At 43.2% G+C, this 123,456-nt stretch overlaps 1 protein-coding gene across 2 annotated transcripts; it reads left to right on the forward strand.

Moving 5' to 3' along the window:
- Nucleotides 1-15,310: 15,310 nt before the first annotated feature.
- On the forward strand, nucleotides 15,311-98,811 carry NCKIPSD (NCK interacting protein with SH3 domain). 2 transcript variants are annotated; one of them, XM_033141009.1, is made up of 14 exons: nucleotides 15,311-15,624; nucleotides 50,529-50,641; nucleotides 53,116-53,311; nucleotides 56,775-56,804; nucleotides 59,891-59,978; nucleotides 64,876-65,474; nucleotides 74,940-75,110; nucleotides 76,179-76,265; nucleotides 78,607-78,745; nucleotides 87,232-87,312; nucleotides 88,150-88,278; nucleotides 93,369-93,461; nucleotides 95,248-95,420; nucleotides 97,113-98,811. In XM_033141009.1, exons 1-14 carry the CDS (start codon nucleotides 15,454-15,456, stop codon nucleotides 97,314-97,316), a joined length of 2,274 nt encoding a protein of 757 aa, XP_032996900.1. In that variant the 5' UTR covers nucleotides 15,311-15,453; the 3' UTR covers nucleotides 97,317-98,811. The 2 variants fall into 2 exon arrangements, with proteins under 2 accessions (XP_032996900.1, XP_032996901.1); XM_033141010.1 differs by lacking the exon at nucleotides 56,775-56,804 and having other exon boundaries at nucleotides 15,312-15,624.
- Nucleotides 98,812-123,456: the final 24,645 nt, after the last annotated feature.

A 123,456-nucleotide genomic window follows, 5' to 3' on the forward strand; every position in this document is an offset into this window, starting at 1 on the left:
CTCTGTTCCTTTCCCTTCACGGCAGGAATACAACCCTTGGTGTTAGTTTACCTCCATGGAGGGACAGCCAGGTAATCTGAGTGTCTTGCCATGGTATCATTAGGCCACTCTTGGTTTTGTAGCCCACACATGACATGTGGAAAACTACCCCAGTCCCATCATGCAGCCTTCCCTGCTCCATCAGTTTTGATTCAAACCAGCATTTGACTTTTGCCTCCTCACTCTCTGAATAATATGGAGGCAACTCTAATGGCATCAGTGCTATGGTGAAGGGTTAGCCATACAGCATACAAATCAATATGGCTAACCTGACCCAAAACACCCACCCACCCTGGGGGAAAAAACACACCCACCCACCCCACTCACACATGAAAACAAAGATCACCACAGCCAATCACAAATGAACAACCACACCCTACACCAACCCCAACCTCTCTCACCACCAAAGGAACACAAGTGAATAGCAGAGAACTTGTACAAGCGACGCTGACACAAAACCCCACATATGTGAAGTAAAATAGAAACATCGCCACCCCCACTCACCTCTCCCCCCTCCACCTCTCTCCCCCTTTCCTTCCTAATGTCTCAACTAACAAAACTGATCTGTAAAAAATGTTACTTGGGGGAAAAAGAGAGAGAGAGAGAGATTGCACATACTTTTGTAGACCAAGTGTGCCAGCCAGTTCTGTGCAGGGTGGCACGCCCAAAGCAAGCAGGATTGAATTCATGGTGTGAAGTCACATCATAATACCAATAATCGTCACAACTGAAATGATGTTAAATTGAACCATAGCAGATTGCAAGGCGATAACATAGTACTGGGCAGAAGACAAACTGCAGCAGAAAAGAAACAGCGTTGTTTATGATGAATACACATTGGAATGGAAATTGCTGCCATCTTATATCCGTGCACAGTGCTATAGCTGCCATCTCCTAGAGGAAAAGAAATGCTGGGTTTACTCATTGTTGATATATGCCCATGTATCATTCTATGCAGAAATGTGACATTTCCTGCAAAATATTGTGGCCAGGCTGAGTCGTGTAGCTACATCCGATCGTAAAATAGCAGCTGAATATTGCAGACAAATGAGAAACAGGAACTATAGCAGGTCAATCGAGGCCGTGCTACTTCTCACCACTTGCAAGGGTGTTGCAGTTATCCTCATACCATACAAAGTGCAAGCTGGTAACACTGATCATTGGGCTTGCATTAATTAAGTGAATCTTATAAATCAATCTGGGGGGGGGGGAGATGCTTACCCTTCTTTCTCCATTTGCAGCAAGGTGAAATATTTATTTCTTCTTATCCCACTCATCAACAGAAATTCCTAGGGCAGCTCTGCATAAAGGGAAAACACACAGAAACAAAATAAATAAAGCAGAACGAAATGGAACTATAATAAAACACAAACTAAAAAGGCAGCAAGACCTTAAGAGCCAGATTCAAACTACTGGAGAAGAGCCACAGCACAGCGGCAGAGCATCTGCTTTGCATGCACAAGGTCCCAGGTTCAATCCCCAGTATCTGCTGCCTGAAACCCTGGAGAGCCACTGCCAGTATTGTCAGTGTTGACAATACTAAGCTGGATGGAGCAATGGCCTGACTTCAGTAAAAGGCAACTTCCTTTAGTCCTAACAAGAAGCAGGGACTAAAATTAAGGCAGAGGAAAATAGAAAAGGACTCTGCCTGGCACTGAAAAGTCAACATCTCATAATTGGGGACCACCATTGAGAAGGTCGTTTCCCTGGCACCCCACCCCACCTTTCCTTAGATCAGGGGTGGCTAGGCTGTGGCCCTTCAGATATTGCCACCCTACAGCTCCTATAATATCTGAACATTAGCCATGTTGCCTGGGGCTGATGGAAGTCCAACATCATCTGGAGGGCCACAGGTTAGCCTTAGATTTTGGGGGGTATTCGCAGAAGGTCCTTGACATAATTGTGCTAAATGCTCCATGACTGCCAAACTGTACTGCCAAATACTCCAGTACCATAAGCTGCAACCCTAGACGCCGTTACCCATTGAACTAAATAGGACTTACTTTTGAATAGACGCGTATGTGATTGTTCTGTTAGGCCCCGTAACAGGTGCACTTCAGGCCTCTATGCCGAGTTCTGAGCCATAGCTGCTGTTTTAAAGAAACATTTGTTGAACTCGTGAAACTGTTGACTATTGTCTGAATTGGATTTATGCTAAGTCACTACAACTGTGGAGCCCTCATCGGTCACTAAAATTCTTCTCCTCTATGAATATTACCTCCGTTAAGCACCTTTTGAATGAAAGCATTAACAGCAATTGGAAAAAAGCGAACTGACAGAAATCTTAAGAGAGTTCTCTCTTCTGTTCCTGCCTGGGGAGAAGGGCTCTGCATTTTCATGAGTGTTTCGTCTCCCCCAGGAGGCAAAGTGGAGCTGATGGTGTCTGCTCTCAGGCTGTTATTTCATCATTAGCCTAGTAGCACCTTTGAGAAATAGTGAAGAATATGGCTGTTCAGGTCAAAATTAGGCTTCTAAAATCTTGGCTGTTTTGTTAAGATGGACTTAATGCTAAGGATGTGAATTGGCTCTGGATGGGAATAGAATAATATGGGAAATTGAGGTTATTTGGGGGTCAAGTGTGATGTGAATAATCTCCTGAGTCAGATTCTGTAGTGTATCATTTAGCTCTAAATTGTCCTATATATCTCTATGGCCCGTGGGCTTTGCAAGGAGCGAGGCTGTCCAAAATGCTGCCTGCAGAACACTGGATTTTTTTGTTTGTTTAAGCATAACAGTGTGGGATTTTTTTTAAAAGTTAAAAACTTCATTTAAGTTTGTTTTTTTAATTATATGTTGGTCTGCTAAAACTAAAACACTCAGAACCTGTCAGAACTCTGGTTGTTTGTAAGTTGCTTTGGGCAAGATAAAGCAACTAACGAATTTAATAAATAATAATAAATGGTGGAAGGTTTCTTGAATATAAAACAGTTTATGGAAGGAACAAGCCATGCAGCAGGCTGATGCTGCTAATGCAGAACTGCAAGCTAAACTCCTCACTGCCTAAGAGCTGACTCAGCACAGCAGTCCCTGGTATGGCAAGCCAGGAGAGCCAATACACTATGCAACAACCAGAAAGAAAGTCTGGAGTAAAGCTGCAAAACATTTTTTAAAAAAATACATGTAAGCAATGATACACAGCACTTCACCACTTCTTAATTATTTTAGGGAAGAGTCAGCCCCCTGCTCCCACCTCCATAAGGAATTCCTGAGAAATTGGATCCCTTTTGCTCTGCATATAAACAGCGCCTGGACTATTTGTCTGCATGGCAGGCTTAATCCCTAGAGACGACTGCTGCCAGCCAAACCACTTGCATATGTTTTGCCTGTTGTATTCCACTCCTAAACAATTTGGCTGTGTTATATCTAAGCCCTTTGCGTGCTGGAGTATCAAGAGATCACCCCACTGCTCACTCTGAAAGGGGCTGGCTGAGCTTTTGTGAGCACTTGCTTTGAACGCCCGAGAAAGGTTGATAAGTGCTCAGAAAGCACACACCTCTGCCACCTCCCTCTTCCCGTAGCTCTTACCTTTTAAGGAAGGGGAAAAGGTGGCAGTACAGTAAGTCCGCAATTTACGCACATTTGACTTGTGTGCATTCAGCTTTACGAGTGGCAAAATAAATAAATAAAGGGGGGAGCAGAAAGGGAGCAAGGTTCTGTGGAAAATGTCTTTGGCAAATCCCACCCGCCATTGAACCCAATGTGTTTTGAATATACCTGATTGTGGCTTTAGGCGTGATACCGGGAACGTAACCCCCACGTAAATTGCGGGCATACTGTCCTGGTGAAACTTGTTTCCTCACCAACGTTGGGATTGGGATTCCCAGTTTCATAATCCCTAGAAGGAAACTGATACTATTTGTGTCATTTCCACCAGACAGAGGAAAAGCCCCGGGGAGGGGGGGTTGTATACCTGCAACATGGTAGCGAAGAGAGGAACTAGATCTCTGACAGGCAAGGATGTTCTAGACACTAGCCAATACATCCCCACTCCCATTTGCCCCAAATCTTGCAGCCTGTTTCTTTGGAGCAAATGGGGGTGGGAGTAGTGACATTGCTTGAAATATTAGTGCTTGCAAGGAAGGTGCTTACTGAGTGAGAGGTTGCACAGTCTTCCCAGGAAAGCCCACTCCCTGAAAAAGGCTCCTGGTGACAAACAGTACTTGGAAATTAAAGTGCATAATTCAAGCTTGGGTGTTTTGCTGTTCTGATAAAATCCCATAAGGAAATGAATTGTGTTTTCTAAGAAAACCTTGCAGTATTCATCTGAATCATCTGAATTTATTTTCCGTATGCCTGTTTCTTTGCCTGTTGCTTCTATAATAAATATTTTATTATTCCTGTGTGCTTTTAATGTTTTGTGCATTTTTTCTTTATTGTCCCAGACTGGGCCAAGGGTGGTTGTCATGCAATCACAATCATACCCCATCTCTGGCCTGGTGTTTTATTGTAGACCAAGCAGCATGATAATTTAGGATAGCACAGAGCTGGCCCCGAAACATTGCATTTGCCTCGACAAACATTGCATTAGCACCCAGTGGGAATGAAACCTGTTTGCATCTGTGCAGCCTTGCCAACTTTCCATTCCTGTTTCATCCAGAGAGATCGTAAAGCTGGAAAAAGACAATACCTTTCAAGAGCATTCAAAACAAGTTGAGAAAGGCAAACCACTTTTGTTGTATTGTCTCTTTTAGTGGAACTCTCCAATACCCTGCCAAACCTGGTTAGTAAGGCCCTGTGCACGTGCCAAATTGTGGGGATAATGTGGAGGAGGATTGTGCCCAGTGGTCTGGCTCCTGACCACTATATACTGAACATGTCTCTTGTGCATGTAGAAGCTCAGCAAAGAAGATCTGTTGGAGGTGCTGGTGGGGTTAAATCCCTTCATCATGCCCACATTTTGGTCATCTCCCCAAGAATTCGAGGCAAAATTATTATTGATTGATTGCATTGATATCCCACCTTTTTCTCCAAGAAATGCAACGTGGTCTACATGGTTCTCTCTTTTCTCATTTACTCCCCACAACAACCCTGTGAGGTAGGTGACTAGCCCAAGGTCGCCTAATGAGCTTCAGAGCCAAGTGGGGATTTGAATCTTGGTCTCCCTGATCCTAGTTCAATACTCTAACCGAGGGGGAGGCAACCTAAGGCCCGTGGGCCGGATGCGGCCCATGGGCATTCTCAATCCAGCCTGCGGATGGTCTGGGAATTGGCGTGTTTTTACATGAGTAGAATGCGTCCTTTTCTTTAAAATGCATCTCTGGGTTATTTGTGGGGCCTGCCTGGTGTTTTTACATGAGTGGAATTTGTGCTTTTATTTAAAATGCATCTCTGGGTTATTTGTGGGGCATAGGAACTCGTTCATATTTTTTTTTCAAAATATAGTCCTGCCCACCACATGGTCTGAGGGACGGTGGACCGGCCCACAGCTGAAAAAGGTTGCTGACCCCTGCTCTAACCACTATATCACACTGGCTCTCAACTAGATTACCTGCAACTAGATGATTTGATATGACCATGCAGGGATCCCTTTCAAATTACCGGAACAGAAAACCTGTCATCTGCTCCCATCCTAGACAAGTAAAGAAGGCTTTAGAATGGACCTTTTCTACAGCTTTAACAGTGCACAGCCCAAATGCACAAGTAACTGAATTAGTTGGGCAACATGACTTTTTGAGATGCTGGTGAAACATCATACAGTCCAAAAGTTGTGCCCTGGGAAAGATTCCTTGAAAACGTGAAAGAGCAATGCCAACACACCTTGCCCAGGTAGCATAAGCTGAGAGATGCATGTGCGACGATCTTCTGGAAAGCACCTCGGAGCATATATTAAGGGCTGCAAATTGTCTTAGGCCAGCATGAGATCAAAACATAGATTGCCATGTTTGCAAGCGTCCCTGCAGATTTAAGCATATTTGTATAAATGGTAGAAGTAAAAGCTCTGCTGGATGAAGTACAACCGCCTCCCGTCTATTTTTTGGGAACTCTGTATCGTGTTTAATTCTTTTTCCTCCTCCGGTGATGGCATGACAGAGACAGCTCTGGACCTTGCAGCTCCCTGATGAGCCAGAATATGATGTGCCTGCTTCCTCTTTTTCCTGCCCTGGTCCTTGTTGCCCAAACAGCTGCGACATTGAAATGTGCCAGTGCATTTATCATGCCTCTTTTAGACGTTCACAATAACAGCCTTAATTATGGGGGCTGACAGCAGCTCAGAGAAGAGTTTCCCTCAGGATGGTGGCGTGGGGTGGAAGGGGCATACTCCCCAGTCCCCACAGACCTGCTCCTGCTCATCTCATGTAGTTGCCATTTTGAAAATTAAAGAGAGTCGGTGTGGTGTAACGCTGAGACTGTTGGGCTATGACCTAGAAAACCAGGGTTTGAATCCCCGCTCAGTCATGAAGTTCACTGAAGGTGATCTTGGGCCAGTCACTGTCTCTCAGCCAAAACTGCTTCACAGGGTTGTTGTGAAGATAAAATGGGGAGATGGAGAAGCATGTACCGGTATGCCACCTTAGGCTTGTTGGAGGAAGGGGGAATATGAATGCGAGAAAGACATACAAGATCAAGAAGATGGCTTTCTCAGCTGCGTTAGGCACAGCTTGTTGGCTGGGAAACATCTATTGTAAAAAGTCTCAACTCTTGTGTTTTCCTGGGAAATGACAGAGACCTGTTTATCAGATCCCATCAGTCCTTTCTTGGTTTGGGGCCAGGTCACCATGACTGAGTAATCAGGCAGAATCAATGGGAATTGTCCAGTACCTATTTTGTTTACCACCAGTCAGTCCATGATTTGGCAAAGTTGGTGGTGGTGGAGGGCTTGTGTAAAGTTCTTGGGAGTTCCATTTTAATGCTATGTGCATTGGCAGGGTGTGTTCATATGACTGGACAAATTCATGGAGGATAAGGCTTTCACTGACTACAAGCCATATTAGCGACATTCTGCCTCCACTGTTGACGGGAGTATTGCTTCTGAATACCACTTTCTGGGAATCACAAGAAGGGAGAGTGCTGTAGCATTCAGGTTCTGCTTGTGGGCATCCCATGGGCATCTAGCTAGCCACAGTGAGAACAGGATGCTGGACCAGATGGGCCTTTGGTCTGATCCACCAGGCTCTTCTTATAAGGAGGGAGGGAGGTACCTGTTTATTTCTGGTCTCCTTCTGGGAAAGCTACCTTTCACCTCATTTGTGCTTTGCTGGCCGTCCTACTTTTGCTCACCAGACTCCTCCTTCCTAGTTTCACCCACTATGCTCTCCACCATCCTTTCAGTCATCTACCACTAGATTCAATCCATATCTGTTTTGGGTGAAAATCTCACACACCCGAAAGCTGGCAAATTAGGCCATTGCCTGCAAAAGATCATGCCACAGCATGTTGCCACACTCTTCTACATCTGTGCATTTTTATATTTTTATTTTTAGCTGGTAGGGAATAAAAGCAAACCCTAACCTCCAAAAGCAAAACAAAACAGTTCAAAGAAAGCAGTAGGCAGAGCTTTTCAATATTTGGTAATTTACGAAGGAATTGGATAGCGAAAGATCTTTGTTTTGCAAGCCCCGATCGCCCTCTACTGAGCATTTGCTGAACTAAATAAAACTTCATGGATATCTGAAGAAGTGTGCATGCACACGAAAGCTCATACCAAGAACAAACTCAGTCGGTCTCTAAGGTGCTACTGGAAAGAATTTTCTATTTTGTTTCTTTTTCTTTTTTTTTTTTTTAAATATAACTTTATTGATTAAAAGAGAACACACATTACATCTTATACATTTCCATAGTACCATACAACATCGTTGATCTCATCCCATTCCCGTTATTCCCACCCTCCCCACCCCCCCATATCCCTCTGACTTCCCTCCAACACTCTATCGACTTCCTTAAAGCTATATACATCTTATTTGTACATTCCTACTTACTTATTTATACCTTATTTGTACATTCATAATTACTAAATTGTTCTATACTTCTTTTATTAAATCTTTCGATTAATTTGTTAATCCTAGAATTCCTTCATACCCATTTATTCCAAGCATATTAGCACTTCTTTCTTTAAGCAGTATTTTTCCATATACTCTTCATAGCATTTCCATTGTTCTTTCAACTTTTGGTGTGTTTGGTTTCTTATTGCTGCTGTTAACTTTGCCATTAGTAAATACTCATTTAGCTTACTTAACCACTCATTCTTTGTTGGTACCTGTCCTGTCTTCCATTTTGCTGCTATCACCATCCTGGCGGCGGTGCTAGCATACAGGAAAACACTTTCCTTTCCTTTTGGTATTTGGTCATCTAATAAACCTAACAGATAAACCTCTGGTTTCTTTACCATTGTTTTTTGCATCATTTTGGTTATTTCAGTATGTACCATCACCCAAAAGGTTTTTATATTCTCACATTGCCACCACATATGTAGTAGCGTCCCCACCTCTTTCCCACATCTCCAGCACAGGTTGGACTTCAATTTGTAAATACTTGCGAGTTTCACGGGGGTCAAATACCATCTGTAGTGCATCTTAAAAAAAATTTCTTTAATATTGTATGAAGCCGTAAATCTAATATCCTTTCCCCACAGTTTCTCCCATTGTTCCAAATTTATTGCATATCCCAGATCTTTGGACCATCTTAGCATTGCCTCTTTAACCTCTTCTCCCATTAAATCCCACTCCAGTAACAGATTATATGCGCCCGAAAGTACTTTTTTGTTATTTTTGATCACCACACTTTCAAATTTGGAAATTTCCTTTGAAAAACCTTTCTTTATGTCTACCGTAAACATACTATTCAATTGTATATACTGCCATCTGTCAATTCCGTACTCTCTTAGTTCCTCATATGATTTTAATTTGTATTTACCTTCCTGATTTTCTATTAACTGTCTATATGTCGGCCAAATTTTATTTATATTTAATCTTTTCCTAGCGATGGCTTCTATCGGGGATACCCACCATGGTGTTTGCATTTCCGCATATCTTTCATATTTTTTCCATACCTTATACAATGCTCCTCTCAAAATATGATTAGTAAATTCCTTATTTATCTTGGCTTTATCATAATTGAGATACGCGTGCCAGCCGAAGCTGCAATTAAATCCTTCCAGATCCAATAGTCTGTTCCTTTCCAATCTAATCCAGTCACTGACCCATATTAGACATTCAGCTTCATAATATAGTTGTAAATTTGGGAGCGCCATACCTCCTTTTTCTTTCCGTTCTGTTAGCAGCTTGTATTTTACCCGGGGTTTCTTCCCCTGCCAAACAAATTTTGTGATGTCCTTTCTCCATTCGTCAAAACAGTTTTCTTTAATGATAATTGGGATAGTTTGGAATAAGTAAAGCATCTTCGGCAGTACATTCATTTTTATAATTGATACTCTCCCCCATAAAGATAGGTTTAATCTGTTCCATCTTTCAAATTCCTTCTTTATCTCTTTCCATATTTTATCATAGTTATTTTTGAACAAATTTATATTTTTCATAGTTATGTCTATTCCTAGGTATTTAGCTTTTTTAACAATTTGTAAACCCAATTGCTTTTCTAACGCATTTTGCTCATTCAATTGCATATTTTTTGTCAGGAGTTTTGTTTTACCTCTATTTAATTTAAATCCAGATACTCCTCCGAAATCCTCAATTAATTCAATCACTTTAGCAATGCTTACCTCCGGGTCTTCCGTTGTAACTAGGATATCGTCTGCAAATGCCCTGACTTTAAATTTTTCTTTGCCTAATGTTATTCCTGTTATTTCTTCTTCCTCTCTAATATTTGTTAATAATATTTCCAATGGCAAAATAAACAGCAGTGGTGAGAGGGGACACCCTTGTCTGGTGCCCCTCTCTACCAAAAAGCTTCCCGTTCTGTCACCATTTATTACCAGACTAGCCGATTGTTTCTCGTAAATCGATTTTATTCCTCTATAAAAGTCTTCTCCTACTGATGACATCTCCATCACTTTCAATAAAAAACTTCTTGACAGATTATCGAATGCTTTCTCAGCATCAATCATTATAAAGCCCGCTCTCTTACTTGGTCTTAATTCTAAATATTCTATTAAGTCTATCACAACCCTCATATTTGATTTTATATGTCTGTTTGGCAGGAACCCCGCTTGGTCTTCGTGTATCACCTCCTTTAATACCCTCTTCAACCTATCGGCCAAAATACCCGCAAATAGTTTGTAGTCGTTATTTAAAAGAGAAATGGGCCTATAATTGTCCACAGACTCTCCGTCCGTTCCCTGTTTGTGTATTAACACAATATTTGCTTCCTGCCAAGAAGTTGGTATTTGCCCTTCCTTCATGCTCTTATTCATTATTTGTTTTAATGGTGCTATTATAGAGTCCTCTAATTTTTTGTAATGTACTGCAGCTAGTCCATCAGGACCTGGTGACTTTCCTAATTTAAGTTTAATAATTGCTTGGTGTATTTCAGTCTCTGTTATCGGCTCGTTCAAAGTTTTCATATTTTCTTCACTTATTTTTGGTATCTTCTTTTTTTTTAAGTAATCCTGTATCTCTTCCACTGATTCCTGACCTCTGCTGTATAGCTTTGAATAAAAATCCAAAAAACCTTTTTTTATTTTTTCCTCTGTATCCAATATACTCCCCTGATATATTATTTTGTTTATTTGTCTTTCCTCCTGTCTTTTCTTTATCTGCCATGCTAATAACTTGCCTGGTCTGTTTCCTAATTCGAAAAATTTTTGTTTCATCCATTTCAATTTGCTTTCTATTTCATTTGATAATAATGTAGATAACTGGGACTGCAATATTTTAATATTTTGGCTTAATGTTATGTCATTAGGTGTTTTAACCAATAATTTCTCACATTTCTCTATCTCTTGTTGAATTTGCCTTAATTTAGATTCTTTTATCTTTTTCTGAATTGCATTTTGCTTTATATAAAAGCCTCTTATGAAAGCTTTACTTGCATCCCAGACTACTTTCAAATCTACGTCCTTTGTCATATTTATTTCAAAAAATTCTTTCATCGCTTTCTGTGCCTCTATTACAATCTTTTCATCATTTAGTAACCTCTCGTTCATTCTCCACCTTATATCTCTCTTGTTATTATCTCTTATTTCCAACATCACTGGGTTGTGATCCGTAATTGATTTTGGCATAATCTCTGCCTTCCTTATTTTAGGTATTAGGCTACCTGAAACCCATATCGCATCAATTCTGCTAAAAGACCTCTTTGCATCAGAATAAAATGTATATTGCCTCTCTTTTCCATTCTTCTCCCTCCAAGCATCTTTCAGATTATAATCCTCAACCATCTGAAAAAAACTTACTGGCAATCTCCCCGATCTAGGTTTAACCGCCCTTTGTGATCTGTCCCATTCCAATGAGGTTACCCCATTCCAATTTTCTATTTTGTTTCGACTATGGCAGACCAACACGGCTACCCACCTGTAACTGGATTCATGGATATTGTTATCCACAAACAAACAAACAACCAAACATGAGTTATCAGCATAAACAACTGCCTACAAAAAAATTACAATGGGAACTCTGCAAAAGACTTATGAGGACTTTTTGTAGCCACAGAAGGCTGTTTGATTTTGGCCGGGGAGGGAAGGAACCTCAGAAAAGGAAAAACTCAGTGGGAGGGGAAATGACATGGAGTATCTGGGAAGGCGGGAATGGCTGGCTGGTTGGAATTCTCAACAGGAGAACTCCATGTTGCAACACTTTGTTGCAGGTTCCACTTGTGGCAATCTAACAGTCCTTTGTCCTTGGAGCTCTGTACTTGGTGCTATAATGCTCTGTGAGGACTCAGGAGCCAGCTTTCAATCTCAATTCAGAGACTGATAAGGTTACTGTTATGTACTGAGTTGAATAGGATCCAAAATGCAGCAGTCTGATTGGTCCTAGAACAATAGGATTGAGATTGCAGCAGTCTGACTGGTCCCAGAACAATAGGATTGAGATTGCAGCAGTCTGATTGGTCCCAGAACAATAGAATTGAGATTGCAGCAGTCTGATTGGTCTGCAGTAGCCACCCAATCCAGCTCCAGGTAGAAGTGAATCCGCACTCTGATTGGCATACAGGAGTATCCCGGAATTAGCCAATCACGTGGGGCCCATTGTGTAAATAGTGTATATAAAGCAAAGGTTTTGGGGGAACTGCATCCCTCACTACTATGAGCTGAATAAAGAGCATGAAATTCACACTTGACTCCGAGTATATTTCAGTTACATACATTTAAAACCCATTTGAAGCACCTGGCTCCCTGGCTCCCTCAAAAAATAAATAAAATAAAATAAAGTCATAGCAACTGCAGTTTACCTCTCACAGATTTACAATTCTCAGCGCCTTAACAAACTACACTTCCCATGATTCTTTGGGAGAAGCAATGTGCTTTAAATGAGGGCATGGTCTGAATAATATATGAAAGTCTCTTTTACTTACAGGGCTAAAAAAAATGTAGTTAGTACTGTACAAATCTGTAGTTGGGGCTGTGGTTAGTCCTAGAATTAATTTTAATGTGTCTACTATGACTAGGGCCTTGTTGGATACAACTGTCAATCCCCTCCCCCCCCCGGGTGTTTTTAGTTGTGTAGCTCCCAAGCTCTGTTGGATCGTTCTGCTTTCTTGCCTCTGCCATAACTCATGAAAAAGACTGTAATAGTCAAGCCTCCTTGAAATAGTTCCTTTTATTCTCAGTTTCCCATTATCAGCCTTTCAGTCTTACTGTGTCTCTCTCTCTGTCCTTGTCAGGTAACGGAGAGTGAAAGGAGATATGTGTTCCACACAGTTCATTTTCACAGGGATTGTCATACCAATTTCAGATGCCTTAAATGATTAGAACTCTGTGTTCTTTTTAAAAAATAAAGAAAACTTGGCAAGTGACTAATCAGTTGTATTTTGCATGCAATTACATAGTACAGTACCTTAATAAAGGTGCGTCTTGAAGGTGACAGTTTCTCTGAAGTATAAGGTGACTGAACATTTAAATAGCTGAAAGCAACCACATTGCTTACACTAGAGATGCCTGCAGGCAATACCCAGCCTCCCCTCTCATTCCCTTGTGCTCATTCATCCTCTCCCCACTCCTGGCAATAGTGAAGGGAGCAATCTCTGCTTTCCGCCTGGCTAGCATCACTTCCAGGATGTTAGAAAACTGTGCTGGCAGAGCCAAAAGGGAGCGTGTGAGAACTGGCACTCTGGAGCTTTTTTCAACATAACAGCCAACAAACAAACAAACAAACAAACAAAGAAAAAAGCCTTGGCCCACTACACTGTAAAAAAAACAAAACCTTTGTGTTTTTTACAGTGGATTTACATCTAATTATTCCAATTTGTTTGCAATTCCTTTACTTATTTATTTCATAACATTGATATGCCGCTCCAATGTAAAAAAGAAGTCTGCACTTGCCCACAGGTTTCAGGATAGTCTTGTTGTACATAATAAGCAGCTGGTGACACAGTTCAATGTACAGTATGTCTTTGCATTAACCAGTGTCACTGGCAGCACACTGCAGCTGAAAGGGAAATGCTTTTTTGCTCAAAAGTATATGAGCAAAGAGTGCAGTAGGGGTAGGTACTGATTCCCACTGCCCCAGTATTTCCCACTACAGTATGTGGAAATCCTGATAACAGTGATCCCAAAGTCAGCTTAGGACATCATCCCAGTGCTTAGATTCATCACTGTCTTCCTGCGCTCCTTTCACTGTCTGTCTCTGAGATTTCACCTTCCTGCACTAGCTTTGAAAACTTGCCACATGCTTTGCAGTGCTGTCCGTATGTTAGGCATTTTTCTTTTCTCTTTACATGTTGTTTCCTGCAATACTAGCATTGTCTCCTGCATGCTCCTTCACTAGGTGGCACATCCTATTTATAGTGATGTCCGGACTGTTGGACAGCACATACCTGTCTCTTCGGTGCCTGCTAACATTCTAATTCTTGCTTTAGAAAGTTCTGCTGACCTGCCAGGCAGCGATGTAGTGTTAAATTGGGTTCCTGCAACAGTTACTCATGCAAATGCTGATCTCTTGTCCCCCAAACAATTGTGAATCTGATGACAGAGTCACCCTAAAATTACAGGTTGATGCTAGAGTCCTTCATACAGAAACATAAGCACCTGTCTTCAGCACCCTGTTCCCTCATAAAGAACTTGACAGTCTCCCACTGTTTCATTTTGTTCAGGTATACAGCATTTATCCAGTGCCTTAAAATATCTCCTCCAGAGTACTGCCAGTGATTAGGCCAAGAGACATGTCCTTCTTGCCCCTTGTCTCCAGTAAGGCAATACGACAGGTTTACTTTGTGATTTTCCTCCTCTCTTCAAAGCAAGAACCAGAGTTCAAACTCCTCTCCCTTCTGCCTCCATGCCTGGGCTAGATTAGCTGCAGTGAAATTCCTTGGTGAAACTAATCTCCTCAACATGTACCGGTAGTTATTGTGGATGCATCAGGAAAGAAAGGCCTGTAAGAGCTTTTTTGTTGTTGTGATTGTATGCTTTTAATAGAATATCTATCTACCTATGTTTGTTTTTTAATGAGTGGTTTTTTTTGCAGTTTTTAAAAAACCTGTAAGTCACCTAGAGACCCATGAGTGAAAAATGAGGGTTGTTGTTGTTGTTCAGTCGTTCAGTCGTGTCCGACTCTTCGTGACCCCATGGACCAGGGCACGCCAGGCACCCCTATCCTCCACTGCCTCCCACAGTTTGGTCAGACTCATGTTAGTCTGTCCAACCATCTCATCCTCTGTCGTCTCCTTCTCCTTGTGCCCTCCATCTTTCCCAACATCAGGGTCTTTTCTAGGGAGTCTTCTCTTCTCATGAGGTGGCCAAAGTACTGGAGCCTCAGCTTCAGGATCTGTAAAAATGTGGGTGCCCACACACAAATATATAGGCTATAAAATCAAACTATGGTTTTATATTTGCTGTAGCTTAAGCCACCCAGCCAGATGGGTGGGGTAGAAATAATAGAATTCTTATTCTTATTCTTATTCTACTGCTACTATTTCGAATAAGAATAAGAATAAGGGAAAATGCAGCGTGAGAGCATTTTTAGTATAGAGGGGCGCCGGAGACGTTCCCCTAAGTCGGGGCGAGGGACGACAACTTGACCCAACAGCAGCAGCAGCAGCAGCAACAGCCACCGCCGCTTGAGGCGCTGTTGCTCTTTCCTCACCCGGCCGCGCTTCCCGCCTCCCTCATAGAGCAGCAGCCCAGCAGGTGGCGCCACAGCCCCGCGAGGCCGGCAGGGGGCGTGGCTGCGCGCTGACATCGCCGGCGAGGGTGACGCAGCCCGGGGCGGGGGCGGAGCCTCGGGAGCCGTGTTTTGCATCAGGAGCCGGCGGCAGCGGCGGAGGAGGCGGCGCTGGCACTCTTGACCGGAGGGTCCCCTTCGGGTCCGCTGCCCTGTAGTGTTTCCCCCTCCCCCCCCGCGCCGCCCCACCTTCGCGACCGCCATGTACCGGGCCCTGTACGGCTTCCGCTCGGCCGAGCCCAGCTCCCTGGCCTTCGGCGCCGGAGAGACCTTCCTGCTGCTGGAGCGGAGCAACCAGCACTGGTGGCTGGTGACCCGAGCGGGCTCCGGGGAGACGGGCTACGTGCCGGCCTCTTACCTGAAGCGCCTACAGGTCAGGCGTGGGACGGCGGTGGCAGGGGGGCGAGGGAGGCGGCGGCGGGGACGACAGCCTCGAGGGGGACGCGGCGGGGCTCCGGCCCCTTCCTCCTCCTCCTCCTCTTGCTCCCCGCCTGCCATGGGTGGGGGGTGGGCCTTGCGCCCGTGTCGCCCCCTCTTCCAGGTGTGCAAAGCACGCGCACGCAGCTGGTCCTGGGGGGTTTTCCCAGACGCAGCCCATAACTTCGAGGGAAGGAGGCCAGCCCGGATTTGCCTCACGCGTCGCTCGTGTTTACGTCTGCTTCGCTCTCCCGCGCACACCTTTCTGTCGCTGCGCAGGTCCATGGGGGAGGAATGGCCAAGGTTTCCCAGTGCCGCCTCTGCAGCCTGTGGCCTCTGGGGAGGTTGTGTGCAGCTCCGGGCACAGAAGAAGGGACTGTAGTGTAGAAGGAAGGGGCGGAAGCGTCCCCCACCCCCGGGGGCTTTGCTGCCTTTAGAGAGCTGCTGGGCACCCGGTGAGAATGGTGCGCGCACCTTCCCCTGGAAAGTTAGGCGGCGCTGGCCTCTGGGTCTCGTGGGTCTCGGCGACGCCGTGCCGCTTCGAGTTGTGTCAAGTGGCGCAGGGCCTGCTTCGAGGAGATGGGCAGCTCTCACATGGTGTGTTGACAGGGTAGGGGTCAAATGACAAGACTCGTGAGACTTGAAGGTGACTCTGGGCTAGAGAGAGTGTCTCCTTGCTAAAGGAAGCCTTACTTTACAGTGCTTCTTGTAGTGACTGTGTCACTTAGCACTTCTCCATTTCAGGTCTTCTTCAAAGCTCTTTTGCAGATGTTTGTCCTTGGTTTGTCCCTCAGTGGCCTGGTATTGCTCTTGCGATGCCCTTTTATTGACTGTGATTTCTTACAGTTGGGCCAGGCAAATGGTTAAAAATAAAAATAATATTTTACAAAGAATGCTTTGTAATCTTACATCAGTATCTGCTCTAGTACGCCAAAAGGAGGGGGGGGGGCATTTCTTGTTACTTCCAAATATCACTATGTGAGATGGAAACTGATGGGGATATGAAATGAAAATACAGTATGCAGTCTTGCTCAAGTAGCAAGGAAGAGAAACTGGTGCAGAATGAAAGATGGGATAGTATATCAGATGAGGTGCATCCTAAGATGCTTAGCCTACACCTGCGTCTCATTGCCCAAGGGACGTGAAACATGCATTTGGTCCTAACTTTCACACCAGAAAGTCAAGCTCTAATGTGGGCATGTTCAAGGGTGAGTTGCATACAACCCAAGGTATTCATGGTATACTGTATTCAGAAACAGATCATGGGGGGGGGGGGGAGAGAGAGAGAGAGAGAGAGTGCTAACACACACTCCTTCCCTTTATCTCTAGTGTTTGCAAATCCAATGACCCATCTCTCACACCTGATCTCCATGTGCAGAATATATAGTTCATTGGAGCTCGAGTGTATTGATGTGGATGAAATGTGAAGGCATTTGTAATGCTGAAAAGGAAAAGGGAAAACTATGTGGCAGTTACTCCCAAAGGGAGCCTGTGTTGGATGCTAGCCATTACAAAGGATTCAGAGCTCTACTAATGCATGTATTTCTTGATGTTTCTGTATACATTTTGTGTGTGTGTGTGTGTCAGGCAGCTGTTTAGAAAGTATTTCTGAAGCTGGCTTTCTGTGTTTACTGAGAATACTGTGACTCGCTGAATGCAGAGGAGAGCAGCAGTGGTTGCAAACCTCCTTCTAATGTGGATTATAATAGAGAGAGGCTAATAACAGGCCTGTCCAACTACTGATGAAGGGGCCAGACGGCTAAGCCTGAGCAAATGTTGTAACAATAGTGGAAGTAATTATAGCCAAGTCAGACATGTTAGCAATTATGGAAAGTGAAAGAACAGATTGCTTCAGCCCAAATAGGAATCAGAGTGATGAGTGATAACACCCTCCTCTCTAGTGTGAGGGTGTATTTAGTGGAGAATTCCTAGGGATAGCATAAACATTGAAATGTGAATTTGCTTTGAAACAAACACAGCTTGGCTTAAAGCATTTAGTTCTAATGCTAGAAACTTGAACTTGTGCCTGAAGCAGCTGCATAAAGAAACCATGCTTTTGTGCTTAATAGTTATAATTTACTTATAAAGAGTCAAACGAGAGGTGACTGTTGTCACATACCGTAGTTTACTCTTGCATTGTTGATTCCCTTCCCCATATTTGGGGTGTGGGGTAGCCTCTTTTGGAACAGGCATGGAAGAAGGGGACCATAAGTCTCTAACCCCAACCACTGTCCTAACCTCCCTCACACTTGCCGTTTGCAGTGGGAGAAACACTCCCCTCTGTCAATGATGGGAGCATGCAACATACTTCATTGTAATATTTTAATGCACATATGAAGCTTCCAGATTTTTGAAAATGCAAAAATCCCCCAGTTCCCTCCCCCCAAAAATCCCACAGCACGTGCACAAGGCCCTCTACTGTTCAGAACACACTTGTGTCTTAATATAGGCAGTTAATTAGTGTGCAAATTTTAAAGAAATTGTGTCTTAAAACAGGTCCATGACTCATCAGAAGCACTGGCCTTTGTGCTGTTCAGGCTTTCCTATGTTCCAGTTGCTTATTTTTTGAAAAGGCCTCTTTTGCTTCAGTATCTGCCTGTCTGCCAAGAGAAAAATGCGGCCAGTGTAAGGATGGTGAAGCCTTGCCCCTTCCTATTAATGGCCCTGCCACATCCTGCCAACACACCCCTCTGTGGGCTGGATAAAGTGGATATGGGGGGTTGGAGCTGATACAAACCAGCCCCATCTGCTGTCCCATGCTCCTTATTTACATTGATGTGGACCTAGAACTTGTAAGTCATTAGAACTTGTAAGTCATATTAAGTCATGCCCCTTACTTCACAGGTAGCATTTTATATTATGTTGCGTGAAGAGCTCTGAAGTAAATGGGACAACCATGACTGTTTATGGGGAGTTGTGCTCTCATAATAAAATATTTTTTGGCAACTGCCTTATAATTGGTATTGGTCTGGAGCCTGTCGTTAATTTAATGTCCTGTCAGAATGTACCTGAAAAAATTGTTTTTTCAACCTTGCCTGGTGCACGATGATAGGAGTGTGTGCGAGAGTGTGTGCGTACATGTGTGTGTGCAGGGAGTGGAATACATTCAAAACAGTAGACGCCACACTGACCTCTGCAAACAGTTCGATGCCAGAATTCCAGTTTGTATTAAAAAAAAACTGTGAAAGGATCAGACTGCATTGGGGGTGTGGTCTTCATGGATGATGTTGTGAGAGTGGGAGAGAAAAGTACTGTATTGGTTTTTTTTAATAACCAGATTCAGCCAAACAGGAGTAGGGCATTTTGAAATAGCTTTAGCATTTTCAGAAAATAACTGCACAAATAAAAGTTGTATGTGGCGCCTTCCATAGGGAGATGCTGAGGTCCCTGGGGAGACGTAAACTCCTCTCTGCCCCTGCGTAGCATGAAGCCAAATGCCAGCCTATCCCCTGTCTACACATGCAGTAAGAAAGGGTGCTCTAAAACTTCATTTTCACATTTGAGAATCAGTGTCTCAAACTTGTATTTAGCAAGCATTTTCTTCTTCCAGCACCTTAAAATGCATTTTTTTAGTCCATCTTTTGCCACATTTTTGTCTGCATACAGAAGAAAAATAACTAATGGACTAACTCATCCCTTTTGATTTAGGGATACTCTGTATTGGTTTTTAAGAGGATTTGCTTTTTAAGCAATCCAGAGAAGTGAACTCCAAACTGATGAGTTATGCTTTTCGGTGATCAGTTTCTCTCCAGATTAAATTGCCAGCATCTATAGCACATACTATGCTATTCATAACACACTATTTTATCTTTTGTTGTGTTCATGCACCAGAAACCTAGCTCTTCTGGTTGTTCAGTAACTTGTTGTTAATTTAGTTGTGACTTGTTTTCCATACCAGCCTAAAGACATTTCTCCCATGAGTTCATTCTAGTAGGTACTTACAGTGGGGTTTAGCTAGCCTAATCATAGCATCCTGTATTGTAGAATAATTAGCCACTGATTTCAAGGATTTGCTAAGTTATCCATCTATTGATTTTCAATCAAAACAAGGTTTATTTTTTAAATTGCTGTAGCATAGCTAGGCCTAGTGAGCCCAAGGCTTCACTTGCTAGGAGACAGTGTTCTGGTTGTTTACAGTGACCAGAGCAGGAGGTTTCCAGTGTCTCAATAACTGTAGGATGGCAACCTCTGTCCCAAATATTCCTGAGCTGCTTTCTAATTTTCAGTGTCTATTGCTTCCAGTTTGGTGGTGATGCAAGTGTTGATGGATCGAAGATGCCAATAATAATATTTGGAAATAACCAAATCTTTTATAGAAAACCCATATACAAAAGAGTAGCTTAAGTGTTCAAGAGCTGTCTCTTCTTGAGTCTCATTTAATAAGTGCATTGATGCTAATTAGCAAGATGCTTAAAGGTAATTTATGTTGCCACGCTCACTGCAAGAACATTGCATCAAATGGTAAGTGACAGTGTGTTGAGACGAGAGAGGATGTGTGGTGCCAGTGAGAATCACTGTTGCAAAAAGTAACCCAGCAGCAAACTTCATTAATAATGCAGTCAGGTTCCAGGTAAACTCCACATGCTGCAAGAGCTACAGTCAGCGGAAGAAAACCTTCCTAGTGGAACTTCCTAGTGGGAGTTATGAACTGATATCACAGCATGGCAATTGAAATAATGTAATTTAAAGTGGGATCTCTGACTTAAATTAAGGCATTGCACCTGTTAATGCCACCTGCACTTTTTTTTTGAGTTCTTCCTTCACATCTTGGCTTCAAGAGGCAAAATGCACAACCAGCTTTGTTTTAGAAAACGTTCTGCCAGGCCGTGTGTGTTTTCTCCAGCTTAGTGGTATGTCGAGCTATTTTTTGTTCTGTGGAACTACAGAATTTATAGTGCTTCAGTGCAAAACAGGGCACTGCTAAGGTTTTACTGTTGACCTGGTTGTAAAGAGCAGCTTGAGAATTTGAGAGTGAAACCTAGAACACCGAAGGGTGGTTGATTTCAGCTGCAAGTGCATATTTGGTGAGGTTTAGTACCCTGTGAATCTAATGTTGCCTGTCCCTACAGGTTACCTGGAACAGATGTCCACATCCGTCTTTTCTCTTGCCTTATCCCCTACCATCTTTCTCTTCAATAAGAAATGCCAAATTAATTCATGCAAGAGCCCAATTCAGTTTTACTTTTGTAAATTGTTTTTCTCATGCTCAGGATCTGTCACAACATATTTGAGACAGAAGAAGCTTGTAGTGATCCTGGGCTTCCCTTTTTGCCTTCCCCTTGAAATTGTGGCTTGAGTCACCTTGAGCTCGTTTCCTGACTGTGTGCCTGTTATATTCATTGTAATTTTGAACACAGATGTGGAAAGGGACATAGTGGTAAATGAAAGGTCCTTTTAAACCAGCCTTGCTTCTAGGAAATGTGTTTATTAAATTCATGATGCAGATTTTAAGTTCTTGGGCACAGAATTTGTGTTTGAATTTGCATCCATAGCATTTTTCCTCGCATGGGGGACGACGACGATGACAGCAGCTTCCATAAAGTTGTGTCAACACCACAAAGATCTCATAAACTACTTCTTACTCAGCTGCAATGATACTGGGAGAGTTTAATGTAAGCAAGCCTTTAGTGTCTAGAGTTTTGGATACAGGATTTGAGGTCAGCTACACTGTAGGGAACAATGGCTTGAACAGGTGCTACAGCTGAGAGGTATGAGAAGCGCACCTGACAGCATCATCTGGTTAATTGCTTGGAGTTACTTGAGGCTCCCCAGTAAGTGCTACCAATACTTTAATGCAAAGCAGATGTTGTGGTAGGAAAACCAGCCTATGAACTTCACAGTGTCTGACTAAAAGGATGATGCCAGTTGTTGGAAGATCTCAAGAGTGTAAGAGTGACACTTAAATAGGTTGCGGACAGCAAAAAAGTGTGGTGGCTACAATAGAAGCTTTCATATGAGGCAGAACATAATTTATTGTAGATAGAAGAGTGAAGTTTTATATGAAGTAATAAAAAAAATCAATTTAAAAGCTTCCTCAGGAGAAACGGATTTATTCTGTGTGTCAAGGAAGTGAATAGTTGCTGAATAGGAAAGAAAGCCCAATGTAACAAATGAGGGCCTTATGGTTAGGTTAAACAATCCATACATTATCTTAATAGTAAAACATGTAATCACTTAATGGGAATCTGGATCTCTTCCAAGTTTCAGCTTTTAGACCATAAGGGTTTGGATTGCACCATAGCTCTACAGGATCTTTGTCATCAAAGATGAAAGTGAGAACAACATTGCCTCTATCTCTGCTGTTGAAATCATGACCAAAATAATAACCATTTATTATCTGTTACTGTAGGACTGTTGTCTTCTGTCTCTGAGAGTGAGATGAGGAGAAGACTGGCTCAGCTGTCATCGTAGCCTGTTTATTCAGTTGTGGGAAATGGTCTGTGAAATATTAATCTGTTTTGAAACCCTCATACGTGCAAGCAGATACATGGGTAACCAGTTGCAGCACAGCTACATGGGTAGAGCTCATCATGAGCACGAGCAGCTCATCAGGCGGGTTGGATGGATTCCAGCCATGCCAGCGCAATTCCAGCAAAAAGCGTGGGGTGGAGGGTTGCATTGACATGGCTAATGCATATGAACCATGTAGAGAGCTTCTCTCACATATGGTTCGCTACATGTAACTTGCTCCCTTGCTGTGGCTTTATTTAAGAGCATTTGTAACCAGCTCAATAGCACAAAAAATCTCTTAAGTGGCATACAAAGCTCAGAATATAGAACAGTATAAAACCACACATGCCACACCATTGCAATAATGGATAAAACACAAGTCACAATTGTCAGGTACAGGGGTCCAGCTTCAGCAACCAAATGCAGTGGTCAGGGAAAGTGTGGGAAAAGAAACATGTCTTTTAAAGATCTGTAAAACACAACAGAAGTATGGCAGAAGGAAGAGCATTTCAAAATGCAAGGGCGCAATAGCCCATAGGACTTGTTACTACAAGTAAGATCTCAGATGATCGAAGTGATCTATCTGTGGGCAGGCAGTCTTTCAGGTACCCTGGCCTGAAGTTGTTGTATATGTCAACAGCAAGACAGACATGGAACAATGGATGAATCGGATCTGCCTTTTGAGCACTGTGTATTTTCGTTGTGGCAGGTTAATTCAGACTTTTGTTTCATGTCAAACTGAGCATTCCACGTAGCTGATTGTAGAAAGGGTCTCTAAAGGATGAGTGGTGAGGACAGAGCAATGAGAACACAGCAGATGAGTCAGGGCAGGAGGCTAAGGGTAATGGCCAACAGAAGAAGCAGTGCAGGAGTGGGGAACCTCCGTTCACAGGGCAGACTTGACCTGCCAGGAAACCACACCTGCCTGCCCTGCACCTGAAATCAGGTGTGCGACAGGTAACTGTGGGATTTCAAAGAAAATGGGCTGCCAGTTGCTCCTTGGCTGGAGCAAGGTTCCTTTGTTGGGATGCGCCTTGCTCAGCAAGGAGAAACAGTAAATATTCTGTTGGAACTGTGTCTTCCCCTGCACTTTTAAGCCTCCCTGTGCTTCTTTCCATCCCCGCCATGGTGGTCAAGGAACAACTGTGCTCCCAAATGTTCTTTTGCAGTGGGGTTTCATTTGGTGCTGGATCCATTCCCTGCTGAAAGCAGTGGGGCTTGCATTTGGTGCTAAATTTAAAAAGGACTGAGTGCATGCTTCACTGCAAAGGGACAACTGGGATGACAATCTCAGCTGTGCCCTCCCAGTTGTTCTTTGGCAGCAGGGATTGCAGTTGTCACTGTTTAAATTCAATGCTGAATACATCTCTTCCACACCCCATTGCTTTTGGCAGGGATCGGGTCCACCTTAAGCCAGGTGATTGGCAGGTGGTGGGCAGACTCCACCCATGTGTCAGAGGTGGCCCACAGAGGGTTGGCCACCTGGACAGAAGTGGTTTCTCCTTCTAGGAGTTGAGGAAGTGCACAAGTCTAAAAAAATACAAGCCATTCTGTTTAGGTGGCTTCCTGCTTTCAGTGAGTTCTCATTGGAACGGCCTGTGTTCACGTGCTCAGGCTGGTTTGCTGCTTGAACGCTGCTTCCAGTCTTTAGCATTGTATCCTTCCTTGTGTGAATTCTCTTGTCCTTCCCTCAACAGTATTGACCACGTTCAAGGATTAACCTTGCACTAACCTTATCCATGATTAATGCTTACCAGAGTTCCCTCTGTAAGCAGAGATTGAAACCAAGACATGAACCTGGTTTGCAAACCATGGTTAAAAGGGAACCTATTTAGCATAAAGCACTGTGTACCTCAGAGTACCTTGGACCTTTATTGGACTGACCTCTAAGTAGAAGTGGACAGGATTACACTGCACAGTGAGAATGCAACTACAAAACGCTAGCCATGAGACTGTGTGTTCCCTACCCCAATCCATTTCTCCTTGCTCCAGTGGCTAGATTTCTACAGTTGTATTCTCAGTGTGCTAAACTTGAATTTGCAATGAAATGGTGTGGAAGGTCTACTGTTGCTTTTGATTGGACACTTCTTCCAGTCTGGGAATAGGATTTTTAATTGCCTAGGTTCACTCTCTAGTGTGATTAATACTTGGTTATTTTAAGCCATGTACAATGGAGCTAATACTCCCTCTCTCAATGGACTAGAGGATTTTTGTGACAAAGGAGGTACCACTGCAATGCCAATTTTAAAAAGGAGCTGTTCTCCTAGTTTATTAGTCTAATTTCGAGTCTTCTCTTTAGAGAAAACAAAGGCATTGCCCATGGATTATAGCAAGGTTTGTAGCTTCTTTCTTACTCTGATCTCCCTGCCTTAATCAAAGCCCCCCGAGGATCAAGCTCAGTTCTGACAGCTCTATTATGCTGGCAGTTAAAACCTTTGTTGCTTTTACAGTGCTAAAGAGGGCAAAAATAACTACCTTAGTGGCTGTGGCTAAAATTGCAAAGACAGGCATTTAACAGTCTTAGATCAGGTGAAGCTGAGTAAGACCAGGTGGTGTTCCACATCTCCTTTGAGGCTACAAGAGCTACTATGTGCAGAATTGGCCTGGTGTCCTGCTGCAAAAACCTGCTCATACTTACTCGGGAGTAAATTCCACCATGTTCTGTGGGCTTGCTCCCAGGTCCCTGTGTGCGTAGGATTGGAACTCCAATGTAGTAAATACTTTCAAAAGATTTTCTTTGATAAGCTTCTTTATCAGTTTCTGCAGAGTTCTCTAAATGTCAGATTTAGTGATTAACGCTGAATCTCAGTGCTATATTTTGTTATATTTTGTTTCTTATTATAGAGCCATAGGAACAGCACCATGGCTAAGGCATCTTGTTTGTCCAGCATTGACAAAGTCTGAAAATCCTATTTGTTCTAAAACGGAGGGTTTGTGCTTTCAGTACGTGTATAACGTTTGGCATGGGCATCTGCTTCATAAGGGATGTAGGTGGGCAGTGTGTGCTTGTGTGTGTGTGTGTGTGTGTGTGTGTGAGAGAGAGAGAGAGAGAGAGAGAGAGAGAGAGAGAGAACGAGAACAGTGCTTTGTGTTTACATGTGGGAGGAGGGAAAGGGGTCGCTGCTGTATGCGTGAGAGAAGGTGTTGGGAGTGAGGTGCTGCATGTGTATGTCATTTGGTCAGGTCTATTTCCCGTTGAAAAATGTGTATGTGTTTTCTACATACCATATCCTCTCTCTCTCTGTCTCTCTCTCTCTCTGTTACTATTACTATATACTTTGTCTTGTGACTTCAGTTGTAGCCTCTGGGTTGACTCATTCCTTGAGCCATTGAGATTCCTGCCATGGATTTACTTGATCTGCAGTCTGTGATAATAATGGGCTACATTCCAAAGTTGTTACAAACTACTCGGTCTCTGCATTAGTGCCCCCACCCCTTGGGCCAATGCACAATACTGCATTGCAAAACTGTGTGCCTAATATACTTCTGGACCAAATGATGAGCATAACAAAGAGGCAAGGTGGGGGATAATTAAAATGGCCTACATTTTACAGGGCTGATGTTAAGTGATTTCAACACATAAAAGTGCAGTATGTAAGTACAGTATTATAGAGATGGCTCATGTGATTCTGTGAATTGTTTTCAAAAACAAGAAATTGTAGCATTTAAAAAATCTCTAGTTTTAAGACTTCAGACTCTTACAGATTCACACATGTACAAAAAATTCACACATGTACAAAAATTTTTTTACGGAAATTTCAAGTTAAAGGAAGAACCTTAAGTTGTATGTCATGCAAGCAGCAAGTACTCCATATGTACACTCACTCCTGTTCTGTGCACACTTACAACTACTTGACTTTGTCTTTCAGCCCCAGCCCCCTTTCTCTACTTAGAGGAAGCACTGGTACTTGCTCTCCCAGCTCCATGGTCCCAATCCAGATTGGCTCTGATGGCTGCTCTTATTTGGCAAAATTTGAAAAGATGGAAGTCTCAGTCACAGATTCATGGTCTCTCTTACTTTGGCATTTAAGATACAGCACAGGCTTTATTCAATGGTGGTTCTGCACAGCTGTTCCATGCTGGGAAATATTTAATATTGACATCATATTATATATAGCTAAAATACAGCTAGATGTAGCCTTTGTCTCCTGTTACTAGGATGATAAAGCAGCAGGTTGAACTGGAGGAAACTTCTGAAAGTGACAGCCCTTTACTATATTATGGTTTACAAATGAATAGCTTATTCGGAAAGACTAAACAAATGGAGAACCTCCGCAAAAAATGCATCACCTGGGTTATTGATAAGTTTTCAATTCCTTACAGTTAAAAGTAACAATATAAAATGTAGTAGCAAACGTTGAAAAGATGTTGACTGAAAGTCGTAACAGTTGGGGTGGCAGAGTTGGGAAAGGAGATACGAACAGAGGAGCTAAAATATTCTAGGCCAGAATAGCTGAGGCTCCCTTTCTCCCCGTCTTCATACAAGAATAACCTGGCATGCAATGAATCGAGAGTAAATACTCTGCCAACAAGCAGTCTGTGAAATTCACACCCACAGCATACTGCTGAGGATATATATAGGAATAACACTGCTGCTTTAATAAAATTGTGAAGATAAGCATTTGTTTTTGTGTTCCAGAGAGCCTGCCACAAGGTTTTCAAGCAAGCCAAAGTTCCTCTAAATATCTACCACACTTGCTCTTGGACTGTAGGATTGGGCTATTTGGGGGTGCTTAAGAAGACTCTTGATGTATCAGGTCAAAGACTTATCTGGTCCAGCATCCTGTTGTCAAAAGTTGTCAGCCAGGTGCTGCTTTGGAGTTCATATGAAGGGTATTCGGCCCCCTAGCACAGTGTTTTTCAACCTTTTTTGGGCAAAGGCACACTTGTTTCATGAAAAAAATCACGAGGCACACCAACATTAGAAAATGTTAAAAAAATTAACTCTGTGCCTATATTGACTATATATAAAGTAATTCTCTTGAATAGGAATCAAATAAACACAATTTTTCCCACGGCACACCAGGCAACATCTCACGGCACACTAGTGTGCCGCGGAACAGTGGTTGAAAAACACTGCCCTAGCAACTGATATTTAGAGAGATACTGTATCTGAGCCTGAAAGTTTTATTGACTCACCTTGGCTGATACCTGTTGATAGTTCTGTTCTCCGTGAATTTTTCTGAAGCATGGGATCTGATTGTTAGGCCAGTTCTTCACCTCTTCCACTCCATGGACCAGCTTTGACACAGATGGGCACAGCCACCCATCGGTCAATTCTCTGATGTTACAATGACACCAGGCATCCTGCTTTCCTTTGCCCACACAGTTTGCAATCAAAGCACGATACTTTGAAGCCACTGGTGATCAGCTGATTTTCAGCATCTGCAAAGCCCTGTGCCTTTGTAAGCAATGTAATGATCATTGGCACTTGAGAGTTGGCACAGGACTTTGCAAGCCTCTGCAGCCAGATGACCTGCTGTGCCTTTGCATGTGGCTTTTATTGCAGTGGCTGTACAGGGCTGTTGCCCCACATTTCTGAGCAGTAGATGCATTTCCACTCGATGGTTCTCTGCCTCTGGAGTTGTTGCCAGAGTTTCTCTGCAGTTTCAGACAGGGTGCCTCTGTTCGTCCAGAAACGCTTGATGCACAAACTGCTCCCACCAATGACTGTCACTAGGAGAGACCTACTACAAGTGCAGTAGTGTCCTCTACAGATACACAATGTATTGACTGATTGTGGAATGGGGGTACCACAAGCAATACCTTGATGTAAAATTACAGCACAATACCACTTGGAGTGGTATTTAACAATTTCCCTATTGTGCAATTCTGTTCATAAACCAAATAAAGTAAGAGGCAGGTGTGCAGGTACCTTTGCCTGCTGGGTCAGACCAAGAGCCCATCCAGTCTGGCATCCTGTTTCCAGGAGGGACTTGCCAGATTCTTCCAAATAATGCCCCAAGCAGCACATGAAAAGTAACAGCCCTCCTCTGTTTGCCTTCCAGCTTATTGGGATTCAGTGCTATACTGTCTCAGAACCTGGAACTTCCCTCTATGCTTTGGCAGCCCTAAGAATTCAAGCAAAATCTAACAATCTTGGCAGTATATCGCTGTGGTGATGTTTTAGTCTGAACTTGTTGATATATTTGGTTATTATGCTGTTAATTGTTTTTAGTTTTTTCAGGGGGCATTGAAATGTTTTTTTTTGGGGGGGGGGAGTTTATATTTTTGAAATGTTGTATTTTGAAATAAGGATGCTGTGGTGGTTGTAATGGTCTGGCTAAAAGCAATAAAAGAGTATTAACCATAACAAACCAGAATGGAAGGGGCGTTATTTCCTTCTGTCTGTCAGAATAGCAAAGATACTTCAGTCGGATTGTTATTTGAAATTAGATTGATCGGTTGCTATAGTTAGCTTCCACTAATTACTATAGCTATACAGTATTTTTATTGGAAATCCCATTTTTGCACCATTCATAGTAATTAAAGTTTATAAGCTAATGATTTTTGGATCTTTTAAGTGTGAATATGGATAGACTATGCTCATTTCTGGCAGTCTGAGCAGAAATAAATTGAATCATTGGAACTGAATAAAATTCAACACTATGCTTGGATTCCCAAGTGTGAGTGACGTTTGCAGCCCAGGGCTGACTGTGCAATCCATTGTTCACACATCCTATCAGGCGATGCCTCTTGCACAAACAACTCTTCATTTATTTAGACAGCATAGCACTGGAGCATGCTAGGGATGTGTAAACCACTTTACAGAATTTGCTGTGATGACATCTGTCATCTAGTGTTGCCCTGATCACACAAGTTGACCTCTCCCTTAAGCAGTTGTTGTAGAAGATTCATTTTGAAACAGGTTTCAACCCAGTCTAGAGCTGTGTTTCTAGAGCTGTGGGGCTGGGTTAGAAGCACTCTATATTCAGTCCAAACACCTTCTCTTTTAAGGTTATGCTCAGAAAAATGGTTCTTTTAAGTCTGTAGCATAGGCCACCATACATGGTGCTGATTGGCTGGCATGCTGTGATGTCACCAAGACCACCCACTCTCACATTCAGAACAGCTTTGCACTTTATAACTTCTAGATAACGAGGGCATAAATGTGCATGCAGCACTCAAAAAATAATAATGAAACCGACAGATCACTGGGAGCATGTGGAGAAGAGTAAAAGTCAGCTTTATGGTTTGCAAGTCTCATTCAAATTGCAAAGGCAGGATGAAGCCAAGCTTATCTATGCCTAAAGGTCATGTTCTGAATTATTTTTATATTGGGCTCTGTCTTCAGCCAGAGGGGTAAAGTTCACCTTGTGGGTTTTGGAAATGGGTTGATGTCCTTTCCAAGTGTCTGCACATTTGAAAGATGTGTTCATGCTAGCAATCTGGTTTACCGCTATAATTACCCCTGGAAGTGGCCCTGCAGATTTATCCTTTTTCAGTAGCAGATAGGTGTTAAATTATCACAAAAAGCACGTAGCAGAAGTTTCAAGCATGCTGGGGATACATCTTAGAAAACAATTAAAGGGTTTCTGGATAGATAGAAAGTTCTGCATTTGCATTTTTCTGGGCATATGTACTTGAAAAGTATGTGTTGGGTTTTGTTTTTTTTAAGATAGGAAGCTGAAAGTATTCTCTTTATGCAAGGCAATATGAATGGGACTTCTATTGATATTGGGGAGGGGAATAAAGATAAATTCAGTGCACATGGCAGAGGCAGTACAGACCACTCAGAAATGTGCTTTTACTGCTGAAGTTAATATTAGGTTAGTCTACTGATGTTTGACGAGGTAAGTGTGAATGTGTCTTAATTTTAAATTTGGGCTCTCCTAAAGGCCTAGGGCTTGCTGATCAGAAGGTCGGTGGTTCGAATCCCCGTGATGGTCCTGTTGCTCCTGCCCACCTAGCAGTTTGAAAGCACGTCAAAAGTGCAAGTAGATAAATAGGTACCGCTCCGGCGGGAAGGTAAACGCCGTTTCCATGCGCTGCTCTGGTTCGCCAGAAGCGGCTTAGTCATGCTGCCTACATGACCAGGAAGCTGTACGCCGGCTCCCTTGGCCAGTAACACGAGATGAGCGCCGCAACCCCAGAGTCGGACACGACTGGACCTAATGGTCAGGGGTCCCTTTACCTTTACCTTTTTAAGTTCTTTAGAGCATCTTAGTATCTTATTTTAGAAAAATAAAAATTCAATAATGCTTCTTTTCCTCGTGAGATTGGGAATTAATGTCTGCGAAACCACGATATGCTCAATTGGAATGGAAAGCACTAAAAAGAAATACAGTTGCCATTGGTACTAATTGAAATGATTAGCATTTGCTGACACATTGTGTAACAGCAAATATAATTGAGCTGTACTAGAAGAAAAATGCCTGTGTTGTGAGAAATAGGGTTTCCCTAAGGAGAGACTGAGATGTAGGGTACTCTGGCTCTGAGCACAGCACATACTGCATAGTGCCCTAGTTGCAGCTATAGCTATTATGCCCCTTGAGACATCCAGCCAATCTGCGGGCAGGAGTGGATATTTCCTCTGCTTACTTCCAAGTAGGCATTCAGTTCCGTTAAGCAGATGTAAGCTGAGAAGATCTCTCCTATCCTTTAGAGGAGCAGTACTCAGGGTACTGCTTCCCACCTTAGCTTGAGGGATCCCTGGAAAGAGCAAGACAAGTGGTAGAGCAGCAGCTGATCTGTGGCTTGCCTCACTGCAACTCTTAAATGCTCTCTGTAAATAGGATTTTGCCAGTGGCCATCAGATCCACCCATCATGCAGTAGGTGCCTCAAACAGGAAATAGTTCTCCCCTCTTAAACAGTCTACTGACAGTGCCCATCTTACACCCTCTCTTGAGGCCAGCCACTCTTCAAGCATATAATCTGTCACCCTTTCAAGTCTTGCATAGGTGCCATATACATTTGGCAGAATTTTTAAAAACCATCTTCACCATTCTGTTTAGCTTCCTAGCATCTCTCATTAAACAATCCCTCATGGCAGGGCCTGGAAAAAACCTTTATCTGAGACTTCTGGTGCTGTTGGTGTAGACTAGACATTACTGCATAGGATAGAGACCATGGGTCAGACTCTCCATATCATGCCACATCATCAGCATGTGTTTCCTTGGCTGCATGTTTTGTCTCAAGCTACAAAGGTAGAGGGAGGTATGTCTCTCTCTGTGTGCTATGTTAATGCACAAGTGTTGACACATGGCTTGTGCTCAAACCCATGTCCAAATCATGGAGGCTATGGGACATATTGGAAGGATGCTTCATTATAGTTAACCTCTATGCACAGCTAAAATGAAGGAATGGCCATGCCCACAGGATTAACGTCAAATAAAATTATAGAAAATTCTTTCCAGTAGCACCTTAGAGACCAACTGAGTTTGTTCTTGGTATGAGCTTTCATGTGCATGCACACTTCTTCAGATTCGTGCATGCACACGAAAGCTCATACCAAGAACAAACTCAGTTGGTCTCTAAGGTGCTACTGGAAAGAATTTTCTATTTTGTTTCGACTATGGCAGACCAGCACGGCTACCCACCTGTAAATAAAATTATGTTAAGGTTGTTCTTCTAGGGAAGGAGAAAAGGGGCCCTGTAAAGATTTGGTAGGATAGTTGGGGTTGTATCTACCCAAATCATTCGTTGCATGGAACAACACCCACAAAAAAAACAGAATTTTGCTTCTGCCCCTTTGGAGCAGATTTTGGGGTGGGAAGGAGGAGAAGGGGAAGTTCTGTTGCACTCATGAAAGGGATTCTGTGCACAGTGATCTATTGGGATCCAACCCAGATCCTCTGAACACAACCTCCATGTGTGTAGTAGAATGATGGGAGTAACAACAGAGGCTTGGTCAGAAATCTAGGCCCTTAAAAAGCACTGATAACTAAGTAGAGAACATTTTTGCAAGCATCAATAATTGGCAGTGGCTATTCTGACCTTGCTGATAAAGAGATCCTTCCTTTATAGGGTGTGTCAGTGTCTCAGACCTGGGCAAACACTTACCGGTAGGCCTCTGTTTCTGTTACAGAGACCAATCTCTTCTCTTCCTCTTTTGGTAGAGTTTCAGTGTAAATAAAAATAAACAGAATTTTTAATAATGTCTTGGCGCAGTTCCCAGTGAACAATTTAAGCTTCATTCTGTCTCTAGCTAAGATTATATATTCAGCAACTGAGCTGTCAGGGAGCTAGTAAAAGGATAAATCCTGAAGGAGTTTTGAAAATTAAATACAAAATAGCCCTGATACACAATCATAGCATCAGTCTTCCAAAAAACAAACAAACTCCTTTCGTTCTCTAAACTTAAACACTGACATGAGTGGTCAACCCAAATTACATAGCCACCAGGTTGTGGAGGATCCACAGTGTGCAATGTATTAAATAGGTAATTATATTATTCTGTGATTCCGGAGAGGCTTAAATTGCATCCTTTCTTCATTACTATAGCAATTTCAGTTGTATAATTTGCTTTGGCACCAGATGCATTTTGAATAAATAGTTGCAAATGCCAAGCAACCATTTGGGGCCCCATTGATCCTAACAAACCCATACCAAATCCAAGAGCTTTCCTTTCTGATATATATGGTTAGGTTGTATGTTTGTGAAGCGTGTTAGTGCGAGTGAAGACATCTTCAGAACTAGCTTGCTACATTGCTGTGGAAAGTGCAGCATCCTGCACAACACCATGTTAAACATGTTTTAACTCTGCTCACGAACAAATGCAGTAAAGCAACAAAATAAATCTGCCTGACAGGTGACAAACTAGATTCCTTCTTAAAATGCTGATAATCAATAAAAACGAACCTCTTCTAATCCATTGTTGCTGCTAAAATAAAACGGAGTACTTCATTGTAAGTCAGAGAGGCAACTTAAACACTACAAAGAAAACACATGTGTTTTCCCCTGCTAGAGACGGTTGCCATTTGTCTGTTTTTGCTTTTGTTCTAGCTGTGGGTTGAATCAAGTCTGGAGTCATTTAAGCATTGAGGAGTTGAAGTTAGTATGATGCAGGCATCATTTTCAGTGGTACATGCACTAAAATTTAGCGCCCACTTTTTTTTTTAATGCATTCCAAAGGTGACTCTGGAATGACTGAACATGCCAGGAACAGTTTGGTATCTTCAGCGTGTGTGAACTGTTACATTATCTTCACTTATAATGGATCTGTTAGCTTTCCTTTTGATTCTCATGGTATGGTGCAATGTGTTTCCATTTCTATATGTGCTAGCACATATATTTAGAAAATGATAGTTTAAACTCAACAAAAAGTTTTGTAGTTCTTTATCTCCTTGGCATCCTAAGGGAGGGCGTTCCGCAGGGAGGGTGCCACTACTGAGAAGGCCCTCTGCCTGGTTCCCTGTGACTTTGCTTCTCACAGTGAGGGCAACAAGACACAAGAAATGCCCATGCTGTTACGCCATTGTGGTGTTTACTTATGAATCAAACTACTCCAGTTTCTCTCTTCTGTAGCCTAGCTAATGTTCTTGCCTTTCTCCCGATTCCCATTTATGGCTTGCACAGTAATATCATTTGGGTAGTGCATGAGTACATAGGGGCTAAGTACTCTGATGTTTTATTAGAGGTTTGTTTTAAAAGATTGAGCTACGAGGCAAGCAAACACAATGTACACACCTGACTTCTATGTTACCTGGGTGCATAACTTTATGTGCTCTCATTTACTAAGTAGTTTGGTGTAAGTGATTGTGACATTACAAGCACAATAATGCATTAGTTGCATTTTTCTAAGTGATCACCAGTTGAAATCACACATGATGAAACATGGATTGACTCCCCTCCATGGAAAGAATTAAGTGTTCTGCCATCAGAAATGGTGAACTCTTATGATTATGGCTCTTTTGGTTGTTGATCTCACCACAAAATTGGGCATTCTCTAGAAAGTTGACCCTGAGGGACTTATACCTTATTTATTTGTGTACTTACTAGAGAGTTGCACAGCTATATCTCTGTCATTATGCCATTCTTAAATAACATACTGTATACTCTGTGGATATGTGCATTTTGACAAAACCGTTTATCATATCAAATGTATGTGAAGGCCTATCACACATGAAATAGCTGTATTGTAGACATTTTTCTAGTACTTCACACCAATTTCCTCCTGTTCTCCCCTTGTGTTAGCAGAGATCCATTTAATGAGCAGTATTAGAGAAGGTTATAGCCTTTTGAATTGTAGTATCTTGCCTCCTGCATTATAGAAACCTAGGTGGTGTTCCTTATAAAATATAATGCTAGATATAATAAAGGATGAATGCTTTTGGAGGTAACAGCTATGTGAGTAGTAGAAATTTATTACTTACAGTGATGACATAAATATTCATTCTTTCCTTAGCCTGTTGTTCACTGCTGTATTTATTTGCCCAGATTTTAGTGCGATGTTAAAATGCTGCTAACCCTTTTCTTTGTTCTTTGGATATTTAATACATTTATTTATTGGTTGAAGCATAATTGGATCTCTTCTTTTTTAAGCAATGTACAAGAGCTTGCCCTAAAGTGAAGAGAATGCAGACTACACAACATAAAGTCTATTTAAAGGCTGAAAGGCAGAACTTAAAATTGCAGCTGAGATATTTTGAAGGAAGCTGTTTACATCTCACCACTAAGCTAATCTATTGGGAAATATGATAGACAGCCTTGCTTTTTCTACCCAAGTTTACTGGCTCCCACTTGATAGCGGCTGTGGAATTGTTGCAAATACTTTAACTGCTTGTAACTCTTAATGCATCTTGTGTTTTTTGAGAGTAGACAACAAATGGCAAGTGAATAGCACATATTAGAATATGGTGCTTGCAAAATGTGTTCTGAATTAACAGTGAGCCATAGGAACTTGCTGACACTTATCTGATCCATAAAAAATTACTTACTTGGAAGTGTTTCTCTCTGGTGCCTTGGATATCTAGGCAGCCCATGTATATATTTGAATTTCATATTGTACCTCACCTTTTTGAAGGCTTAGTATAGGCTACAGTAAATTTAAACTGCTTGAATATGAAAACTCATTATAGCATCCAAATAAAATGTACCTTAGTCATCTTAATGGCTCCTACACCTTAATGGCTCCTACACCACCACAAAGGGGATTAGCTACTTCAAATCAAAACTACACCAGGAAGCGGTATCTCCATGCCCATGAGGTTATTAGGACACACTAATTTCAGACCATTACCCTCCAGCCCTGTTGAAAATACCGTATATACCCGAGTATAAGCCGACCCAAATATAAACCGAGGCACCTCATTTTCCTACAAAAACCTGGGAAAGCTTATTGACTCAAGTATAAGCCGATTCACCTTTGCCACTGTGGAGGAGGAGGAGGAACGAGCAGCCCGAAAGCAGCCCTTTGGGCTGCTCCTTCCTCTTCCTCCTTTGCCAAGTTTGCATTTATGCGAGCAGTTCAGGAATGGAACAAGCTGCCTGGGGAGAGCAAAGAACCGCTGTTCTTGTACACTTCTTAAGGAATGGTTGACTGGGGAGAGCGGGTGGCGGCACGAGCAGAGAGAAAGGGCTTCTTTCTCGCCACCCCCACCACCCGCCTCACTCGAGTATAAGCCGAGGGCAGCTTTTTCAGCACAAAAAATGTGCTGAAAAACTAGGCTTATACTCAAGTATATATGGTACTACATCCAGGCCCTGTCCTGCAAAATGTTGGACCAGTGATGCTTTGAGGCAGCACTGTGGTTGTTATAGAAGCCATGAAGCTCTGAGCTGGTCCTCCCAAGGCAGCCCCAACATGGATGTTAAAATCCACAGGGCAACTGTGTGTGGGTTTTCCCAACACTGCAGCTCAAACAAAGAGACTGATGGGCAATGGGATGATTTTTATGACAACAGAGTTTATATATGTATTACCTATATATCATGACAAATGTTTATATGTGTAGATTAAAATGGTGGGTGGGGGATGATGCGTGAGTCTACCAGTGTTTTCGTAAAAGACAGCATGAGGAGATTCTAGTCTCTCCATACAAACAGAATCTTATGCATGGGAAAGTATAATATTCCATGCTGAGTGATAATGGTGAGTTTCCTCCACGTAGATGAATGCGGTGCTATATTGATACCTGAAATCTTTTACTATGTACAAGCCCCCCTCCAAAAAACCCACAAACCCCATATGAAAGTGACTTTTCTATACATTTTTTGTGATGGAGATTCACATGATAATAAGCTATAGTAGGAGTCATTTTGAATGTGTATGACATTAGAATGTATGTGGGTGTTTTTGTTGTGAGGTGATGGCCCAAAGATAACCCCGTTTTAGGAAAACAGCCATGTGAATGACCTTGTTTAATATGAGCATCTCCCGTACGAGGCAAAGCCTTGTCCTTTAGATCAGAATAAAACGTGTTCAGGGAACATCTCAAGGTCTCTTTAAAGTTTGTGCTGATGCCTTTAAATTTCACAATGACAGCTTTGTAGGAAGAAGTGGAGGCTTCTCTGTCAAGCCCCTGGGTTCTCTTCCGATTGCTGTTAAAAAGATCCTTGGGATTTGTGTCTCTGGTTTACTGTTCTCTTTGTACAATTTCTCTCACATCTGTCCAGGAAGAAAAATGTAACTAGTGGCATTTTCTTTCCAAGTCCGTCCCTTGAGCATAAGAGGAGTGCCTTCCCCTCATTAGTGGCTTTATTAAAGTACACATGGCTTTCCTTATGTAGCTTATACCTGAAAGCTATGTTTTGTTTTTGCATGGGTTTTAAGTCCACAGCTTCCCCACTGGCTTCATTGATCCCGTTCCTTCCCCCTTTGCAGCTGGGCAGCTGGGCTGTTGACTGTAGAGCTGTGTGACTGCTGGCAGCTTCCCTTTTAATAACTACTTGCTGATGCCGGCTATTGATCAAGCAGCAAGCTGAGCTTCAGCTCAGGGGAGTAAGGTCAGTTTATTCTTCCTCACTTTTCCTTTCCTGTCAAGTCAGTACAGAACTCCCTTTTGAGCTGTGAAACTTCAGAACTCATGGCTGGTACTGTGCCTGTGGCAAACAGGCACTATCTACCTGGCATATGGCAATCCTTTCCTGTGCAAAGGAAGGGAGGGAATTTACCCCTTGTGTACTAAATATCTGCCCTATAAACTAATTATGCATGTAGCGGGGGTGTTTTCGGTGGGGGGGAGAAGAAAAGATGAAGACGTGGTTATGTTCCCTTGGTAAGGAATGGCGTTTGCTAAGATTCCAGGGTACTTTTGGTTATCAGCACTTCCACAGCTAGAGGATACCCAGGGCAAATAAGCCACCAGGAAAGGAGCATTTATTTGTTTATTTTGTTAACTCCACACCTTTCACCAAATAGGCTTCACTGCAGCATACAATATGAAACACAAAACTAGATGGGGGAAGAGGGTGGACTTCATTGAACGTCTAAAAAATAGCAAAGAAAGCACCAGAATAACATTTCTGGGGTAGGTGTTGCATAGTTTGGGCACAGGGCTCCCCTTACCAGTGGTTTACCCTTACCAGACTTCCTGCACATCGGGCAGGTGTAGTCTGGTCTATCCAGTGCCTAAGCCAATTACCGCTCACATTCTGTAACCAATAAAGTTGTGGCCAAAATTTGCCCAATAACATTAACCATATATTCTGTGTCCTGGTGTCTTTATTCATCTTCAAGGGGGTGGTTGCGGGGTCTCGACACACAATTAGCTAGACTGTGGACAAAGTCCAGGCATCACTTTAAAGTGAGCAGGTGCTTACTGCTTGAAAGTCCTTGCAAGCAGCTCCTCTGCTCCTTGTTATTATCAAGAGCTCTGGAAAATAGTTTTAATGGACAAGCCTATGAAAGAAAGTCAATGTGTCTTGACAATTTCATTGAGAACTGGTACCTACTTGTATAGTATGCCAACCAGCATTCATCCTGTGGACATATTGCTACAATGTATGAGTAGTTCTAGTTGAATATTTTACCGTATAATTTCATGGCTATTCTGCTATAATTCTAACATTTTTTCTACATCTGTGACCTTTATTGCTTCGATTGCCGTACTTGTACCCTCAGTGCTTTCTATGTTTATAAGGTTCAAAATTTATTTTTCTCTTCATTTTTATTACTCTTGTGAAAATCCATAAAAATGTAATGAAGAAATGAATCTTGAAACAGGGATGGCTTAAAGCCCTCAGTATGCACTGCCAGGAGTCTGCTTATACAAAAAGGTGCACAACTTGTTTTTGCCGGGGAGAAATCTAAGGGTTGTATCCAATACTACCCAGAGTAAACCCATTGAAATTAAAACATGTGACTAAAATAGCTCCCTTTATTTCAATGGACAGGATTTGTCTAACATGTCCTGTCAGCGGAAGCCCTGCACAAGGACTTCTTCTTGCGTAATGGGGCTTCCCCTCCTTCTCCCGTGTACCCTTGCCCTTGAAATTGGATAAGCCCCCCAGAACAGCATTCAGGTGGAGGAGAGTAGGGATTGTTTCATCTGTGAGACGCTTGCACTGGTGGGAGGTTTGTAATAGTACAACACTGAATTCCACCTGTTGGGTCTAGCATTATGTTTGGAGACAGCCCTAATAGGGTTTCTCTCTCTCTCTCTCTCTCTCTCTCTCTCTGTGTGTGTGTGTGTGTACGCGCACGCTTTTCACACCTAACCCATAATTCAAACCTCTCGTCCATTTAGATTCAAGAAACACACAGTTCAAGACTTGTTGCTTTTACTTTGCTCCATGTAGACATGAGTTTCCCACTGAAATTTTGGAAGTGCGAGATAACTAATTTTTTAAAATAATGTGAAATGGAATCTGTAATGTGAAATGGAAGGGCTAAGTAATAGCATTTCTGCCCTTGAATTGCTATAGAGCTTTACTCATTTCTTGGAGTCTCTGCTTAATGAACCAGTCCAAATGTGATACTGTATGTACAATCTGTTGGAATGTGGAGTTCTCAACTTACCGTAAATCTGATTTTGTAGTCCTCTAAACTTAGCGTTGGTGGAACAATTCCTTCTGTCTTCATCCAGGAAAAAAATGGCTCACTAAAACCAGAATTTCTGCTGTTAGCAAGTGTTTATTATAACACAAGGCTTTCTAAAACAGTTTCTTAAGTTTATTTTATTTATTCCCCATGCAAGTCAGCAGCAATGTAAAATGTCTGCCTGTCCCCACTGAAGTGCTGTAAATCCACAAACTCAGTAAGCTGGCACTTGTGTGAGTCTACCACATCAAGGCACTAAGAAGCAATCAAAAGCAATTTCAGAGGTATTTGACCCAACTTACTGGAAAAGTGGTCCGTTCAGCTGTCATATGTTGGCTAACACCATGTAGTTTGTGTCCCCCAACTTGTATGGCAGTGATTAGGGCAGTTTCCATGCTTCTTCACCTATATTTTTATTGCAATGGATGTAGTTTTCAGATAAGAGGGGGGAAACATGGATGTATTGATCCTGACAATGTTGAGCTCCTATCTCCTTCATTTTAGCCCTCTGCTATTAGTGTTGGAACTAATGCTTGATAGCCAGATTTCTTTGGGAAGGGAGAGGAGCAGCTGCTGCTAAAGAAGAAGGAAGGTTCTATTTCTTCCCAGTAGTGCTGTTCTTCTAGGCTCCTATAGTGGGGGAAGGGAACCTTGGACATGGTGTTATCCAAGGCTATCCAGAGTTGATTGCACTATTAATATGTATATTTTGGTCCAAGTCAGAGGTAGACAGGCTGTGGCCCTCCAGATCAGCCTCAGTGAACCTGGCAAATGGCCAGATATTTGGGGAGTTGTAGTCCAACAACATCTGGAAGATCACAGCCTTCCTATCCCAGGGTAAGAGTAATTCAGTCCATTATAATGGCTTGCCCTATAATTACAGTACTCTGAGGAAAAAACTGTCATTTGGAACAATCAGGCAACCCCTAAGGGAGTAGAATGTTCTGGCTGCTTATGGTCTCTGAGTTTGTATTGTATTCTTGGGTGCACCTTCTCTGTTGAAATGGTATTTTAGAAACAGTGTAGCTATTTATTTAGGCAAGTTTTTAAAAAAAGAATTTACAGGTACACTAAATTCTTCCATGGAATCCATATTCACAGTACATAATCACATGGACAAAAGTTAAGGGGAACCACATGTAAACACAATGTACCTTCATGCATTACTGAGATCACGGCTAGCGTAAAAAGTGCAACTATAATCATAGATATCTTTTCTTTTTCTCCATGTGTACATGCAGGTGCACACCAACCTTTTTCCAGGTGGCTGTGGACACTTCACTATATGATTTCACAGAGGAACGCAACAACTGGCCTTTTGTCTCCACATGTGCAATAAGCCTGGCCCTTGAGGACATAACACTTTAACCAGGATTAAGTGTTGTCTCTGAATACTTAAAGCTATTATTTGCTTTTTCACTACTTTTATATCCTGCCTTTCTTCTGAGTAGCTCAAGGTGGCTCTCCCCCCCCCCCCATTTTTATTTTCACAACAATCCTGTGAGGTAACTGAGTGAGAGACAAAGAGTGATCCAATTGTACCCAGTTGAGATTCATAGTCCAGTTTGGATTTGAACCTTGGTCTCCCAGGCCCCTATCCAACACTTCAGGCACCACACTGCCACACTCACTTTTCAGTGCTTAAGAATTGGTCACAGAGCAGGTTGTAAGCAATGTTTAGCACTAACCATGGTTAAGCATTTAATTTGCACTGAGCAAAGTGTGATTCAGGCAATTTCTTCACCTCACAAGCTGGTTCTGATACTGCCTTCACACTGGCATTTTTTGGGTGGAAAGTACTGAAGAAAAGTGCAGCTAGCAGCAGTGGGAAGCATGATTTCTGTTGCTGCCAGAACCTTACAATCTTGCGGCAACAGCAACAAAAAGGTGAGTGTGTGGTTTCACATACTCTTCCTGTTTTCCTGCATTGAGTTGAAGAGTCTCTAAAGACCTCCTGGCATGGCTCTGATTTTAACTGGGTTAAGTCAGCCAGCCATGGTTATGCAAAATATGGTTAAGCATTATGTCTGCAGGAAGCCACTGTAGCAGAAAACACCTGAACAACATCTTTGTTTCCCCTCTGTCTGCTTCAGTGGGAGGGTATTCAAACTATTGTTGACATTTGCTTGAATGTGGTACATTAGCTTCTGTAAGTAATTCAAATTCCTAACCTTGAATGTAGAAAGCATCTTGCTTCTAATTTAGCATGTGACCTCTGGAATGAAACCATTTTGGGCCTGTGCTGCTGTCCCCTAAATTGGGAGAGACAAGGAAGGAGTAGAATATTATTGTGCTTAATCTAACCTTGCCAAAGGAAAGGAAAAACTTGGTTTGAAAGGCACATTTTTCAGGGGCTTGTCATATCTGTAATAGGCCCATTGCCTTAAATATGTAAATTGCACGCACAGCGCATGCCTGCAGTCCATCTTTGGTTCTGTCAGCAAACCCTATAAGATCCCATTTGTCTAGAAAAATGCTTTTCTGAAAGGTATGATTATTCTAGACTGCTGAACAAGTTTTCCTATGTGACTGGCATTTAAACAACCATGGTGTTTTGTAGAGTGACACTTAGAGAAGTACTCTGCAGGAGTGATATAAGTGTGTTGGAGGGAGGCAGAAAATGGAAAAGAGAAAAGTGGTTGGGGGATGGGGTGTAGAAAGAAACAAGCTGTACTACCATTACATTCCCCCCTCCCCTTCTGATCGGTACAAAAGCCTGAATCTTCCACAGTCAGAAGATTCCAAGCAATGGCTGCAAAGAGATGGATTGCTATGGAGAAAGGGGTGAAGGCAGTTCTTTTGGGAAATGCTGATTAGTAGCTTGAATACTTACATGAATATTCTGTAACTGAGTTTAATTAAAAACGCTTCTGAAAAGTGAAGATAATCTGTCCTGTTAGTTGTTAGAAAAGGAGCAATTTCTTATTATGTTGGTCTCAAATGCAGGCTCAAGCATGTTGTATGGAGCTTTCAAGCAGGAAACGTCTTATTTATATTATTTGTTGTCTTAATCCAGCAGAGAAGTAAGAAGGCCTCTGAGATTCAATGATTAAATTGCCTGTTTGCTCATGTTAATAACAGAGATTGGAAATATCTGTGTCTTGATTCAGTTCTATAGCTTTGCCTCTTGCTAGACTATAAAGAAGGGACGCGGGTGGCGCTGTGGGTTAAACCACAGAGCCTAGGGCTCGCTGATCAGAAGGTCAGTGGTTGGAATCCCCACGACGGGGTGAGCTCCCATTGCTCAGTCCCAGCTCCTGCCCACGTAACAGTTCAAAAGCACATCAAAGTGCAAGTAGATAAATAGGTACCGCTCCGGCGGGAAGGTAAACGCCGTTTCCGTGTGCTGCTCTGGTTTGCCAGAAGCGGCTTTGTCATGCTGGCCACATGACCTGGAAGCTGTACGCCGGCTCCCTTAGCCATGAACGCGAGATGAGCGCCACAACCCAAGAGTTGGACACGACTAGACCCAATAGTCAGGGGTCCCTTTACCTTTTAAACTATAAAGAAGGTATCCTCTGCACAACAAATGCATGATGATTCAGGCCTCTTCCAGAGTCAATCTAACATGTTTGAGCAATATGGACCTCTCATAGTACTATTAAAACACACCATGGGGTCAACCACCGCTGTAAGGAAAAGCCTCCATATTTATTTGGCTCACATAATAGTTATACCTGCTTAGACTCCTTTATTTGAAACATACTCTATGTTTCTCACATCTTTGAACATGCATGCTTACATTAATGTGTCTGCCCCCATTTGAAAATTCATTCTATTGTACAAAGACCGTATGTCCCAGCAATGGTTTCTTTGCTGGTAGTGATTGTGCAGGGATTAGGAATGCTAAACCATTGGGATATCTGTCAGCATTATATAAGGGTAAAAAGCCTACTAGACCCACAGAGGTGAGTCTAGCATCCTCATTGTATAGCTTCTGTCATACGGTACAGATGCAGTCTTTGCCCTGGTCTTTGACACCTAAGATACATGTTTTAAGGTCCTAACCTTTTTCTTCTGGTTTTATATTATTTTAACTGATTTTAAAAGAGTCTCCTCTTTTCCAAGCTAAACATACCCAGCTCCTTTAACTGATTCTCATAAAGCTTGGTTTCCAAACCCTTGATCATCTTGGTTCCCCTCCTCTGCACACGTTCCAGCTTGTCAACATCCTTCTTAAATTGTGGTGCAGTAAGACTTGATGAAATGGCACAGCCTTTTGGCCAAGGCAGAAGGTGAAGGGTGACAGGGGAAATGCCCCTTTACTGTGCCAGTTCCCAGGCTGGTGCAGTGAAGAGGCCTGGATAGGTTGTCGCCATCATGGGCCAGTTGCGTGTCGAGACCCCATGGCCGCCCCCTCGAGGATGAAATAAAAGCACAAGGACACAGGATATAAGGTTAATGTTATTGGACAAAATTTGGCCACAATTTTATTGGTTACAGAATGTGAGCGGTATAGGCTTAGGCATTGAGTGGACCTGACTATATCTGACTCCTGCCTGCAGAGCAGGAAGTCAAGTAAGGGTAAACCACTGGTAGGGGGAGCTCCGTCGATTCAAACCAACTCGAGCTCCCCCTGGGTTCCCAAGGGGTCGCAGCATGGCCCTAGCCCCACATTGGGCTTTGGACAAGATCCACACCCCCGGATTCCTTTAACGGAATACCCTTAAGCTTGGAGGGGCAGACGATGGCCAGGCCTCCCCTCCACCAACAAGGTCACCCAATGCCTAACCACAACACCTTACAAAGTTGTGACAGTTGCTAAGCAGTAGGTGAAAACCACTTGGCCCAGCCAATCTGCCAAGTGGAAAAATTCCTACCAGGCCCCTGACAAGGGCAGGCGACCAACCGAAGTCCAAAGCAAGGCCATTGATGGCAAACCTGCAAGTAGGGAAGGAGGGTAGGAGATTGAGGAAGCGAGCCGAAAGGAAGCCCTCTGGCTCGCTCTTCAGCTTTTAAAGTAGGTCTCGGCCATGCCCCCCAGCCGGCTGATTGGCCGGCTGCTTGGTGACATGGTCGGGAATCTTCCGGGCGGCGAGGGACAAAGTCCCCCGTCCACCTGGAAGTGAGAGGGCGGCCACGCGGTCCACCGTAACTCCTCCCCACAGGTAAGTGGAGCGGATCTCCTGAACTAGCATTTAAGGATATTTTGTTGGCTGTTGCCAGCAGGGATGCTCTCAACAGTACCTTCCCCCTACATTTTGGGTTGGGTGAATTGGGATGCTCCTTGCTGGTGGGGCTCCCTCACTGATGAAGGCTGGGATGGACAGAGGAACACAACCCACTTGTATCAGGGGCTTGGATGGTTCTGTTAAACAATAATTTAAAACACTGTTTAAAAAGATCTGTCTAAATCAAGTTTCCACTTCATTCATCGATCCCATGAAAAGGAGTGCCTGCTACCTGGCTGCTATACCAGTGGAAACATGATAGTTTACAACTTTTTAAAGGGTTAAAACTACCTTGGAGCATGCTCTAAAACCCCTGGTCATGCAGATCATGCTTATTTAAGAAACAAGGGGTTGGGCTGGAATTGTGAAATAATGGATTTCTGTCTGGCTTTTCTGTACACACTGAAAGCAAGGTCGTTTGCCTAAAGGTAACTTTAATTCAGGACAGAGTTCAGTGTGCTGGGTTGTAGGTTTGTTTCCAGAAGCAACTTACTGCTTACTATTTGATAAAACTGCATTTCTCCATGAGATGGAAAGTAAATTTCTGTGAAGCTAGTTATAAATATTCATAATTTGCTGTAATACATTGTCTGCAATCCATTTTAAGACAGAATTAAGCATGCTTAAATCCATTGAAAACAATTGGCTTAAGCATACTTTATGTTCTATTTATCATGCTTGACCTGACAAGTCTTCTCCATAGAGAAGAGTAGGCTTAAATTCAGGGTGTTTGATAGAGGGCCATGAACAGAGTTTCATGAGCAGCACAGAATTTAATACGTTAGTATTAAATTTAGGTTTTATGTTTAACTGGATTTTTTAAAAAGTGACCATTGATCTAACGTGGGAGGGAAGACTGACCTTTAAAAATGTGGTTGTATAGGATGGTGGCATTGCATCAGTGGAAGCACTATTGCTAGTGATTATTCCTCCTACTGATCACAGTCCTTTGTGCCATAACATGTACTGTTTGAGGGGTCCCCAATACTTAGAAGAAGCCAGCGGTGGAAAGTATGCCTGTGCTGCCCAGGGTGGGTGCACAGGGCATGGAAGCCACCCTCCGTGCGCCACAGTTCAGGGTTAGGAGACAGGCGGAGAAGCTGCTGCCCACTCTCCACTGGCAGGTCAGGCACGAGGCAGAAGCACTGCACCAAGGCACAGCTCCTTCTGGCATGGAGCCAGGCTCTGGTGAAAGAGCCTGCTGTGGGAGCGCCTGTTTGTGCCCCCTCTCAACATTGCGCTACACTTCGGGGAGAAGCAGGCGTCCTGTCTTGTGCAAGGAGAAGCAATTCTGCTAGCACCATAGTTTGTTAATTTTTATCTGCCCTGGATGTGATGCTGGTGGCATAGTCTGCAGCTCTGGAGAGAGAGGTGTCTGTGGTGGGCTGTCAGTCCCGTGGTGCAGTTTTTCTACTTGGAAGAACAGGTGGTGCCTAGAGCTAGGAGCTTCTTTTAACAACAGATCAGCTGTGCTCCTGCTCCAAAATCTGGAATTTTGGCAGCTTTTATCATGCATTTGTAGTCTTGAGGATCATCTAAGACATGGGTAGGCAAACTAAGGCCCGGGGGCCAGATCCGACCCAATCGGCTTCTAAATCCGGCCCGCAGATGGTCCAGGAATCAGCGTGTTTTTACATGAGTAGAATGTGTGCTTTTATTTAAAATGTATCTCTGGGTTATTTGTGGGGCATAGGAATTCATTCATTTTCCCCCCAAAATATAGTCCGGCCCCCCACAAGGTCTGCGGGACAGTGGGCTGGCCCCCTGCTGAAAAAGTTTGCTGGCCCCTGGAGATCATGCCATTCTACTGGGGACGGCTTTGAATATGACTTGCAGCTTTAATTTAAACAAAAAAATTTTTTTTCTTCCAGTAGCACCTTAGAGACCAACTAAGTTTGTTATTGGTATGAGCTTTCATGTGCATGCACACTTCTTCAGAAAAAGTGTGCATGCACACAAAAGCTCATACCAATAACAAACTTAGTTGGTCTATAAGGTGCTACTGGAAGAAAAAAAAATATTTTGTTTCGACTACGGCAGACCGACACGGCTACCTACCTGTAAAGGTAAAGGTAACCATTAGTAACTAGCTTTAATTTAGTGCAAAATGCTGCATGTTGCCTCCTTGTAGAAGTGTGAATGTGAGGATGTATTCAGCCAGTATAGTGGTTCTGTTGGTTTTCTCAGCCCCTTCACAACCTGTTAACAACATATACCACCCACCTGGGTCGCTTTGTCAAGAACCTCCAATGTAAAAGAAGCAATAACTGCTGTGGGATGGAATATGATGTTTGTGCAGCAGCCCCAAGACTTTAAAACATGTCCCTCCCAAGTTATGCTTCAAAATTATGACATTTTTAGAAAGCATTTCTTTAGGTGCTGGTGGTTTTGAGGGGTAACTTGGTGCCGCTCATGGCGTAGTACAAGTACCGGTACTTTTGTGTGTGACAGAAGTTACTTGAATTTTAAGAGAAGAGGGGTGCTTTTTTAAAAAAAGACATTGCAACGTTAACATGATAACTGAAGGGCTGTGTGTGTGCATTGCATAGCATTGTTAAAGTCATAAATGTTCAGAGGCTTTTGCTGTGAATTAATAGAAATGATGTAGTGCCTGACTCACAGGAGGGAAGAATGGAGCGGAAGCCCAGATGAGATGATAGCTGACAAAGATGCTCTAAATGTCTTAATTGTTTAGTTTTAGTTGACACCAGTAAGATGATGTCACAGCAATAAATAACAACCTCTTCTTTGGAGAAGTCTGCACAGTTTGATACTGCTGTTTGGGGGTGGGTGGGTGAGCTACCCAAAAGGGTAGCTCATAGTTGTACAAGAAGCATTGTTTGTGGTGAAGGGTGCGATTATCAAGGAATTAACTCAGCTGTAAACTGACTTAATTTACATCTCCTGGCCTGGTGTATGGATCAAGCAAAGTTTTCCTCATATTTTATCACTTTGTAGAATTGTTAGTAATTAGCGTTGTTAGTAATTTCTGCACATTTTTTAAAAAAACAAAAAATTTGGGTAACATGATGGAATGGACTTGGTGTTAGCATATGCAATGACACAAACTGGAAATAGACTCTCTAGGTGAAGGTGTTAAATATATTTAAGAACTCTTATGTGGTGCTCTTATTTAAATGTCATTCTAATAGCTATTTTAAATTTTGGAAATGTGTCATTCTGTTGTAACCACTGGGCATGCACCCTAAAAAGCGTGCGAAACCTTATAAAATGATAATAAATAGTAAACTATTTTAATAGCGATTTTGTTATTACTAGGGCAACATCTTTGGCCTGTTGGTAAAAAGACCAGGGAAGATTCCCAAAATAACTTCTTCCAAGCATGAGAAGCAATTCTCATTTGCTGAGCTGCGTTGTCATATAAGACAAGCTGTTTTTCTCCTCAAGTTTTTTACTAGTGTCATTGGGGCTGTGTCCTCTGCAGCCATCACCATGACTTCAGAGGTCTTGGTTGCATGAATTATTTGGGAGATCTTACAACTTGGGTGGGAGATTAGACAGTGTGACCATTTGGATCCTTCCTACTCTGAATTTAAATAATAGCTTTCCCAACAGAACGTACCCTGCAAATGAGATTCAGTTATCTTCTGCTTAGACTATTGATCACACAGTATCTTGCGCTCTCACTCTCCATAGGAAAGGTTTAGAGAGGGTTTTCTCACAGAGTTGTATGTTGGTGTAAAAACACCAAGGTAGCTTAGACCCATTTTTGATATTTTTAATGAGTCCGCAGAGTGTTAATGAAATTCAGACTCTTCTCCCCCACTTCTTCTCCCTATCTTTTCTCTTCTAAGATAATGATTTGAGGGGAAAAACCCAGAAGTTTCATCTTGACCTAAAAGCTCAGGTAATGGCAGCATAGTATCTAAATTTTGGAGGACTGCGAGGTCACTTCCCTTTGTCATCTTTGAAAGTCTATTTCCATAGTATTCACAGAATTCTTTAAGTACAGATTTGGCATAGTAATATAATGCCTTCATAATGCACAGTGCTTTATTGGCATTCATATTCCTTTGCATGGGCAACAAAGATCTTAACCCCCTGGGGAGCTGGTACCTTCTTCTGCTGTGCAAGAATCCTGCCTAAGGCAAATAAAGTTTCCAAACACTCCTTGGCTGAGCAGAGAAGATGGTTAGCATTTAGATGGCATTAACCCATCTAAGCAAATTGGGTTTTGCCCACTAAAGGCTAATACGTAAAGGCTAATACATCAAATGTCAGTCAAGTACTCTTTCCTTATACGAGGTAGGGCCACAAAGCTGATCCTGTGTTCTGATTCATAAAATGAAACATTAGGCTTACAGTCCTTGGTATAAGGAATTTTCTAAATATTGCTCTGACTTGGGGAGTTGCCGCAACATCTGTATCTGGGTAGCTGTAGCTAGAACTCTGCAGCACTAGCATGGGGAGGGGGGAGGAAAGTGGGGAAAGAGTGCTATGCAGGAGCCTTGGAGCCAGCCAGCCACTGTCTCTAGAGCTAGATCCATGTCTACCAAATACTGGAATAATTGAGTGATGGCAAATGTAATGGTGGGCTTTGAAGCAGGTTTTAGCAAGGAGTGGACTGCACAGCTCTGCCCCTCCCTGCTTTCACAGAATGCCCCTAAAGTTGCAGACTTGCAGTAGAGGTTGGGATTGGGCTTCCCAACTTCATAACATGCTGGCCTTTAGTGGGTCAGAACCCACTACCAGGCCACAGCCTGATCTAAGTTGGGTTGCAACAGCAGCATTCAGCACCGTACTGATATATGTAAAATGAAAATAGGAATGGGTCCTCAATTGCATGTTTGGGTTAAAGGTGGGTCCAGAGTTAGCAAACATGGAAGACTATGAGCTCCTGGTTGCTCTTCCCTTCAGATCAGGGCCTTTTTGTAGTACGTAAACACTTACTGAATAGTCAGAAGAAGTTAAAAGAATAGCCATGTTATTGACCGGCAAGAATTCCTTCTCCTTGACTTCACCTTCACATAATGCTTTCCCCATTTTCCACCTTTCATTTTTTTTAACTTTCATTTTGTTACAACTCCTTCAACTTTCCAATAGGACCTTGCCACTGCTAACAGCAGCATATATACCGGTAACTAGTCCAAGAAAGGTCGCACTCAGTAAGTCAGATCATGCAGAGCCAATATGTGAGTGTCAGTGATGACTTGTGCCTGCAGTGAAGCGAATGGAAGACTGTAGCCAGCAGTCATCAACATTCATTTGTTTTCATAAGCATATTAAATGTCTGGGGTAGATAAAATTTTGGTGAATGTGAGATTCATGATTTGCCTTAAAAAGATTTGACAAAAACAAAGCTGGTTGATGAAGGGCATGCCCATTTGCTTGGAGAACAATAGCAATAGGGATAACCTTACCACAAGGTTGCTGTCTAAAGGGGCAATAGTGCAACAGAGGTAGGGTGAAAATGAACCTGAATAGTTGTGTTATAAATTTCAGAAGTAACAGGATACGCGTTGACTGGAAATGAAGCAATAGGACCACCCTACAACTTTTGCCGGTGCAAGCAATATTTAAAGTGGGATCATGTATGACTGCCATGATAACAGCATGAGCACAAATCATCATGAATGTGCAATAAAAAAGGCTGTCAGGAGGAGCCTCAAGTGGTATGAATCATGGGATAGCTGTTCTCAGGTGTTTGGTTGCCTGACGTATTTCAAGTCAATGCTTGCACCTATATTTTTTCAGGATGGGTGTCGGGGGTATGTGGGAATCTAGCCCATTTGTTCTATTCTAAAGGCAAGCAAAGATAGTGGAAGGAAGTATGCTTCAAATTGTCACAACTTGCAGTGGAGGGTGGAAGAGTCACTGTGGCAATTTGAATGTGAAATTGATCTGAAGAGCTGCTTTGCGCCTCTGAAGTCTTGCCATTGATCTTCATGTAATGAATTGCTGGGGCTCCAGGGCCCAGGATGGGTGAGTGGAGTTGTGATGTATTCTCCGCTGCCTCTAAACAAATGTTTTTCTACTCCGCCAATAAATCTTGCACAGACAGAATCCATTTTGTATATTACTTTTTTAAAACACACGCACACACACCCCTTGGGGTTTGTTTTTTGTTTATTTTTAAAGAAACTTTTATCAAATACCCATAAGAAACAAAATGAGGGAATTGATTTCTGTTATAAACGTATGTTGTGGTTGAGTACCAAAACAATGAAAGAGTTTCAAAGGATGCCCATAAAACCGAATTAAGATGGCTACGCTTGTCAATTTCACGTTGTCATTATAAGTGTTGATGGGGAGATGAAAGTGAAGGTGTTTAACACAATGCCTGTTACATTCCTTAGGTGCTGGAACAAGATGTGGTTCTGCAGTCTATTGACAGAGCTATTGAGGCCATTCATAATGCGGCAATGAAGAATGGGGGGAAATACAACTTGGAGCAGAGGGATGTCCTCCAGTAAGTACAGCAAGCAGGAATATTCAAGACAGTATGGAAATAATGGTAGGGAAGGCACACCTGAAGGCAAATAACTGTAAGGCATGCAGTTAGCAATCAGGGCCAAGCCAGGTGTTCAAAAGACACATGGAGCGGTGCCTCCTCTATCACTTTTTTGATCTCTAGTCTAACTGGGAATTGTGGGAGCTAACACCTGATTACTTCACATCTCTGCATAATCAAAAAACCTCTCTAAAAATAAAAGAATGTGGTGTAGTGGTTAAGAGCAGTGGACTCGTAATCTGGTGAACCGGGTTCGCTTCCCCGCTCCTCCACATGCAGCTGCTGGGTGATCTTGGGCTAGTCACACTTCTCTGAAGTCTCTCAGCCTCACTCACCTCACAGAGTGTTTGTTGTGGGGGAGGAAGGGAAAAGGAGATTGTTAGCCGCTTTGAGACTCCTTAGGGTAGTGATAAAGCAGGATATCAAATCCAAACTCTTCTTCTTCCTCTTCTTCTACTCCGCCCATCTGACTGGGTTGCCCCAGCCACTCTGGGCAGCTTCCAGCATATACAGGATATGATAAAATATCAAACATTAAAAAGAACCTCGTGCCTCCAGAGAATGGAGAGGGAGGAGGGAGCAACAAGTCCTGGAAGCCTAGAGCTTAGCTAGCAACTCCTCACAGCCACTTTGAGCCCTGAGAAGTGCAGAGGGCAGAGCAAGGCAGACACATTCAGACGAATTGGACTAAGCACAACCCAATAGTGGACAAAGAAACATGGGTTTTCTGGAGAGGGTCCAGGGCAAAAGTCAAAAGTGCACACGTGAACCTTGGGATTTTGCTAGCAATTCTAGATCAGCCCTGAGAAACTATCCATTTACTACAGATTTTCTCATGATAGTCCCACCTAGAGAAGGCTGCTGACATGTGCAGACACAATCTTTCTTTTGTAATATATTTTTATTTGTTTTTCAATTGGTGGAGTGTTATCTGGCACTAATAATGGTGGCTAATAACTACCACACATTCTCTTTCCCACCCAATAAAGGAAAAGGGGGGGGGGACAGAAGAAAGCAGTAGGCTACTAGAATAAGCAACCCAATGTGGTAAGCAATGAGGAATACAAAAGGCTTGAATATGCAAGAAGTAGTGGGAAGGGTAAGCAGAATGGGATATAGGAGGGATGTGCAGCAGCAGATGAACCCAGGTAATATGAGAATTACAAAGAAAACCATGCCATATAAATGGGAAGGTGTCAGCATGTTAGTCAGTGATTAAGTGAAGCTAATCCGGATGTCGTCCTGGGGGAAACATGAGGATTTCCAGTTGTAATAAGATGATCCTTTTGGCAACAAAGCACCTCTATGAATCCAGAGCACCTGATTTTTCAGAAGTGCCCATAGAATTGGTATGTATTACAGATCAAAGTATTAAAATTTAAGGAAGAAGATAAGGGCGCAGTAGTTTCATCACAAATTATGTGCAGGTGCCAAGATACCAAAGAGTTGTGTAATCTTGAAGCTTTGTTTCCAAGGTGGTAACTAAAGCGTAAAATGCTGCATTCACACTGTTTGCAATCTAGTTTCATTGGAGGGGAAGTAAAGAGCTTTGCAGAGTTTCTTCCTCTAAGCTGAACTTCATGGTTTCTAGGCTAAAAATGTCTGGTGCCTGCAAATGAAAACAGGTTTGTTTTCCAACATTGGTACTTCAGTTTCATGAGAGAGACACTCTTTCCTCGCACATATATTTTTATAGTCAAATATGTCATGAATCATGAACAAAAGGGCAAGAAATAGTAAACCTTGAACACCATGAGTAGGAGATGGGAAAATTAATTGGGAGGAATTCAGCATTGCACAGTGGAAGCTTTTCAGCTTGTCAGATGGAATGATCCCTTCCCCGCTTGCATGCTGCTCGGGGGGGGGGGGGGAATAAGAAGAAGAAGAAGAAGAAGAAGAAGAAGAAGAAGAAGAAGAAGAAGAAGAAGATGAAGAAGAGTTTGTATTTGATATCCCGCTTTTCACTACCCGAAGGAGCCTCAAAGTGGCTAACGTTCTCCTTTCCCTTCCTCCCCCACAACAAACACTCTGAGGTGAGTGGGGCTGAGAGACTTCAAAGAAGTGTGACTAGCCCAAGGTCACCCAGCAGCTGCATGTGGAGGAGTGGAGACACGAACCCGGTTCCCCAGATTGCAAGTCTACCACTCTTAACCACTATACCACACTGGCTCCCAAGCCCCTCCCAGAGCCAGTTTCTAGGGGCGCAGGGAAGGGGGGGCAGAGCCCTGTTGCTAAAGTGGAAGACCTTGCAACGGCACTCATTAGATCATAGCTTTCGATAGCTCAATGGAATTGGATTCGTTCTGCCATTGAAGTAAAATCTTCAAGGTCAGTCCGTGTTCACAGTTCAGTAATATGACTTCAGCTTTGGAACTCTGGACCAGTCCTGTAAGCTATACTTCCTCAATATGGCTGTTGTTTTATATTGCCAGGAAACTGATACATCATCGGAAGGAAACTGTTTCCCGCAAAAGTCACTCACCATCCACTCAAGGAATGACTCCATCTTCCAGTGATCATCACCTGGACCTAGCCAGGCAACCCAATGGTGTCTGCAGGACTGGATATGAGCGACACCATAGCTTGCCTAACACAGATCCCCAAGAGGAGGAAGTTGGTGTTTACCAGGTGAGATATGTGGTACATTTAATCCTTTATCTTACAAGATATCTACTCCATGTGCTAATCTTGTCAAAAAAAATTCTTGGGTGGGAAAGAGGGAATTTCCACCTCTTACACTTAACCATTTATATCTTGCTGTGAGTGTTGATCCTAGAGAATAAGTAAAGAGCTGTTTTGTTTTGTTTTTGGACCTGCCAGCTATTTAGAAGCTCAACCCCCATGCGTTATTTTATTGAGCATAGGTGAAAATATGTTATATGCCACCTGCTGCTTCTTGTCAGTGTTCTGTTTTGAGAATGAAGGAGGTGACTGCAGGTGATATTAACTGAACGGCAGCTTGAGATCACTTCTTAAGTTGTGTTCATTACAGTTGACAATCACTATAGAGTAGCTGAACTTATGATAGACCTGGCTACTGTGTGTGATGGTTTCATTTGTAAAACTTTTGGGAATTCCCGGGAAGAAGCCAATAGGAGAGAGATTTGTGAGAGCAGATTAGGGCATTCAGCAGTCTTGTAACTCGCTTTTAAAGAGATGCTGATTTCTCAGATAAGTAGGGAAAATGTATTTAGTACAGTGTTTCTTGTTGTCTTGCCCATTCTTTGACAGATTAGTTCTTTTAACTACAGTGACTGCTTGTTCCTCAGTTTACTGCATTGTGCAATTTGCCTTGAATTTTCTGTGCTGATGATAAACCAAGGAAGGAAGCACAGGAAATATGATTTGTAAGCAGAGATTTGTTTATTTAACACATTTATATCCTGCTTCTCTAAAAGACTGTGGGAACAGCTTACAAAAATTAGTACTAGGCTGGTCCATGGCACACTAGGAAAAAAAGAATGGGAGGGACAAAGGAAGGAAAACTTAGTTTTGTAGACATTTAAACATATTCTGAGACTTATCTGATGCCCATGTATGTCTTTCAATTGGTAGGCTGAGTTCTGAAGGTGATAGTACAGTTTGCTGAAATTATTGGCCCAGTAAAAAACAGGGAGACTCTTCCTTCAGAAACGACAAGTTATTTGTCTTAGTGATTGTTAGGACATTAATATTGACGGGAACTATAAAAAAGGTCGTCTGAATGGAATGGAGCATGTCACTTGCCATAACAACTTGTTTCTTGATCTATTTATATCTACTGTACACTCAAGGCAAATAAACTCATTAGATCTCCTTTGGAAGAGGCCAGAGAATGCTTCTCTATGGACAGAAAAATGAATGATGGAAATCCACTCCCCATCTGTATTCTCCATCATGACTCTCTAGTGCCAGTGAAGCTCTAGCAAAACATGAAGTGCCTTGACTAATGGGAAGGAAGCTTCCCAAACCCAATCTGGCTATAAATCCTCCGCAATCTCTTTTGAGTGTGCTCCTGATGACACTTTGCTCTGTGATAAACAGATGATGAACTTAGAATCACTGGAGAGAAAATACTTTTTGAACATCCAAATTGAAGAATACCAACCTGTCAGCTCTCCTGATAGTTAAGGTTGACTTCTGTTTGGCACCGTCATCACCATTGTTTCCCAAATAGAGTTGTTAGCAAAGGTAAACAGGGAATTGCTGCCAAAATGATATTGAGGATGGGGCAATGGGGTTTGGAGGACACATGTTGTGGGGCACACATCATGCAAAGCCAATGCCCCTTCCCAGATTCTTTTACAGATTCTTAAAAAAAAAAAACCCAGAAACCTTGGACTTCGAGGAAGCACATTCTGTTAGACAGCTTGCTCTCAGTGCCTCATTCTAGGGATTTTCTGGATATCGGGACATGTGCTCCTTTTTGCACAAGAATCTCTAGCTAGCAAGGGTATGCCAAACCTGAAGTGATCAGAACTTATTTAAGGGTGTGACTTGTGATATGGTCTTACACATGAAACCAGCTTGCAAGGAGAGAAGGAAGGTGGAAGTAGATTCGCTATCAAACCCCTCCCCCCCCATTTCTTTTCAGTATTCCCTTGTTATTGTTGGTGCTTCTCTTAGAAAGCATCAGCAGCGTGAAATTGACCTGATTCTTTGAAATTTCACAGGCTCTCACTTCTGGTCGACGTCCAGAAAAGCAGCAAGCAGCAAACATGTTCAAAACTGGGCTATTGTTGTCATTCTACAATGCAGGGGTAGATGCAGAGAAAACTTGGGCAGCTTCAACACTGAGAGCAGAATTGTACATCATTATGGAAATACGCCGTTTCCAAGCTTGTGTTGCCTGGTAGTGCTAAATAGGGATGGGGCATTTACATGGGAGAATTCTTCAACCACTGAGTGGTATTGACAATGTCCCTCTCCTGGCCATTTTAAAAAACTGTTCTGCCCACCATCATGGGCTCTGAGGCTGGAAGAAATCTGGCTGTTGGGAGAAAAACATTATTGTGGGTATTGACAGGGGAGGATTAGCAGGAGCTGTTGAGCTTTCTTGCCCGCAGGCACACTAACCAGCAGGAATGTATTTGAGAAATATATATTTATTTGCCTGTGCAAAGCATACTTACAGTTACACCTGGGGATGAGCTTGCAGCCTTTATAACAATAATGAAGGTGTTGCTTTATAATCTTATGAAGTCTCAGATGGAAGTTTTAAAAATAACCCGTGTTTATGCAAAACGAAAACAAACTATATTTGTCTTATCTGTGTTGTTGCATCCTGTTTTGGGTTTTTAAAAAAAGATTTCCTGAACACCACTCAGGACTAAAGTACAAATTTTCATCATTTTGTAAAAAAAGAGAACAAATAGGGGTCAGTTTGAGAAGTTTGATGGAAACCATTGAAGAACCAAGATCCTTTTCTTTTCTCAATGGAACATTTAAAATAACTGGCTTATTTAGTTATGTTTATTTGTTGGTTTCCAAGTGGCATGAAGCACACTGCCCTAGAATCCTTTATTGGAGCGCTGCTAAGAAGTAACTTAAATAAATAATATAAAAACAAATTCTGCTGCTTCTTCGTCATACCAAGCAGTTTTCAGAGCCTGTAAAGTTTACAGAATGCCAAGGATTGAAGATTTAAGTTGACTTGGTGCATGTGCATTTACATAATCTTTTAGGGGAAAGGAAGAGGCATTTTGCCAGTATTTTGAAAGACATCCTTTATGTCCTTAACTCCCAGCTGTGTGATATTCATTTGGACGGAATACCGATAATTTCTAAATGAACAAATGAATTGTCTTTCGTTAGAATTATGTTTAAGCATTGCCATTTTTCAAATGAGTAACACTTTTTTCTTTAAACTAATAAAGAAAAAAGAAAAAAGGACTGAGCTTGAGCTTCATCATGGTTTTAAGTATTGTGTTTATTAACTGTAACTCTTAATTCGGGGCTTGGAGTAAAGAATGACTGTGGAAGGCAAACACATAGGCCTCACTATGGTAATGTAGTGAATGGGATGGAGCTGTTTAAATAGTATCTTTCATTAAAAAAAATTCATTTCATTTTATCTATTTATCTATTTTTTATTCTGGATTACGATTGTCAGAATGATAAAAGGCCAGAAACAAAGTATGGCGTAAGTTGACATATTTTATGGTTGTAGTTTCTAACTCCATATACCCTAACTTTAACTTTTTAATACTTAAGTGTAAAATGTTCTACAAAACATAACCATAGGCTATGCTTGTTTTGTTCAAAAGCTGTGTTTCATTTTAGTTTTCATTTATCTCCTGCCCACTGCTGTTTAACCAATAATGTTTATATATAATTCCTAGTATACTGTTGACTCATGGCTAGGCAAACTAAGGGCCAGGGGCCGGATCCAGCCCAATTGCCTTCTAAATCTGGCCCGCGGACGGTCCGGGAATCAGCATGTGTTTACATGAGTAGAATGTGTGTTTTTATTTAAAATGCATCTCTGAGTTATTTGTGGGGCATAGGAAATTGTTCAGTTCCCCCCCCCCCTAAAATATAGCCTGAGCCCCCACAAGGTCTGAGGGACAGTGGACCAGCCCCCTGCTGAAAAAGTTTGCTGACCCCTGGTTGACATGAAGCTGCCACTTGAAAATCATTATTCTGCAAAATATGCTGCTTACACTAGAACAGGCATGGCCAAACTTGGCCCTCCAGATGTTTTGGGACCACAACTCCCACCATCCCTAGCTAACAGGACCAGTGGTCAGGGATGATGGGAATTGTAGTCCCAAAACATCTGGAGGGCCAAGCTTGGCCATGCCTGCACTACAATATGCAAACGACTGGCTATTTGGGATGCAAGGAGTTCTACAAATAAGCTGGCCTAAGCACATGAAAAGTCTTGAACATTTTTCTTCAAATGAACATCTTTTGAACATCCTTTAAAGCAGCAGCCTTCCCCAACCTGATACCCTCTGGGTGTTGGTAGAATATAACCCCCTCAGTTTCCAGCCAGCATAGCCAGTGGCCAGAGATGATGTGACTTTTAATCCCAAACATCTGGTGTAGCTTCTAGAGGAGACAGGTTTGATTCATTTTTACTTTATTTATGAAGCACATTATGAAATGATAAATTCCGCAGCAGACCATAAAATAATAAATTCAACAAGGGACTAAAATAATAATTTCTAAAACAGTGTATGTTTTAGATGTGACATGCAATTCAGCATAGGAATAGTACCTGAGTGAACAGGTGTGTCTTAAGTAGATGCCACAAGCCCAGAAGTCTTGAAGCCATTGGTGTCTCCAAGAGCATACATCACCACGCAGCAAGCTGCACCTAATGATGGGACAACTAGAAATGCCCACCAACAATCTCTATGTTTGCACTTTTTAAAAACATGAAAACCAAGAGCAACACTTGCAAACCAAAGGAAGCATGCCTAACTCATTGTGCAGTGGATTGGGGCCATACTTGCAAGGAGTGCTAAAGACCTCCCTGTCCTTCAAGCTAGGTTCATGATCCAAACTGAGGCCCCCTGCACTGGCAATGAGTGGGAAAGAAAGAACCACCCACACATACAAACACAGCTACATATCTTAACATAATGTATAGTTTAACTCTGAGTGGTGCATCCAATAAATTGGCATTTGCCAAACTGATGCCCTCCAAAGGTTTTAGATTACAGCCTGCATAAATTGGAAAAAGTTGCTACTAATAGAAGACACTGGGCATTCTGTTTGTAGATGCTGTGTCCTTTTCCAAGAGATCACTCTCTGTTTATCGTGTATCAAGAATGAGGAACCTTCAGACTTCAGTGCTGTTGGGCTGCAGCCCAGCTGCCATCATCCTTGGCCATGCTAGTTGGGGCTGGTTGGTGGTAAGAACATCTGAAAGGCCAGAGTTCCCCATTCCTGATGTGTATGGTGAGAACTTGTTTCTGTGGTATATTGCAGGTCCCTGATCCCATAAAGACCACTCCTAAGTAAAATGGCTTTCTTTTTGTTTTTTGAAATATTGTCACAGAGTTGGAGAGTGTGGAGGACTGGATGCTACTGAGTTGCCAAAGGAGGAACAGATGGATTGGGAAATGGGGGTGAAAGATGGAAGAGCTATGGTGGACTCTTTCTTGGGGAGCTAACTAATGAAACACACAGAGAGAAGAAAGGACAGAGCCTCTGGCTCCAGGATATTTGAATCCTCTGAATTTCTGCCCCCCCTATCCTATTTATACTGCTATTTCATGGGGGTTAGGTTGTGTTCTTGTTTTAACGATACATTATCTGTTTTAGACTGTACACCACTTTGAGATTTTTGAAATAATAATCAGTATATTAAAGGCCTCCTTTCCTTCCACTCTGCAGTTTTAATCTGAAATCTTGGGCGCAGTACTGTGCCCAGAGCTCAGAAACTGCTTGCTAATGAAATCCCCTGTTGCAAAATGCGCCTAGAACAATGGTAGTTTCTAACACGGATGGGAAGTGCTTCTTCTGTATCCCAAAAGAAGGAAATCGAGCCTTAAAACCTGGAGCTACTTCTGTCTAATCCAGATGTCACAGAGAGACTATCTAATCTAGCAGCCACCCCACTCGCTTCCCCGCACTCCTGATCAAGCTATGCAATTAATATTCCAACCTTATCTGCTTGCAGAAGAATTGTGTGACTTTGGAAGTGTGTTAGCTGTAGGGAGCTCTAAGCACCGTGCACAAGTCAAAGCTTTCCTTGTCAGGAGCCTCTGCTGGGAATGAACGGCATTGTAGATGGCCTTGTCTAGCCTGAGACTTTTTCTGGTCTCAGTAAAAAATGCTCTGAATGCATTAATGTGAAGAAAACCTACATGCTTCTAGTCTTTGTCTTTATCCCTTTGTGAGCATAATTTGTTGCATGGATCGCTCTGAATGCATCTAATATGCACATGGCTTCCTCCCTCTGTGGAGAGGCTGAGAGGAACGCAAAGTGTATGTGTTTGACAGGTCTGTGTAACACAAGCACAGTGCACTGCTGAACGTAGCAATTAAACATGCTGCTTGTCTTGTCCATGGGAGGGAGGAAAGCGACACGTTCAGACGGTTCCGATTTGCTCTTGGAGGAAACTGATTATTATTAACATCGCTATCCTCCAGCGGCATCTTTAAAGAATAAAAAGAGCAATATTGGGACAAATTTGTGCACACAGAGAAAAAAATGAATTTTGATGTGTCTGTCTTCGCTACTTCCTTTGATTGTTCTAAAATCTTTTCTTCTAGATCCCACCACAGCCACGCCGTGCTGCTCCTGTTACTCCGCCACCGCCAGAGAAATACAAAAACACACAGATGGCTGCCTCTGTTAAAAGTAAGAAAAAAGATTTTTGCGGCTGTATGACACTGAGGATCAAATGCATTGCTCAACTAACTAATTTGGTTGTCAACGATTAGGAATGTGGAAAACTTGCTTATAGTATGTCAGGCTGTTGGTCCGTCAAGCATAGTATTGTTTACATCACAGTGGGGATCCTCTGAGTCGCAGGCCTGGTTAGGCCCACTAGGCCTCCCTGTTTGAACTGTCAGGTCGTTTTGGCCAAGCCATGTCCACCTGCCATATAAACATCTGTTGTGTGGTGGGTAACGTACCGCTGAGCTACTTCCGGCTGTGTGTGTTCCGCAAGATGAAAAGGAGTATATTATAGATAAGAGTTTATTCCAAATGCTTTGCCTTTGTATTTTTTGCCATGGAACTTTGAAGGAGGCTTGCAGTCCTAGAAAGATTTTCCAATTGTTCTAAAAACTTCTAGCAGAGAGCTTTCCAAACTTTTCATGTTGGTGACACACTTTTAGACATGCATCATTTTGCAACACAGTAATTCTGTTTTACTAGCAAACTGGAGGTTAAACTAACCCCTTTCCAGCCCTGGAAGCAGTGTGGGGAGCGTTTGCATCACACACCTACACACTAACGTGTCGCGGCACACAATTTGGAAAGCTCTGTTCTAGCATGATTTCAGCTAGTTGAGAACTTCAGGCTGTTCCCATATGAGAAATATATATATTTACAAAGCCACCAATCCTATGACTTAAAGTTATTACCATGGGAAGATTTGCATGAATAATTACACAATATAAACATGCATACAGTCATACCTCGTGTTACTCATGCTTCAGGATGTGTACGACATGGGTTATGAATGCGCCAAACCCAGAAATAACAGAACGCGTTACTTCCGGGTTCGCGCATGTGCAGATGCGTCAAATGACAGAAGTACCGAATCACGTTGCACATGCGCAGACACGGCGCTTCAGGTTAAGCACGTCACGGGTTACGAATGGGGCTCTGGAACGGATCCCGTTCGAAACCAGAGGTACCACTGTATTTTAGAAAGCTCGGGAATGGATTGGTGTATCTTTGTGTCCTTTGTGGCTAGATTTAGGTATTCCAAAAACTGTATCATCAGTTGGAGAGATACATGTGCCTAGGGCTTCCACCTTAAGAATTTTGGTTTTGGTAGTAACTTGGAGGGAGAAATTAAGAGAGGGATGATAAATAGCTTCATGGGAACCACCATCCCTCCTTCCTTTCTAGTCAGTTTCAGATGAGCTGGAAGTGGCAGTGGTTGGTCTTTCCCAAATGACCTGGCAGTATTTAAATGACAGACACGCCTCTGTGCAGTTAGTTGCTTTGGCTAAGGTGCATACGCACTTCTTGTTCTTCTTTGGAGTACTGCAACCAAGTGTACTGAGAATCCCAGCTTTCCCCTGACCGGGATGTGATAATTCCATAGATCACCAGGGGGAGCCCACTAATAATGCAATGATGAAGGGCTCAATTAAGACTGAGCTTTCTGGGAACTATCCATCCTGCTCTTTGTTCGGAGCTGACCATTGTAGAAGCGGTACTCTCGGGAACCATATTCTTTCAGCTTTTACCAGGAGGGTGTTCAGTTATGCAACTGCTGGCCGTCAATGACGTATGTTCATTAAACCTGAAATGCCCAGTGTTGTTGAGAACAAAGCAGATAATTCTCTGGTGCTATGCTTTCCCCCCCGAATGGATTATCCAAAGGGTCAACCTTATTCAATGGGAACTATTTTCTTCAGGAATGCCCAGTGCAGGCATAAAACATAGCCATGGTTAGAACCAATCAGCATTCGTTGCTTTAACCCTGGTTAAGGTTCCTATGCTAAGTGTTGCCCCTTTAAGTCACCAGTGAGACCCACTTGTCACCTTGTAAGCAGAAATGTTTGAGTGTCGGAAGCTGAGCCTAAGCCATAGACCAGGGTTGATCATTGTGGATTGCAGTTAGTCCTGACTACTTCTAACCATAGTTATAACAGCTGTACACACAGCCTCTTTGCCCCTGCTTCACTCTTCATTTCATGCACATAGTAGGACAAACCAGGAAATTGCAGTTAATCAAAGCTTCCCGTTATGTCTGAAATGGGCAACTGTGGTTAATGGCTTCCAAACAATTCGGGGAACTAGAGGTGAATTTTAAACCATAGATCTATATCTGGCTTGCTTCTAAGCCATTAGTTTGGGCATGTTACCATCGGCTTTCTGCCTGCTTCCCCTGCTTATGCAAAGGGAAGAGTGAAGAAGGCGCAAAAGGGCCTTTTTAGGTGCATGCATAGATTCAAGCTGAAAATTAAATTTTACTTAAAAAAAAATCACGGTAGAGCTTGGCAATTGAAGTTGGTCATCACCTTTCCCACAGCTGCTTGGTAGGTGAAGCCCTGTAACCTATTTTCAATAACAATAACCCCAACACATCTAGAATCAAGGGCACTAGGAAGAAACTGTGTCCAAAAAAAATTCAGTCTGTTTCCTCTTCAGAGATAAATAGCTGAAAATCCAAAAAAAGTTGGAAGGAACCATGAACCTTACTAAACTAGGCAGATAGTGAGGCAAATACAACAAAAGCAACTCATATTGCTTATAAAACCTAACAGGGGGCTTGAGGTGTGACAGTTATTGGATTGGATTGGATTATTGGATTGCATGTAGGTACTAAAAATTCACTTAGTTTAATCATGCTGGATTATTAGGTGCAAAGGAGTTATGCTAGATCAGCCCTAGTCACCCAGGCAAATTATAGCATTGAAAACTTGGTGTGAGGGAAAACAAACATTGGTTAAGCATTATGACTTTGGCCAAAGAGAGTGAAGTATAGTACTTAAACCTGTGTGTTACTTGAGTCCTACTATGTATAGAAAAGAGATCAGTAGTTACGTATAGAGGTCACCAATGTTTCTTTTAAAAACTAAAGTAAAGGAAATATTCTGGAGCTCGGATCCTGCTAGGCGTGTGTGCTGAGTAAAAGGCAAAGAGAGTGTGTTAGTAATTTATTAGCAATTTTAAAATCTTCTTGGGAATTGAGAAGAAGAAGAAAAAGAGATTTGGATTTGATATCCCGCTTTATCACTACCCTAAGGAGTCTCAAAGCAGCTAACGTTCTCCTTTCCCTTCCTCCCCCACAACAAACACTCTGAGGTGAGTGAGGCTGAGAGACTTCAGAGAAGTGTGACTAGCCCAAGGTCACCCAGCAGCTGCATGTGGAGGAGCGAGGAAGCGAACCTGGTTCACCAGATTACGAGTCCACCGCTCTTAACCACTACACCACGCTGGCTCAGAATAAATCTATTCCCCTTTGGTTTTTAAGAGTGGTGGGTAACATAAGGGTGATACAGTTAATCAAGAATTAGAATCAGCGTTGTTGCCATTTGAAAGAACTGCTTCTTTCCTTTTACAGATAAGGTTCTCAAGTTGTTCATCTATGTCACTATTTACTATATATACTCTTTCTTGTCTTAGCAATGAAAGACTGACTGTTGGATCTATAGTAGCCTATTTTGGGAAGATAAGGAATAAAACTTAGTACGGGAATGCAGGCAGAATCTTAAGCAAGACATTCCAGCAGTTGGACTGTTGGTACATATATGCTTGCCTTGCCTTGAGTATTTGGGTTTGTGCAGGTATGAGTTTACTGCCGCAAAGCTAGCATGGTACTTAGAAAGCCATAACCAGCAAGATTGCTGAAGAAAACAAATTACCCAAATCTAATTAATTGATTTTTTATTTTATTTTACTTGTTAGGTACAAACCATTCCTGTTATCTGTAAAAGTTGTAACTGGTTATTTCCACTTCTTAACAACGCCAGCCATACAAGAGCTAATTGTAATATAATGCAAGTTTTTTTGTTACTGAAAACCAAAGGGCATCCAGAAATTCCATGCAGGAGGAAGATCTCTGACCAATTTTAGGATAAACTTTGTGAACCAACATCCCATTGTGTTGGTTAACAAGCTAAAGGTCAGGCATGCAGAACTTTTTAGCCTGGAGGGCCAGACCTTTATCTCCACCCCACAGGCCAGTTTTGTCAGGTGGAAGGGACCACATACTGGTCAGTCATATGACAACATAATGATGCCAGGTGATTGACACCTGTCTAAACACAGTGCTCTTCACAGTGCTTTCCAAGCATCAAACATCCACCTGATTGTTAGGCACTTCTGAAATGCTGCGTGAAGCACTTTGTAAGCTGTGCACTTGGCGACTGTCAGTCAGCCAGCCAGCAGGGCCTGCAGAGCCCACCAGTCAAGCCCTGTCCTTACCCACATTTCACTTAACATCCTATGACTTCAGGAGTATGTTAAGTGGGCATGGCTTACCTGAAATAGCCTTGTGGGTCAAATGGGCAGCCCAAGTTTTGCCCATGAGCCACAAGTGTTATAGAGGGATGGCGGTCAGTACCCTTTTGCCAATAATCTCTGTTTTTGACTTCCATGCATAGTACATTCTCAACTGGTGCTTGAAAGTTGCTGCAGAAAGGAAAAGGGGGATGCTTCAGCAATGGGCAGTTTTCCGCTTGTAATTTGGAATGTGTAAGAAACATTATTCAAAAATAATAGCTGTATGCTTAAAAATGAAAGAGGGGGAAAAGTGCATCTATTCCTGCGGGGAAAATCTCTTCCACCCTCAGATTAATGCTTTTTAATAAAAACACTGGGAACTTTGAAGAAAATTCATGTCTGCAGAGCAGCTTTTTCTCCCTTGCTGTAAAGAGGTTAGTGATCAGGAATACTCAAGAGAGAGTTAATACAATTTTGCTTTGAGATAAGTGAACCAGGAAGGCTAGTTAAACTACTTTGGAAGCATGCACAATGAGCTTCTTAATGGACTCTGCTGCTGCAGTTTGTTTTCCCCCCTCCTTTCCTTTGATGCTGTTGCTAAGACATTTTAATCGTTGCCTTTCAGACACAGTTGAAATCACCTCTGGGTCAGTTTCTAGTGCCTCCTCCGTAAGCACAACTTCACTGGATACCTTGTACACTGGCTCGACAGAGTCTGCTCTCCCGACTGCTACTCCTAGCCCCAGCAACACCCCTCCCCCTGTTCCCAGCAGAAGTGCCCACACGATGGTATCGCACAGCTTGGATATTAGCCCGCCGGGGCAAAGAAAGCATGGGAGTGCAAGCAAATCACCCCAGACCAAGAGGGCTGCCCCACAAGTGCCCGTGCAAGCAGGGGCTTCGGGTGCAAATGATGAGAAGAGCGTACAAGCCAAGGAAACTGTGCCAGTTGCTCCTGCGGAGGCAGAGGGTTTTGACTCCCTTTGCCTGGAAGATAAAAAGTCAGCTGATCTAGAGGATGCAGATCATGAATCACCGAGCCTAGTAGTATCTGTGCCAAAGACAATAGGCGCCGAATTGATTGAACTCGTCCGCAGGAATACGAATCTCAGCTATGAGCTCTCCCGGGTTGCCATTGGTGTAGTAATTGGCCATATTCAAACTTCTGTTCCTGCCACTAATAGCATCATGGAGCAGATTCTCATCTCATTGGTGGAAAGCAAGGTAGGAAAAATACATAGGTTGAAAAGCATTTTCTGTGGCTTACTGGCTGATGAACTTTGTTTTTAGAAGGCATGGGGGATTTTTTGTGGGCAGGCACTAACAAGAGTTGGGAGCTGAGGCAGCGTGGATCATATTCTGTCCAGTCTAAGAGTGTTGTGTGGTTCTTTTTGCACCCCTTGAGGATATGTCAGCTCCTTTAGAGATGGTTGAACTTTAGACTAGCAGGGTGTCATTTTTTTTTGTTCTAGAATCACATACATTGAATAAGAATTAAATAATTTTGAGCCCAGAAATTTGATTCCAGAACCAGAGGTGAATTGAGGTCACAGTCCTTTCAGACAAGAACCTAACTACCCCTGCCCCCTGGTATGTCAGAAGTATAATTTGTGGCCGGGAGTGGGGTGGTTATTGTTAAACAATTGGGAGTCAGTAATCCTTGCCAATCTGCTTCAGATTACCCAGATCTACCAGTATATCCTGCTTTCTGCCCATCCGTACTCTATGGTGTATTTGTCACGTCAGAAAGTAGCAGAATGCATGTTCAGTTACTGGGCTTTATTTATGAAGAGATGGTAGAATTACTGAACACATTATATGCTGGAAGAGCAACAGAATAAAAAGGGAATGGGATCATGTGGTCTTGTAGACATCCTTATTGGTAAAAAATACACTGGCAATGTAGGGTTAGGCATACAGGGAAAGAACTGCATAAATCTGGCCTGCAAAGTTTGGAACCCTAAATTGGATATGATTTAGGCAGCAACTTAATGACCCTGGTTGGTATAGACCATGGGTAGGTAAACTAAGGCCCAGGGGCCAGATCCAGCCCATTCGCCTTCTAAATCTGGCCCGCAGATGGTCCAGGAATCAGCATGTTTTTACATGAGTACAATGTGACCTTTTATTTAAAATGCATCTCTGGGTTATTTGTGTGGCCTGCCTGGTGTTTTTACATGAGTAGAATGTGTGTTTTTATTTAAAATGCACCTCTGGGTTATTTGTGGGGCATATTATTTGTCATTCACCCCCCCCCAAAGATAGATAGATAGATAGATAGATAGATAGATAGATAGATAGATAGTCCGCCCCCCCCACAAGGTCTGAGGGACAGTGGAACGACCCCCTGCTGAAAATGTTTGTTGACCCCTGGTATAGACTGAGTAAGTGTTATAAAAATGACAGTTGTCTATTAAGGGGAAAAATAATACAGAATCTGCAAAGAGGTGGGAGAACCATAAACAACATTGGTTCATTGAGAGCTCCTGTTCAGATTATTTTATCCAAAACCACATTTTTTTTTCTAAATTAAGAGTTCTAGAGATAATGCTGTTACACTGCTTTGCATTCATATGGCTCCAAAAGTCAGATCCTTTGGTCTCTGTCAACCTGGGCTCCGATGTTTTCTTTTTCTTTTATTTCTGTATATTTATTTATATATTTCTTATTATTTATTTATTTATTTATTTATTTATTTATTTATTTTATTATATTTCTGTATTTTTATTTCTTTTGTTTCTATCCTGCTACGTCTTTTATTTACCAGTATATGGTCTGAGGTCACTGCCTTGCTGAAGCTAAGCAGGTCTGGATCTGGTCAGTGCCTGGATGGGTGTCTGCCTGGGAACCAAGTGTAAAATAATCAAGTAACATCCTAGCAACATTATCACAGGACAGAAACAGCATCAAGAGCATTGCGATAAAAAGTCCTGGCTCAGTGCGCTCAATGACATGGGAGGCCAGATCTTGCATAGCTATGAATTACATGATGTGAGCACTGATTATGAGAAGGTCTGATCCGTGTCCTCTACACCTCACAGGTAGATGGATGCTTAACACAGATTCTGATGGGTGCAGCATGTAGGGCCAGGTATATGCTTTGTTCACAGTTTCCAATTCCCTCTTTAACTCACCAAGTGTCATCTTCAAGCCACTTGAGCTATGCTGGAGCTGCTCATTCCCCCAACATTAAATTGTGCCCTCTTGCCACTGACTCCATAGTCTGTCTGGCTAACTGGCTGTAAGTGGAAAAATATTAAATTCAGTTCCTTTCTGTTGTGTGGTAGTGGAGAAGGAAACTTCCTACTGACCTCTAATAGGAAAGCTTTATTGATGCTGGCAAGATTACAAAAGGGTTTAGCGAGGCATTCAGATATGGAAAACTGTTTTGCTCAAAATTCAGATCAAATCGTAATCCAGTTAGCTGTCCATAGTGAGCACAATTGCTAGATGCAGTAGTGGAACTTCACATTTCTGCGATCATGTGACCCACTGGGTAATCAAGATAATTGCTTTTTAACTTGATAAAGATGGTGTATCAATACTCAGCCTCAATTCAGCAAAAACCTATAAGCAATTTCATGCTGCAGCCTTTTCTCCCCGCAACCTGTCTACAATTTGGCTTAGACTGTTGGTTTCTGTTTCTGTTCTATGGCTCAAGGGAAACACCTACAATACTTTGAGCTGACCGTATCCTGATAAAACACTAACAAAACCAATTTTTGATTGAAGACTGGAAATGTGTGGAGTCTGTGCACCAACTTCTTGTGTAAGGATAATTTTAAATGGCTGCATCCAGTGCTACTGCTGCTTACTCAGAGTTGCCCCAATGAAATTAATGGGCATGACTACCTTAGGTCTCTTGATTTCATTGGGTCTACTCTAAGTAGGACTAGCACTGGATACAACCCAAAATGTGCAACCTCTCTTGTCACTTTTTCCCTACTCAGAAAAACAAGACCGTGGTTTCCTCCCCATTTGGCAGCGTATGGCAAAAAAATATTAATATTATTAATTTCATTTCTGTACCATTTTATATATTAAAGAAAATTTTCAAAAGTGTTTTACAACACATTAAATAATCAAATAAAACAATCCAGAATAAAAAATTACTGAAGAAAGTCAAATAAAAAAGTATGCAGTCAAAGCAACAGGGCAGCCAAGAGTGTCTATGAACCCAGGCAATGTCCTTAATACAGGTACTTTAGTGGGAGTGAAGAAACTACCAAAATCTTAAAAGCAGAGCTAAACCACAATCCTAGAAGTATTGTTCTGAGTTTGAGGGGTGGCATGCAACAGTATTACTTCATGATTCATCTCAAGGTCAACCCCATCCCAATTATCTTTTTTTTAGCTGACTATAACAACCTAATTGCATAGAGTTTGGGTGAACTAATTCAGCACTTATTATAAAATAAAACCTACAAGCATGAAATTGTTGACAAGGGAAGCCATGTGTATGAAGGTAATGCCTAAAAATTATTTGGGGCCAGCAACAAATTTAAAAAAAAAAAAACAAATTAAAATTGTGATGATAAAATGTTGGGGCAAACAAAGCCTTAGAGCCCACATATTTTCACAATTGCTCTGAAGCTCTTTTAACAGTCCACTTTATTCCCTACCATCTCCCATCTGCAGGGTTTCCACTGTGAACCAAGCCATTAATGGACTTGAACGAGATTAATCTATTAGCAAAGCTCTCTAATCTGACTAACTTCTTGACATATCATGCGCCTCCTTAATGCGATTTCATCACTAACTCCATTTCTTTCACTCGCACTGCTAGGGTCAGATCTGCTCTTATTAAGTAACTAGGAGCTATTACTGCTGTACAGCTACCCCATACAGTTGTTTCCAGGAACCAGACTATGCCTTACAAAAGCAACAGGCAACTTAAATGATCTACACTACAGTATTTGTAAGAAGTGCCTTAAGCTCATCTGTGTTTGTCATTCTGCATTTGGAGGGCAAAATTATACGCGGGAAACATACCATCGCAATCTTTTCCGCTGAAGCGAACATGATTATTTTGGGAAAGTTCCCTCTGCCGCTATCTCGCCTCCACCGCTAACAGATGGAATGACAATTCTGCTGCGCAAACGTGGCTGCACTTCTGCAAAAGCTGCTCTGCTCCTTTCCTAGTCTTGGTTAGCTGTTCTAGAGAGCCAATGGCACTCTCAATGTAGGCAATATTTTTAGGATTTTTGTTTTGTTTTGTTTTTGTTTTTTTGAGTGGGTGTACACAATCATCTCCCCCGAGCCCTAAATAAATAAATAAATAAATAAATAGGTATCATTGTACATTACTCCGTTGACGACTGTGTGATAAATCTCTGTACTAACCTATGCTTAATGCAAGAGAGGGGGCCGCCATCTCAACTGCACACCCTAGGAGACTCCAGCCCAGATTAACAGTGCCAAGTAAGACAGACACTTAATTCAATTTATCGAGCCTCTCTCTAGGGCAAACCCTTTGGAAACTTAGTGTTTCATTTAGGAGCGAGCTCAGCTCCCTGGCTGAGTGTGTAGTAATTACAGGGTGTTTCTTTCCTCCTCCTTCCGTAGTTATAATCCTCTTACAGAGAAGGCTGTTTTACAGCGCAATGGAGGCAAGTGCTTACAGATGTTCAGCAGTGTTGGACAGCAAGAGGAGTTTTTGGCTTCTCCTATTGCAATGATTATGCTTCCCCCACTTTGCCTGTCAGGTGGGGCCAGTCTGTAGGCCAGTCATTCAATCTGTAGGCCAGTCACTCAAGCACTCTTTCCACAGAGTTATTGGGCAGCAAGGTATGCTTTAGTGACTGCAATCAAGGGACTTAAGGCGCAGCCAGGTTTCCTGATCACGCAAGGGTTCCAGTGTTTGTCTTGCAAAACTGGAAGTGCTGAACAGCACCGGACACCAAGCTAGGTTTCTTTTATTTATATATAAGCGTACATTTATTTCTATCCTTGTGTGTGAATCTCCACACCGTCACTTCTGCTCCAAATGTAGTAACTTTCCCCGTACAGCTAGTGATGGCTGTCTAGTTCCGGTACTTGTTTCAGCTCTGGATCTGGCTCTCCCATATTTATAGGAGGAGGCAATATCATGAAGCATTTTCAATTGAAGACCCCATAGTAATGCAATGGGCATAGGCTCCAGCCAAGAAAAATCCTGTAGCTGCTTATAGATCAAACCAAACCCCTACAAGAGGATGTTTGGAGCTGTTTAGTCTAGAGAGAATTAAAAAAAAAAATGAGTAAGAGGGGACGCTATGGAAGTTCACAAAATTACACATGGTGCAGATAAAGCACACAGGGTGATTTCTCTCTCTCTCCTCCTGTCATAATAGTACAACCCAAAAAGCCATCCAATGAGCTTACTGGCGGGAGATTCAGAACAGACAAAAGGAAATGCACAGTGCATAGTTAAACCATGGAATCTGAAGTCAAAAGATGACCAACATTAAAAGAGGATTAGTCAAATTCCTGTAGGATAAGGCCTATAATGACAACTTTCCCTTTATGATGACTATAGATTACATTGAGTATCAGAAAATCAGTACCCCTGGGTACCAGTTGTTGGAAATTATGAGCAGGGGAGTGCTGCTTCCCTCGCCCCTTGCTTGCAGGCTTCCTACACAGACATTTGGTTGGCTGCTGCGGAAGCAGAATGCTAAACTTGATAGGCCTCTGGTCTGACCCAGAAGGGCTGCTCTTTTGATCTTATGGATGAATGCATATTTGCCACACTTGGATATTAAATAAAATGTGCAGAGGGAACGTGTGCTGGGGCACTGAAGTTACCACAGGAGCAGCTTACACAGTGTGTGAACGGGCCTTCAGCAGCCTGTCATTATGAGGATGTATGTTCTCTTACATTGCCCAAATGGGCAATATGTTAAAAGGCAATTTAGAGAAATAAGTGGAAACCCAAAGCTCAAGGGAAAGCTAGCTTCTACTGGCATTTTAAAAAGAAGTCTCTCCTACATCAAAGGAGGCCTGAATTACACCTTTGGCTAGATTCTCTCCATTCCTGCCTTATTTAGGTATATGAGAGTACCTGAGAGGTACAAGTTCCCTCTTTTTGAAATTGCTTCCACTATAGAATAAGTGCAAGGACACCCTGGCAGACTATGTGCAACACCAGAGGTATGAGTATATTTCTTTTCCCTTGATCCTTGTATTGCATGAACACAGCAGCAAGGCAGACCTGAATGAAAAATACCACAAGCAATTCAAAGAGCACATTGGGAATAAGTCTGTGGTAATGGATTCTAAAATTGATTTAGTAAAGCAGTGCTTTGACTTTTAATTTAAAGTAGGAGGACAGAAGAAAGGATACAACTAATTAAAGAATGTAATATGAAGCCTGAAAAAAGGTTGAGAGATTTAGTATAGAGCAGCAGGAAGCTTTAATCAATGATGATCTCTTATTCCGTTTGGGGCGGGGGAATTTTTAGAAAATCTTACAGCTCCCTCCTCCCATTCTCACTTTCCCCAGAGAGAACATAGTTAAAGTTGTTTCAGAAAGAAGCACTTCATGCTGAAGCTGTCCATACACACTTCATGAGTTTGTAAAAAAAACATCCTCACACTCTCAGAAACTCTACTTATACTCAAAAAGCTTGCTTGTAGGCCTACTCAAAAATTGGTCAAGCACTATTTTAGCTTGAGGTACCCTGATGGGCTGCACAGAGGTTCTTTGATGGAAAGACCCTCAAGACAGGGAATTGTCCCCACCCCCAATAGCACGGGGACCATGCTGCTATGAGGCAACCCCTTGGGGCTAGGAACAACATCTAGTGTTGCAAACCTGTGAGGCCACTGCCTCATCACTATGCCAGTGTTCGAAACTCCCATTGTTCTAGGCACATTTTGTGACAGGGAATTTCATTAGCACAAGCAGTTTCTGAGCTCAGGGCACAGTACAGCACCTAAGATTTCAGATTAAAACTGCAGAGTGGAAGGAAAAGAGGACCTTTTTCTGCCTGCCCACTTCCAGCTACTCTCTGAAGACTGGAGAAGAGACCCTCTTAAGAATATTAGGCGGTGGGAAGGGGAAGGACTAGACCATGTGAAAAATGAACATGATATTTTGGCTGCGGTTCATTCATTTTCAACTTTGTATTCTTGTTATAAAAAAGTGTGCCTAGACAGTCCATTGTTCTGCCCATATCCTAGGTTTAAGGTGCCATTTAGCTCCTAGCTTTCATATCTCAGTTTCTAACACTGAACTACGCTGCTCCCACACTGCTGTTGACTAGTCTAGAGGTCATCTTATATGGCACATTAGTTAAGCCCTATCATGCTGATTACAGAACAAGGTTAGTTATTGCACTAAGCAAATAGCTGACTTGGATCTTGAAATCATTATAGTTCTGTGATAAGTTACATCAACCCAACTTTCAATCCATATACACCCAGGGCACACATAGTGGCTCTTCAGGAGGAAGGGCTGGATATAAATTTAATAAACGCATAAGTAACATAGTGGAACTGCAATTATGGCTGCCCAGCATGGATAGAGGGGAAACAGTTTTGAATGTGCAGCTGCCCAAATACACTGACCTGTGACTTCTTTATCATCATGGAGAGTCTGGTCATGATCCCTCAAAATGACAGTGTAAAACTAGGGTCTAACTTGTCTTCCAGCAACACAGCTTATTTGCACACCTTTGCTCGCAAACACCTTTTGTTTACACTCTAGCAATGAAACACTTTAGTTCTGCACTCTTCCGACTATCAACTCTTAAATAGTTGGTCATCTACAAATTTAGTTTATTTCTTACCCAACTGGCAATATGGAGAGCATGGAAGTGAAATACTTTAACTTACTTCTGGATTAAACTTTTGTTGTTTGGGAACTTGTGTTGGGAACTTGTCTGATTTGTCTGATCATGTCCTCAGCAAGGACTGAGCTAATGGTTCTGTATGTACCTTAGCATCATACAATGCTTCTCCTCTGGTTTGGGTCATATTATGGTCTGAATTGATCTGTTTGTGGAAAATCCTGCCTCAGACCATAGGGCTGGATAAAGACCTCCATCACTATAAGTCTACATGAAGATAAAAGCATAAAGTTTTATCTTGGTCCTGAACAAATGTTGCATGGACCATCTATAAGGCTCCGTCAGTGTGGATGCACAGAACAGGGTCTTATTTATTGTGGCATCACTTGTTTGGGGACACTTCTCCAGGAGAAGCCTGGTTTTTGTTTCACCAAGCTTTTGTGGTTTTCAGGGCCTAGTATCTTTTGTCTTTATTCTGCTCTCCCACCCTCATCCCAAATATAAGGCCTCGGGTTCAATCTCTGACATCTCAAGGAACTGCTGGGCATTCCTCCCATCTGAAACTGCTGAACTACAGCCAGCCACCGTAGTAGGGTCAGCATGCAGCTAAGTGAACTAATGGTCTGACAGTATAAGGCGGCTTCCAATTTCCTTCCTTGCAAATTGCTCAGATACTGAGAGATGACATTTCAAGGTGCCGATGGCAAATTCTAGGGCATGTTTTGCATGAAAATCAGGCCTCTAGAGAAATCATCTTGCTCAGTTCCAACCATGTGTTATCCTTCCTACATGAATTACTTTTCCGAGATTTCCCCCCTCCACACACTGCAAGTTAGCCGGCTAAGGAACTCTTGGCTGCATCTAAGCAACTGCCCCTGTATGGTTTTTGTTGTTGTGGGTGGTGGGGAGGCACCCCAAAAAAAACATTAGCATGATCCTTTACCTATTCCCAATATAGTACCAGTAGCGCTCCGTCTAAGGAAGGGAGAAAATGGGTTGGAGAAATCTGATAGAATTAACGGTGCTTCTGTTCACAATGCTGATTTAAAATGAGGTTGGATGAACAGTGTGATGGGAGATGGAGATTCTTACCATCTTAACTCTAAAATGATGCATGGCTCTTTTAGTTGGGTTCCTAGGGCTATGATTTTCATCACATTTTGCAAGCACATAGGGTCACTTTCATGCCTTGTGAGAAAACAAAAGTTGCACTAATAGGGAGAGATGGATTTCTAATCTTCAAGAGAATCACAGTTGCTTTATACACCCCCTCTGCCAATGTCAATTCACTTGTTTAATCAGGTTAATGGCATAGTTGGCAGGTGCAAAAACGCAACAGTTGTAAGATTCCCAAACTGCCTCCTTCTTTACAGACATAATTGTGCCCAATGAGCTGTATTGTGTTGACACTTCTGCTCCCCAGGTTATACACATCTTTGAGGAATATCGTTTTCTGTGTACCAGCTGAATTAACTAATAGTTAAAGCTGTTTGCCATCAGTTTCCCAGGACACCGAGCAGAACAGACATTTCAGTTTTCAGAGTACTAATTCATGCTTATGACTGAGGTTATTCTCATAATTGATACTAACCCCATTAAACCTCTTGTGGCCAGTTCAAATAAAACATTTACAGTATCATTATGGCTAATGACCATTAAGAAACCAGGGTAAGAAACAAATAGAAGAAGACATTATCCGGATGTGGAATAAAATAAAGTAAAATAAGTCACTTGTGGCATTTACCTGTATAGATGCCTGTGCATGATTTGCAAATGGCATTTCATTGAAGGCCTTCATTTGGAAGGTCCACTTACCTTAGCCATTTAAATCTCAGTTGAAAATTACATTATAGTTGAAAACAAGTGCTTTTCCAGTAAGTGCTCACTGTTAAAGTGATGTGTATTATTTTTGTTGCAGGATCTTTGTTCAGGACTGCCTTCTGGTCAGATCTGCCATGACGAACAGAGGCTAAAGGTTATATTTGCAGATCTGGCCCGCCATAAAGATGATGCCCAGCAACGCAGCTGGGCCCTCTATGAAGATGAAAATGTCATTTGCTGTTACTTGGAGGAACTGCTTCGTATTCTGGTAATTTCCTTCTCTGGCTTTTGCATGGCTGGAGACTTGGTTACTTTCTCGGAATTCTGTTCAGCAGAAATGTAAAATTTGACTTATTTATTGAATTTATACCCCCACATATCCTCTCGGAGGAGCCCCGGGTAGCAATCAAGACAGTGTAACTTAGAGCTTTCCAAACTTTTCATGTTGGTGACACACTTTTTAGACATGCATCATTTTGTGACACAGTAATTCAGTTTTACCCATTAAGCTAACCCCTTTCCAGCCCCAGGAGGAGCGCGGGGAAGCGTTTGCTCAACACAACTACACACTGCAGCCAACACACTAACATGTTCCTACACAGTTTGGAAAGCTCTGGTGTAACTTATTAGCTGGGGTGGGGATGGAAAAAAAGAATGATACAGATGCATTTCTGTTGTGTATGTGGCATGATAACCTTGTCTTGATCCATATCTCTCTTGAGAGGCCAGCATGTGTACAAACATGAATGTGAACTGAAATGTGAAATTGCCTAATGTTGTTTGTTTTTAGAGTGAACTTCAATAGTGTTTCTAAAGTAAGGAGTCTGCAGGTGGGAATTTACATTAAAAGGCTGACTCTTTCAGAAGAAACATCTGTGGGCAAGCGGGAAAGTCCAAAACAACTTATACCTCTCATATTTGGTGCATTTTAGTGCATGTGATTGGCTCGAGGGTATCCTTTTCCTCTTCTAGGACTGAAATTGGAAATTTGGGGGTTGGGGGAAAAAAACCCTTATAAGCTATTTTGTCTTCCAGAATGTTTTATAGGTAGTGGCATGCTCTTGTTGGGCCTTTCAGCAGCTTACATAGCTCTCTGGAATTACATATGGTTTTTTTGTTGTTGTTTGGACCATACATCTATAGACTGTTTTTGTTTCAGGACAGAGACTTGTTTTGGTACTGAATGTAACTTTAGTTTGCGATATATTAGTTTATGTTTTGGGAATGGAAAGAATGTGGTTTGGGACAGATCTGCAGGTTCATCTTGCATGGCTATTGTCAGAAACAATCCATTCTTGGTTCACTGGGAAACTGATTTTTCCATCCACATTTCCAGACCGATGCGGATCCTGAAGTCTGCAAGAAGATGTGCAAGAAGAATGACTTCGAATCGGTTATGTCCCTTGTTACATATTATCAGATGGTATGAGGCTGCAGTCAATATTTTTTGTTTCCAGAGAATGGTAAAGGATGTTTTATCCCATGTTGATGGCCTTTCAGCTGATTCCCTGGTGGCCCGCTGGAATGCAGAGTTAACCAGGGCTATCGACTGTCTGGCTCCGAAGTGCCCTCTCCGATTGCATGGAGCCCAGACAGCCCCATGGTTTCCCCCCGAGCTGAGGGTGATGAAACCGTCGTTGAGACGGCTAGAGCACCAGTGGCAGAAAACTCACTCTGAATCTGACTGGACACGGGTTAGAGCTCAAGAGTGGCTGAGGAAACCCAGCCAGATGGGCGGGGTATAAATAAATTGTTGTTGTTGTTGTTATCATCATCATCATCACAGTTGCATGTAGGAGGCACACTGTTTTTATGTAATCCTTGTTCACACATCAAAACTGATGGAGAGTTTTTGGGAACAGGAGTAAGTGAAAATGTGAACACAAGTTTACGACAGTGTTGTCAAGAACCTTAACCTTCTCCTGGCATTCTCGGTTCCAGGAATATTTCTAATTGGTTTGTGTAGCCTGTGAATAGTGAACCTTTAGCCATCCAGATGCTGTTGGAGTCCAACTTCCATCTGGCCAGTGGTTAGAGATAATGGATGTTGTAGTGTGGCACCATCTGGTGGGGGGCACAGTTTCCCCATGCATGGGCTTGCCAGTTAAATCAGGCAACTAAGAAGGCCGTAGTATTCCACACTAGGATCAAGTAGCCAAACAGTAAGAGCAGAGGAAGAATATGAGCATGCTGAGTGTGAGCTTAACACTGTAAACCTAGAGAGCGTAAGCTGTAAATGAAGCCATAACAAAGGACTGCTTATTTCCAAAGTTTATTTGTGGCATCAGGAAAAGTGTGCCTGAAAACAAGCCTTATATCTTGGTCATGGACACTTGCTTAAGTAGTAGAAATAAGGAAGCGCTACATCTCTGCTAGCAGCTTGGAAGATAAATCTAGCTGCCCCTTATAAAAAAAACACACAAAAGCACTCCACTCAGGAACAGAGGTAGCAGCTTTGCTGTCATCGAGAGGAAGGATTTCTGAGAATGCCTTGGGAACATTGGCAGGCTGTTCCTACTCTTCTCTTAATTGATGCACATCTGTGCATTCATAAACAGCTTTGGGTAGGAAATTAGGTTATGAAGATACTTCTCTGGGACAAAGGAAGGAAATCAAGTATGCAGAGGAACATGTAGGTGTTTCTCTTTAGAGCCTACAAGAATGCTTCTTGGCTCCATCCCTTTCCGAGGGCTCGCTGTTACAGCCATCTGCCCTAGATAATCCACTTTCCTATGCTTGTCATAATTAATTCATTTTATTTTAAATATGTTTTTATTAAAAATCCAGCGCAGGGAAAGTAGGGGGAGGTCTGTAGTTTACTGCTGGAGCATCTTCTTTTCATGCAGAAGGTTCCAGGTTCAATGCCCAGCATCTCAAGGTAGGGCTGGGAGATGGAGATATTCCTGTCTAAAACCCCAGACAGCTGCTACCAGTCATTGTAGTTGTGGCTGAACTAGATCGACCAACGGTATGACTTGGTATGAGGCATGTTCCTGTGTGGTGAGAGTTGCCATTGTGGCTGATAGTCCACTTGTATGGATCATAAATTAGTTTTACAAGTGTAATGTTGGATTTCTGTGATGAAATATCTGAAAGGATCTTCACACACAAAAAGTAATTATAGAGGAGTTAGAGTTATTTACTAGTGGAAAATGGATCTGTTCCCAGTTAGTTCCCAATTAGGAGACTCTCCCTTGAGGAGTAAGCTTACTTTCCTCTAATCCCAAACAATGCTTGGATTGCACTCTATAACAAAACTTGTGTGATGCTACAAATTGACGCAGAAGGCTAATTGGAAGTTGGTAATAAATGGGTCTGCCTCAAGTAGGAAGAGGTTTTCTGGCACTGTCTTGTAGTGTGCAGAGCTGGTTTCAACAAGCCAGGAAGTCTAGGTTAACTGTCATTTCTCTGTACATCCAGTCCAGGAAACTGTGGTTAATAACTCCCAAACAAGCTGTAGCTTCATTTCTGGCTTCTTTAGAAGTCACTAACCATGGTTTCCTGGTTTATTGATTGTCTTATTCATAAAGATCTAGGCAAGAAACACTAATGGTGAAATCCGGTTCACCACCATTTTGCATATCCTGAAAGGCCAGCTTCCATGTGAGCTCACTAACTTGAAACTGTTCCAGTGAAGATAAATGTACTCGCTTTGCTGAGCTCAGTTCTTAAACTAAATACTTACCTCAGTGAGTACTGGTAACAAATAGGAAGTATTTGTCAGGCATTTTGTCATTTAAAATTTGTCGTTTAAAACTTTTTAGGAGCACAGAGTGCCATTACGGCTACTGCTTCTGAAGTGTTTTGGAGCAATGTGCAACTTGGATGCTGCTATTATCTCTGCTCTGGTGAATTCGGTCCTGCCAATGGAGCTAGCTCGAGACATGCAGACTCATACCCAAGGTAAGGCAAGCTTATAAAATGGCTTTTGCTACATCTCTGCTGCTTGTCATGGAGATCTTGAGGTGGTGGTACAGTATTATTATTATTATTATTATTATTATTATTATTATTATTACTACTACTACTACTACTACTACTACTACCACCACCACCACTACCCACTCACCCATCTGATCTGAATGGGTTTTCCCAGCCATTCTGGGCAGCTTGTGAGGTTATGAAGATTGGGCATCCAAAATAATTGTTACAGGTATTTGGACAGCAATCTAATCCACCATTGCAAGAGTCTCTGAGATGGGTGTTAGTAGGAAATTAAGAATGATGGGCACAGTCAAGTTTTGCCACCAAGTTGAAGCAGATAATGGCTGAGGCTGGACTATAAACCGGAAGAGAAGAGAGTGAGGGGAAAGTAGATCTGAAAGTACATTCTCTTACCCATATCCTTGATTAATTGCCTGGCATTTCTTCCATGCTTCTACATCCTTGGAAATCCTGTTGCAAGCTGAAGAAGCAGCTCACGATAGCCAAAGAGAGAGTGCTTGAGTTTTAGTTTGGGTTTTGCAAGCATCTCCCAGGTAGCTGAGTGAGTAGTTAGGTGCTGATCTAAGTGTTTTGAGTTTACTGGCCTCCTTCTAAATGATCATTCAAGTTTCCATTTCCCCAGCTAAACTCTGCAAATCTTGCTCATTCTGAATTGTCATGAATTTGGGCCCCTGGTTGAAAGTTCTGTTTTGAGTATTTGGCTTCACTAGGATTTTATTTAAGTGACTGCATGTCTCCCAGGTAAATCTTCAAGTGGCTCAGAAGATGGCTTGGATGAGTTTGGAGACAATTGATATAGGTTTTTTTGGGAGGATGATACCTTGACCTTTCTATGAGGGAAAGTGTGTGTAAATCTTGGGGAAGGATGGCCTTGTGTATTTCTGATTTAGAAATGAGGGAAGAGCAATAGCATGATGATATGGCTGTGGTACTGGGGGGTGGTGAACTGCAGTTTTAAAACGGGCGGTAGATCTTGATCTCATGGGTGAACTCGTGTGATGCCACGTCTTTGAAAGCAAAGTTTTGCAGAAGAAAAAGATTGGAAGTGCTTTCATTAGACAGAGAACATTTTTTATTAACTAGGTTTAGCAGAGACAGCTACTTCTGCTCTTCGATATGTATAAAATATGCAGCAGGCTGAATAAATTAATTCTGCAGTTTGTTTATTGCTGCCAAGTGCCGATTTAAATCTCTTGGCTTTCTGTCTGTTCCATGGCTTTGATGGGCAATGCATACATATCTCGGAGAAAGAAGCCCATGGTGTCTTTCTAGTGGGCTATATCTTGCTTCCTTTTACCTTTTTATATTCAGCTGTTGAACATGGAATAGTTAAAAAAAAAAGAGTTGCTGTCTTTGACTTAGCGGTGTTGTCACCTGTTGCCATCTAGTACACTGGCGAAAGAATGAGAGTTTTATTGGGATTTAATGGGCTGTTTGATTTTTTAAAAAATCAGTTAAGTATCCCTTAAAAATTATCTGGCTTAGTAACACACACACACACACACACACACACACACACACACACGTGCTGCAACAGACAGCCACCATGGGAACTAGTTTAATTACAACTCTGAAACTAACACAAGCGCACATGATATACCCTTAATCTTTTAAAACTGAATCCATAATCCACTATCAAACATGGCATTAACAACCTACTTTTCTATACAAATGAATAACCCTTGAAGGTAGGCATTATAAATGATGATTATATGACTACCCATATTTGCATCCCATCCTCTGACTGAGCTCAGGGTGGTGAGCTACCTGTACAGGTGAACTACCTCACTTTATCCTCATAGCATACTAGTGAGAGGTTAGACAGAGGGTGTTAGCTGTGTAAGCTTAACTCTGATCTTCCCAGAACAAGTTCAGCGCTAACCTTTGCACCCCATAGCCTCCTGTGATACAATCCTATTCAGGTCTTCTCAGTAGTAAGCTCCTCTGAGTTCAATGAGACTTCCTCTCATCCAGGTGAGCATAGGATTGCAGCCTTACCAGCTCTGGGTGGGATTCAGCTGCACAGCATACATTCGCACAAGCATTTCAGCTTGCCATACAGAACACACACACACACACACACACACACACGGTGTAGCTATATACAGTGGAACCTTGGTTGTCGAACGTAATCCATTCCGGAAGACCGTTCGACTTCCAAAACATTTGACAACCGAGGCACAATGGGCAGTCGGAAGATTCCATTGAGAAACGTGTCTCAGAAGCCGTTCGACTTCCAAGGCACGTTCAAAAATGAAAGCAATTACTTTCGGGTTTTCGGCGTTTGAAAACTGAAACGTTTGGCTTCCGAAACACTCAAAAACCGAGGTTCCACTGTATCTAAAATGAGGTTTGCTGTCAGACACCCCAAGGCTTCTGATAAAGGATTTGGAAGCTTAATGGCTTTAATCTAGAGTTATGGGTTAAAGGGAAGAACCGGACATTTACCAAACGGGTGCAACGTAGCCGTGGTAATGAGAAACTGTGTTCCGTCTGTCTAGGGTGCAAACAGATCTGTTCGATAAGTCTGAACAGAGGCTCACTACTCGGTTTCTTTGAAGAACAAAACTTTGAAGAGAATGCGTTGGCCATCCTTAAGAAAACCGCAGTTCTGTTTTGTTTCATTTGTCGCATTCAAAAGCCATTTGAGGGGCACACTCGAGCGCTATGCATAGGGTAAGATGGCCTTTCCTCAGTGCAAGCAGCAAACAAGAGAGAGAGGATTAATTAAAGCCAGCAGAAGCACAGGGTAGGCTAGACAGACAATATGAATGCCCTGCGCTTGATCGGATGCAACTCTTAAGCCTCGCTGAGCTGCAAGGGGATGAGAGGGAATGCCAGGCTGCCGTTATCTGCATACAGATAGCCAAGATTGTTCTGCCCTGAAGGTATAAAAAAATCCGACAGTCACACTTAACACAAACAAAATGGGAAAACTACAGAGCAGAGCTAGCATGGGGAGCAGGCAGGCGATGCGTGTTCTTGAGTGGGTGGGATGGTGATCTGGGAGATGGCAACTGGCTTCTCACGCAACGACCCGGCTATGCTCTGTGATACATTCATTCATTCCCTGTGTTGCTGCAATGCAAATATGATCCGGCGTGCACTTTATACTTGTTATGCTTATAGATGTCTGAGCTTTCTCTTTATCACAGCAGTTTATTGATTGTCCACAGTGTCTGAAGTTGTTAGCATTTTTATCTTGGCAAGCAAAAGTCTCTGTAAGGCTGTTTATTTCTCCTGGTTAAGATGGCAGTACTTGAAGTTGTAGTTCTCATCGTTCACTCTAGCAGGAAGCTTGCCTGGATTTCAAGGTTAGCCCTAGCTTGCTGGCATCTAAAAATAAACTTTCGGCTCCATACATCACTAATTTATAAGTTCGTCTACAGGCAGATGTTTTTATTCTATACTCAGTGTTTCTCACAAATGGATTCCTTTCTTCATCTACTGCTTGGATAATTCAGAGTTCATTTGGGTGCCCTTTTAGACCTCTAACTTGTCTTTGCTGGGGGCGCTGAAAAAGGTCTTTTTTTGTCTCCCGTTTCTTCTTCCCTCCTACAAGCCCATCCTGCCAGATCTGTGTGGTAGCACCTGCACAACCTGGCCAGCCAATTTAGCTGTCACCAGATGTCCAGACCATGTTCTTCTGGTAGCTGCCCTGGGCTGTTGCTTTGTGATCTCCCTACAGATAGTACCTTCCAATCTTCTAGAGTCAGCCTCTGGCTTTGTGGCCAGTAGTTGCTTCCTGGTTAGTATTAACTAGCTTTTGTGCAGTTGCGCCCTAACAGTTTTGTTTTTCAATTCTGCACACTTCAAATACAATACAAATGAGCTGCTAGGGGAAGAGACCATAAGGCTAGATTATAAATATTACATACGCTTTCGTTTGACTGAAGCATCTGCTTCTGGAAAGATATTCTGCCCCATGCCCTCCTGTCACGTTTATTTTCAGCTTGAGCATCTTCTATCCCCACCCAGCACATCTGAGGAGCGTTCATCTTGCGCACACACTATTGCTCTTGTGTTAGCAATGGCAGACCTTGACAGATATGTGATTTTGACAGCCAAAACTATCCAGCGCTTTCCCTTCGTGTCAGTTACCAGTTCATTTGAAATAACACTTCACAATGAAACAGGACTGATCACCGAGACAATGGAAAAGTGCCAAGGGGCAGTGAATACTTTGCCACCGGTCCATGTCAGCCATTTCTTTCTTTCCAGGGGCCATTTTGTGCAACAGTGCTCAGATGATTTCTTTTTCCTTTTTTGCTGTTCCTGTCACAAAACTGTAAACAGATTCTCTCATGAAAAATGACCTTGAGTGTTGGAGTGATAGAGGCATACTTTGTTGCTTGGAACTTGGGAATCGAGGCTGATCTGTCTTCTGATAGACTGCAGAGCATCTAATCCCTTTTGCGGATGGCAAAGAGCAGAGCAATCCATGCCAACTCTCAGGCGGCTGGGGATTGTTGTCAAGCCAGAAGCAAGCGTTCCATTGGATCCTGCCTGGTGCTTAAAGAGGAATACTGGAGGCTAAAGCTCTCTGCATGGATTCTGGATGCTTTTGATGAAATAATGCTTTCCCCTTGTGCTGATGCAAGCACCTTGGCTGCTGTCCAACTTTTTCTGCTAGATGCTTCTTGCCCCTGGACAGCCACTTTCCTGTGGTGCTTCTAGCCTGCAAATCTTTTCCACATGGTATTTTTTGGGGGGAAGCTTATTATAAGACGCAGCAAGGCAGTATTAACTAGAACAATTGTGTTTATAATCCACTCCTGTAATCAACTGTCCCTTGTCATTGCTACATAGACACACAACACTGCTGTCAGTTCTACATTTTTGTTTTGCTCTCTCCTTTTTTTATGAGTTTCACTTTTCGAGCCCTTCCAAAGTCCTAATCTTCCTTTGTTGCATTTGTGGTCCAGAGGATTGGCTTTGTGGTTAAGTTCAGAAAACATTCAAGTTGACTCAAAACTCTGCAGTTTTCATTTCCTCTGCCCTTCATAAACTGGCCTCAGCTTTGTGTGTAGTGTCAGTCATCAGAGGTCCCCCCTGGTGAATTGCAGTACTGTGTCTTCAAAGCGAATTGGGTTGAATCATGGTTTTTTAGTCTTCCTAGAGCTACTGGTAACCCTTTTCCCTCCTCCTTTAATATGCCCAGGATAGAAAAGGGACTGGTCACATTTGCTAAGGACGCACCATTTTACCATGACTTAAGAGAAATGAACTAGGTGCTCAGAACAAATCTTAAGGTTTTGTATCAATGAATTTAGCATGCAGTGAATAATTGAATTAGCTTGCATATTGCATTCGGCCTCTAGCATTCCAGATATATTTCCTACAAATCTTTAATTGCCTTAGCTCTTTTCATTCCTCTGTGAGTAACTGCTACTGGATACAATACCAGAGAAAATGGTAGCAGGGGCCAGCGCCAGCTTTTACGTTGCCACTTGCCACTGGCCACTGCTGCCCAGTGCAAAACCAATGCACATGCTACAGTGATGTTTTGATATCATTAGAAGGCCCATCAGCCCCAAATAGTTCCTTGCCTAGAATCCACATACACTGGTGGGCTTGCTATTTGAATAGCAGAGATCCTATACAGCAGAACATGTTTCATTGTTCTGCTCTTTCCTTGTTTTAGTTTTAGGGTGCTTTTGAGTTGTTGACATATTGTTAGATCATGTATCGTTTCCCCCAGTTTCTTTATCCTTTCTCTTGGCTAACTGGGGCTTCTGTTCTTTGACTCCTTTCCCAGGCAGCCAAAGGCCTTCTCCCAGGCAGCCAAAGGCCTTCTCCCAGGCAGCCAAAGGCCTTCTCTCTCCCAGGCAGCTGCACCCATAAACAAAGCTGATGGCGTCTGGACACGAGAGTTTTCTCTCGGATGACACATTTGCTGATAAAAGAACAGAGCGAGGTGCATATGAAACATTGGCGCTCTCTAACCTGTTCTGGAGCTTCAGAAAACCTGTGTCCAACCCTGCCACAAATTCTTAAGTTCATCTGCCTGACTAGCGGTCACATCTAATGGAAGGGGATAGTTGTACCAGATGAAAGTTGGGACCCACCCGGGAAACAAAACATGTTGAGAAAGAAATTGACAAATCCACACTTTCGAAGTCCAAGTACTTTCCTGCTAATCATCACATACAGTAGAGTACATAACCCAAGTATTGGCCTATACAGAAATGAGCCAACTTTTACTGGGTTATTCATCGCTGCACATAATAACTAGGCTGTGTAAACCTCTCCATGCTTTAATGATCTCTTGTAAACAGTGCAGTGCATATTTCATTGTGGCCATATGCCCTATCATGTGGCGTTTCTTATTTAAACCCCTACTGGAACATGCCAACTAATTAAGATTCAGGAAAGGCAGTGGCTGTGATTCTGTGGAGCGCTCATGTATAGATGCTGCCAGTGAAAATTGTGCTATACTAGCAGGCTGCAGGACAGGTTGATGCATGAGGTACAAATGTGCACTGGAAAGGAAGCGAAAACGCACACCTGGAATAGCCTGAATCTCAGGTGACTTGTAGCCAAACAATTGCTGATTTATAGGAAAGAAATGTGTTCTACAGGAACAGCTGTAAAACAAAAAACAAAAAAACCACCAAACCAAGCTACAATATATGTGAGATCTTGAAATACTATTTGTGGTAGGGGAAGCTGTTTAACCCAGATTTATTATATTTTTAAAATTGTCCTGCTTTTCTTTCACTTAGGAGCTCAACACAATTAACAGCAAAGCATACAAACAAATCCATATACAAAGGGCAGAATTTAATGTGTGAGCAAATTTCCAATTGTACCCTTTCCCTCTTCCCCCTTTGCAGCTCCTCCCCCACTATCCCAAAATCTGTTCCAGAGGCTCCCCATACCTTTTGGAGAAGACTCTGAGGTCTGTGGAGGGCTCTGGGAAGTGGGGTGGGGAGAAGAGTGATGAAATTCCTCTGGGCAAGCAGAATTCTGTTCTTCCCCAGCACAGCATTTGATACTGTGCCGCACCCCCTGTTTTATTAAAAAGCAATCAAATCAGAATTTAATACTACAGTAATACAATTAGCAGTCAGAGAAATAGGAGAAGAGGTCCTGTCCTGATGTGTATCAGTAACTAGTTAAATCAGGAATTTTTATTAAATCCATTTTTCTTTAAATGTGTGCTCTAATGCCTTAACTAAGCTTGTTTTTCCTTTGAAAAGCAAGTTTTTCCTCTACAGTGAACTTCATTTTTGTAAAATTTACTTCCGGGTTTGGTCTAGTCAATTTCACCAATCTGAAATGTATTGGGCAAGAGGTGATTGGAATTAGGAAATATGAAAGCAGGGAATGAATAGACTCTTTCCTCTACTGCTGATTATGTTTGTGCTATTAGAGCCAATGGATGGAGGCACCCTTTGCAGTAAGGAGTAAGTCACTACCATTTTGCTCAACAGCAGGGGTGGCTAATCTGTCACTCAGGTGTTGATGGGCTACAACTCACATCATCCTTGACCATTGGGGCTGGTGGGACTTGGAGTTCAACAACATCTGAAGGGCCACAGATTTCCCATCCTTGCCCTGCGGAAATCAAACTCTGTTGCCTTAACCAGACAGAATGGATAGCTGAAAGTTCAGTTAGAATTAACATAGAACAAGGAATGTAGAAAAAAGAAAAACCCAGCAGACATGGAGCTTAGCCCTTGCCTTTTGCAGTGACATGCTGGTCTTTGGACCAGAGATGAGGAAACTGTGGACCTCCAGATCTTGTTCAACTCCAAGTCCCATCAGCCTTGGCCAGCATGGTATGGGGGCGGGGATGGTGAGAATTATATAGCAACATCTGGCAGTGGGCAAATTCCCTGTATTTAAACTTAACAGTATGCAGCTCTTGCATACTCCACTACAAGACTCAAGACTTTGTTGACGGTATCAAATATCGAGAGAAATGTACCATATTGGCCCAAATATAAGCCACACTTTTTTCCCAAATTCAACTGTGAAAAGTTAAAATGCGGCTTAAATTTGTGACCTTACAAAAATTGGCTGTTATGATATTGTTGCTGAAACAGACATAATGGTAAAACGGAAGGGGTGTGAGTGCCTGCGGAATTTTAAGGGAGCAGCTTATATTTGGGTATTGTCTTTTTCCCCTCTCCCCCCTTGAATTTTAAAGGTGCGACTTATATGTGGTTGCGGCTTATATTCGGGCCAATACAATATCTGTTTAAGAGCCGGAAATGTAACGCATATCTTCTGATCTGCTGCATCCATTGTATAATCTATTTTTCTGTCTTGACTTGTTTCAGTGCAGCAGAAATTTTGCCTTAGGGAAAAAAGAGGGCAGACCTTCAAGCAAGGCAGCTGCCTTCCTCCAATGGCTGTTCTAGACGCTTGCCATGTCTAGATCGCATGAGCATGTGCCCTGGCGCTGGTGTAACTAAACTCACGGCTTTCTTTTCCAGACCATCAGAAGATGTGCTACTCTGCTTTGGTGCTGGCTATGATATTCTGTATGGGAGAACCGCTGCCATATCATCACTATGGTGAGAAAAAGCTCCACCGCAGGGGGTGGATGGCAACCTGCCACTGAGCAGAGGATTTCTGCAGTTTTTTTAACCTATAATTAAAGAGAGACAGCTTGATCCGAGATTGCTCTCCACAGTCTGGGAAACAGCTCACCAAAACGCTTACAGGGAATATGAGAACTGGATGGAGCCCAGATGAGTGAAAACTTGCTTGGTCTTCCCTTCAGAACTGTGTGTTGAATTCAGCTTCCCCGAGATCAGTCAAGACAGGGCAGCCTGTCTTTCTTATTAGCTGATAAATCGTCCTAAGCCTTCAACTCCGTCCTTCCACAGTCTATTTCATTTATACCCCACCTAGCAGTTCAAAAGCATGTCAAAGTGCAAGTTGATAAATAGGTACCGCTCTGGCGGGAAGGTAAACGGCGTTTCCGTGCGCTGCTCTGGTTCGCCAGAAGCTGCTTAGTCATGCTGGCCACATGACCCGGAAGCTGTACGCCGGCTCCCTCGGCCAGTAACGCAAGATGAGCGCCGCAACCCCAGAGTCGGACACGACTGGACCTAATGGTCAGGGGTCCCTTTACCTTTACCGTTACCTTTACCTTTACCTTTCCTCCAAGGAGCTCAAAGTAGCATACATAGTTCTCCTCCTCATTTTATCCTCACAACAACCCTGTGCAATAGGTTATGATGAGAGCAGGAGAGACTGGCCCAAGGTCACCCAGTGAGTTTCATGACCGAGTGGAAATTTGAATGCTAGTTTCCCAGATCCATGCCAGAAATCATGTCCCCTGTGGAGTCTCTTTTTTAAAAAAACACAGAACAAAAACATTTCTAAACATATTTTATTTTGCACAGAGCACCTCAATTCCCAGTTTGTCCAGTTTCTGTTGGATGTGATTGAAGATGGGTTGCCATCAGACACCACAGACCAGCTGCCTGACCTGTTCATTAATGTTCTTCTTGCTTTTAACCTTCACATTCCAGGTGAGTAATAAAAGTTTTCCCAGCTGAGACGATGCCAAGGTTTGCAATGAGCTGTGGAAGATCCTTCACTGTACTTTGTTTAAGTTGCAAGAAGCATCTGTCTGGGTTTTGGAATGGGTAAGATATAGATTTAAATAAGACACTTGGCCATACTCTACAGGTGGAAGGGGAGCAGATTTACATTTCTGAAAATATGAGCTCAGGCATTATTAAGGGAGATTTAAACTGCTTCTGGACTTGCCAGCAAGCTCTCATTTCTGCACCTCTTCCTCGAGAGGGAACACTTTTCTGCCAACTTGGTAAACATGGTTGGCAGTTTTCCCCTTGGAACTTTACACTGACCTATCAGAGCTCTCCTTTTGCACTGTGATTAGTATTTCCAATTGGCTCAGCAACATGCACACATCTTGGCACAATTCAGGATTAAATCCACAGTCACCTCCTTTCTAGCCAGTTCCATGGCCAACTCTTCTAGGGCACTGTCATTTGAGGTATCTAGAAATTTTGCCTCTTTGTCCGAGTCAGAACACACACTTGCCCAGTCTGTGTGAGGCAGATTGAAGATCGTGCTTCCCTGAAGGTATGTCTTCAATGCTGAATTAGTTTGAGGCTGGTATTGCCCGCTAGAATTATTCTGTGGATGAAGTTGTTCCATTGGAGAGTCCTAGTTTGTTTAGCACTGTGCCCTCTTTGATGTCCACAGTATGCCCTTCCCTGTATCCCTCCATTTCTCTTTCCACTTGGTTTCCTTTTTGCCCACTACATCTATGGCCCCCTTTTAAAAATGAACACGCCTGTTCTACTGTCTTGACTTGGAGGCTTCTATTGGTAGCATATAAACACCTATACGTGTTTCCCCCTACACCCTTTAGCTTCCTTGACTGGCTGTATGTTCATTGGTTAATATTAACCTGTCAATATTAACCTGTGGACAATCAAAAACAGTTTCATCCTCCTCCTCCCCCCCCTGCTTTCCCCAATAGGTAAAGTGTTTATGTGAGAACTGCACTTTCATAGTTCATAGAATCATAGAATCTTAGAGTTGGAAGAGACCACAAGGGCCATCCAGTCCAACCCCCTGCCAAGCAGGAAACACCATCAAAGCATTCCTGACAGATGGCTGTCAAACCTCTGCTTAAAGACCTCCAAAGAAGGAGACTCCACCACACTCCTTGGTAGCAAATTCCATGGCCGAACAGCTCTCACTGTCAGGAAGTTCTTCCTAATGTTTAGGTGGAATCTTCTTTCTTGTAGTTTGAATCCATTGCTCCTTGTCCGCTTCTCTGGAGCAGCAGAAAACAACCTTTCACCCTCCTCTATATGACATCTTGGAGTTGTGCTCCAAGAAATGTGGAGACTCAAAGCTGGGGTGCTGGGAGGAAATTCTGGTCTGAGACTTCGTTGTAACAAGTACTGGGTCCTTAGCAATGCATTTAACTGGGCATCTTCCTCCTTTCGGTGATTGGCAGATGTCCTGCTTATCCCTTGCTGTGCCTTTTGAATTTCATTAGCTGTAGAAGCATTGTAGGTTATTCCTTATAACGGTATTCTGCTGGGCAGCACTTTCTCCAGGAGTACTTGATCTCCCCTTGTTCCTGCCAGGCTGAGCCTTTTGGGAAGCAGCTTAACTTAGCCTTGCTGTTGGTGATTGCAGGCACTTTTTAATGTAATTTTTTGAGTGGGCAGTCATAAGCAGGTCAAAACACACTGTGGTATCAGGCTGCATCTTGTTAATCCTGAATATCTTGGCAAATTATTATGCTGCCATGTTCTCCTGGCCTTGCCTTAATTGCTTTCTGCTTTTGCATGGGATGCCTTTCCACCTTGGCTTCATGAAGTGGAGTGGATTAAGCAGCTATAAACGCATCCAGTAATTTGCCACATAGTAGTATTTAAGGGATAACATCATTAAGATACGGGTTATAGTAAAGTATGTGTGTGTTTGTAAATAAATAAATCTGTTGCATTATTAATCACCTAATAATGCATCTATTTTTTCTTCCCTTTTATTCATTACTGTTTTATTCTTTCAGTGCTGGCTAGTTTGAGTAATTACACTGTTTCACCTGACGGGCAGAGCATTTCTATGAATTATTTTGTGCCCACCTGGGGTACAGTGGGAAACTGGAACTTAGTCAAGAACTTGCAAACTAATGCTCAGCCTCTTTTTGGACTGCATTTCTTTTTATGTAGAAAAAAGTCTATGTCTTTCAAGCCGCCAGAGTGTGTAACGCAGAAAAGGCCACAAATTCTGCTTCTCTGAAACCCGTTCAATGTGTGTGTGTGTTGTCTTTGTCATGATGCTTTCTGAAATGTTACAGACATTTCCCGACATGTAGAGGTTTCTGCTGTTTTCTTCCCTGACGCACCTCTACCTTTCTGCTGTCTTGCTCTGATTTGCCCTGAGAGTGCCAACTAGTATTAGACACAGCATTCAGTATGTGCAGATGGAGGGAGCAGTAATGGAGGCAAAGAAATAACCATGGCAAGTTGAGGTCATTTGCAAATTGCAAGGGATGTCAAGACAGAATCAGTTGCCTTCTTCCATCCTTATGGGTTTCCCTCCCCACTTCATATATAGCCATATTGTATGGTTCTGAAACAAAAACAAATAAGCCCAAATTCTTATTATAACCATGTATCTTTTCCATCCTAGGCCTTCCAAAGCAACTTGCAGTTGAAAAAGCATAAATAATGTTTTTTTAAATAAAAAAAACCCATGTAAAAGCGGCAACACAATCTTAAGGAATAAAGCACAAAAACGTAAAATAAAACAGAACAGAAAGAAATCCTTAAAAATATTCCTCCCTACGCATGAATAGTAATGAGATTGTTGTCCATGAGACAAGGGGTGGGAGGTAGCTGGCGCAAAGTCAGGTGACTCAGACAGACCAATGGTAGTCCTGATCAGGCAGAGGCTATGGCATCTCAATGTTGTTGTTGTTTTAAAAAAATGATTTGCATTCTTCATTTGCTGCCTTCATTACAAGTTGTTCAGGATGGGAGTATGAAACATACAAAATTAAACTTAAACCAGACTGTGAAATATTAGCTTTTTCACAGGGAGGAAGGGAGCTGTTGACTACTTACTCCTGTCTCTTCCTCCTGCACTTCCTATGATAGCCATGCCCATGCTGTGTGATAGAATGGCATCAATTATGGAATGTGCAGAAATAGCGGTGGGCCTCCACTGCGTGGCATTGTCTGAGCCTCTTTCTGGCTTCTTCCCACCCCCTGCGGTGGTGTAGCGTAAGTAAGCTCAATTTTCTATATGGTTGTCTGAATAATCTTGGCTTCTTAGTTGAGCAGGTGTACTTTGCTGACTGGAGAGCAGGGAGCTTCACATTACCTAGCAAGACATATTTCTGCAGCTGAATTTTGCAGCATAAACCCTGATGACTATTTCAGGAGCAAGCTGTGAGCCCCTGTTTCGAAACAGTGCCTGACGCACCGACTAGATGCAAAACGCACACAGTAGAAATGAAGAAGTGTGCGTTGTATAAGTTAAACATTTGTTCTAGAATCTTCGACCAGATTTTGAATATGGGCTTCCATGGCTTTAATGCTTGATAATGGCTAGTAGCAAATTCAGTAGTTTCATGTATGAAAATAACAAAAAGCTATATATATATATATTAAGTAGTGGTACTGGTCCCCCCCCCCCCCCCGGTGTATAAAGTAATAAAGAAAACTAGTGTAAATGGAGGATACAGGTGACAGCCCAAAGATTGAGGGGGGAACACGTGTATAAAATGAAAATGGTATTTTTAACAAGCAAGTACATTACAACACCGGTTACATCATAACAAGGCTTCATACAGCAAGGGTTTCTCCGGATGACCTATTTCTTGCAGTCATCTTGACACGCTTACAGAAAGTTTATACAGAGGTTTATACAGTGTCAGCTGTTTACTGAACATTGGTCCTATTTGGTTTGCGGGGAACTGATATGACGGTGAACAGTCATCCTGATTTGCTTGCACTATGTCTTGTTACTTCATTTTATTTCATTTGTTTATTTATTTATTAAATATAATGCCCTTCATCCAAAGATCTCAGGGCAGTTCACAAGATAAAAATATAGGGTCAAAGAGCAAATAAATACAGTGGTACCTCGGTTTAAGAACAGTCCAGTTTAAGAACGATTTGGTTTACAAACTCCGCAAAACCGGAAATAGTGTTTTGGTTTGAGAATTTTACCTCGGTCTAAGAACGGAATCCAAACGGTGGACGGGCACCAGCGGCGGGAGGCCTCATTAGGGAAAACGTGTCCTGGTTTAAGAACAGTTTTGGTTTAAGAACGGACTTCCAGAATGGATTAAGTTCATAAACTGAGATACCACTGTAGTTTGAACAAAAATAAAACCATAAGCCGCACAAACACATTTCAAGGCCGTAGAATATTAATCAGCTTTACATCTAATATTATGAGAAATCGTGAACACCCTTTCCCTATCTACGTTCTCCACACCAAGCATAATTGTATACACCTCTGTCATGTCTCCTCTTACTTCCTTTTCTCTAAACTAAAAAGTCCCTTGCCTCCATTCCTTCAATAATTTTGGCGTCCCTTTTTATTGTGATCTTGCTTCAGCTCTGCAGTAACTGTACACAGCATTCCCGGTGGAGTCCCATCTTAGGCAACAGCATTATGATATTGATATGTTCGTGTTTGTGAGACCTGATGGATGGAAATGGGATGTGCATCCGGGTCAACAACACTAGCCCTATTCAGTCATTCTGCTTGGTCGCAAGCCTTAAACACGAGCAGGAACAAACATACTGAGCTCCACCGTTACCCATGTCGCTATCCCCATTGTGGAGGACGACTATGAAGCAGGGAGCCTCCTCTACTAATAAAAGATTCCCACACATTGTAGGCTCCTGAATAAGTGGCGTTCCGGTTGGCACAGAGACCCTCCACTTATAGAGAGAGACCCCACTTTGCACTGCGACACTCCAGAAGTTGGGGGTGGACAGTGGAGATGTGTCTTCCTCCCAGCTCTCTTTTTTCCATCACTGATAGGTATTGTAACTAAGCCAGTTATAGGCAGCTGGTCACTTCTAATAAAGCCTGTTTTATTTCTTAGTGCCTGAGCATAATGTGATCATGGTTACCGTGAGCAAGCACCCCAATGTCAAAACCTTCACAGAAAAGCTTCTTCTCCTCTTGAACCGTGCGGGTGAGTGCCTCTGCAGGTTTCTATTACTGTTTTGAGATAACGGCAGCACTAATGGCCAAGTAGATCTGAAGAGTGGCACCTGCTGACATTGCAGAGGAGGAATAATTGGCAAACAGTTTCTAAGCTCCCGTGAAGTTTTCTGCCTTTTAAAGTTTCTAGGCCAGGGGAGTCGGTTCTGCCTCTGTGGTATAAGGAGATTGACCTGCTGGAATGCAGGTAATTGCTCAGTTAGTTGCAGAACGGCATGCAGTGACCTTATCTGGCCAAGGAGCTGCATCCCAAGTTTGTAGAACTAGACAAAGCGCCATATGGAATGCAGCTCCCCCAACATCTTAACCATGGTGTCCTTAGAACTGTATTTTTGGGAACTGAATTTTTAATAGCTGTTTGCAATCACTTTGGGGTGTCTTGGTTGCGAAGCAGAATAAAAGTACAGTATAATACTTAGTGCAAAGCTCTGTGCAGCTGTTTCTCGGGGATTTTGAGATCTATATAACCAGGGGAGATGGTATTGAATAAAGGATCTGGTAGCTGATGTGAAATCCTAATAACCCTCCCCATTTCTTAAAAGCATACTTTCTAGCCTTGGTAGTCACTGTAACAAACCCAAGGGACCCCCCCCCCCCAAACTTTGTTTTGTATTTTGCTTCTGCTTTTCCCTTCCCTCCTTCAAAAGGATTTATGGTTTGACAAACTTGTCTTGTCATCAGCTTTGGATCTATACTTATTCTCTTTGTGCCCAGCCTCCAGTAATATTTTGAAACCAGGGTGTGTGAGTGGTTGTTTATGTCTCAACAACTGGATTTTCTTCCCCACTGGCACCCTCTGTGAACCAAAAACCTCCAGAGTCTAGCTTCTTAGGGGATCCTGTTGTGTTTTCTTCCTCCCCCACCCCACCAGCTTTTCAAGTAGCCCAACTATAGAATACTTTGCCAGTGTTGAGTCTGCTGTAGAGCCTATTGTAAAGCACTTCATTAAAGCAGGAGAACTTTTTCCCTACACCCTCTAATTCCCTAAGTATTCTATGCCTTCCTAACAAAGGATTGTGTGGACTAATGTCTTTCGGAGCATGAGGGCCCTTATTGTTTGTGTGTGTGTTCAAGCTCCCTTTACTTTGTTGATTTGCTCTTAAATGACTTCCTGTGTTTCATGCTTCTACTTTATTCCTTGGCTTAAGCCCTTTTACAGACTGAAAATGATGTTCTTAGCACACTGCAGGCTGTTTTTAGCTTTTGAATCTCCTTGCCTTGGCCTCCTTTCAGGTCCTTAGTTGTTGCTAGAGAGCCTACTCTTGACACCCGACTTTGAGTTTATTTCTCAAATGCCAAGACTTAAGCAAGGTTCTCCTTGAACACCTCCCTACAGCTACCTTCTCTGTCCCTTGTGCAGGAGTATATGTTCTGCACTTACACTTTTTCATGTACGGAGCAGCAGTGAAGTGGTCCATGGAAGAAGTGGGTGTCTTAGGCAGTAAGCTAAATGTTACAGTTGTATGACTCATGTGTCAGAATACAGTTTATGCCAATTTTCTATAAAGGGAGACGCTGATGGAGAATATAAGGCGAGGGTAATGCACTTGTGGAAAGCTTTCTCTCTCCTCCTAGGGCAGTGCTGCAATGGGGAGGAAAATCTCTCTGCTCTTCAAGAGACTGGTTTCTCTGCTGCTCAGAAACTAGCTAAGCCTCTCCGTCCACGCACATTGTGTATAAATTGCTTCCTTCGGCTAAAGGGAGGCTCATGTCTATGCATGTCACAACAAGCTTCTTTCTCTCTAACCTGTGATCAGATGACCCTGTGTGCATCTTCAAGCACCAGCCACAGCCGCCCCACTCCGTGCTGAAATTTCTACAGGACATCTTTGCCAGCAAGGACACAGCAAACATCTTCTACCACACGGACATGATGGTGTTGATCGACATAATTGTGAGGCAGATTGCAGATCTCTCCCCCGGAGAAAAGGTACTTACGGAAAGAAAAAGAAAGCCCTAGTCTCCTCTTCGGAAGTTTGAAAAAAGAGAGGCAGAACTGAACATGAGTGAAGATGTGGATGCTTCCTGGTGTGTGTCTGAATGGATAGGCAGCTCTTCCAGCTTGCAGGCATCTGCCACACACTTAAAAGCATATCTTCACATCCAGCAGGGTTAGAAAGATGCTTTTATTTAATTTTAAGAAGTAAAGCTCTTAAGAAGCCAAAAGGAACAGCCAGTGCTACAGCTTCTACCTTTTGTGGGTGGGGTTTGTATACAGGCCCTGAGGCTACACTTTCAGTATAATGAAGGTGCATCTCCTGGTAGCGATGGAATGCTAGAAGCACATTGTGCCAATGCTCTAGAACAGCAGTCTTCAACCTTTTCAGACCCAGGACCCATCTTCAACCCAAACATGCATTTGGGGACCCACTGCTTAAGTTTTCAGCCATATATTTGTGTGGTGGAAGCACTGCTGTTGTGACTCACCATACAACGGAATCCATTCCGGAAGCCCATTCAACTTCCAAAATGTTCTGAAACCAAAGCACGGCTTCTGATTGGCTGCAGGAAGTTCCTGCAGCCAGTTGGAAGCCGCGGAAGCCCCATCAAACGTTTGGGTTCCAAAGAACGTTCGCAAACCGGAACACTCACTTCCAGATTTGTGGCATTCAGGAGCCAAAACGTTCAACTTGCAAGGCGTTTGGGGTCCAAGGTACGGCTGTATTAGGTCCTGAACCACCTGTTGAAGACTAATGGTCTAGAGTCTGCATTTGCCTCCCAGAACCAATCCAACGTGCTCCTGTTTTGCAATGAAGTTCTAATGGGTTTGGGGCACTAATATTTCGGCATCTTGCTTCTGAAATCACTTTAATATCATCCTGATAGCATTTGTGCTCCAAAAGCTCAAATGGACACAAGGGTTGTGTTTTGTTCTAGTCTTCCCATTGCCAAACTACTTTTTCTAGTGATTCACTAAAAGCCTGAATTATGCATGCGTAAGATATATTTTTATATTTTGTAGTTGCAAAGACATCTGCTCTTAAAGCTGTCACCCATCTCAAACTTTTTCCGATAGGCTAGACTACAAGACCAATAAATATGCATGGCTGACAGTTTCTTTTCAGAGGAGGGCTTCTCAGTTCATTGGGCCTTTGGCCGGTCAAGGTTGGGGATTTTAGCTTTCTCTCTTTTTGGATTCACACAGTGAGCTTGAAACGTAGAGGTATGTTTCTCTGAAGTATTATCTACCATCTCCTTTCTCCCCTGTGTAAAGCAATGAGGCTGTATATTCTAGAGTCTGCATTCTTTCTGGCCAGGGTTAGTTGAGTAATTGTTCTCATCCCTGAAGCTGCTTGAAATGGAAGAGGCAAATCTAGCACTGGGATGTTGTTTATTGAGCCACTTGAGTCCGAGTCCAGTTGACTAGTATTTGAAAGCTATTCAGCTAATTTGATTGGTTGGCTAAATAGATTTCCAGAACTGCTCTGAAAGTGGGGGCCCCTACGGACCAATGGGGGAGAACAAAGATTGTGGAGGAATCTTTCACCTACGAGCCTATTCTGTTTGCAATTGCTTGTGCTGCAGTCTTGCACTTGACAAACAGATTGTTTTCCAATGTCTGTGGTTCCGCTTGTGTTTATCTTGCTGCTAAAGCCCTTTTCAATGTCTTCTGTTCCCACAGCTGCGGATGGAATACTTGTCTCTGATGCATTCTATCATCCGGTCGACGCCATACCTGCAGCACAAGCACCGTTACACTGACTTGCAGAGGACCTTGCAGCGCATCATGGTGGAAGAGGAGGAGAGTCAGCAGTGCCAGATGGACAAAATGATAATCCAAGAGATCTATAAGGAGTTTCCAGAAATATCTCCTGGAGACAGCTAACTGGTGCGGGGAAAAGACAGTTTGAGATAAGAACGCCTCTTGTGGTTGTATCCTTTCCATCCCTTTTTCCAGTACCACTCATACCTTATTATCCCTTCAGGTGAGCCCTAAGGTTTAAGTGGAGTGCCATAAGGCCCTACAGAAGAAATGTTCAGCATTTATGCAAGTCAGTGGGCAGTTAGCTAAAGTTGATTGTTTTCTGCCCACTTCTAAGGGGTGGGGCAAAACAGCTGGAGACAAAAGAGGTGTCTTCACAGATGGAGTGCTTTGACAAGTCTAGGAGAATATACCTCCCTAGCGACCTTTGCACAGGAGAGAGGGCAGAGGCCTGTGACCTTGAGGGTCTTTGAGCTGCACCTAAGATCCCAAAGCAAGAGGTCTCTGCTGTCAGCATCCATTTCCACCTGCATTTCTTGTCCTGCCGCTACCCAGTGGAGTAGGCCAGTGTTTGCGGCCAGCTTTTGTAACATCTCGTCTGCTGTGTCTAGTGCTCAAGTGCTGCAATCTAGCAAGGGAGCTGCTGCTTGCTACTCTCTTAGTCCTGTGTCCAGTAAGCCTTTCAGTCCTTTTTAAACCCCGCTGCTTGATCTCTGGGTTAGAGACCGGCTTATCTGGGGTCTAATACAAGTAAGCACCTGCTTCTCTTCCTGTTCTATGCCGTGGTGTTTGCGCTTGAATTTCTCGCCCATGGCGCCAGCAGAGAGATAACGATGGTCCAGGCAGCAGGGGTTCCTTTGACAGATCTTCTGCTTGGACTCACTGCTAAGGTGTGTCTTTTTTGAGAGTTGCTGCTTGTCTCCTGCAATGTACTGGCCTTGTTGCCTCTGGCACTGCACACACAAGGACCCATGTATCTGTAGATGGCAGTGCACGCTCTTCTCCCTCCAGCCTGGGGGTGTTTCTTGCCTTGAGCTTAATAGCAATTGGTTCTGCCTAGCTTTACCTTTTTATGTCCTGAAGGCTGCTTAAGCCTGGTATCTGATAGCTCTGCTCCTTAATATGCACAAATCGGGAGAGCTCCCTTTTCTTTATCTAATTCCTCCAGGTCTCCTGCAAAATGGATTTGCCTGCTTTTTCCTATTTAGATCTTTCCGACAGGCTCACATATTAATACGGGTCTGTAATATCTTAATAAACATGCACGCTGCCAAAGCTCTTTGCAGAGTGGGTAAACAAGAGCTTTGCAACCTTCAGTGTAGAAGTAGCTTGAATTAAAACTGGAAATATTTGGATAACCTCTAAACCTAATGTGAACCAAATAAATTAAGGAATTGCCTTGGGCCAGGGCATCTGCTTTGGTATGATGTCAGTGCCGGGAGCCTCTAGAATTGGCCATCAGGTTTGAGCTGGTGAGCAAAGTGTTAGTTTGGGGGTCACTGTCTGAGACGAGTGAACAGCCCTGTTTTTAAGTGAAATGTTTAAAATAAAAACTATTGTGGACATTGAAAGGGATTTGTACTTTCATAGAATCAAATAAACATAGTCAATGGATAAATATTTTTGTGTGTGTTTTAAATTTGATAGTATTTGCATATTCTGTATCAGTTGCCGGATATTGGAAGTGCCGTATTTTTCGGACCACAAGGCGCTCCTTGTTTTTAAAGGAGGAAAACAAGGAAAAAAATATTCTAACTCAAAACTGGCGGCGGCTGCAGAGGAGGAGAAAGCAGCTTTTGGGCTGCACATTCCTCCTCTGCAGCCGCCAGCGGCAAAGGGGCGGGGGGGACATTCCTCCTTCCTCCCCCGCCACTTTGCCGCTGGCTTTAAAGCCAGCTGGAGAGAAGGGGAGGACACTATAGCATCCTCCCCTTCTCCCCAGCTGGCTTTAAAGCAAGCGGGGGGAGAGTCGCCCTGACGCTGTGCACGGCGCTAGCGGTTCCCCCCCCCCCCACACACACACACACTTGATTTAAACCCAGCTGGGGAGAAGGGACAGACCTAGCATCCTCCCCTTCTCCCCAGCTGGCTTTAAAGCCATGGGGAGAGCCGCTGGCGCTGCCCATTGCCGCCCCCACCTTTCGCTGAACACGGCGAGAGGCGGGGGGCGGGACCAGCAGCCCGGAAGGAGCCCTTCCAGGCCGCTGGTCACGCCGCTGACACTGCCCCCACCTCCTGCTGAATGCGGGGGTGACGGCGGGTGGCATCCACGGTGGGAACAGCGGCCCGGAAGGGCTCCTTTTGGGCCACTGGTCACGCCCCCTGCCTTTCGCCGCGTTCAGCGGAGGCGGCAGAGGAGATGGGACCAGCGGCCCAAAAGGAGCCCTTTCGGGCGCTGGTCCCATCGCTGCCTTCGCACCATAAGACACACAGACTTTCCCCCTTCCTTTTTAGGAGGGAAAAAGTGTATCTTATGGAGCGAAAACAACGGTATGTTTTTACGAAGGGCAAGACAACACTGCAGAATTGCTAGCTAAAGCAGTCCGCACATGTCGCTAACGCTTTGTTTTATAGCCTTGGGCCTGGTGAGGCCTGGTGACTTCAAAACCTGGTTGCCCCCTGTTCTCCCTTGCCTGCTCCACTTCACTCCAAGAACCAGCTCAACAATGCAGATAAAGTGGACATCTGGGGTGTGTCAATGCAACAGGCACCCAGCCATACAAATAGGAGCACATGAACTTAGACCATTGCACTGCTTCTGGTGCGGCAGACTCCCAGTGTAAACGGAGAGAGTACCCTAGCATTCTCTGCAATTTGAGCAGGGACACATCTGCCCTGTCTAGGACAACCATATAATGCTTGCAATTCTCCCTCTCCCTGTCCCCACCTCAAGTATGGGAGGATGAACAAAATGAGAACCACCACTCCAACAGGATTCTATCCGTTTTATTTTAAGTGATTAAAAAAAACCTTGCAGCTTTCCTCCTCCACTTTGACATACAATTTTTGCCAAGGGAGGCGGGTACGAAGTACCAAGAGCAAATCGTGCAGACTGAGGGGGTTTCTGTTTGTTTGTTTGTTTCATCCCAGCAGTGAATGACGTAGGTGGCTGGCATTGAGGAAACTGCCAAGAGCTTCTGCAGCCCTGTGTGTTCATTTGATTATCTTAAAATGATTCAATTACAGTTGCTTCCCAGCTTTTGGAGTTTGGGTGATTTCAGCTAGTCAGTGAGAACAAATAAGCTCCAGGTGTCTTTACTATTGGTGGGGGTTGTTTAAAGCACCATCTTTTGCTTGAGAAGTGCATTAAGTGAGGTTAATTCAGCTTCTCTTCTCCAATCAGGATATCATGTCCAGTGCCAGGTTTATGTATAAGCTAAACAAGTTATAGCTTAGGGCCCCACTCTCTTGGGGGCCCCAAAAAATTTTAAAGGGGGAAAAACTGGATGCAGATTTCCAAAATATAAGATAAAAAACTAATAAAATAAAACCTACATACAGTTAGAGCTTAGTAATTATTTCACTATTAATATACTTCTTCTTAATTGTATTTCAGTTCAACAACTACTTTGATAAAATACATATTTTGTTATGTGCAAATGGCTTTAGATACCTATTAGGTCCATAAATTACCTTATAGCATATATTCAACACAAAAAACAGCGACAATCTGTTGTTGACAAAGGACAGCTGGACATATAAAGGGCCCCATTACCTTCAGTAGCTTAGGGCTTCATCAAACCTAAATCCGGCCCTGATCATGTCCTAGTGTGGTCAGATAATTGCTTCTCCCATCTTTGCAGATCATGAAGATGTCTTCTTTCTTCCTTGTTTCTTCAGAGATTAAAACCATGACTGACCACTCAGTGGGCACTCCTTCTGTGTGACATTAGAGCACTTAAATCAGGGATGGTAAACCTGTGGCCCTCCGTATGGTGTTGGACTGCAACTCTCATGATCATTATCTATGATGGCTGGGGGCTGCCACCCAACCCCCTCAAATATTTTATTGGGGGGACCGAAGGGACCTCGGTCGCTAGGAGTTGGCTCCTATGCTCCAGACTTCCTACCTAGTTCAGTATTTTGTGAAACGTTTTAGAACATCAAGAGGACATTAACTGAACACTTCATTCCTTGCTGTGCAGGCCAAATTTGTTGGGCTTATGAACAGCCTGTGCATGATAATACATCAAAATTAAGGTAGAGATAGATCTGTCACCCATGAATTGTATTTTGTCTGCATTTAAAATTGCAGACCATCACATTTTTGCTTGCAGGGCTGAATTCTTTTTTTTTTTTTTTAAGAAAAGCAATGCATGATGCCAGCAGCTACTGCTGACTGCTCCCTACACAATCTCTCTCTCTCTCTCTCTCTCATTGAAAATAGGTGTTGTGCAGTTATGCTTGTCTGCCAATCTCTGCTCTTCTGTGGCAGTGAAATAACTTCAATAAATTGAGAAGGAACTAATATCTCCAAGGTGCTCGATAAGGCCTTTCCAGGATATTGTACAAGGAAGATGAATAGCTTTTGCAAAGCCTTCCTCATATTGTGATAAGGCCCATTATGTAATAACGGTGTCCTATAAACTGAAGGAGACATCTTGTCAAAGAGTCTAATTGGAACGGAGCAGGCCTGGCATTTAATGAGATGCCTTTGACCCCTATGTCTGCCTAAACGCCTTTCCTAAAGGGGATAAGGGGAGGGGAATGCTATAAGCAGCCCCCTAGTAAGGCTATCTTTGCTCACTTTTGCATGTATGCCTTGTGCTGTACCCACTGTTGGCCCTAGAAATTTCAAAAACTGTATGTATTTTTGCTTTCATTTTTGACCCTACAGTAAGAGTCCCTTAATCAGTTTATACATTTACTTGATGTCTTGGTAGGCTTGGAAAAGGCGAAATGGGCAAGGTTGTTCCTGGTGTCTGCAGGAGGGGTATGCTACTCTGACAGTTTTGACAGCATGGGAGTGAATTGTTGGATGGTCTGCAGTGGGGGGATCAAAACTACATTTATGTATATCTGATCGTACAAGGATATTCCTACACAGGGCAGAAGAGAGGGTGTACATAAAACATTTTTTAATTCATTTTGCTAGCTGATCCTGGGTGATTGGCTCCCCCCCCCCCATACTATAGAAATGCATCTCCTCCGATCTGAAATTTTACAGATGAGCAAGATGTGTCTTTTGCTCACAAATTTCATGGAGGAATTCAGAAATGTGATGTCTCCCAGGCCCCTTAGTCCTTGTTCCAGTGATAATGTTTGGCTTTCCCTTCCCCCTCCCCCAGTTGGTATAATCTGCATTCATTTTTTTTACTTTGCATTTTCTGAAAGAGGCAACTCAGGAATTTAATCAATTCTTACTTACTAGAAAAAAATGGAAGTGGGTGCAGGATTAGCAACTAAAATTCTAGGTTGGAACTTACCAGGTAATTGGGCTTATTCTTTGAGTGTGCGTGCATGCACATGTCCGTGTGCGTGCAGTTTTTTTTAAAAAAAAAAAACACCTTGTACAATGATTTAAAAAATCTGACTATTAAGCAGTATATAAATACTTGAAATAAATAATAAATGTCATCTCTTTAAGAAACATCTCAAAAAGGAAGCCCTTCAGTGTTTTCTTGTTGCCAGAAGATTCACTAACATTGTTGAAAATGTATTTTTAACCACCTGTTGTTAAATAACAAAGCTGCTCTGGTAAGAGGGGGCAGTCCGTGTTTTGATTTGTTTGAAAGACACCTGCAGAATTGCAGACTTGGAAAGTTTGTAAAGCAAATTTTTATTTTTTAAAAAATTATATACGGTATATAAAAAGTAGTTTAAATTGTGATTTTAATGCAAACATAGTGCAGATGCCATTCATGGGCTGCTGCCAGGCTGACTCTATCTTCAGGTGAGATTCAGTCACATACTGATAAATTCAAGTTGCGCAATTATAGTGGGCTGGAAAGTCTTGCCCAACAAATGAATCAGAACAAAAGCTCATTAAATAGCCAGTGTTGTCTAAATTTCCTGCAAGAACATGTAATCTTGCAAACATATCATAACGAATGCTCAACGAACAGGTCATCTAGAAGTGTCCGTTGTCTCTCAAAGCCGAATCCACAAACCTTTACTGAACACAGAAGCTGAATGCTGCTCTTTCTGCAGAAAGAGAATCTGCTCAGTGCGGGCAACGTTATGGCTTAAATCCAACCAAGAGTTAGGCATGCATTGAGTTTAGTAGGCTTGAGAATGCCCCAAGCTGTGTTTGTTTTAGGCCTTTAAATATTGCCACAGCAGGTGTCCTATTATTTTACCCTGAGCTTAAAAATGGGGACCAGAAACTAGTAAGCCATCACAGCATCCAGGCCTTGCTTCAGAAGATGCTCTCCTCAACCATCCCTTGGCCACCTGCATGCACTCGCACTGCGGTGCAGCTAGAGCTCAATCTTGGGGCTGAAGTCCAGGGGTCTACAACTTGGAGGGGCCCCAAATGACCACCCAGAGAGCAGCAACAGATAGCAAACTGGCCAGTATCGGCCGCTAGGACTGTCATGGCCATTTTGGAGCTATTGGGGTTGATGCTGGTCCCCACAGCATCCTTTCAGAACCATTTGGGGAGACATGTACAGGGTTACAGAGCCTATTTTTATTGTTTGTACTTTTAGAATATATTAACCTTGTCTACAGCAACATGGAGGACAAAAAAAGCAACCATCTTATCCCTGTCACCAGGATGGTGCTATGATTTAAGTGAGGCTTTTTTTATAAAAAAAAAAAGGGGGGGGGGAATTGCACGTGCTCAGAAGGTTTTTTCTTCCTAGGGTTGGCAGGCAAGTAGCAGCAGTTGTATGGGGTATCAGTGTGGGGAAGTGGAGAAGGAGGTGTGCACAGCATCACATAAATTTGCAGCTGGGTTCTCTCCAATTTTTCTGTAACAGAAGCACGTTCACTGGTCCCAGCACAAGAAATGTAGTGTTGTGGTGACAATCTGCCCCAGTTACAACTTTTCCATCTATCCCTTCTTAAGTCGCTAATTCGGTTGCCACATTCAGTAGATTGCAGCTCCTCTAAGTACAGCATGTTATAGGTGGGTAGTCGTGTTGGTCTGCCATAGTCGAAACAAAATAGAAAATTCTTTCCAGTAGCACCTTAGAGACCAACTGAGTTTGTTCTTGGTATGAGCTTTCGTGTGCATGCACACTTCTTCAGATACACACTTCTTCAGATACATGTATCTGAAGAAGTGTGCATGCACACGAAAGCTCATACCAAGAACAAACTCAGTTGGTCTCTAAGGTGCTACTGGAAAGAATTTTCTATTTTGTTTCAAGTACAGCATGGTAAGAGGAAGGAAAAACGGAACCCAAGATACTGATGAGCAAGGGTTAAAAATACTGATTAACCAAAAACAAAACCCTTCCTCCTCTCCCTCCACTCATTGCCACATCCCTGATGGTTTGTTTCCATAACGATATTCGTCTTCTTTTCCTTTTTAACTTCCTTATCCCACCATCTTTTAAAAATATGGTTGCCCAAAAGGGAAGCCTTGTTGTGGGTCTTTGAGGTTGAAACTCTGTGTGTTGTGGTCTTGTGTAAGGCTAAAACAAAGGCAGCTTTGGGAGTTAAATAACAAAGCTGATGGCAGGTTTGCAAATGGAACAAAGCCTAGGTTAGCGGACAGCCTCTTGCCTCCATTTCTACAGGTGATTGACTCTGAACTGCCAGCTGGGATAATGGGCATAGGACTGATTGCTCTTTCCATTCCAGGTTTCTTTCATACATTCAATAACCTGCTTTTCCCTAATAACAGGCAGGCTCTGTCCCACAAATGCTAGGTGATGGGTGAACCACAGATGAAATACCCATTACGTCTAGGTTATGTGCCAGTTCATTGAAAGAGCTAGAAAAGCAACCTTTTGCAAAAGGTCAATTGTATATAGTTTCCCATTATCTGAATAGTGCAATTCGCAGGAAGTTTTTAAGCCAGCAGATACGCACTTAGAACGGGCTCTGTCTCTCTTTGAAGTCAGCTGGGCTCAACTTCCTCGAGTGTAGCTACCTCTGCTTAAGCACTCACTAAGCATGCCCAAAGAACAGCATGGATTACTTACAGGTCTACAGACCTTGAAAATGATGGGCAGCCTTGGCCTTCTTAATGTAGTGCATAGTTACTTCATCACCAGCTATCATAACCCTCAAACCTAACTATCAATTACCAATGTGAGCCATGCTGCTGGTTCAGACTAGAGCATCTGCATCAATGCTTGAACCATCCATAGCTGCTGGGGCCTCTGTCTGGGGAGAGATGCTTAGCTGTTGAACTCACCTGTTTTAGTTTTTGGTTTATGAACTTGGTCTCTGTACAGCCCTGCACTAAATCAAATCAGACTGTAGCCCAGAACAGGATGGCTACTTGAAACCTCTTCCCTGAGTATTACCAGGGCATCCACCTAGCAGTACAGTATCGCTTTCTGATGGTGCTGCATGCTAACAGAGACTGTACAGTTAAGCCTGTCATGATGTGTTCTGGGATTCTTAACTCATGCTAACAAGTCAACTGCTCTAAGTCCCTTTAGCAGTCTTGGGGACCTGTGACCCTCTAGGTGTAGTCGAACACTAACTTCCATCAGCCCTGACAGTTGGCCATGCTAACTGGGGCTGGTGGGGTCTGGCAACACCTGGGGGAGCCACAGGTTCCTTATATCCCTGCCCTGGAGCTGTAATGCTGTTGAGCAAGTCACATCTAGTGTGTTTGCTGCCTGCCAAAGGGCATGAATTTGTGCCTTGTATTTTGTGGGGTAGCCTAGGAATGTGAGTTTTCTGCTGTGCTACAGAAGAGACAACCTTGACTTCAGCTCTTTTGCACAGCTTGACTTAAGTTTAGCTGGGCCACAGTGACTGAACTGTCAGTGTTTCCTTGGCTACTCTTTTTCTCAGCTCCTACCTGTTCCTTTTTCATATATAATCGACCCTTCTCTGTGCTGCTCGCCTCTTATCCTTTCCTACTTCTAATATTTCCCCCTCTGCTCTCAACAGGTAAGCAAGCTCTAGCCATGTAGCAGCCCACTGTTTTCCTTTGTGCAGAACTTCCCCAATTGTACTTGCTTCTTATACCTAGTGCTGAACATTAATGAGGCTGTAAACCCCTGTTATTCCTAAGCCTATTAGAGGCTTCAGTGGATTATAGTATGATATTAGCTTTATCTCTATCAGCTGATGGCAAAAGTCACAAGAGTGATGTAGTCATCAGCCCTTGCTACTCAAAGAACATCTCTTCCCCCTCTCCCCCCAATTTTTTTTATGAAGGTGGGGAGGCCATTTTGACAATGCCCCGGGCTGTTTCCCTCCCTCAGATGCAAAGATTATTTTTTGCTAGCAGTGCACGAGAACAGACTTAAAGCCATGCATACATGTAAATAAGCCCACACAGGAAAAGGCAAGTGTCTGCAGCTAGGAGCTGCATAACCAAACATTGTGTTAGCACTGTTCAGGCAAATCTTTGCTTATATGCATCTTTGAGGGGCTCCTTTGGACCTGTGACTGGATTTTAAAGGTCCCTGCAGTGTGTGTGTGTGTGTGTGTGTGTGTGTGTGTGTGCGTGTGTGTGTGTAAAGCATGTGTTTGCTCAGTTTCAAGGCCAAGCAGGATGAGTGCTTTTGCATTCAGCTCCTCCTTGCACATTTCCCTGTGGGATGTGGTTGGTTACTGAGACCAGAATGTTGGAATGCAGAGGCCCTTGCCTTAATAGTGCAGGGCTCAATCTTATGACTACACTTGGAATTGGGGGTATCCAACAGAGGGCGCTTCTTCGCATGAAAGGAAAGGGTCATTACAGACCCTCCAAGTGTCCCTATTCTCCAGGGGCAGTCCCAGATTTACAGAAGCCCTTCCAGTTTCTGATTTGATTCAGGGATGTCCCACTTTTCCTTAGGGCGTCCCTATTTTCATTGGAGAAATGGTGGCGGGTATGGAGTCATGTGACCCCTGAGCCAAGGAGGCAAGTAACTATACAACCTTTAGAAGACATCTGAAGGCAGCCCTGTGTAGAGAAGTTTTTTTTAATGTTTACTGTTTTATTATTTTTTTATATGTTGGCTTGGACAACCCAGTCAGATGGATGGGGTATCAATAATAAAATTATTATTATTGAATAGGATGTCTCCATTTTCATGAGAGAAATGTTGGAGGGTTTCCACAATGGGCCTAGGCTTCAGCCTCTGCCGATCCCTTGCCTGTCTGTAAAACAGTTGAAGACCAGCAAGTCCTGTGCAAAACCCACAGGTGTCTTCTAACTAGCACCCCTAGAGTACCCAAGGTAAAGGCGTACCTGTCTCTTCCCAGAACACTTCTTGCCCTTCATAACTTAGCACTAAAATATAGGACGTTGATGGCTGTCAAGCCCAGAACTAGAGTAAGAGTGGCTAGAGAGGAACCAGTACAGGATACTAGCAGGATGTATGAACATCCGAATGCCAGCTAATTCTCTCTCTCTCTCTTTAGAAAAACCCAACCTACAACAATTAATCTGGATTTCGCCTAACTGCAGAAAAACTGATAAGTGAAAACATGATTTGTAGCTGCACTCATTACTGTTATGGAAGCCTTTATCATTTGGTTGGAGGGGTTTGTTAAGTGGGTGTTGGTGTTTCGGTGGGTGGTCTCTGTCGTCACACACACCTTACTTCCTTTTGCTCCTGACCTGAGCACCACCTCGCCATTTTGTTCTGGCAGACTCCAATACCAAACAAAAGGCACCTATTTCCACCCATTTCTGCATCCTGACAGCACACTTGAATTTCAACGGTCTGGTCAGAGGAGTCTCTAAAGACCTGCTGCAGGCAACCACATACAGTGGGAAAGTGCACAATGAGGACATGAGGGCATCTCCAACTGTTCTGTGCAGCATCTCCTGATGCTGTGCAGCCTGGGGGTGACATCCTGCCAGGCCTTCTCTGCTCCTTCAAGATTGGGGGGGAGAGCCCTGAGCCCTGTTCTAACGGACATTAGGGGAGGCGCTGTAGAAGCCTCAGCCCCATGGAGTTGATGTGTGCCATCATCCACGCCTCTCTCATCTGGGCAAGCAAGAGGCATGATCACATTCCACCCAGGCAAAACCACTTGAGAAGGGGACACGACTGGAAAGAGAGGTCTGGAGGTGGGCCAAAGGCTCTCTACGTTGGCTATGTAGGAACTGTTGTAAATTTGCCCCCAGGACGCCTTGTGGCTGGCAGTGTGTGCTGGAGAGCCAGTGTGGTGTAGTGGTTAAGAGCCGTGGACTCATAATCTGGTGAACCGGGTTCACTTCCTCGCTCCTCCACATGCAGCTGCTGGGTGACCTTGGGCTAGTCACACTTCTCTGAAGTCTCTCAGCCCCACTCACCTCACAGAGTGTTTGTTGTGGGGGAGGAAGGGAAAGGAGAATGTTAGCCGCTTTGAGACTCCTTAGGGTAGTGATAAAGAGGGATATCAAATCCAAACTCTTCTTCTTCTTCTTACCTTGCTGAGCTCTCCAACAAAACTGCTCTTCTCCTCGCCCCTGCCCCCCTCAGATCAGTATGCAAGAAGAAGAGCAACATTGCAGCTACAGGCAGAATAGAAAGCAAAGGCTTCTTTTTGTTCTGCGGCTTTCCTGAAATAGCTGCACACCTTTATGTTGTCAGCCCTTTTGATCTTGGCTTGCAGTCCATGTAGCTGCTGGTGCCAAAGGCTTGGGGCTGCACTATGCAGAGGAAGGCTGAAGGAAAAAGTAGGACACCTGAGCTTACTGACTCATGGTGCATCTTAATATTGATGTAGAGCTGTGTATCGGTGTTTGCGCATCTCTTCCCATTCAGGTGGGTTCATTAACCTCACTTCCAAGTCCAATGGGACGGCTTGCTCATGCGCAACACACTTTGCCAGGCTTGCTTGTTACATACTTGTTCCATGGAGTAGCAACTTCAACTACAGCAAGACACAATGGGAGGTTGGTCAACAGGAGCCTGGGGTCAGAAGGCTTCTGGTAAAGACACTAAATTGGCACTGTTGTCTGGCTTGCTCTCTCAAGCCAAGAAAAGACCCTGATAAGCTCAGCTCCACCTTAGCCAAATCTGCTGGATCACAGCTTTTGCCAATCTGTCTCTTCCACAAACAGAGGCATGTTGTTCAACTAGATGACCTCCTATTTTAATAAATACTTATACAGTCTCTACAATTTTTTAAGCTCTCTTTCTCTCATATGTTGGATATATATATATATATCAGCTCCTGCCCATGCAATCACAGTCTAAGGAAAAAGGGAATGCAGAGGGAAGAGGAAAGCAAGCATTGGAGCATCTAAAAGGTAAAGGTAAAAGGACCCCTGGATGGTTAAGTCCAGTCAAAGGCGACTATGGAGTTGCGGCGCTCCTCTTGCTTCAGGCCGAGGGAGCTGATGTTTGTTCACAGCTTTCCGAGTCATGTGGCCAGCATGACTAAACCGCATCTGGCGTGACGGAAGCCAGAGCGCATTGAAACGCCGTTTACCTTCCCACCGAAGTGGTACCTATTTATCTACTTGCGCTGGTGTGCTTTTGAACTGCTAAGTTGGCAGGAGCTGGAACAGAGCAACGGGAGCTCACTCCATCATGGGGATTTGAAGCACTGACCTTCCAATCAGCAAGCCCAAGAGGCTCTACTCCTTCCCTGGCCAACAGATTGGGTCAGGTGTCCCTCTCCCTTGCCATGTTTCAGGTCTCTGAGGCTTAGAAACTTGGATGGAAATTCCAAGTTTGCAAAGGAATGAATCACTAGTGCAGGGACTGGGAAACTGGCCTCCCAGGTGCCACAACTACCATCATCACTGACCATAGGCCCTGTTGGCTGGGGCTGATGGGCATTGGAGTCTAACAACATCTGGAGGGCCACCTGTTCCTTGTCCCCCTGCACTAGGGTAAACAAGTCAATACGAACATATCAGTAGAGATAAATAATGTTTTAATTATGGAAATATGTGGAGTACCCATTAGGATAATCAACAAACAGCATGTGGTGTGAACTAATAAAATACACTTTATAGTCAAAACAAAGGAATTGCTGAGATTCAGTTCACAATTTATGGACGAGGGCTCAGATTCTAAAGACTGTATACAAGAAGTCCACTCATATGTTTTATGGAAGAATCTAGGACCTCACCAGGTCACTCCACTGCAGGAGGTAAGCACCAGTCTGCATGCTTGTCTTTAGCAGTCTGTGAGAACCTGCCAAAAGAATCACTAGACCCTGAGAATCACTTGACAGAATCCATTCTCCGAAGTTAACAAAACACATTTGAGGAGGTAAGCCCACCGAAATGTTAGAAAAGGCAAGCTCTGTGCAGATTACTCTGCTACAGCCTTTCCCTGCCCCCGTTTGGTGGTTTTAGACGCTTTCCCACTTGACTGGACAGGGGTCAAGGATGATACCAGCTGTAATCCAAAGCATCTGGATGGTGCCCAATTGTGAAAGGCTGTTCTGCTACATGAACTTGCAAAGAGTGCCTTTAAACGTAATGCTAATTGTAAGAATGTGTAAAATACATTGACACTGCCATATCATCTGGGCAGCTTACCAAAAACACACAAAAACCCTCAATAAAATGTAAACAATCAAAGCAATTAAAACAAATCAATGCAAGTACTCACACAAACAGCATAAAATAATTAAAAACAGCACTAGAACGCAGCTCGAGGAAAAAGCTTGTTCCATAGACAGAAGTAAAATGTCTGGGAGAATAAAAAGGACTTTTAACTGATGCTGAAAAGATTTTCATTAAGGTAGGTGCTAGGGAAGCTTCCCTGGGGAGGGCATTCTTTAATCAGGGCACTGCCCCTCCCCTAAAGGCCCTGTCCCTATTGGCTACTCACCCCATTCAGGGGGGAAACTGGAGAAGGGTCTCTGATTAAGATGCATCAGGGTTTCTGCAGGCAACCCGTTCATTGAGCATTCATCCTGATTTGCTGGCACAAAGTTTGCATGGAGGTTATACAATCTCTGCTCTTGTTTCAGTTTTTGTTCAGATTTGTATGCGGGGAGGTTCTAAGCCAATGAGAATTCATCCTGATTCATTTGTGCAGAGGTTATACAACGTCCCATCAATTGAACGTTATCATACTCTCTTTTTTTAGTGCATTTCCCCTTCACTTTCTGAACCCCAGATAAGTTTGTGTTTTGTTTTTTTTAAGAGGATTTGTTGCAACAGAGCACCGACAGAGTGAATTCAATTGCACAAACCTACATTTCCAGTATGTGATTGAATCCCTCCCTGGAAAACAGTGACAGTTTGGAGGCAGCCCAGAGGTCTGGCCAAGTATATAGGGCAGGTTGCAATCCTTCAAGAATTCTGGCCCATCTAAAAACCGAAAAGGGCATTTCAAAATATAGATGTGCTGGTGGCTGAGCAGCCTGACAGAGCATTTGAGATTTCATTATCTCTGCTTCCTTGAGAAACGTGCACTCCAGTTGACAGGGCAGATGCAGGTGATTGATGGAACATATAAAATAATGTGAGAGGAGCATTGCTGGCCTATCTAGTCTAGAATCCTCTTCCAGACAGGGAGCAACTACATGCATAGGGGCGTGAGGGCATCTCCCACAGTTGTTCCCATCAGCTGGTACCCAGAGATGGACTCTGGCCATGGGAGGAAGGAAAGACCCCTGCAAACAGACTCACTAAATAAGAACATAGGGACGCGGGTGGTGCTGTGGGTTAAACCACAGATCCTAGGGCTTGCCGATCAGAAGGTCAGCGGTTCGAATCCCCATGACGGGGTGAGCTCCCGCTGCTCGGTCCCTGCTCCTGCCAACCTAGCAGTTCAAAAGCACGTCCAAGTACAAGTAGATAAATAGGTACCGCTCCGGTGGGAAGGTAAACGGCGTTTCTGTGCGCTGCTCTGGTTCGCCAGAAGCGGCTTAGTCATGGTGGCCACATGACCTGGAAGCTGTACCCCGGCTCCCTCGGCCAGTAAAGCAAGATGAGCGCCACAACCCCTAACGGTCAGGGGTCCCTTTACCTTTACCTTTAAATAACAGGATAAGAAAAAAATCTGCTGGATCAAGCCAATGCCCCTTGCAGTCCAACATCCTCTTCTCACAGTGGCCAACCAGATGCCTCTGGCAAACATACAAACTGCATAAAGAAGTCCTTTCTTTTATCTTCCAAAATTAATATTCACTGGACATCTACAAGTTCAATTGTTATGCAAAAGGGAGAAAACTGTTTCCCTGTCCACTTTCTCCATGCTCTGCATACTTTTATTCACTTTATTTTATTTTATTTATTAAATTTGCATACTGCCCTTCGTCCGAAGATCTCAGGGCAGTTCACAGCACAAAGATACAAAATACAGATACAGAATACATAGTAAAAGCAAGAACAAAAACAAAGCAGACCCATAACACCCCGTCCCATAAACACATTAAAAAAGTGGATAAGAGAAGAGAAACGTTTTTGCCTGGCTCCTGAAGATGTATAGTGAAGGCGCCAGGTGAACCTACCTGGGGAGAGCATCCCACTAACAGGGAGCCACTGCAGAAACGGCCTGTTCTCATGTTACCACCCTCCAGACCTCTTACTCACCTTTTCTCCAAACTAGTAAGTCACAAACGTAGCAGCCTTTCCCCATAGGGGAGTCTCTGCATTCCCTTGACCATGTTGGTTGCTCTTTTCTGAACCTTTTCCAACAAATGGGCTTTACACACGGAGCTTCGAGATGACCCGCTTACATCCCAATTTGTTTGCTGAGTGGTTAGATTACACTGGCTATTTAGACAATGTTACATAAAGCAAATGCTATCTCATATTTTCCAGTGCGTTCCCCCATCACTTTCCTTGTCGCAAGAAGAGGAGAAGAAGTCAAGTGTTTGGGGGAAGTGGGTTTATTGTCCACCATCTCCAACCCAAATTTAACTGTGCAACCTGAGCAGCAGTTTGGAGGTGTCCACAGTCCTACCACTGGCTTTATAATGCCACCGTAATTAATTCATGTGGCTCTGTAAAGAATGCTTCCTGCGTAATAAAGCATTTCATTGTAGTCTGTGGTCTGTGCGGTTATCTTCCCACTGAAACAATGTATTAAAGAAGGCTGCTAATAAATCACACCAAGCTAGAAAATAGCAGCAAAAGATTATTTGGAAACTGAATGCAGAGGAACATCCTTTTCCCCTTGAGAACTCTGTCTTAACTGTTTTAGGATCTGGTGATAAAAAGCATCCTATCTGAGAAGCTGACGGTGCTTTTAAAACAAATGTCTGCTAAAGGAATCTTTAACTTCTTTTTTTGTCATTGATACTGGTAGGTGACCCAGGGCTACTGTCGACGTGGGACAACAATGAGTGGTGAGAGGGAGAAGAGAAGACTGGGAAGAGGAGGTGTCAGAAGCTGAAGAGGCAACAGGGCTTAGTGAGGAAGGAAAGTCCGTGACAAAGAGAAGTCCAGAAGTAGAAGGGGCGGGGAGACCAAGAGACAGAGATGAGTCAGGCTGGTGAAGAAGCAAAGGTGTCTCCCCCTCCTGCTGCTATTAGTTCCCCTCCCCCCTGCTTTCCCCGGACCAGGAGAGGCATGGAGCAGGAGGAGCAAAGGCAGGCATGTCGGCGTAGTCTTAGATTGCTTGGGGAAAACCCTGGAGAGGAGGGGACTTAGGCAACTGTTGGGAGGCGGATACCTGCTGAAGAGAGTGACAGGAGCTGGAGACCTTCAGGCAGTTGTCACCACTTCCATATAAATAAATATGAAAACCAGCCCCACCTTCAGTTCTTATCAGCTTTCCAGGGCACAGGTCCTTTGCTGTCCTGTATCCATGTGGAAGCTCTTCCCCCAGCCAATTTCCCCAACTTTCTCATTCCTCTCCCACTTCTCTGCCCCTTCCATTTGTGTTTCCAGTGAAGCTGGTTTCCTTCCCACCATCCAATTTGTCCAATTGCACTGTGAGGAAAATAAAGTCTGTTTAGCGCCTGCATTTCATTGGCCAATGATGATATAACCGTGGCTGAGGTAGGGTGACTTTTTAACACTGCCTTTTTCGATTCTGTCATTATCAGGGCTCATTCAGACGGCACCGGAGCTTATTCCAATCACGTTCTCAGAGAGCAGCCATTGCCGCCGGTTTGCTTTCGCTCCTCTTGTCTGAAGGAATGAAAGCAGCCCACTTCACTCAAGAAGTTCCATCCGCCCTCTGCTCCCCAGAATGACCCGCCGCTTGCACAGGTGCTAAAGTTTCCACGGCATTAATTGGCTGGGCTGTGGCGGCCAGATCGCTATCTGAGTTGTATAATTGGATTTTTGCAAGTTGGCAAGATCACCCCATTATTCAAACATGGAACTCTAAATGCAAAGTAATGGCTACACAACTTAGATTAAAAGAGGCTGGGGACCTATTAAATATTATCTCACTTGAGCAAATAATTAGATTCCCCCCCCCCCTCCTGCCACACTCAGGGCCTTTGCCCAATAGGTACTGCTAAAAACTGTCAGATTTCCTAAAGCTGGGAGGCTGGTTTGTTTTCTCTTAGCCACCTGACCATAAAGTAGAGTATTAACAGAATTAAAACGCAAGAGATTTTTAAAAAACACACACATTTGCATCATTGAGTGCACACAATGAGAGCAAGCATCAAGCTCCAGAATCTGAGCCTTGCAGAGTCTACAAGGTAGACAATGAGCGGCTGGCGGCCCCTCGTGCTGGGTATTGGTGGGCGTGAATTGGGTGGTTTCCTTGCACTATAATAATGGGGACAATGAGCCTCTGATTGGAATTCTCTTCCCAGCCCGGCTTCTATTAAATCATTGCAGCAGCCTCCTATTAGCCAGCTGAGCACTGGCTCATGCCATCCACATGCCATAGCCAGGGGTGGCCAGGGCTGTACCACTGGAAGCCATCATTGGAACTGGCAAGGGATGGTTAACCCTATGATGCACAGGGCATTTCCGATTTCATTGACCGCTTTAGCCACTGCAGGGAGAGAAATGCTTTGAAATATTAAGAGTGTCTGAGTTATAAACAAAGCTAGGTGGGGGGGGATAAATTATTTGTACTTTTCCTATCCTAACAACTTTAGAATCTCAATTCCTTCAGATGAAAGTTTAGAATGGGCTGAATGCAGACATAGCCAGACTTAATGGAAACCTCTTAAAATCTATCGCTAATTTTAAGTCTCATTGATTTTAACTGGTCCAACCTAAACATCGGCAAATCTGGCTCCAACCCAATGTTTTGACTGGTGCTGTTCAAATGGGAGAGATTGTTCAGTTGAAGGGAAATCACTGTTCAGCATCCCATTTTATAAATATACATATACTTGCAGTGCTTCCCTCCAAGGGTACGCAGTACCGGCAACCTCCTTTTTTTGTTGTTAAAAAGCGTAGCACTTACTGTAACAACTTCATGGTGAGTACTGACTTCTATTTTTCTAGAAAAAATGCACTGTATACTTGTTATTATATACCAGTTCTATATAACAATGCTGTAACCATCTTGTCCGCAAAAGGAGTCCTCGGTGCCGTGTGCATGTCTCCATCAGCTCAGTGGTTTTTAAGCCCCCAGTGCAAGCTATCCTTTGTTCACTGAATGTGTAATGAAACAAGCCACACCTATTTCTGAGCAATTCATTTGAACTCCTAGTTAGGATTACCTGTCAGGCTTCAATCTGTAAACCAGCCATATAACCTAAACCTGTTGATTTTAGCTATCATATTTCTTTCTTCTTCTTCTTCTTCTTCTTCTTCTTTGCATCTCCTTCTCATTAAGCAGATGAGACATGCAAACTTCAAAAAGTTGTGCCTGCAATCCTGAGAGCTACTGTTATACATGCTCAGTTGCCCACCTTTAACTAGAAGGACTTTATACTCTTACTGGTCACCCCAATCTCTGCCAGGCAATGAGGGATTCCAGGGGTCTTGGCACTTAACCAAGGGTTGTGTTTCCTTTGGGAGGAGGGGAAGAGGCACAGTGCAGACCGTAGTGTCTTTATGAAATATGGTTTATTCACATGTATTTACACCTGAGTCAGGGTAGAGAGAGGGGACCAAGCATCGCATCTCAAGAGGAGCTTGTTTCCCACAACAGCACAGCATTGGATTCGAAGGCAACCAAAGCACCATATCTGTGTCTCCTTTACACAGCATGTCCATCCAGCATTCTGCATCGCACAGGGGCCCATCTTTCTTCCCCCAAACCCTTGCTAAAATGCAACCCAAGCCTCATACAAAGAGGATACTTTTCCCCCCTGCGATGACATCATGCCCCCTTGCAACCCTGGCTCCCTCTCAGGTCTGCCATTGTATTTTTCCTAACTAACACACAGCTGGGGGAGGGACTCCACCCCTCTTCTTGTCTGATATTGAATGCTCCACCTTTTGTCAAGGTAATGACTCTGTCATAACCTGTTTTCTTTGATAACACAGCTCTCAGCCACATTTTTGTGTGCTTCCTCCATGTGAGGCCTGGGGGGGGGGTAGCAACATGAAAATGGGCCTTTTCTGCAGTGCCCCCCCCATTTGTGGAATGCTCTCCCCAGAGAGGTTCACCTGGCACCTTCCTTATATATATTTTAGGAGCCAGGCAAAAACATTCCTCTTCAACCAGACATTTGGCAGATTAATATTCTACAGCCTTTGAAATATGTCCATGGGAAGCGTAGGTGTTATTGTGTTGCTGTTTTGTTTTACTTAGGGATGCGGGTGGCGCTGTGGGTTAAACCACAAAGCCTAGATCTTGCCGATCAGAAGGTCGGCGGTTCAAATCCCCGCAACAGGGTGAGCTCCCGTTGTTCAGTCCCAGCTCCTGTCAACCTAGCAGTTCGAAAGCACTTCAAAGTGCAAGTAGATAAATAGGTACCACTCCAGCGGGAAGGTAAATGGCGTTTCTGTGAGCTGCTCTGGTTCGCCAGAAGCAGCTTAGTCATGCTGGCAACATGACCTGGAAGATGTACGCCGGCTCCCTCGGCCAATAAAGCGAGATGAGTGCCGCAACCCCAGAGTCGTCCGCGACTGGACCTAATGGTCAGGGGTCCCTTTACCTTTACTTTTGTTTTACTTACTTACTTGTTTCTATCCTGTATTTTATTCTGTGAACCACCCTGAGATCTTATGATGAAGGGTGGTATAGTAATCCAATCAATCAATCAATCAATCTTGAGGAAGCTGCCTTGACTTATTTTTTAGGTCTTGCTAAATCCATTGATCAAACTCCACATTTACTAATTTCAGAAATTATGGGGAGAACTTGGAACCCCAGAATTTTAGGGGATCCTTGTCTCCTGCAAACCCATAACAATACCTTTTTAAAAAAATGTTTTAAAATTACTATGTATTCTGTCACAGATCTATGGTCACTCCCTATAGCAAGAGTGGGGAACCTTTCTCAGATCATGGGCTTACACTACCACATGTGGAACTGCCTTCTGGGGCACATGATTGTGATGGATGGGACCATAGGCAAACATGGGCAGGGCAACAGAGGTAACCTTTACTTTTTGTACAGTGTCCTACATTCCAGCCATGCAAAGGCCAGTGATTTCTACACAGACACTCCTCTGACCAACCTCGCTTGATTGTTCTTCTCCCAAATGCCTGGACTGCCATATATGTGACCAAGAGTCAAAGGACCATCATGCAAGAAGACATGGCAGAAGATCTTTTGGAAATAGTCCTGCAGTAATCAAAAGGCTTTAAGAAGGACAGAGGCAAAGAGTTACAACTCAATCCTCTGCATGTTGACTCAGCAAGTTGTATGGTGGGCTGTCAGTGTGCGTCAGGCTGAAGCCTCAGGCACAAAACTATGTTAAAAAACAAGAATAGATTCCTTTAAAAAATGCTGTCAAAACCTAGAACAAACCATGAGGCACTGGAGCATTAGATTTTTCATACATCAAAAAGATTTCTCAAAATCTTAGCTTCCTGAGTGGCAGCCCAGGAAATGTACCAGTAGCTTTTTGTTTGTTTGTTTTGGTACCATTGATTTCCACTCAATGCCTTTTTGTCATATTTTGTATTACTAACACACAGCAAATGAGCTGCTCGTGCAAGCTCTAAAAGAGAGCAGATAAAATCCTATATAAGGAGCCAGGGTCTGAAAAAGGCGGTATGTTCAGACTGTAATTTGTCTGACTGCCCATTCCGGGAAATATCTGATGTAACCAAACCCTGAGCTCAGTGCAATGCATAATTAGCCTCCTCGTGTTGGAGTCATCGGATCTAGTGATTAACTGAGATCGACTCTCAAGCAAGGGGAGAAAGTGAAAGCTAATGTGTTTGTCACTGTGACCTGGGTCATCCATTAATGTAAATGAAACTCAAGTCCCCTCCAATCCTGCAAGAATTGGGGGTTTACTCTTCCTCCTAAACACATACTCCTGATTTCCCCAGTTGAAATCTAATTCCTGCCCTGGCCACGTTACCATTTGGAAGGAAGTATTTCAAACTGCCATATGTTCATGGGAGAATCTGTGGGTTTGTGGTTCTTAGCAAAGAACATAGATGTAATTCTGGGCTACAATCAAGCTCTGTTTGGTTACAAAAGGTCATTGGAATCCAGCCTGTTACCAAGGTTCTCAGGTCCCCTGGCACCCCGAGCTCCTTAACTCCACGACATTGAGCTTCACTGTGCAAACTGCGTGGCTTTTGTAAGCATGACAGAGGAAGCTCATCTTGGCTCCCACTAGGTATCCTCTCTAATGGGAGATAAACTTGCCTTCATTGTCTGGGAAGAGAAGGTGCTTCAGATGTATGCAAATGCCTTAATCTGCACCCAATTCCTGTGCACATCACCAACCCAGACATGGAGCTCTATTTTGTTAAACAAAAGCACCTTCTCAATGAGCAAGCAAGTCCTGGTTTTTACTTTTTGAAATATGGCAACCCTAGCTATTTGCATTTCTTACAGTTAAAGGATTCTCCATTTCCTCTTTGCTTTTGTACACAGCTCTCTTTGCGCTGGGTGCTTTTGCAGTTGGCGCTCAGGGTCTAAGTCTCCATATTCAATTTTCTTCTGCTACTTAAGGCTGCTGCATACTGTTCTGTGGCAAGAAACTTAAAAGTAGCCTACTTCTGGCTACTTAGCGTACATATATTTTATTTTGCAAATTCCACCCTTCTCCAGTCAACCTTGCTGACCTTTTGTTTAGGGAACCCATTCCTTAAGTTCTTCTTCCCAATGGGCCATGAGGTTCAGTCTGCCAGGATACCATGGAATACTCAAGGACCCAGGAATACTTCAGCTCCAGAAAGCACCCCCCTCATCCCTTTTCTACCCTGTCCCCTTGCCTCTTCTCTGTGCCGGTCCATTTCTTCAGGTCTAGTCAGGAACCTAAAGGGAATACTAAACCATGTGCTTTCCTTTAAGACATTTTTCTGTTCTTAACCATGGTAGTGGATGGGGGGAGGTTCAAGGAGAAGCCAGGCTGCTTGATTGCATACTGTACCACATGGGGCTCAGGGTAACCAGTGAATGTGTGTCTACTTTTGGTCTCCCATCATAGGCATATTGCCCACACCATTTGTATGCTAGTTTTCCCTGTTGCATTTAGGCCTCCAGGCTGCCTGTCACATCCCCAGTAACCTCTCCTTATATGGCAACAATAATATTCCCTGCTTCCATCTATTTTTGCATCCATAGAGATGAGCAATTTTAACCTGTTAGTCCATGTTAAAATTCTGACAATTTTATCCTCTCTAGCCATTTGAATGTTATGGATTTTAAGCATTTTACTCACTCTAATCATTCTGGTGTTTTATAATAAGCCTTCAGCTTTACCCGGATTTGGATTTGGTGATCTAATACGTACTCACCCCCCTTGGTAATTAAGGCACAGGGCAACATCCATGAAGAATGCCACAACTCGAGGCCCATGTTCTTGAATAACCACATCTCCGTGATTCCATGTGCTTGCATTTGTGCCGTGTGTAAGATGTGTTCAGATACAACAAGCCTCCCTACCACAGTTTTCAGCAGGACTGGGGAACTTAAGCTCCCTTCAGTCCCATGAAATATGGCCAGGGAAGACAGCAGTTAAAGTCCAACAACATAAGGAAGACCACAAGCTTCCCAGCACTGGTCTTCAGCATCCAATGATCTCACTTGAAATTACCTACTAAACCAGAAATGCCATCTATCCCAGCACTATGGTATTCTAGCAGTAGTTTATTTGGATGGGGTTTGCGGGGGGTGGGGTGGGGTGGGAAACCACGTCTCTTTGAAGCTGCTATTCATCCTGGAAAGGAAGCACTCCTTAGAATCAATGGAACCTCCTGAGCTTGAGGACAATTTAACTGAGACTGCAGCACAGAGGGTTAACTCACTCCCCATGCTGCTAGGTTTTGGTCCTGATGACAGCTCTCCCATGACTGCTATTTACATTTGGGAGCCCGGGAGGGGTGAAATGCCTTCACATATTTCATGCTTGGACCTGTGCTTGTCTCCTGCACACCACAGCAGTACATATGTAGCTTCCTTGTGCCTTGGAGCATTTTTCTCTCCTCTAGCTCATGGGTAGCCAACATGGTGCCTTCTAAATGTTGCTGGTCTACAGTTCTCATCCACCCTGACTGTTGGCCATGCTGTTGGAAGCTGGAATCCAATGCCATCTGAAATGCCCCACACTGACAACCCCTGGTCTAGCCTACCAAACCAGGCAGCCAAAAGCACAGTATTACAGACAGAGGTGACCACGATAGGACCATGTCCTTGGGACTTCCTGCTCTTACATGAGGGTGCAACCAAGCATGCTGCCTGAGCCAATTGTGGAGAACATATGGCAGGTTTGTGGCCCATCATGTAAAGGACAGCACACACATATGCATGGTGGTGTCATGTTCTGTACTTCACCAACACTGCTGTAACTGTTTTGGGGGTCTCCTGTTGGACACCAACTCCCTTCAGTCCTGGCCATCACAGCCAAAGGCCTGGGATGATGGACTGCAAGCCTGCACCTCTTCAATGAAGCAATATTTCTTTTCCTCGGCAATTTTGTTAGGCAGGCAGAGTTAAAAGAAAGTTAGCCATCTATTTCATCTCCTCCAGCACTATTGTGTATAATGACGTTTGGCAGACAGCCGATCTGCACCCTGTCAGAAGTGTTGTACCTCATCTCCCTTGATTGGGGATTTTATGAGCAGCATGACATTGTGGGGGTGGGTGGACAAAACAAGCGGAAGCCAAAGCCATGCTTTGTGTCTTCAATCAGCAGTAAGAGCATGTCAGTCCACCATCAATTTCCTGGTTCCCCGTTTAAATTAAAAACCAAATTTCCTGAGAAGGTGTTAATTCCCCCCCCCAATTGATGCATTGAAAATGCATGTTGAGGGAGATGTTGGGGGGGGGAGGTCAGCAAGGGAGACTTAGACTAAATCAGCAGGTCATCCCAACTGCTGGGGAGGAAAGAGTCAAAGGGAAAGGACTGGTGCCCCAGGGAATGGATTTCATATCTTTTCCACATTGGTAGACCAGAAAGCAAGGATGGGGGGGGGGGAGAAAAGGAAAAGGGGTAAAGGAGCAGGATTGGAAGGGGAAATGATCAAACGAAAAAAAATGGCACATAGAAACAGGAAGGCAGGTATCCTAAGTATAGCAGGCTAAGCATCATTTTGATCAGGGCTTCAGTTCCCACAAGCCTCAACTACCATGGCTGATGATCGGGGTGCTGGGAGTCATAGTCCAGCTTTGTTTCCTTATTCAAAAGAAAACTCCCTGAGCTGTTGAATAAGAAACTGGTGTTTAATTTCTGCTGTGCTGTCAAATAAGTTTGGGGCTACCCCATATCCTATAATTCATTGACTAGGAGTCCTTTATTCCCAACACACTCCCTGTAGCTTTATTCTTTGCTGCCCTCCAGTGAGGTTACCTTCCTCAACCTGCCCCTCCGATACTCATTCTACATGACCCTTCCCCCAAACATCTTGCCACCATGATCTTCAGCAGCTATGCTAATTTTGGCATCCATATAATCTTCCACTGTCATATAATTTGTCTCCAAAGCTTTTACTCCCCTGGCCCCTGCAACATATTCTAATCCTGTAGAAACAACTTGCTTCACTGTGGCCAGGAGCACACCAAGCTTCATTGAATGCACTTAATCAGGCATAGGCAAACTCTGGCCCTCCAGATGTTTGGGACTACAATTCCCATCATCCCCACCTAACAGGACCAGTGGTCAGGGATGATGGGAATTGTAGTCCCAAACATCTGGAGGGTCGGAGTTTGCTATGCCTGCTCTTAATGAATGGAGATCTAATTAAGTCTTTGGTCCTAAGCACTCACACATGGGCATAAACCTCATTGGTCTTGGTGGGATTTACTTCTGAACAAACATGCATGAGATCTGGTCGCAGATCAGTTAGCCTGAATGTCCCATTTCTTATAGACTAATGATATTTTAAAAAATTAGTCTGGAACTACTTTTGTTGGGATAGAAAAAAAAATAGCTGGTGCCTTTTTTTCTTTTTAAATAAAAGTAAACAGCATATACCACCTAACCATTGTTCTTTGTTCTAATCTGGAGTAAATAACCACTCAGCTGATTCATTTCAATCACTAACCTGGTGCATAATGCCCACATGCCTGTGGGTGGTGCTGTGATCTAAACCACTGAGCCTCTTGGGCTTGCTGATAGGAAGGTCGGTGGTTCAAATCCACGTGAGGAGTGAGCTCCTGTTGCTCTGTCCCAGCTTCTGCCAACCTAGCAGTTCAAAAGCACACCAGTGCAAGTAGATAAATAGGTACCACTGTGGCAGGAAGGCAAATGGTGTTTCCGTGCACTCTGGCACTCGTCATGTGTCCCATTGTGCCAGAAGTGGTTTAGTCATGCTGGCCACATGACCCGGAAAGCTGTCTATGGAAAATGCAGGCTCTCTCAGCCTTAAGCAAGATGAGCGCCTCACCCCATAGTCGCCTTTGACTGGACTTAACTGTCCAGGGGTCCTTTACCTTAACATTCTTTACCTTTTACATGCCTGCATTAAACAGGTGGATACCCACTTCACCCTATCTGTGTGTGTACAAAAAACTGTTTAAATTGTGCTACAGGATAACCTTGCATTGTGAGAACTTTGAAAATATGCCCCTAGGGCCAAAGCAATGAGACGAGTTCTCAAAACAGTCCGCTCCTTGCCTCTACACCAGCGCCTTAATGGCGCGTTCTACCCCATCTAATTCTCCCCAAACGACTCCTGCGGAGATCCCACCTATTTCCTAAACAGCCCAAAGCGTAGCTCTAGATCAGCACGTCGGACAGCTCCCGGGGCCCTCGGAGCGCTTAGCTAAGCCCGGCGTCGCGGCGGGCACGCCCCCTT

The sequence above is a fragment of the Lacerta agilis genome, chromosome 2 (assembly GCF_009819535.1).
Source record: "Lacerta agilis isolate rLacAgi1 chromosome 2, rLacAgi1.pri, whole genome shotgun sequence".
In the NCBI taxonomy this organism is placed as follows: Eukaryota; Metazoa; Chordata; class Lepidosauria; order Squamata; family Lacertidae; genus Lacerta; species Lacerta agilis.

Excerpts from the sequence above, each read along its gene's own strand:
- NCKIPSD (XM_033141009.1), top strand. The coding sequence starts at position 15,454 with ATGTACCGGGCCCTGTACGGCTTCCGCTCGGCCGAGCCCAGCTCCCTG. Across the intron at positions 53,312-56,774 it reads AGGAAGTTGGTGTTTACCAG|AATGATAAAAGGCCAGAAAC; the intron begins GTGAGATATGTG and ends TACGATTGTCAG. Across the intron at positions 78,746-87,231 it reads CATGCAGACTCATACCCAAG|ACCATCAGAAGATGTGCTAC; the intron begins GTAAGGCAAGCT and ends TTTCTTTTCCAG.